Source organism: Centroberyx gerrardi, chromosome 13, assembly GCF_048128805.1.
Source record: "Centroberyx gerrardi isolate f3 chromosome 13, fCenGer3.hap1.cur.20231027, whole genome shotgun sequence".
Lineage (NCBI taxonomy): Eukaryota > Metazoa > Chordata > Actinopteri > Beryciformes > Berycidae > Centroberyx > Centroberyx gerrardi.
Genome location: NC_136009.1, coordinates 19476742 through 19598637, shown reverse-complemented (window position 1 = coordinate 19598637; position 121896 = coordinate 19476742). Strand labels below are relative to the sequence as shown.

General features: G+C 41.1%; 6 protein-coding genes across 8 annotated transcripts; 2 read left to right on the top strand and 4 right to left on the bottom strand.

Moving 5' to 3' along the window:
- Positions 1-19833: 19833 nt before the first annotated feature.
- Positions 19834-56040, top strand: rock1 (Rho-associated, coiled-coil containing protein kinase 1). Of its 3 annotated transcripts, XM_071910839.2 has the most exons (34): positions 19834-20612; positions 30293-30374; positions 32100-32200; positions 32542-32679; positions 32870-33045; positions 33380-33464; positions 33690-33834; positions 34254-34392; positions 34671-34762; positions 36147-36306; positions 36844-36913; positions 37080-37168; positions 37330-37378; positions 37996-38131; positions 39499-39590; positions 40835-41081; positions 41783-41889; positions 43504-43654; positions 44338-44498; positions 44648-44832; positions 45840-45909; positions 46013-46116; positions 46457-46622; positions 46747-46840; positions 46933-47021; positions 47172-47363; positions 48557-48722; positions 51449-51519; positions 51654-51742; positions 51970-52048; positions 52252-52513; positions 53440-53647; positions 53923-53992; positions 54398-56040. In XM_071910839.2, the coding sequence occupies exons 1-33, from the start codon at positions 20520-20522 to the stop codon at positions 53972-53974; spliced, it is 4140 nt and encodes a 1379-aa protein (XP_071766940.1). In that variant the 5' UTR covers positions 19834-20519; the 3' UTR covers positions 53975-53992; positions 54398-56040. The 3 variants fall into 3 exon arrangements, with proteins under 3 accessions (XP_071766940.1, XP_071766942.1, XP_071766939.1); XM_071910841.2 differs by lacking the exon at positions 53923-53992; XM_071910838.2 differs by having other exon boundaries at positions 53923-56040.
- A 344-nt stretch (positions 56041-56384) lies between these two features.
- On the top strand, positions 56385-64642 carry usp14 (ubiquitin specific peptidase 14 (tRNA-guanine transglycosylase)). The gene is made up of 16 exons (XM_071910850.2): positions 56385-56537; positions 57499-57644; positions 57777-57809; positions 57941-58045; positions 59405-59508; positions 60222-60280; positions 60402-60532; positions 60767-60847; positions 60991-61073; positions 61285-61399; positions 61690-61755; positions 61883-61975; positions 62107-62235; positions 62379-62439; positions 63245-63352; positions 63542-64642. The coding sequence occupies exons 1-16, from the start codon at positions 56522-56524 to the stop codon at positions 63685-63687; spliced, it is 1476 nt and encodes a 491-aa protein (XP_071766951.1). The 5' UTR covers positions 56385-56521; the 3' UTR covers positions 63688-64642.
- Positions 64643-64700: 58 nt separating this feature from the next.
- thoc1 (THO complex 1) lies at positions 64701-72188 on the bottom strand. The gene is made up of 21 exons (XM_071910851.2): positions 72110-72188; positions 71802-71875; positions 71629-71689; positions 71440-71509; positions 71152-71270; positions 70964-71012; positions 70769-70864; positions 69830-69912; positions 69669-69742; positions 69425-69533; positions 69102-69236; positions 68661-68761; positions 68455-68521; positions 67032-67082; positions 66693-66763; positions 66472-66567; positions 66139-66204; positions 65933-66016; positions 65605-65752; positions 65350-65434; positions 64701-65147 (listed from the first exon to the last, which is right to left on the bottom strand). Exons 1-21 carry the CDS (start codon positions 72155-72157, stop codon positions 64870-64872), a joined length of 1965 nt encoding a protein of 654 aa, XP_071766952.2. The 5' UTR covers positions 72158-72188; the 3' UTR covers positions 64701-64869.
- Positions 72189-76160: 3972 nt separating this feature from the next.
- Positions 76161-79320, bottom strand: LOC139920763 (aquaporin FA-CHIP-like). Its single transcript, XM_071910835.2, has 4 exons — positions 78950-79320; positions 78604-78765; positions 76664-76744; positions 76161-76540 (listed from the first exon to the last, which is right to left on the bottom strand). The coding sequence occupies exons 1-4, from the start codon at positions 79301-79303 to the stop codon at positions 76346-76348; spliced, it is 792 nt and encodes a 263-aa protein (XP_071766936.1). The 5' UTR covers positions 79304-79320; the 3' UTR covers positions 76161-76345.
- A 634-nt stretch (positions 79321-79954) lies between these two features.
- Positions 79955-81639, bottom strand: LOC139920764 (aquaporin-1-like). The gene is made up of 4 exons (XM_071910836.1): positions 81277-81639; positions 80511-80669; positions 80254-80334; positions 79955-80137 (listed from the first exon to the last, which is right to left on the bottom strand). Exons 1-4 carry the CDS (start codon positions 81637-81639, stop codon positions 79955-79957), a joined length of 786 nt encoding a protein of 261 aa, XP_071766937.1.
- Positions 81640-84140: 2501 nt separating this feature from the next.
- On the bottom strand, positions 84141-86771 carry LOC139920783 (aquaporin-1-like). The gene is made up of 4 exons (XM_071910862.2): positions 86369-86771; positions 85414-85575; positions 85102-85182; positions 84141-84740 (listed from the first exon to the last, which is right to left on the bottom strand). Exons 1-4 carry the CDS (start codon positions 86729-86731, stop codon positions 84561-84563), a joined length of 786 nt encoding a protein of 261 aa, XP_071766963.2. The 5' UTR covers positions 86732-86771; the 3' UTR covers positions 84141-84560.
- Between the last annotated feature and the right edge of the window lie 35125 nt (positions 86772-121896).

The window sequence follows — 121896 nt, the reverse complement described above, 5'->3', positions numbered from 1 at the left end:
AGATATTACGACATCTATCCTAAAAAATGTTAGATATTTAACTCCAGCCAATTGAGCTGATCCTTGCACTAACCCCACCTTCTCTCTCTTTCTCTCTCCTTTTCCACTCCTCCTTTTGTTTCTGCCTTAATCTGCATAATTACATTACAGTGTTGACAATAGAGGGAGAGAAGCAGGATTAAATTTACTTCCCTTCTTGACCTGGTTTGAGCACATTCTGACTAATTTAGGGGAGACAAAGTATTTCTTACAAAATGTTTGGAAATCCTTCTACTGTGTTCATACACTCCACAGAAAAAGTAGAGGGAAGGAGGGAGGATGGTGTGAATACTGTAGATATAGTAAAACTTGACAGTAGGTCATTGCTTAAAGCTTTTTAATCCAGTAACCAAAGTTAAAAGGAGTTATTCCATGATTTAGTAAATTCAGTGGTTTTACCAAAACTACCTGATGACTCAAAGAGTTTTTCCTTTCAGCACAGTGACCAAAACAATAAATGTAGATAAAATGTTAACACAATTATGATAAAAATCTCAAACTCATTTTTTCCACCTCATTGTTGTGCTTTAACACATGAAAGGCCCATACCAATAGCAGAAATGCGGGAAAGAGCTCAGCTCGCTTTTAACATTAGAAAAGCATTGGTGAGACAGACATTGCCCATCAGACATCAGAAAGGGGGATGGGGGTAGAAATGCGAAAAAAGGACTAACATCTCTCCATGTCCTCTAAATTAGGTGCTAAAAGCCCATCTCATCAATGCTACGTCGGGACAAATGCCACATGTGACAGAGCAAACACTTTAAAAAGCTTCTCCTGTACCTTCCATGACTCCTCAGCAAGTGGATCCGAAACCCTCACAATCCAAATCATAAGAGGTAAATCCCACAGCGTGAAGGAGGCTTTATTTCAAAGGTAGTCCATTGCAGATAATAAATCCTTTGGAAAAAAAAAAGTGAAGAGTTTGGAGATATCCAGGCAGCATACAGGGTTTTACTGTTCTGTGGTATTTCTCAAGCCACCTTGGTCATGATACTCTATAGAAAGAACTGGGAATCCCAATCTTTCCTTCACCACAGCAGATCCCCTCCCTCTCTCTCTCTCTCTCTCTCTCTCTCACTCACATGCAAACAAACACACACACACACACAAACACACACACACACACACACACACACAGACCCCTCCCCCTAAGTCCCCTATATGCCCTCCCCTGTCCCACGCCATTTGCCAAGGAGGGAGGGAATCCACCGGGGGCTCATTCATCTTGGCCCTGCTGACCCCCTGTGGTGACAGATGCTCTTGGAGGGCCGCGGAGCTGTGGGGGGAAACAAAGAGAGGGCCAGCATCTCCCTGCTGCCACACCGCCACGGCGCCCTGCCACGTGTGACCCCCAGCACGCCAACAGCACGCCAACACATCCGCCATGGGCACCGAGTGATGCGGAAGAAGAACCGCGCCGTTTTTCTTTCGATTGAGCTGGGTGCGAATCTTAAAAATAGGTCTTCGCACTCGCGATTCTCCCAGTTCGGTCTCTCTCTGCCACACCCTTCTTTTTATTGGGGCCAATTTAGAGGCAGGAGAATCAGAGCCTGGCAAAATGGGGACAAGAATGTCAGGTCAGCTTGAGCATTTTGTCCTCGTAGCCTTGCCTGGGATTGACCCCTCACTGGGCTTTTACTCCTGCTATAAATACCAGGGGCTCATCTGGTCAAAATAAATAAACGGAGATGCACCGCAAATCAACAGGCGCTGGCAGATGTTGGGGATTATATGTCATTATAGCCCCAGTGACGTGCCTTATCACTGCAGCGCTGAGTGGGGAGGGAACAGGCTTTCTTGAAATAACCAAGGGGCTCAGGACTGAAGACATTGTGTATAAAAGTGTAGTTAGGTATGTGTCCGTCACTGACAAAAACACTGGGTGACATGCACATCTACGACGTCTGAGGGAAATGTCAGATTCACTTCAAAATGTCATCATCTTTTTCCCTTCGAGTGCAGTTTCCTCATACACAATACAATATACAATTCTCATACTCCATTTGAAACTTTACAATCCAATTTCAACTTATTTAAAGATATTGTTTTCTCCATATCTTTCCCCATCCAGAATAGCTGAAGCGCTGTAACACAGTCATGCTCCCACCTGACTATCTCATGACTTTGAATGGTAAACACAACCAGCCGCAGCAGACTGCCAAGTCTTACTTCATCTACGCTGCCTGTACAATGTTTTGGCTGTAATACTATGTTGGAAATGCTAATATCTTATGTTAATCATTTACCGTGGACTTAACCATGGAAAAAAGGTTACTATGTACAAAACCGTTTCCACCAAGTATGTGGCCCGAAGGCTGCTGTGTCTGTTTTCCTGCCAACTAATTAATGTCACTAAGTAAAGTCAGCAAGAATTTGTCAGGTAAATAGTAGGTCTGAGTAAACACACATCTACTTGGTGGCAGTGCAGATGCACCCAACACTCACAATGGCAATGAGTTTCTAAATCTCTCTTTCCTACCAATATTTCACCCCAGATAAGTTGATTAGTGTCACTGAGAATTAAAATAGCAATCACCTGAATTGAGCAAAACAAAAACACTGACATCTAATTTTCAATTGGAAAAAAAAAGAAAATCCCTACTTAGAACAGAAAACAATAATGGAAAGCAAAGTTGGAAAGCAAAGTTTCTTTGGTAATAAATACTGCCAAGACCATATTTTGTTTAGCCACAAACCTTTTAGTGAAACATTTCACTTTACTGGCCCAAGTTTCTTGCTCCACTGAGCCATGTGACTGATGTTCCAGTTCATTACCACAGACACAGTCAACAGTTGTTTTAATCAAGTTGTATACAGCTCTTCTCACCTCCTCTCCAATGGTTATAGTAGGGCACAGCCAGTGTGAGGGACAGCTGTAAACCACCACACTAGCCAATCAGAGCCTCCATTAGTCCTCACAGGGCCTTCATGCACTCATTTCTCTCAATCAGCCACCTTTGTCTAAACATTGGGCTTGAGTTTGACTGTGAAATTTGTCCAGTTAACATTGCTTTAGACCACACATGGTATATGCCAGTGAGTCTCGAGCAGTGCAGTGGATTACATTTGAGAGAGAATTTCTAAGTGATCTGTGTGATCTAAATACTGTGAACTAAAAACTACTACGGTTATCAGGTATAACACAAGTGAAATCTCAATGCATTGATCCATCCGCACCGATCCCAGCGCAGCCACAAGTTCAACTGGGGGAAAAGAGCTGTCAGTGTGATTTATGTCGAAGCCCCTGACTTTGACACGGCCAGTTTTAAATAGCCCATTTGAAATGGAGATAATGAGTAAACCCGGCAATTTCTTTGGCCTCAAAAGACCCTGTGCAAAAAAACAAAAGAGCCTGGATTGAATGCTTGCCCGCCCCCGAGCCCATCCTTCACCACCGCATTGAGCTCCTGCTAAAGGGCCTGACAAAGGGGAAGTATCCCTGCCACCGCCACCTGAGGAAAGACAAGTCACGTGACAGACTGGGGGGTTCTGGGAGATCTTGGGCTGGGGGGGGGTTCTAGTCTTAAGATTCCCAGAGGAGCTCCACTGCTTTGTCTTAGCTGACTCAGCAGCTGACCAACACACGACGGTTGTTTGAATGGAACAGCTTGGACTTAACTACAGGCCTGTATTACAGATGGTGAATGGGACTATCTGAACTTGTCATTGCCATTGTTCAAACAAACTAACCTCATGTACCTATCGACCTAACTTGACACGTCAGGATACCTTACACTGGCAGCCATTACTAAACAACATGGCAAGGTGGAGGCTTTGATACCGCAGGAGAAATGAAGGTTCTCTGCAAATGAGTCACATGGGGTCAATTGACATATCTGAGAGATGAGGGATGAGTATCAGCTGGGGAGGAAGTACAGGGGCCAGGGTGCTAATTAGCACATGTCTGACACTTATAATAGGAAAACAAACCTGTAGCTAAACTGTCAAAAAAGAAAACAAGAAACAAAACAGCAGCAGCCCCCACGTGAAAATTCCCGCAACAAAATTCCCCATTCCACCCGCTTCAAGTTGGCTACCTGACGCTGAGGGTGTGAGGACTCGCACTGTCATTTACTATCCGGGTGGCAGTCCACTGCCCTAATTTCCTTATAAAAGCCCCACAGCCTTCTCCGAACCCCCACCTCTGGACTACCTGCTGGGCCCTGAAGTGCAAATCGGTGCTAGTGAGGATAGCAGATGAGCTGAGGTCATTCATGCCTTTCCAGTGGGACACACAAACAAAAGGCAAACATTCCAGCTGAATGCCATTGCTGAAGTCGGCAGCAACAGAGAGAAAGAGAGAGAGAGGAGAGAGAACAAGGCTCAGCGGAGATAATAGCCTGAGGGTGTGTGTGTGTGTGTGTGTGTGTGTTGTAGGGGATTATCTGTGGAACTATAAAGGGGGGTGAACCAGGGTTTAAGGCCTGGTGTGAGAGGGAACGGGGGCAGGGTCTGGGGGGCTGAGGGCTGGGGAGGGGCGGACAAAAGGAGCATTTGGGCAGATGAAGAAGTCATCATCATTAAGCCACTGGAAGTTTACTGTCCAGTTATAAAACTCATTTCAAAATTAGGGGCTAGGGGGTGCGTGTGAAAGGGCAGCAGGGCTGGGAAGGCCTGCGAGGGGCTGGAGGGCGGTGTGGCGGCTCGCTGAGGGACTGTAGAGCTAATTCATTAGGGGACAACTGGCCTTTGTGTTAACACTAGGTTGATTGGAGTGGTGACCTTGCCACACACTCTGGCCCAGTGGATGAGTTTAAGGGCAAGGCATTTAACCTTAAACTAAATCTCAGCCACAGACAAAGGCCAGCATCATTTAATAGCAAAGGCCTACAAAACAGACAATCTTTGATGCAGCGCAAACTGAAAACTGACCTTAAGAACACAAGCTTGCTAGAGAAGTAGCTAGTTCCTGGTGAATATTGTAGTTTTTAGTTGCTTGCTTACAGCAACATTACATTTCACAATCATCATATTTATTTTCTTTGGTATTAATCAAAGGCAATACTGAATAAGAGATTGTGTGTAAGTAACCATTTATAGAGTATTCATAAATAGCGTTAAGAAATACCAAACCATTTTTGATGGACCCATGCAAAATTCTTACCAATACAGATATTATTCATATTTTTGAAGTATGTTCAGTCAATATTGTCAATATTGAGTTACATTTTACATACTCTAAAATTAAATCATGCCTGCCTAAAGGTTTTGACATGGCTGACCAAAACAATGCAATTGGATTCATGTACGTATAAGCTCCTTAGGTGTCTTAATGGTGTTTGTAAATAGGAGTGATAAGCAAGTTGTCAAAATCTCCCACCAACTATTTTTATAGAAACTGATCATATACTTAATTTTCTCACATTACAACCCTTTGCAAGGCCAAAAAGAGTTTGTTGAATGCCAGATCTAGGGGCCTACTTTGGGAACCTCTGCTATAAATCACTCACAAATCCCACATATTATCACTTTTAGCACATTTTACTGAATGTCAAAAGTTGAAATAGCACACAAGCTTACTCCTCTCTCTTGCCAAAATGTCAGTTCTTTGATAACGTGAACAGAGAACAGACAGATCTGCTCCCATGGCTTTTATCCCTGATAGAATAAGTGAATGAAAGTGAAGGATGAGTGACAGTTTACAATGCCGTTCATGACTGTGTAATAAAATGGAAGGCCTGTAAGTGAACCCAATCTGCATTTTACAACACTGCCGGGTTGAACGCCAGTTCACCTCAGCCTGAACAACAGAGCGGCACACAGGACCCTAATGCATTTATGGACTTATTCAGGGCAGCCATATTGAATAAGACAACAATGAGTTCTATTTCATACTGTAAATCTGTCATCAGCAGTGGTCAAACAGCGGTCAATGGTAAAGGGCAAAATGAGGGAAGGAGGAAGACACTTAAATGAAAACATTCCTTGAGTGTCAAGAGTAACCACAAGATTTTTTCTCGTCAAAACGCTTTCTGTAACTAAGGATTTACGTTTCTATACTACAGCTGAAACAATTATTCTTGTGCCCATATTAAATGTCACAGATTTAGGGATATTGGTGTAAATGTTTAAAAAAATATATATTCACACTTAGCAAACAATAATGAATTCACTTATTCTCTTATTAATTCCCTATCCTCTCCTCAAATTGGCTTACACTGTAGCTTAGAGGGACACTGAGCCAGTAATGTTTCCTACTAGCATCAGATCAGCTCCTTTTAACATCTGGTCAACACCTAATGGCTCATCCCTGACTAGATCTTTGATGATGGTTGACCAGGCCTTGTCCTGGCCATAAATTGTTGTTTAGACAGCCCTATTTGTTATGGGGTGTAAAAGGGGAGCCATGGATCACATTGAGAGGGCCAACACTATCACAACATTGGCCCTTATCAGATGACAGGAGGAGTGAGGGGTCGGGTTACGTTTCCGGGGAACTGGCCTGCGCTGCACTCGACCCTCCCTCCACCTCCAATGACGGTCAAACTGAGGTGGTGGGGGCATGATATGAGAGACTATCACCGCTTCAGTTAGCCTTTCAGCAGTCTAACAGTTAACACATCAGATATATGCTCTTGTACCCAAATGATTTACCACCACAAACAATTCCAATCAAAGCAATCACATTTTGGAAGTTGGAACAATTACAAATTGTTAACAATGCAGCGGTGTCCAGTTGTTCCTTGTTTTCAAACTGCAAATGCAGAAATGTACACAAAAGGCACGGATACAAAAGACAGGCGATCCACCCAGCCTTCTTCCTTGAAAAGTTTCAGCAACAGACACACTAATTCAATTTAGCCATGCAGGAGTGCCGAGCCCATGCGGAGAGGACATAAGAAAGAAGCCTCTTGTGTTTATCGGGCAGCCACAGAGAGAAACCACTGTTCACAATAGGCCCTCTCCTTTCTTTTCCTCCCTGAAAAAGTCTCAGAGCCACCTTGAATCCATTTGAGTGACACCCTGACAAAGAGGGGTCTTAATGTCCCGAGGAAGGAGCCCCCTCTCCTTCCCTCTAAACTTCCTTACCGGGCGATCAGCTGTATCCATCATGCCCCTCTTCCTGACCCCAGGCGGCACTGCTGCATCAGCAGCACCCCACCCTCGTCTCCCCACTCACCCTCCCCGTTACCCCCCTGTTTCCCCTCACCATATCTCCTCCTTTACCCCCCTCCCCCCCTGATTAATAAGCACCAGGTTGCCCCCGGTGACAGGACCCACACTTAAATCCCATCAGTCCACCTTACCCCAGCAAGAGCCACAGCAGCAGCAGGACTCTTTTTGTCTTAATGGGACAATGGGAGCGGGGATGTCCTTTGTCGGGGGCTTGACCCCACACACAAACCTCGCTGATGAGAAAAAGTGACAGTAAACCTATTCAGGCCCGGTGTCACTTCATCCTGCACTGATCCCTCTGAGAGATGGGATAGGTCCCCGACCGGCAGATGTGCCAATCAGACAGGGCTCCTCGGACGGTGTGGTGAAGCAGATAAAAATGGTGGTTAATAAGTCACCTTGTTGCCAAGTGGGATGATGACAGCAAAGCAGAAATATTAATTAATGCCACTGTTCCCTAAATCATTCTATGTGGTTTAAGTTGATGGATTAGAAGGCCATTTGAAATTGAATTTCAAAATGTTCCCACTTATCAAAACATGACTATTTTTTATCCAACTATATTTAACAACATTTACAATGGACCCAAGCACAAAAGCTCTGAGCCAACTCAGCCAAACAAGATGTTGTTGCTGTGTTGTTTAGTGTAGAAAAACAGGAAGGAAGATCTGCCAAAACATAGCTAGTGAAGTGTAGCTAAGTGCAGCTGAAGCCCTTCTCAACTTGGCCCTGGAGCTGTTATCATCTGGGGTAAGAAGAGTGAGAGAGGCTCATCCTCTGCTCTTCGTAGGTAAATATTTACTCTAGTATTTTGCTCTCTCTTATCAGAGCATGGAGCTGAGATTCTGCAAATTTGCTGCAGTCAGGAAACCTTTAGACAAAACAGATAACACATAACCTTTTAGGTAAAGGGCTGAATCCAAATCAAAGACTGCTTGGCTGATGCATGAGCCACATAATGCCAGGCTCCTCACACAGCTCTCTCACACAACCTTCTGCCTTCATCTTAGCCGTGGTTTCCATTGACAGAAAAGAAATGGCCAGCTAGCCTCACGACTGGTAGATTTGGCTTCATTGAATTAGCTCTATGAAAAATGCAACGCTGAGTTTTAGATCTATTCAATAACCAGATGCAGAATGATTCCCAGTCAGCCCTGTAGCTGTTCTGTGTAGGCCTGGTTTTCTCTGCTGATTGTGCTTTGAGTAGCTAATGTAGGAGTTCAGAGAGAGAGAGAGAGAGAGAGACAGCGAGAGAGAGAGGGGAATGACCTCCCCTGCCAGGAACGTTGAGTCCTAGCAGCAGAGGGCTGGGTCCTGGTCACCGTAGCCTTGGACAATCTGTGACAGCCTATGGAAAAGCCTTCTGCTAGAAACAGCCCTCTCCCCCACAAACCCTGGCAGCATCAACACACTGTGACCTTGTGTTTCAATATGAAGAGAGAGAGAGAGAGAGAGAGAGAGAGAGCTGCAGTCAGGAGCGAGAGAGAGGGGCAGAGAGAGACAGAGAAAGAGAGTGAATGACATGTTTGGCGTGGTGTGTGTGTGTGTTTGTGTGTGTGTGTGTGTGTGTGTGGGCCAGGAGATTTGGGACAGTATACACAGGCAGAAATGTTGCTGTAGTGGGAAATCTTCTGGCTAAAAGCCTTAGTGTTTTCAACAGTTGTTGAAGATGTTTAGCAGGCCTGTTGCAGCCAGTAAAGATTACAGGCATAACAAAAGAGAAATAACAACAAAAGAGAAAAACAAGATGAACGTTTGGCTTATGGAGGTGATAAAAATTTGACTAAAATGTCTAGACATTGTGCTACAACTAAACAAAATGGATTAAATGACCTAAATGTGACTGCAACTAAGTGACATATTAATCGATAGATATGAAGTTGCTGCTGTGATGAATCATTCAAACGGTGTGTATCTCCGCAGAACAATCCAATTCAACCTACAAACCATTAACTGTCCTTTATGATGCAGCCAGTGGCACAGCACACACTGTGCTCTTTAAAAAGAATGAGTAAGCTGCAGGCAGTAATTTCTGGCTGCAGGTTCTGTTCCACTGGGGCTGGCATCACTATACAGGGGAAATATAGCAGCACGCACTGTGAGAACACGCTGTTCCACAACAGTGGCGTGTCAGGAGGGACTCTTTACTGGATGCTTTCCAGATTTCCATAGTCAGTATGAGGATATATTATTTCTAAGTGTTCTCCAGGAAGCCCCACACCACACTTTGCAGTTCAAGAGCCCAAAAAAAAAATTGATCTAAAAGGGGGAACAGTTTAGTAGACATGAGGTCAGCACTCTGTGCCACAAACCCACTGCGATGCGATACAAGATGTGATGCAACATGCAAAGCCTAAGAGTTACTAACCCCATTGGTTTATTACTGCTGCGAATGAAAAGGAGCCCAACCCAGGGAACAAAAGGCTGAAATTCCTGATTCATCCTTCACCTTGACATGCCATCACTCCCCCATGCACACACACACACACACACACACACACACGTACACACACACACATACACATGTACACACTCACGCTTAATGGCGACCCTTTGACTTTGCTCCGGACACGCTTCTTGACGAACGACTTGGGGGCACGTCCAGATAAGTTCCATTCATTTCTGCCAGAGAGCTATTTCAGCTTTGATCTGATCTGGGGGTGGGGGGGAGAGAGAGAGAGAGAGAGAGAGAGAGAGAGAGAGAGAGAGAGAAAGAGAGAGAGAGAAAGAGAGAGAGAGAGAGAGAGAGAGAGAGAGAGAGAGTTGGAGCTTTACTGGCACTGCTCTTTACTTTTTCCTGTTGATTTTAGCTTCTTTATTTTAATTCATGCCTTTGCAAAGCGCTTTGTAACTGTGCTTTGAAAAGTGGTATACAAATAAAAATGATTATTATTAATATCGTAGAAAGGGGGGGTGAGGTAGTCCGGGGTCGGGGGTCGGGGTTCGTTGAGTCAGTTGGTCGGTCAGTCAGGGGATCCAGTGATGACAGATAAGGGCCTGTCCTGCATGTCAGAGTCGCAGATAACAAACAGGACAACAGGAAGTACCATCTATCAGTGCCATGTTTCACTCATGTATAAATGTACACACACACACACACACACACACACACATGCACACACACATACAGAGGCATTCCGCACCCAGAGCCTCCCTCACAACAAACAGAGCAGGATGTTCGGGCCGGTCTTTTTGGATGTACTCCTACGTACTGTCTGTCCTCGCTTTCTGACTATAAGTTCCTTTCATCCATCATCACAAGCACTGTGAGAAAGAAAGGCTTTTTTATCTGGGAGGAACACCAGTCCACCAGAGCCTTTCCCCTTCCCCTTCACTGCTAAGCAGGTCGTAAACACCGGGGCGTGAAGTAGACTCACACCCAACAGCACAACTTCATGGTCAGGTTATTTAGGGAAGGGCGGTTTGTGCCAGAGAGAGGGGAAATAGTGAATTAATTGCTACTGCGTCTTCACAGAGTGTTATTCTATCTAAACGGAGCTGTCGAATAGATTAGTATGGCTTGAACACATACAAAATATCAGTTATTGACCTGATACAATGTGAAAGAAATGAGGATGAATGAGACTTTGGGGAGAATGTGTCTTAGCATTTGAGCTGAATTAAAGGTAAAATAATTCAGTTCAACCTCAGGTTTAAAACATGCTTTTGATTGGACCCACATAGAAAAACATTGTTTAAAAAGCATTTATTACTCTATATAATACAGTCCTTGTAAGTCAAATTAAGACCATTTTTGTTCACTGAAATACGCAGGTCTAACTCTTCCTTATGCTCTGTTCCTTATGCTGACATATTGTTGTAAACATGATAGCAGATGGAAAGAAATACTTGTTCCTCTTCCTGCAGGTGAAACTAAGATTTAAAGCCGGTGGCGGAGGGCTTTGAGGAGGAAGCCCCACCTCCACCAGAGGGATCAATGCACATAAATGGAAGAGGTCACAGACCTTTGACATCTCCTTTCAGCCGGGGGAGGGGCTCGGGCCTTTGTGAGATTGGCTTTAATGATCCAATTGTCAACTGTGTCCTACACCTTCATACAGTACATACAGTTTGCCTCGCATGGCCCTCCACCCTGCGCACACTCCAACCTTTATGTCCGATCACTAAAGCGGTCAAAAAGTCTGAGGTTAGGGGATAAAAGGTGCTCTACTGTATCTCACTTGCTCTCCACATCCAGCTGTCTTGTTTCTGTCCTCATCGCTCATCACATCTGTTTTAACCTCTTCTCCCTCTCTCTCCCCCTGTCCAACCTCCCCTCCCCTCCCCTCCCCATCCTCCTTAACTCTCCCCCCCTCTCCAAACCTTAACTCTGCTCTCCCTCCCTCCACTTTCATTTTTGAAGAGCGATTTCGTCACTAAAAAGGCCGAGGGAGTAGAAAAGGACCAAAGTAATTGCACGCTTTCTTAAACATTTGGAGGCATTTTGTTGCATAAAATCATATGGAAAAATATTAAGAAGCAAGAAATAAAATATATCAATAAAGATGAAATTGCACGCTTTGCGGTTAGAGATACTTTTTGTGGTTAAAGATGGCCACATGAAGCATAGCATACTACTGATAATACAAGCCTACTTCCTACTACTAAACCCTCAATAAACCACAGAAAGATGTGACTCCCTTCAACAAAAATAAAAACACATGCTCCTGACAAACACGGACTCTTAGTTCGGATCTCATCTGGCTCTCATCTGTACATTACCATCAGTGTGAATCTTTTCTTTCCCCCCCTTATTTCTACACAGAGCTGACAGTGCAGATGGGTTCCTGGCATTCTTGACCCCCAATAAAAAGGACAGGTTAAAAGTTTACAAGCATCCATGCGGAAGACGCTCGGCTCTGCAGCACAGCAGTGAGATAATGCTTATTACTGACTATTTCCTGAAAAACTTTTATAGAGGGACTTTAATAAAACATTGAAGCTTTTACTGAGACATTGCTGATGTTATCTGATGCACACTGACCTTGCTGTGGCAATTAACTAAACTTTTACTTGTAATTCAGAGCAGCCCACATCATTTTATTGAATCTGTGACTGCAGAAGCATCTCTGTTAAAAAAATAATAAAAATCTGGTTAGCTGCTGACCAGGATCCATGAATTCTAAAGTGTGATTGAATTTTTTTTTAATGTATGTGGCGTAAACATAAAATCGAATCAAATTCAGAATGAAAATTAAGCTGTTTTATTATTTGATTAGCTGTTAATATAAATCTGATCATAGCTTGTGTCAGTATTAATGATGCTGATCATCTCTCCAGGTCAACAGCAACATGGAAAACAGGGAATATTGTGAATGAGGGGCCTGCCTCAGCAGTTTGATGAATGAAGGCTGTTTTGGGGACCACCTGTTTCCTGGGTCCTGCCTCATCGCAGTCAAAAAAAGTGTGAAACAATAGCGCAGATTTCTCTAGCTGGGATTTTGCCCCTCTCTGCACTCAGGATCAGGAAAGCCCACTGCTGCTCACAAGAACCTCTAAGAAGATTTCATCTGAAAGCATCAAGAGAGGCAATTACCACTCTGATTGACTAGTCCCAGCGGTGTTTTTTGCGATCTAAATTGGTATTTCAAATGATCTGCAAAGGTGGTTCATGTGGATGAATCTTCCTAATCGATCAATATTGAAAATCATGTCTCTGGAGCCAAAGCCATAGCAGAAACTGAAACCTCCACATTCCTAACTGGATCGGTAATCAATTGTTATGTATGCCTTTTTGTTATGACACCAACCACACATCTGAATGATCCATCACACACCGGTTTGTCATAACACAGAATAATAATTTGAAAGCGTGTGAGTGAAATACGCCACACAACTCAGTCCTGGGTTTCAAATGAAACATGCGTCATCATTTCATTTTTTTCCCTAGAAGATCAGCAGATACAACAAGGGTCAAATGAGCAAACAGGAGGCATAATGGATAGAAGGAGACGCAGCACAGATGTATTCAAATTGACAGCGGGAGGAAATAAATTCAATCATCAAACTGTTATCCTGGTAACAAATGGATCTGCAGTAGCGGTTAGTAGCTATTTCAAGCTTGGTAGTGCTTTTCTTGTGAGAAATGTCACGCTGCATTTTGAAAAATCTCTGTCCTTCACATCATGTCATGAGCACTAAGAAACAACTGTGAGTGAGAGCAGGGGCGAAAAATAGAGGGGCTGTCATTATATGGCCAGTGATAAGATAAAATGTTTAAAATACAGGTTTTTGAGCGTGTTAAAAAGGTATATATTTTTAAAAAGGGCCTCTTTAGGGAATTAATATAATGTAACTATTTCACTTACGTATGTAAGAAGTATGTCATCTGATTTGCTATTTTTATTAGGTATTTTTTCTTAAAACTAGGAGAGAACGTGCATGTGTCTGTTACTTATCCAGAGTGGGAAGAGCTTGGAATTTAACATTTTGAATATTTCAGATGACCTATTTGTGATAAGATTAATATCTAACCAAATTTGTTGTAACAAAGGAAATAATGAATGGTTGAATAATTTGATTCACAACTTTCTGTTTTCACCACAATATACCAACTATACCAACTAGGGATGGGACAATATATCGAAATTCAATATATCGCAATAAAAAAATGTGACATTACGTATCATGGGGAAGAAAAATTAATCGCAATATTAGCTCCATTTTATTCTGCTGTAGAAAAAGAAGACCGCTTGCCCATCACAATTTCACAAGCTCTCCATTGAAATTAGATTATTTACACTTTGTAATGACATGTTTAAAAATGTTGTTTACATTCTAGCAATACAATGCCATTGCTAGAAAGATTTGTGGTTCAGAAATTAACATAATTCTGCACAGTCAGACTTTGTTGTCATTGAACTTTTACTTATTACATCGTATTGTGGTCGTATCAAATCGTGAACCCCATATCGGTTATCGAAATGTATCGTGAGAGAAGCATATCGTCCCATCCCTAATACCGACCAATATAGCAGTGTTTCCAAAACCACTTTGTGACTCAAGGCGCACCACTCAGGCGAAGACAAAAAGGCCCATCGCCTGACCCGATCCGAATAAGAACTCCGCAAAGCCACACGGGAAAGAGATGTCTCCTTCAAGGCTAGAGAGGGAAGCCTGCCTGAGTGCGGCAGCGGTGTCACAGGGGCCGCACTTATCTCCTCCACAGATTAAGTCTCAATTGTTGGCGGGGAACAAAGGCAGCCAGTGACGAAACCAGCCCCCCCGAGGGCCAGATGGTCAGCGCTCCGAGCCCCCTGACCCCTGCAGCCCCTGGCCTCTGACAGGGCCGCGCGGGCTCCGGGCGAGACGGGCCACCCAGCACATTCTCAATACACACCGTGCCTACTGACTCTGTATGATACACACATGATACTGTACTGCCAGTCTGACTCAGAAGTGATATTCCACTCTGCTGGAACATTATTGCTTTATATAGGATGCATGATTCTGACAGACAGCTATCAGGAATCTGTAGTTTCTCTGTAGGCGTTTAGTCAAATATTTTCTATTCACATGCATACATTCTGGAAACCTAATTGAAAAAATTTAAAACACTGCATGACATTGGAGGTGAATACGGGTTGCTGGGTGCTGCGCCCAGCAGTTTGACTGTTAGGGAGTAAAATGCTGCTTTAACAAGAACAATCACTTTATTAATTTTATTTTTTTGTGACTGCAGTGCAGCAATACTGGAATTTAAGTTACAAGAGTATTAGTGCTTCTGTGTAACTGGTAAAGATTTGCTCTAGCTTTCTAGTAAATATTTGCTGTAGGTGCATGTACATTCAGGATATTTGTTAGAAAGAAAGACATTTTCCTTAGCTCTAAAGTGACTAGATTTTTGGAAGTACAGGAGGGAGAGAGGGAAGGGGGGTTGGAGACATAAGGAATGTAACCTTTGGGACATGAAACATGAGGGATGGCAGATTAGATCTGGTCAAGACAGACTGGTTTGCCTGTAATTACAATGACAAACCACAAAATACATCTCCTGGTCACTCTTATCTGATATGACTTTATCTGGACTGCTGAAGCCGATTTCAACACCAGCCCTCAGGCAACACTTCAACTGAATTCAACAGAAGAAAACGTGTAAATTAGTGGTCTAGCTTCCAGATATACTTGACATAACTTTGTTAACAATGATGAATCAGCAACAAGGTGACAAATCATAAGATAAAATACAATTTCAAAAACATATTGACCCTATGTTAACTGTTTGGCAACACTATTATCTCATTCTTCAAATAGGCCTACCTATAAATAAATGGACTGCTCATCTTACATTGTAGCCTACTTCACTGACCTGCTTTTCTGTCACAAGTTAAAAAGACAAATGCCACACTGACATCATCCATGACAGGGCCAAAACGGCTAAATTCATAGATTAATCTTTTCAAATGAAGATACACAAACCTTGGGGGATTGGCTGACTGACACTAGATTAGCCAAGCCACCTTAATTTGTGCCAAATATTGTAATGTGATGGAGCAAAGTGAGGAAAACAATGAAATTAAACCTGCGATCTAAAACAGGGGGATTAAGTCATTATTTCTGAGCCTTTAGACAGGCTTACTGACACACTTGGCTTATTAATGGGCTATAGAACATTGCTTCACATCATCACTGAATCCTCCCTTCCAATAAAACAACCTGGACCATTTCTTCACCAGCTTTTGCCAATGCCTGTAGGAATTTACTCATGCAAAAAAACTTGGGACTATAAACGCCTGTTACAGCATCGCTGACAGACAGCAGGCTGCGGTGCGCCCGTCACCTGTGTGTCGACGAGCGCACCGACTAAATCCTCATCACTCATGTGCTTTTCGTACGGCGTGTGATTATATGTTTTGCAGGTGTCTGAAACGCATGCATGCCTACCTTCGTTCACGTTGAAACGCTGACGTTAAACCGCCATGTCCACATGCAGGATCGGGTGATACTGGTGTCCCGGGGTCCAACAGCAAGGCGGCTCTGCTGGTCGCTCTGCTCTGCCACAGCTGAGCTGCGCAGCGTCAGGGAGCCACCGAGTGACGTCAGGGAATTACTGTATGTACCGTTTGGTTCAGAGGGAGCACGACTGGACGAGTTCCTCCTTGGTTCCTCTAATGAAGGCCGATAAAAACATAAGAAGGAAGACACAAAATAAATAGAACACGAATTGAAGTCCGAAGGTGCACTAGGTCTTGGAAAAAATATAGGAATCCTTTTATTAATGGTTTCACATTACATAGGCCTACATCTAAAGAGACATCCTGTCTGTCTCTAAATAATTGTGATCTCTCTCTCTCTCTCTAAAAAAAAAAAAGAAAATAAAAAGGAAAGAAAAAACAACAAAAGTCATACATCTTGACCTCTGGATGGATAGATAGATAGATAGATAGATAGATAGATAGATAGATAGATAGATACAAAAATATTAATATTAAATAATACATGAATAAACAAATGAACGAATGAATGAATTAATAAATAATAATCGCTGTGTTTTTAAAGTATTATTTGCATACTGTGACTGTCTTTAAAAATACATTGGATTATATGGTTTATTCAAATTTGAATCCTTCAATCCTTGAGTTTTCAGTTTAAAAGCTTGAGAACAGCTCCTTCTGTTGGGAGACATGCAGAATACATGCGCTCCAGGGTTCAAATATAAGGTTTCGTATTATGTATGATACATAGGCTACATCTAACATTTTGTCAGTCTTTAAATCATTGTAATCTCTCCAAAAAGTTAGCTAGATAGACAGACAGATAGCTAGACAGACAGACAGATAGATAGATAGATAGATAGATAGATAGATAGATAGATAGATAGATAAATAAATAAATAGGGGAGACTACTACTGAGATACAATATATATTTTTCTAGCTACATTGAGGTATTGGACCTGAAAACACAAGTTATAACTGATGAAATACCACGTGACAACTTGTGACAATTTACCCCACGTCAGGACATGTTGTCACACATGACGGGGCATGTTGTCACACATGACGGAGCATGTTGTCACATAGACAAGTATACTGTGTTTTCTGCACTCAATTCCATTTCCTCTGAAGTATATATACTATAATAACATGAAAAACATTCTCCTGTATTGGAAACGACATACTTCATCTCAGACATCGAAAACCACACACCAGGTAAAATAACCCCTCCCTCACCCATCCTGGGATGTTCAGACAAACACAAATTCTGAGACATGTTTATTCAGAAAAGAATGAATATAGAGCTATTTCTAATTTAAAAAAAAAAAGGATTTGGATAGTTATGACAACATGCCCCAGGATCAATGTGACAACTTGCCCCACCAGTCATTCCTGACAAAGGTCCTTTCCCTGAGTACATGGCCTGACTAAACCATTCAGATGTAGGCTATATCAGGTTATAGCTCACCCTTGCTTTTATGTGTCACAATGTATAATTATTTTGATTCCTGTATAAGATTATAAGATTATTTACTTTCAGGTATCAAAATTGTTTCTATGTTAGAGTGTTTTGACTTAGAGTGTTGTAATCAACATAAACTCTTATTAAAAAAGCAAACATTTGTGTAGGCTAATTGGACTTTTGGCTCTAAAATACTTTTTTTCAGAAATAAAGCCACTGAGACAATTTACCCATGTGACAACTTGGCCTGCTCTCCCCTAAATAGTCACTGTGTTTTGAAAATATTAAAATCTGAATACTGTCTTAAAAAATGATAGGCCTCTATGCCTTGTTCAGGTTTCTGAGCAGGACTCTAAAAAGCTTGAGAACAGCTCCCTCTGTTGGGAGAAATGCAGAATAGATCCAAAAGCAGAGAGGTTCCTGCCACAAAATAACATAGAAAAAAATATAATAGTAAAAATATAATAATTTCCACATTGTGGACAATAAAGTTTCATATTCGTATTCATATTCGTATTAACCCAATGTCTGAAATTGTGTTTGGCAATTTCAACTTACACAATTGCTAGTTATCAGCTTTATAACTTATAAACATAAATCCATGACTTGTGACTTAAAAACATGAACTGAAAGGACATCTAACCAAGCACTGGAAACATTGTTAGCTTATTAATATACTTCCCAGCGTTCATTGCATCTGAGTTAACTCTCCAGGAACCCTCCCTTCTTGTTTGGAGACTTATTATGTATGTGTGTTAGGTGAATCTATAGGTCTATTTCTGATTAAAAATGATGAAAATTAGATTCCATTTCAGTCTCTACCCCCAGTAGCCTAAGATATTCTGCAATTCTGATAAATTTAGACTATCCATTCGCTGTTAGACATGGCAAGTCTCAGCATACGGTGTTATCATTTTGTGACAAGGACAAAATCTCATCAAGTGGGGCTTGTGGTCTGATGCACATCTGTTTTGGAGTCCTTGACATGAAAAAGTTTGGGAACTCCGAGTCTAGTCATCACAGACAGGCGGGAGGAGGGCGGGGTGAGTATCCGTGTTTGAGACTGGGCATCCTTACATTTCTGATAAATAATGTACAGCATTTGCGAAAAAAAAAAGAAAAAAGGATTATCTAGTTTATATCCTCAGCCAAGTAGAAGACCTAAAGCTGAACCCATTCTCCAAGGTGATAGCCAATAAACGTGAATTTCAACGCATTTTCAAGCTGTTAATCGTTTGGTTGCATTTGCAGGGCCATTATGTGTAATCACAAGAGGAACATAATCAGTTAGGGGAGAATCAAAAAGCTGTTTAGAGATTATTTTAGCTCTTAATATCTATCCTTGAAGAATCTGTCTGATCTAGGCTATGTGGTCTATTTAATTGAGAAAGAAAAGTGGGTCAGAGTTTAAGGAGAAAAATACAGTGTGTGAACATTAACTTTTTAATCTCAGCATACACCAGTAAAGGTGATTAAAATGACCAACCCTAACAGAAAATCACTATTCCTATAGTATTCCGGATTTTCTGTGCTCAATAGTGAGTAGGCTATACGTGATTTTATCGTAGCCTATGGTATTTTTAAATCTCACTATATCTCAAATCACTAGCCTATAACAGTCCTGTATTATTGTTTTGTTGTGATATTCCTACAGTATCCTTGCAAATGTATTATAGGTTTATGATATATGTTGAGATATGTTAAGATATATGTTCTTTTTCGTTGGGGGAATGGGGGATATTTCAAAGAAGTGCTGCAATTATTCCATTACAAATAATATTATTATAGGCAAGAACAGAAAACATTCATCTACATCTGAATACCTACATCCCTACAAAATAGAATAGAATAGAATAGAATAGATCCAGATAAAATCATAGGCCTAACTAAAGGCATACATTACAAACATCTGAATGATTTACATCACTGAAAGAATAGAACTGAATGGGATAGAATATAATAGAATAGAAAAATACACTGATTTCTTAATATCTGAACAACAAAGAGGCCTACTTGTTTTTTTTTTAACTTGTATTACTCCCCCCAACAGCGGAACTAATTCACTGAAACCTTAATAACCTTATATAGCCTAAACGGTAAATGAGGAGCAGCAACATGTTGCCATCACACTAGTACTCCTTGAATGCGCCTCGGTGGGGCGCATGCGCAGTGCTTGACATTTCGAAGTTGCTTCTCCGGGGTGTTTGAACAGGAAGGCGGACATGTTGGTCAGGCTGTGGGAGAAAATTGGGCATCGTCTGTTTTTTTTTTTTTTTTTCGAAAAATAACATAGATTAAAATCTGATTTATATGTATGTAATCTGGAAAAAATCCGTCTGGATGTATAACGATCGACAGTGAATGACAATGCACGGCATGCAGCGGAAGGACTGCCGCTGAACGTTTTAACAAGACCGTGTTTTAAACTGATCGAAATTTGGAAGAAGCAGAAGTTTTTTTCCACCACTTCTACTTTGCAGCTGTCAGACTCGTTTGTCTTTTTGCAAGGGCCTGGCACAGATATGGACACGGGCCTGGACTAACATTGCCACATATGGTGCTTTGCAAATAGACGTTATATTTAAGTTTTAGTTGCCTTTTGTTTGGATGCACCAACATTTTTAAACCCTTATCCTCTGCGGCATCCTGTGGAGGCTGACTAATCTGTTGCCGCATTTATCTTTTGCTAACTGAAGTTGTTTGCCACTCATACTGGAAAAGAACATCTTTAATTTTTGAAAATGTGGCTTTTGTATATTCAACGCAACTTCAAACGCTTCGTTGTTTGTGAGAACCCGAGAAGAAACACGTCTTTTCTTTGAAGTGCAGTTTAAAGTTCACACGAAGAAAGGAACATTTGGCTAGCTAGCTACCGCTGGCTGCTAAGCTAGCGGTAGCCTTCTAGCTCGTCAGTGAGCTGTTTTTTGTTCATAACTCAACAGCGGAACTCAATTTAACAGCAAAAATGTCAGCTGGAGAAAGTTTGGAGGCTCGGTTTGAAAAAATCGATGCCATGTTGAAGGACCCCAAGTCAGAAATAAACACGGATTGTCTACTGGTAAGTTTGTAGCTTGCTAGCTGGCTAAATTGCTAGCCAGTCAGCCATTGGGCTCAGACTACTCCTTGGAGCATAAATTCATTCCGAGACTGAGAAGTTGGCTCATTGTCACTGAAGAAAAGTGCTAATATTGACGCCGACAGGCCAGTTAGTCTCGTACACCGAAGCAAGTTCAGACACCTTTTGTGCTCGTACATATCTCAAGGATTTACGAAAGACGAAGCAATCAGCAGTTTGAGCCTGTGCTGTTTCCAATGGTCAAACATGAGCTTATTCTCAGCAAAAATAATGAGACTGTAATTGCTAGGAGTAAGGTTGATGTTTATTTTCCACGGAGATGGAAACCCCAGCCTTCATAACTTGTGATATTGAATGGTTACACAGGGGGACACTAACAGAAATGAAGAGGCAGTAACACTGAAAGAGTGAAAGATGGCAACAGTGTTTCTATTCTCTACAAAGAGAGACACTGGTCAGATTATCTTTTGGTTTGCACCAGTTGAGATGATGGTCATGTGTGACAGCATCTGATCAACTGGAATTGGATTTGAGCTACCAACCACTAAACCTGATATAGGTCTATGCTGTTACTAGTGCTCCTTTTAGTTGGTTATGAAATTGAGGGTTATAGGCTTGATGGTGTGCTGTTTTGTCTAGATTTTCTTATCTGAGCTGTATTTGAAGTGATAGGCTGCCTGCTTACCACTGCCTGCAAGCTTGTTCTAACCTGCAGGCCTCCAGCTGCATCAGTACACCTGTTGGCTGGAGTCTGCCCTGGCTGCTTCCTGTCTCTGGGCGACAACTCATGAAGTGACTCCTCTGTCTGGGGAAGAAGGCGGCTGCTGCCACGTGCTAAACCCCAGAGCAACACCTTCATAGGTTTTATTACACAAGGCAATCCCAGTAACTGACTCACTGTCGAGTGGATGCTAAGGGGATGTTGTGTCAAGTGTTTGTTGATATTTGGAGCATTTCAGCTTGGGTGACAGTGACTGTGAATATTTTCACAGCGATTTAGCTATTAGTGACTCATGGGAGCCTTTGTGCTCAGATGCTGTATAGTTTGATCAAGCCAAAACCTCACATGTGGGTAATTAGGCTATGTGGTAAATTCTGGCCTGAATCTCCTGGGATTGCCCTTGGCACTGACGTTTTGTGTTTGCAGGTATGTCTTGAATTGTATGAGTTTTGTCTTAGTCAGAGGAGTCCAGGTTCACTACTTTAACTGGCAAGGTAGGTAGGTGTGTGTCTGTGTTGGTTACACAGTAGTTCCATTGTAATGCAATCAGGTGTTCTCCATATAAGGTCACACTGTTTGATTATGGCCTCTAATTCACCATCAGAGTATCCTGATTGTATGATATAGAAAGTATGATTAAATTCTCAGAGCATAAGACAGAGTGGCTTTCTGAGGAAGGGAACATTAGGGATTCAGTCTCTGTTTTTGGGAGGAGGCTTTCCTTTAACCCCACCCACACACCCACCTTGGAGTATTTCTGTGTAGGCTGCTGTAGATATAGCTGGCTCTTAAAAAAAGAAGTTGCTTAGTCTCTCTGTGACCTCCCATCCTGCTGTAGAGAAAGGCAATTAAACTCACCTAAAAGTGCACACGCTCTGCATTTTTAATGGCAAAAAGCTGTGGGGACTGTTCCTGCCCGCAGCCACACACACAAGGGTGTTGTTCCTCTTTTTTCCCCTCTCTGCAATCTCCCTCTGATCAATGAATGGAGGCCTTTTGCTGAGGCACTCTCCGCCACCATGCAACTCCACCCACAGCTTAATAAAATTCCATGCTAATCAAATAACCTCTTGTCTTTGACTGGCCTGGAGTCCCCTGTGTGTCCCTAAGCCATTCTGCGCGTCTGGAGAGAGAGTTGAGACCAGGCAGGCAGCTCTGAGGTAGCTGGGTGTGGGCTCTGCTCTCTACCCATAAACCAAAATTATGTGGACTGAAGACTCATGTTTCTGAAGGCCTTGAATCAGGACATTTAACTCATAAAGCAGCCAACATGCTTGGCTATGAGTAATAGGTTCCATCAAAATGCACAATGCAAGCCTTTTACTGGCTGTGTTTCTGTACCTGAGTCTTGAGCTGGTATTGCCTTCTGGCTGCAGTATAGCACTGGTGTGGTGGTGGTTGTATTTTTTCCCATAGAAGCCAGGCCTGTGTTGTGTGATGGTGACATTTGGCCTGCACCTTCCCACTCAGCTCAGGGGTGGCCTGTCAAGCACTGTATTCTAACCCTGCCATCCTTATCTTCACCCCCTAAATAATTTCTGCTGGAGAGAAGAGGGCCTTATCTGGGATGGGCTGCCTGCCCCCCATCATTGTGCTCCAGGCAGGCTCCTAAGAGCCATTCTGAACAGGCAGAATTCCTGGCATTGTGACGGGAAAGCTCTCTGACATTAAGGGGCTGAGTATTGTCCATGTATGTTGTTTTTTCTGTAGACGTTCAATTGCTCACATAGAATCGCTTCTTTCAAATGATACACCTGGCATCAACATCCTTGAGTTTTAGTGGATTCTCTGAAATGGTAGCGTAGTGGAAATTGATTACTACTAGCCAAGTGGTACATTGCTAGTGGTTTTTGCACTGGGTCATTTTATAATAGAGTCAGTTCACCAATTGGTGAAGTGGAATTGCTGAGTTGATATGTTTGAACTTGTTGTGTATGGGCTTTGCCCTTGTTTGAGATGTATAAAAGCTTCCTGGCATAGCCTAGTCTTTGTTCTTGCTTTGACACTTGGGGTGCATTAGCCTCACTATGTTTTGATCCCTCTTTCATCTGTTATTTGGACTCTAAATCTGTAATAAGGCTAATTACAGGAAACAACTAGGCTAGTAAACCAGATTTCAGACAGTGATTGACTAGGCATTTAGCTGACGTTCTTATTCTGAAGTGACTTACAATAAGAGTTAATTAAGATGAAGTTACTAAATCACCAACATTACAGATGGTACAATTTATGTGGTAGTCCAGTGGGATACAAAAACCCAAAATCTGGTTACCCTGACAAGCGTATTTGGTTGTCTGTAAATGCTTTTGAATTTTGAGTTATTAATTTACCAATACAGAAACTGTTCCTTCAGTAAGTGCATGAGATGTTGCCAATATTGGCCGCTGAAAATAAATTAGGCTATATTTATTTGCACGGCAATATCAGTATTGAATGAATTGGATGAGAGGCTTGTTACAAATCATGTCATTACAACTAAAGTTAGTTGGCTGGCTGGCAAACAAGCTATAGAATACAATTTGCTCTATATTGCCAAACATTACAGAAACTGTGAGATGTCTCCTTTTCTTGGCTGAAGTTAACTTGGTTATTCGCTCATCTCTGATTTTAGTTGCATTGTCACCATCAAAACATTACATGGTTTCCATTTCAAGCAAGTCTGCTCGACTCTCAGGCACTCGCACCCTTTGACACAACTGCTTAACAAAAATCAGGGCAACACTTTACTCTGACTTTGGGCATTCAAAGGAGCCAATCATATACAGCCACACTAGGTCAAAAAACAATGAGTACCATGAACAAATTAGACTGCTCTTTTTTGTGCAATGCTGCATCAAATGCACAGTTTACAGTTACTAGTGCCTGAAACAGTTTCTTTTATAATTTCCCTCTAGAGAGCATTCAGAATGGTTTGATGAACCATTCTAGTGAGGTGCAGAGTCCTAATTGACTTGCATAATAAATCTGGTAAGGCCAAACTTGAGCAACAGCCAGAGTACACTCAATCCTTGCCTTGCCTATGTAGGGTGCCTGCTCTCGTTCCAGTGACCTTTGCCTTTAATGGACAAACTCCACCTGTAAGGTGTTGCCTGCACTGATAACGCAGCTATAGGCTGTATGGCTTCTAGACTCAGTAATAGACAGATCTGCACCATTCTCACAGAAGGAGATGTTTGTAATGCTGACGTGCATTGCTTGGCATCTACACATGGCATGTAGATCTATATGTCAAAGGACTGTGATTGTGACTATCATAGCTAAATAAGTCAAGAGAATATGCATAAAATTTGTACAGCAGCGTACAGCTTGTACTTTTATTACCTAACATATAACCTGAAGACTAGGCTAAGTCAAACAAAATCATTCGACCTTGCTTTTTATGTGGGCTATTCATTTTCTATGGCACAATGTTAAGTGAGATGATGACAGATCTTCTCATTCATTCTTTAATGATGAAGTAGGCTACATTTCCTTGAGTTTGAAAAAAGTATGGATTTGTTGTAAAGGTTATAGTCAGCATTGCATCCATCCCCTATTGTCAGAATGGTTCAGGGCTGTCAGTTGTAAACTGCTCTCCTCAGCTATTCAGCTATGGGAACAACAATTGACCGAGCTATTTGTAGCTCTGCATTCCCTCAACTGACTGATCATGTGCAGGAATGCAGACTAAAATGATCCAGTCTGTTAATAAATGGAAAGCTTCTTCCTTTGATTTAGCCTACCCATTGAATTTCACAGCCTCCTGCTTTTTTTCATCTTCTAAAATCCCAGGTAGTTTGTCGCACTTACAGAGGAATCTGCACCCCCCGGTCAGTGGAGATGGTCGAAAGCGAGTTGAGATCCCAGGTCAATGTTTAATGTTGGTTATTTGTTGGCGTGAGGTCAGATGTACTGGCCAACGCAGGCAGGCACAGTGGAGTTTTGCTTGAGAATCCAGGGCTCAGTCAGTAGAAACACGTGAGTGCTCCTCTGTTGGAATAACTCAATTATATTTTGACATGAAAGCTTTTGTGACAGTGATTCTCTCTCACTGGGGCCTCATAAGGAAATGGAATGCCCCTGTTTTGCCATGCCTGGGTTCACTGTCACTGCCATTTATCCAGTAGGGTTGTTAGATATGCAGTCTTTCTAGGTAAGTGGGATTTCCTGTCAGTAGATATTATGTACTGCAGGAGTGTGCAAAAGGAGTTTGGGCCAAGTGTTGTGTCCAAAGAACTCTAGCAAAAACTCGGGCCAGGAGAGTTACAAAGTTGCCCAAACTGCTATATCCCAGAGCAGATGGAGATAAACCCTTAGATATCTATTTCTATCTCAAGGCCTGTCCCAGAAACCTATGCTAAAACCTAGTTAGGGATGAGGAAGCAATGTGGCATTTCATGCTTTGAATGGCTTCATTGGTCTATGTGATCACAATTGTGTTTACATGGGCACGGCCAGCAATGGCACTGCCTTTATTTGCATGGCGAACTGAATGGCTGTCTGCACAATTGCTCACATGTGGAAAGCATATTGTCCTCAAGAGGTGGCAGAAAGGGAAGTGAGAAGTAGAGCTCGACTTAGGCCAGTCCGCATGCCTTGTGCTGGCATGCAGCGAGGGAAGATGTGGCTGAGTCGCCCATGGAAATTTTAACTCCAACTTAAATGTCTGGAAAAAGAGCCTGTGTGTGGATTTCTCTCCCCTAAAGCTTAAAGAAATAATTGCCATGTGTAATGTCAACCACTGGCTTGTGTGTTTTGTATAACTATACACTCTCAAAAATTGCCGCATTTCATTAATGGGGAGATGATGAAAATGTTTTTTATGTTATTATTCAGTAATCCCAGAGATGTGTCACCCTCTGCCTGGAGCAGCATCAGCAGAAATAGGATAACGAGGAGCCCTGCAAGCTCCGGTTTGTTTTCCCAGCCATTTTCCCAAGACTGCCACATATGATTTGTTGAAGTTCCACCGTTTGAAATGAAACAGCCCGTGGGCCTGCTACCACCCTTTGCTAGCTGTACTGTGCAGTGACTGATTTTGCGCATGGTTTAGCCCTATTTTTATTAGGGTTGAATGTTGGAATATTGAGCATTGAATATCTAGCAACTATTTCTGTTGAAACGGCCCACAATCTCACTATCTGTTTGAATTTGATTTGTGTCAAGTGCTCATGCCCAATTGATTCTGGGCTAGCCTTACAATGCATTAGGATTTCTCAGTGGCTAAAGGCTAGATCTACATGTATCGGGAATTCAAAGCCTTGGTCTGTTATTGCTATTTAGCTCCACCACTGTAGCAATTATTTTTTCCCATTTTGTTCTGCACATTGATCGTTGATGCCCTTTCCCTTCTGTTTGCCTGGAAAGCAGCAAGAAACTCCTGAGCCTTCGGAAATGCCAAAGCTAGAAGGAGTGCTGTAGAAGTGCTTATCTGGGAACAGTTTCACCACTGGAAATCAGTGAATGACTAACCCAGAAAGGGCTTTTTTATTGATCCTGGATCAGCAGTCTTATTCTGGTTAGCACTGCTTTGGAGCTCTTTTTGGGCTCGGTCCTGTTGGTGCTGGGGGCTGCTCCACCTGGCCCAGCGGCTTACAAGAGTGGTCAGATTGCTAAAGCAGGAGACAGATGATGTTAGGTCAGTAGCTGCATTTACATGGAGCCTTTTATTCCACTAGTAATCAGAATAGTAGCCCAATCAGAATAAAAATGACTCATATAACCACCTCAATCAGAATAAACCGTCCCGTTCCGAATGATATTTCATTCCGTTTGAGAGGGGTGGTATAACCCTTTCATAATCCGGTCGATGGATAAAGTTTTGTCATGTAAACGCTCATTCCGATCACTGACTTTGGTTGGAATATCTAAACTCTTTTTGTGCACGCTCGCCCATTTGACGCAAGTGACGTTGACTCTTTTCCAGGAGAATTTGAATGGCTGCGCTTGTTATTAATGCCTTGACGTAGGCAGCGTAGCCCGTTTTTATATCAAGTGCTGACTCCGCCTACCTGGGCTAGTTTCGGCGTACGCCGGTGAAAATTACAAGTGGACCCAATCATTGCATGCAAAACTATATGTCTTTTTCTGACACTTTTGGAGTCATGTGTTCTGATAAAACTATTGTTTCATCAGAAAGAACAGCAGTAAAGCTATAACAGTGCCAAACGCCCGTTGCAGGTCCATCTTTTAAAAACGTAAGCCCATGTTAGAGTGCTGTATTTTCCGAATGTCAGAAACTTTTATTCTGATTACATACTGTGGAGCATGTAAACGCACACCATGCAATCCTGTTATTTAGCACTCATGTGAACACTTGCGGGGGAATCTTTTCATTCAGAATGAAAAAAATATGGCTCATGTAACCGCTGCAACTGACCCCCACCCCTGACCATCACAAATCACTCACCGGAGGTACCTGTTATGTTTCACATTATATTTTGAACTTGCTGACCTTACTTATGTGTTAGGACAGTGTTTACAAACAAATGCAGAGGCTGCCACTTTATATGGATAAGTTGATACTGATATACTGATAAGTATGTGCATATCAGTGTGTGGCATTCAGGCACACGTCTCTACCCCTGTATACATTTTTCCCCCAATGCCGCCATACAGTTCCTCTCTCCTATAGGAAAGCAGATAGAGGCACCACAGCTCAGAAATAGTGAATGCTGAGATTCAAACTTGGAAAGTGACGCTACTCACAGGCCCACAATACTGTGTCTCGCTTAGGTACATTCTCTCAAATAAACATTTGCCTTATGTCTAGTTAGGCTATTGACATTTTGTAGTCAAATTCTTTATTCTTTGTTGTCATACTACAGTGTGATTTTCACCTGTTATTCACCCTGTGCTTTTGTCACTCTGGGGCTTAGTTGTAGAAGATTCTTAGCATGGCTGTCTTCAGGTTTTTCTTTGTTGTTTCCTTCATTTGTTCTCCCATTGGACAAACCAGCCCCACATGCACCAGCCCTCCACTCCCTCCTCCTTTCCGTAATAATGTTAAGCACGAGTGCTGATTGAAAATAAGGCTCACTATGTGACTTTGTACTTGGGATGGATTTTTTTTCTCTCTTCCTTCACTTTTTGTTGAGAACTTGTTTGGCTACATACTTAAAATAGCTCTCTGACGTGTACAGTCCTGTTAAGGAATGTTACTGCGGCTGTCCAGAGTTCTCTGTGGCAGGAAGTTATGCAAACGTGCATTGCTGAGCGCAGAGCTGTGTGATTAGGGTCCTGAAGGACTCGGTTCTTCGGCTTTTTTTTTCCACAGTGCAGGCTGCCTAGTTACTGTATGTCCAACAAGGCCCCATTTTCCTCTCCCAGCCCATAGTGTTGTATAAATCCTCCTGCCCTCCTTCTGTTGAGTTGGGTGTATGACGAGTTTGGTATATTAGGTCTTTATGGTGAGAAGGATCTACTCAGTCCATCCATGTCTGTTGATATCAGCCTACTCTCTCCTTTTTTCCTCATTCTGGTCCTGTGAATGTCTAGGTTGCCTTCCTCCTTCCTGCCCGCCTTTCTTCTCCTCCCATTCTTCCTTTCTCCCTCCCTTCTGCCTTTCCTCCCTCCTTCCACCCATCCCTGAGGCGTTTGCTCGTTTTATGTCTCCTAGAGGGGGGGTGGGGGGGGTAGCCCTGACCTCCACTGTTCAGCAGGAGCAGCAGAGTTACTTAAGAGGATTCCTCGACTTGTCTGAGCTGCTGATTCACCATGTGTCATCATTGTTTTGCTCAGAGATGTAAAATGAAAATGTCTCATTATCTTACATACAATCACTCACGATCCAGGAATTACAGGATTCATGTTATGATAATGTGTGTTTACAGAGGTAATGTAGCGTATGTCGGGATACAAATGAATTAAAGTTATTTCCTTTTATGTTTTTATAGGCAGCTCGGCTGTAATATTAATCTCTGATGACTTTTGTAGAGTGACAGTGTAGCCTATAGGACAGTGTATAGATGACCTGTGGTAAAGTGTCACAGAAGATGTTCAGTTTCAACATCTCACTCATACTGTTCGCCCACACTAGCTAGAGGGAATGCACCATGTTATGTGGTCCAAGTGTTTGTGTGCCCGCCTTGTGTCAGCCATCCTGGATTAAGGAAGATTAGATTAAATCCTGCCGGTGGCACTTCTGCTCCTGCATAGCCTGAGGCAAACTAGCCCTTATGTTTACAGCTGGTGGATCCCCCATCCATTCTCTGTTGTATTCTGGCATTTCCAATTGTGGTGGCTGTCACATAATGTGAAATGTGCAGTCATGTGTAAAAATGTTTCCCCTCTTTTTGCTAGGCTTCATGATGCCATCATCCTTTGCACAGATTTGACAGTAATCAAAGAAAATGCTCCACAAATTATCTTGAAAGGGATACCAGAGAGGGTCAGGAACTGGTGAGGTGGGCGTAGCTTGTGCAGCTTCAGTTAGTCTTGCAGCAGTGCATTGTATAGCTGTACAATTGTTCTCACTCTAAGGTTATTAAGAGGCACCACCCTATTGCCTCGGTCATCAGAAAGCAATTTGCGTCTTCTGTTGTTTTTATTAGAAACATGTTCATGTTTTATATGAATTTGCTTCCTATGACAAACAGTACATACAAGGCTTGGTTTGAAGCTGGATTTAACAAACAAATGCCCTTTGAAATCCTCCAGTGGATCAGTTATTAATCAGTTTAACAAACTGCTAATGTTTACAGAGGCAATTAAGTCTGACCATTTGTTGTGATAAGATGAAACCCCCCTAGACATGAGTAATGCAATCCAGGCTGAGAATAGTCCACTTCTAGCTTTGCAAGATGGCTTGGAGTAGAGACTTCTGCACAGAGACCAATAGCTTGAAAGGACTTGGTTGCTTTTTAAATGTTGTCTGTGATGTTAAGTAGTACGGGGGAGTAGTACTGACTGACTGCAGCTTTATTGCTTGCCTCCTTGTTAAACCTTTCTCTTCTCCCCTCAGGATGGCTTGGATGCGTTGGTGTACGACCTTGACTTCCCTGCCCTGAGGAAAAACAAGAGCATTGACAACTTTTTGAATAGATGTAAGTAGTCCACATAATGCTTTTCCCCTTATGTCCTCCTTTAGTGTTGATCCGTCCATGTCTTTCACCTCCACCATTTGTATTTGCAGACCCCCACTACATATGGGTATAAGCCTAGGCTCAGAAAAGAAGGCTGTTTTTGGGTCACCGCCTCTATGCAGGCCCGGGCACAATTGTGTCTGCTGCTTAGTGTCCCCAACAAAGGGGCTTTCATAAATGGCTGGTGACCCACATGATGCCTATCATCATGGCTTCCCTTTTTCGCAGTGCCCTCAGACTTAGGAACCACCGTAGCTAAGGCAGAAGCGCAGAGGCGTTTTACAGTGAAAACGTCAGAAAACGAAGCAGAACTCTGAGGAGGTTTTTAGAAGTTTTAGGCAAACCATAAAATGTCATGCCAAGGCTGCTAGTGAGGCTAAATCTATTATTTTATCTAAATTGACCTACCTTGGTAAAAGTGCCCATTCTTTGCATTTGCATTCCTGCAAATGACAACATTTATTTTATTAAATTTGTGCTGAGTTCAGTTATGTCCATGGAGTGTATTTTTTTTTTGGTTTTAACGGGGCCTTTCAAACCATGTCAACAGTTCTAGGAAAACTGTAAAATTGTGTTGTTTCATATTTGAATCTTAGTCCAAGCTACTTTAAAGCCTCAGGCGAATGCTGTCATTAGGCATTTCTTCAATTAGTTTTGGTACAGTACTTTTTGTGTTCAGCAGCCAAGTGTTGGGAATTCATTGATGGACATGGACTAATGGACTAGCTGTCTTGTGAGAGAGTGGTCGCCAATGGCATGCATTGCCTGAAGGGCTCTGCACTCTGAATGCTTTACTCCATGCATTCTGCATTGCACCCTGATCACATCAGCTGATTCCTCTATGCAAGCCTGTGTCTATTGGATTAATTCCCCCTCACAAATCTTCTTGAAACCTTGAAATAAGATCCAAGTTTTACCGTTTCTAAAAATGTCTTCATAATCTGGCCCGTTGTGGTGGGATTTTTCAAGTAGGGATCATGATCTCTGGAACCTCTGCTCTAAGTGGAAATGACTCACTCTCAAATGTTCTTATTCTAATAGCCCAGGCCTTGGCTTTTATTTTTAGATCAATTGAACTTGGATGCCCCTGCACCCCCCCTTTTCCATGCATTCCCGTGCCAGTTGTGACCCATGTGAATTGAAAATTATCCCCCTAGTTCAACTATGACCAAATTTGGCTGAACAGTGAATACTATCTCCCCTAGGGAAGCCAGCATTGTTACATCAGGGAAAGGCCACTCTCAGTAAGCAACAAACTCTCCCTAAGCAGCGTCTCTGAGCTGTGCAGAGGCCAAGGGAGGTTTTCCTCTTCTGTCCTGTCCAACAGACTGGAGGCTCCTGATTGCATAAATCACCTCAGCCGTATCAGGACAATGCATAACATCCAAATTTGGTTAAATTTATGAAACAGGATAGCAATGAGCTGAGCTCCCCTATTTATTTTCTTAGACAACATAACAGTTTAACCATACTCTGTAAGCTCTTTCAGGCACCCTACACTGTGCAGTAACTCTGTAGTCACTGATTTCACCAGTGTTTTATATTCTTGGCTCTAATGGTCAAATGCTCAAAGCTGAGGACAAGACTCTTCTCATGAGATCACTGCAATGAGCTTGAGCTGCTGAGCACAGTTCCTTACCTAGCTCCTATTTTCTATTAATCTCCATCTTTACATCTTTTTTCCAGATAAGGATACCATTAGTAAAATACGGGATCTGCGTATGAAAGCAGAGGACTATGAGGTGGTTAAAGTTATTGGGAGGGGAGCATTTGGAGAGGTGCAATTGGTAAGATTGTCATTATATCTTGGTTCATTTTGTCTTGAATAACACTTATTGCCACAGTATCTATCTGTGCAGTGGTATTAGTGTTAATGGTAGTATTCGTAATAATGGTAGTGGTGGTAGTAGTAGTTTTGGTATTAGTAGTATTGATATTCGTAGCATTATTTGTATTAGTAGCATAATAAGCATTATTAGTTTCTTTTGTCTTTATTTTAGTTTAGAGTGCAACACAATATTAAATACAATTCATGTGTTCCTGTTGTTCCTGTTTTTCACAAAAGCACTGTTTCATGTTTTTCAGAAGGATTTGCATAAGTCTAACTAGATTCTCACCCCTTTCTCAGGTAAGACACAAAGCCACAAGGAAGGTGTATGCCATGAAGCTGCTGAGCAAGTTTGAGATGATCAAGAGGTCGGACTCTGCTTTCTTCTGGGAGGAGAGGGACATCATGGCTTTTGCTAACAGCGGCTGGGTAGTGCAGGTATGATTATAGTTGAGATCTTTAAAGTTTCCGACAGCATTATCAGCAGGTCTCAGACGTGGGCTGTGGACCACAGTGATAGTCCTGACAGTCGTTTGTAGCGGTTTGGCAAAAAAAATGCTTTTGTTTACTTTTGAATGGTATTTTTAGAAGCTAATCAAATTACTTCTCCCTCTTTTCCCTCCTGCAGCTCTTTTTCGCATTCCAGGATGACCGCTACCTCTACATGGTGATGGAATACATGCCCGGAGGGGACTTGGTTAACTTGATGAGCAACTACGATGTCCCAGAGAAGTGGGCCCGCTTTTACACAGCCGAGGTGGTGCTGGCACTGGACGGGATCCACTCCATGGGCTTCATCCACAGGTAAAAAACTATGCTTCTGCCGTCTCTCCGTCTCCTTGGTGTTTGTGGACTTTTGGATTCTGCTGCAGTCATGTACAGATGTGATTTTTCAGTTTTTTGAGGCATTCAACTCCCATTCATTTATAATGGAAGATTACTGTTTTCCTGTTCTAATCCCTAAGTGAGGCAGTTCTTACTTCTGCCTCGTACTTTTGAGTCCTGCTTTTAGCTAGCATTGACATTACTGTAGTGAGACTCACATTTGAAGGTTTTACATGTGCGTTGTGCTTCAGTTTCCTTGTGATATGTTTAGACTTGATGTATTAAGAGTATGTCACTCTTTTTGTCTCCTCAGGGACGTGAAGCCTGATAACATGTTGCTAGACAAAGCAGGCCACTTGAAGCTGGCAGACTTTGGGACCTGTATGAAAATGAACAAGGTATCACATTCGGTCTCCGGTGTCTCTCAACATAATGAATGTTCTCACACCACATAGATTATACTTTTATACCTTTTATTTAAAAGATAAAAACTCAAATGGTTTTGCTGATGTGTGTGAAACATATCTTAGACTGTATTCCACCCATGGCCGTGCATTTTTTTAAGGAATGAATTATGACAGTATTGAAACTGGGAGTTAATTCTGTGGTTTTTCCCCCTTCAGGATGGTATGGTACGATGTGACACAGCAGTGGGAACTCCAGACTACATTTCGCCTGAGGTACTAAAATCCCAAGGAGGAGACGGATATTATGGCAGAGAGTGTGACTGGTGGTCAGTGGGAGTCTTCCTGTACGAAATGCTTGTTGGTGAGTTTTATGATTGAAGGTTTTCCTGCAACAGCCAACTGGGTTAGGTCCATTTTGCCATATATATTAAAAATACAATGTTTATCTTCACATAAATCATGTTCATAACAAAAACCCTGGATCAATTTTCCCTTTTATAATATCCCAAAATGCTTTTCAGATTTTGCACTTTTTGGTTGTGCACATTCAATTATAAAGAATGGTTGTATAATGTTGTTGCTCCAAAATGGTACCTATACAGTTCTGTGTTTCATAGTGGCCATTTGACCTCTGCAATGGACATTCCAGCTCTCTTGTATAGTTGTGTTTATGTTGAGTGCGTATGTTTCCCTGGGTTTGTCTACAATTGTTTTCTTATGGGCAGTTACTGTGGACATAGCAGTAACTCATGGCTCTTGTTTGTCTTGCGTTGCGTACAGGCGATACTCCTTTCTATGCAGACTCGCTGGTGGGGACGTACAGCAAAATCATGAACCACAAGAACGCCCTGACCTTCCCCGACGACAGCGACATCTCCAAGGATGCCAAGAATCTCATCTGTGCTTTCCTGACTGACAGGTTAGATAGTGGCAGAAAGAGCACTGGATCATGAAGTGGGTCCTTATCTTAAGAGCCTCTCCTTGTTCTGGCACTGATTGTTGTCTGGCACAAATGTCTCTCTGTGGAGGCAATCATGGTAGAAATATGATTGAGAAATACCATAGAGAATATGCCACTCCACATTGAGATATTTATGGAAGAACGAGCATGTGTTATCAAAGCCATACACAGAGAATTTCTGATATTATTTATGACCAAACTATATAGCCTTCATACTCTTTCTTAATCCCACACAGGGAGGTACGACTTGGCCGGAATGGTGTAGATGAGATCAAGAGGCATCCGTTCTTCAAGAATGACCAGTGGGCATGGGAGAACATCAGAGAAAGTAAGAACATCTTTTTAAATTTTTACCTTTTAGCACCTCCCTTTTCACTTGGCAGAGTTTGCTTCACTGGTGCTGCAAATGGCCAAACATCATGTTTTCCATTTGACCTACTACAGACAGTTGCAGGAAATTCTTGAAAAAGAGCCATTCATTCAATATCCTTTACAAGACTAAACGTGATTCCTGGTAAGAGTAATAATTGGCAGCCGAGCGCATTTGAGGCCAAGAATGGGGAAGTACTCCACTGTAAATGTTAATGCGCTGGGGTTAACACTGGAGCAGAGTGAGATTAGAAATCGAAGGGTAAATCCAGTGGCTGTAGTCAGTTCTTTAGTGGGTTTATATTAAATACTTTACTAGGCTGCAGTCAGCACTTTGGTGTTGGCCACCTCTGCCATTCCACTGGCTGTCCAGCTCCGCTAGCTGGCTGGTTTCCCTTGTTTTAAAGAGGGGTTTCAAAAGAGATCCGTGATCCAGAAAACTCTGTGTAACCCTTGCAGATTACAGAGCAACTGACTGAAACACTGATCTTTGCAGTTTCTAAGTCTCTTATCTTCCTCCCAGGTAATCTACCTCAAAATCTAGTTTATTTAAAATCTAGTGTAATTTATTGAAAATAATTAGGCGGAAGAGAAAAATCAAAATCAAGGCAACATGGGATGAAGCGGCTGTTAGCTATAACTGGGCTCAATGGACATTCCAACTATGACCAACATTTTCACTCAGTTTATTTGTATTTGTGTGTATGCAACAGACCTTTACAGTCTCTGTAGGGAGAATGTATTGTACATGTGTTTCTTGCAGTCTCATTGTTGACAAATGTTCATTCTCAGAGGAAAATGCAAGTGATTTAGCAATAAAGTTTTTGCTATCCTTTAGTGCTGCAACTAATGATTATTATGTCATTTATTAATCTGCTGAAGACAAATCAATTAATTTAAATTACTAATTTATAATAAAAAAGTTTGCAATTGAACATTTCAAAGTTTATCATTGAGTTTCATGTGGAATATGTATATGTACTGCTTGGGTCCAGACCCAAATAAGATACCACATTAAGGCTATCAGTAGCTACATTTATGTTAGATTTCAGTGCACATCACACAGCATATGAGGGATTTTTTCTGATCAGCTGTTTGTGCACCGTCGTTACTGCAGTGGTGTTCAGTTGCAATTTTGAACAAAGCACCATATTATTGAGTTTCCAGTATTCCCATTATTTCGAAGGCCTGGGGTTGGAGATTTTTCAAAACAAAACGACACATTGATTATGAATATGCAAAACTGACAAATTTACATAGCAATAGATGGCACTTGACACATTGTTGCAGCCCTACTATTCTTGTGTCTTCATTAATCTTTTATCTGCTTGTGCCATGTTAAGCGGCTGCCCCGGTAGTGCCTGAGCTGAGCAGTGACATTGACACCAGTAACTTTGATGACATTGAGGAGGATCGGGGAGAGGAGGAGACCTTTCCCATACCAAAGGCCTTTGTGGGCAACCAGCTCCCCTTTGTAGGCTTCACCTACTACAGCAATCACCAGTAAGTCTGCCATACTCGCTATTGTCAACACACTGTGTTCAGTATTCACTTACAGTATCATCAGTATGATTCCATATACCACGGCAATCTGGAATGTCATCAATGCTGTAATCATAGTGGTTATGGAGGTTAACAGCAATGAACATAATGTAGAAATGGAGGATTTCTTTACATAGTGCCATATATCTATAGCATTATGTATCAGTCAGTCAATATTTCAAAACTCAGATGAATTAATCTTCAAATACATAACTATTTTGTAAGCAAAGATGACTCTTTGCTTCAAACCCATAATGTGCATTATTTTCATGTCAATTTGTCAAAGTAAACATCTGCTTTGTTTTGTTTTTAATCGTGGACATTTCATTTTGGAACAAAACTCCTCAAATAGGCCTATACTAACACTGCCGTTTGCCTTTAAATTTGTTCTGTTACATTTGAGATGTGGTGGAACTTGTTAGTTTCCGCAGTGAGGAGTTTCTATTTTAATTGATGTGTTTAGATACCTGTGATAAAGCACTTGTCTTCTGTCTCCAGGCTTCTGCGCTGCTCCTCCACAAAGACCAGTGACAAACGCAGCAGCTCCACCAAGGAGGACAAGAGCCATGTGAGTAGAAAGACTACGATTTAAAAAGCAAAAACAAGTCTTATACATTTAGAATATGCACCACTTTTCTACACCAATCTAATCTTGCGAATTTCTTTTTTTTTTAACGTAGATATGTGTTTTCTGAATATAAGGCTCTTTTTCTATTGTGTGTGTTTGTATTCAGCTGGAGAACCTGCAGAAAAGGATCTACCAGCTGGAGGAGCAGCTCCACAGTGAGATGCAGCTGAAGGATGAAATGGAGCAGAAATGCAGGTCAGCTACTTATTAAATCCAAATAAAGACATGGTACAAAATGCTTTGGTCTAATTGCATGCAAATATGTACATGGCCTTTTTTAAATTCAACTTGAACTTGTTATTGCAAGAAATGTTCAGTATATAAAAGTATTTTTTTCCCAACTCTGTTCTCCCCAGGACCTCAAGCACCAAGATTGACAAGATCATGAAAGAATTGGACGAAGAGGTTAGATCTTTTTCCTCTGCACTTACATTTTATTGACAAATTATGAATTAAAGATGCAGGGCTTAAAGACCTCCGGCCATCAACGTAGATATTACAAATCTGTGCGCATGGTGTACTAATCCGTGGGCACGGTTTAGGAGTAAATTGTAAGAAAACCGTGCCCACTGATTTCCGCATCTTTTTTTTATGTACCAGGTGACCCCTGGGGGGCTCCATAGTTATCCTTATAGCACTAGGTTTATAGATTAATAATGCTGTGTGTTGAATATTCATTCATTCAGCACAGAAATGTGTCAATTGTTTTCGTTGTTCTTGTTATTGGACTAGTTTTATAGATAAATAAATGGTGCGATGGTGCAGTGTGCTGACTACCCCCCCCCCCCAATTCAGTCAAGAACATTTCAGGCTCAGAATGTTTTTTTGCTTTAAGCCCTGAAGATGTATTCTGCTTAGATTATACTTAGTTGCATAGAATGTAACTTGCGTTACACTTACAGCGCACATGTTTTGGTAACATTTAATGTGCTCAAATTGATTAGCATTTTAAAACATCGGCTGGATTTAGAGATTGGTTTGCTCCTGTCACATCATGGCTGCTGTGTTGCTCCATGCTACAGGCAAACATGAGGAAGAGTGTAGAGGCCAGCATGTCTTCGCTGGAGAAGGACAAGATCATGCTGCAGCACAGATCCACGGAGTACCAAAGAAAAGCTGACCAGGAGGCAGAGAAGAGACGCAATTTGGAGAATGAGGGTGAGTATGGTGGTGCTGACATGTGATTCAAACACTTTGCAATTAAAGTATAATTGGAGAGTGATGGGGTAGTTTTGTTGCATGCTAACTCCCCCTTCCTCTCAGAATCATTTGATCTGGACAAATGGATTACTTGGTAGCCTGGCATGACCTTCCATCTTGCTCACTGCTAACTACAGTTCTGGCTCACTGTTAAACCATGCATACCGTATTTCCTCTAATATTGGCCCGGGCCTTTATTTACCTCAACTGCAGAGGGTACCAGGCCTTTATTGGAAGCAGGCTTATATTAGAGACAGGCCTTTTATTTCTAATTCCCTCTGTTTAATAAGTATATTTGCTCATATTTTAGTACGAAGCCTCCTTGTTTTCTGATCTGCTTCTGTTGGGGTATGTTAGGTAGCCGTTTTTTTGTTACTGCAATGCATTACGATAATTACGGTAATCGACAACGGCATGCTCCAGAGACTTCCGCCGGCCAAGCCATCTTGTGGCACTTGTACGTTACTACAAACTACAGTTACATTTATAACAGGCACCAGGAGTTTACCGGTATCCACCGTTGTTTGCATGTAAGCTGAAGCTAACTGAAGCTAAAGTAGAATCTATACAATTATATCATATCGCCGTTTATTTCGATGCATATGTGCAAGCTCAGTCCACCTGACAGCCCTCTGTTCTGTCGGCGGAGAGAGAGACAAGCATGGAGGTTTCGGTGCGCCGAGGGCTTACTGCCGACGCTTCCCGGAGTTTCCCGGGGGGCACGTTCCGGCCAGTGCCGATAGCTGGGCGCCGATTTGTTCCCGGTGATCCGGCCGAGATTTCGGCGGGGGTCCCGACGCCGATGTGTCACTGGGTGTCCCCGATGGGTACGGGCCGTGGGCGCGGTGGAGAGGACAGCGGCGGAGAGAGGAGACGGACACGGTCCAGCCCTATACTAGGTTTTGACCTAGTCTTGTTTCCTTTGTTTTTCCCCCCGGCCTGTATTTGGGGCCGGCCTTAATTTGTTCGTGTTGCCCCGGCCATTATTGGAGACCCGGCTTTTAATTGACTACCGGCCACTATTAGAGGAAATATGGTATGCCCTCACTGACATACCCATTGACTTGCAACAGAGGACAGCACTAAGTGGATTGATGAGCATTAAGCTGTTAGAGTCTGAGATTGGATATGTTGTGCACACACATTTGCATACAAAACAGAAACAACATAAGGGATTTTAGATTTATTATTTATTATTAATATTTATTATTATAGATTTTAGAACTTTTTAGGTGGAATTTTTATAAAATAGTGTTGTTTGGGTGTGACAAAGAGGAGCTAAAATGAGGCCCTATCTAATACATTTCCTGTCTGATTATTTCTAGTGTCAACTTTGAAGGAGCAGCTTGAGGATATGAGGAAGATCAACCAAAACTCTCAGGCCTCAAACGACAAGATTGTCCAGCTGCAGAATCAGGTATGCAGTGCACAGGCACACAGACGCACACACATGCATACACAGTCTGCAGACTGTGTATGCAGACTGTGTATGCACACACATGCATACACAGTCTGCATTAATGGAGATTTAATGACTATCTTACCACAACTTAGAATATCTGCTGGAATGTGGGGATGGGGTTTGTAATTGAGTTCTGTCTTAATGCATTATTTGGCTCAGGGTAGGAAAGGTTAAAGGTGAAGCATAGTGCATGCGAGGCATATTGTATTGTGCTTAGATGACACGTGACTGCAGGATAGCAGAATGAAAGGGCAAGAAAACCATCTCCAAATGAGGCCAACCTGTCACGTTCTTGAAGCGATTTATAACTTTGGTTGAGCATTTTCACATCTTGGCTAACATACATCTATGAGTTAATGAATGGTAAACCTCTGGAATCAGCTGCTTAAGGAATTCATAATCACTAGTCAGCTTTTTCCCCCCTGCCGCCATTATTGCTAAATGCAAACAGGAAAAATTACTTGCATTTTATTTGTAACACTACAGTGTTTCCTACAGGTTGTCAGTTTACTTCGGCAGCGTCAGGAGGAGGGATTATCTTCATTTCATTTAGCAAGCCCACTAACTGAGGCTACGTTTCAGCTCTTCATTCAGTTTGTGTTGGCACAGACAAACCACCACTCAAAGGAACACAGATGTGTTGTGTCATAGGTGCAATGAATTATGGTCATTGTAGTTCACTAACAAGCTGTTGGTGCTTGGCAGCTTTAAATCTTGATTATTTGAAAACTACATCGGCGAAAACTACATCGGCGAAAACCACCGGCTTCATGCAACACAGCATCCTAAATGAATCCAAATCAAAAAATTACTTAGAGGTGGCTGAATGAACTCAAAAAGTGGTATGCTTGCTAAAAAGTCATTTTTAGATATTGTTCTAAGGTAAAACAAAGTTTCTGTTACACAAATTAAAACGCATGATAACCTCACATAAACTCTTGCTTATGTGAACATGTCTTACTTTTCATTCCCAGTATGGTTTTGATGCCGTTGTTTGCCTATTAGGTAAATAATCGTTGCCTAATAGGAAAGATTAGAAGCACATGAATATTATTGTGCTTCATTCTTACCATCAGACTTTCATTGTGTATTGATAAGTAAAAATAGAACAACAAACATTGTTCAATGCTGTCGTGGCCCAGCAGGAAAACGCATTGAACGTCATTTTCCCCAATGGCCCCCTCTCTCTTAATTGACAGCTGGAGGAGGCCAATGACCTGCTGCGGGCGGAGTCGGACACAGCGGCGCGACTGAGGAAGAGCCACACAGAGATGGCCAAGTCGATGAGCCAATTGGAGAGTCTGAACCGCGAGCTGCAGGAGAAGAGCCGTGCAGCAGATGGAGAGAAGGCCCAGCTGGAGAAGGAGCTCCTGCTGATTCAGAGCACGCTGGACTCCGAGAGGAGGAACTACAGCCAGGGCTCCGAGGAGATCAGAGAGCTGCAAGGTATCACATGACACTGACGTGCAACACTGGGCTTCGTGTCTGTCTTTAAATGCAGGGGTTCTGCAAGGACTCACTGGACCCAAGTTTCAGAAACATTGCTGAAATCCATGGCCAAATCACTGTTTGCACAGAATTTTTGACAAAGTGATTCAGTAAAAAAAATGATTTGGGAGGGGATGCTGAACACAGCCAGAAACTCACAACCCACAAGGAGGATTTTAAATATGTGAAACCCTCTCAGTGTGGTTCCGATTCTTGCAACAAGACTAGTAATCTCACTCTCTTTTAAGCAGTCGTGAAACAGCTGCAGAAATTCCACCCCCAGTAATATCAACCATTGCCATTTATCACTTACCCACTGATCTGAGACATGCCCAGGCACTGACAACGCCCAGAGCAGGCAAATCAGCCTCTGATTAATCTGTCAGCCAACTATCTTTTATTGGGAACAAGCCTTTGAAAGTCATCACAGGAGATGGTGGAGGAGGAGGGAATGTGGTGCTCTGCATTGAAGTAATTTTATAAAAGTCAGATTGATCTCTAGTGTTAATGAAACAGTTTTCTTGAGGCGGAAGCTATGCACATTGCAAACTATGAATTCTGTGCATGGCCGTAGCAAAATGGGGTCTGCAATAATAGATACCAGCTTAATATGATAAACACTGTGATAGTGACTGTTTGTCTTTGTCTCTCGTTCTCAGCGAGGATGGCAGGGCTGCAAGAGGACAACAAGAACTCGAAGCTCAGCCTGTCCAAAGTGGAGACAGAACGCAAACAGGCCCAGGAGAGGAGCAACAACCTGGAGAAGGTATAGAGTCGATACGAGCAGACATCTTTATTCACCAAGTACAAAGCATTTGACATGCCCTTGGCATTACAGACATCACATGATGCACAAGATGCATTAGACAGCACCTCGCATAACGTGCAAGAAGGACAGGTGGACAGGCACAAGTATGAGATGTGTAACTATTTATTAGGTGCTTGTGTGTTCGTTCATTTGTGCGTTTGTGCGTAATGCGTTTTGCAATGTGCAGTACTTAAGGGAATTACGGTACTCCCAGGCACCTAATAACTGTTCGTAGGATGCAGTGATTCAGAAATCTAGTGCAAGATTCACTGACAGTCAAGAATTTAAGGTAGTGGTGCTTGAGTGGTACTAGTGGTGGGAAGACTGATTCTATTAACTAACTTTTCCAGGCTGTCCGATGGTGGTGAATCAATTCAGAACTGGTTCATTTGATTCACTTGCTATTGTCTCCATTCAACTGTCTCATGTGAAAACTGGAAACGGGTTAAATGCTCACTGACCGATATACAGAATTGATTCATTAAGTGAACCGCTAACCCACTGAAGGAAGGAATGACTCACATTTGTTCCGTGTCCTTAGACCAAAAGGTGGCACTGCTTATGCAGCAGAATCAATGGTTTGTTCAATCCCATACAGAAAGTGAGCTGCTAACTCATACACTGGCAACAGAACCACTGAACCAGTCACTCTGTACTGTTTCTTTCACTCAGTCCGAGACAGTATTAGCAACTGAACTGCTAAATGAACTGAACGAATTGTACAGTTGTGCTTGTGCCATGAAGTAGTAAGTTGTTTGGGTGTCACGTAGAGACGAATGAATGGAATGAAGTTTGAAAATTTGCGAGTTTGTTGCAACTGTGGTTGATTACGCCCATTTTGGAGAGTAGTCAGCCAGCATTTAAGTCATTGCCAAGGTAGGCAAATAAAAATTGTCCTGAACGCTTGTTTTATGTTTACATGGATTTCGGCTTGCTTAGAACTGTACGGAGAGCAGTGCAACTACAGACACTGAACCGATTTTAGTTTTTTGGTTCAGTAATACATATTGCATGGTAGAATGTTCAAGTTGGAGTTGGGAGTGATGATTTGAACTGAACAATACTACCTTAAACATCCAATAGTCTAGGGTCAGCCTTTGTAACGTAAGTGGCAATTTGGTAATAGATGGTTGTCAAGTTGCTGATGCCGAATGTCAATAATGTTGCCAGTTCAATTATATAGTTAGGTTGTAACATTATCACCTATGCTCTCTCTATAATTGCATAAACAATGGCAGATCCAGTGTCTTTTGAAGATTTTTTTTTTTTTCTTTGTGGGGCGTAATTTTGGTTTTGTGACCCAGGTTTGCTCCCGGCCTGTTCCAGGATCAGTTCCAGCAGCTGTTGACGTTTAAGAATGGCTCTTATTTTGGCTATTTATAATCAGATATATTGACAATTGTGCTGTAATTGCAGTCCTAATTATTATTTTGGGGGGTCACATGATGAATTTTGATTCTATTGACATTTTTCTAACTGTGGAGGCAATTTTCAAGCAGTAGGCAGGGCACCTGAATGAATGTAAAGACTGCAGACCCTCTTGTTGATTGTTGATTGTTACCCTCACCACAGGAGAAGAATAACTTGGAGATAGACCTGAACTACAAGCTGAAGACGCTGCAGCAGCGTCTGGAGCAGGAGCAGACTGAGCACAGGGTGACGCGGGCGCAGCTCACCGACAAATATGAGTCCATTGAGGAGGCAAAGTCAGCTGCCATGCATGGTATGCCAGTCCCATGTCAGAGCACGCCCAAGTCTGCCGTCTTTTTCGATACACTTTTCTTTTTTTTCTTTTTTTTACTTTCTCCCTTTGCCTTTTTTTCCACGCACCCCACTTTGTCTTGCTATTTCTTTCTGTCTCTTGATTTTTAGTACCTCTCCATCCCTCTTTTATCTGTCTTACCTCTTCACCCTCTTCATCCTCCCCTTTGCTCCCTCCCTCTCTTTCCTCCACCTACACCTCTGACACCAGAACCATCTGATCAGACTCGCGCCCAGGGGGCGTTTGGGTAGGAGGAATTCAGGGAGTGCACTCCACGTGGCATGTCAGGACTTTGCCTCACTGCATATTAAAAGCTGGACTCTAACCCAATTTTTTTTTTTTTTTATACAAACATCTAAACCAGACAAGTGTAGACTCAACCGCAGTTTAGTAGTTTTGTACACATTGTTCAGTTTGATATAATTTTCTCTGCTCTTTTAACTTATATACACCTCCTACATTGTCAAGAAATTCCTCTTCAGCACTATCCTTGTGAAAAGGTTTTTGGATTGTTAAGAGATGTGTTACTTCTGAGTACCAAATGGCTAGTACAGTCTTGTATGAGCTGTTCAGTTTGCTTAATATTCAGTCATTTCACAGTAGAGTAAGGAACTGACTCTTACTTTGATCCTGCCCCACCCCAGCTGTGCAGCAGAAGGTGTCAGAGGAGAATGGGGCGAGGATGCGAGCGGAGAGCCGGGTGGTGGAGGTGGAGAAGCAGTGCTCAATGCTGGAGTTTGACCTCAAGCAGTCTGTGCAGAAGATGGAGCAGCTGATGAAGCAGAAGGAAAGGCTGGAAGATGAGGTAAAGAAAACATCTTGCATACCCTTCCCGTCTTGAGTGTTGATGTTGCCACGACATTTACCTAGAATCTTACACTTCTTAAAACCTCTGTTACTTTTGTCCTGCCAGTCTTGCAAACATCCAGCTAAATCCTCCCTTTCCCTTTCCAGGTGAAGGCTCTGCGGATGCAGTTGGAACAGGAGTCCAGCAAGCGCATCCTGGCTCAGAACGACTTGAAGAGCCGCACCCAGGAGGCCGACCGTCTGAGGGGTTCGGAGAAGCAGCTCAAACAGGAGATCAACACAGCACTAGAGAGCAAACGCTCGCTGGAGTTCCAGCTGGCACAACTGACTAAGTGAGAATCACCTGCAGAAGTACTGCTGTGTTGTAATTTCTGTCCAGCGTTGTTTTACCCCTGCTCCTTCCTTAAAAAAAAAACATCTTCTCAGTGGTTGGAATTTGTTTTTTTTTAATCACCTATAATAGTAAAATGAATTTATTTTTATCTTCATGTAATGTTACATAAGTGGCCCATCCTACACTCACATTACATGAGACATTATAAACACAGACATGCTCAGCAGGACGGGAAATCCTGAATTACACAGAGAGGAAGAGGAAAGCCCAGACAGATCTTTGTCTTTCCATGTCCCCTAGAATAAACCCTCACTACCTTTGTTTGTGGGGGTAGGATAACTTGATTTTTGTTTTATACGAAGTTGCCTTATCAACTGAACTATATTAATTTGAAAACCATCATGAAGCATGTTATTCTAATCCTGAGACATGGTACAAAACAAAGTCATGGGACATAAACAATATGGATCCTTTAAATTGGTGTGCTTGTGCCCTATTAGATTGTCAGTGCCCTAAAAGGTTACTTAGGCCATTATCCCAATTTATATTTGACTCTTCAAAGTAGAAAGAGTTTTCTCTTACTGCTGCACCAGTCAGTAATGCTCTTTGGAAGTCAAGGCGTGAATGGCCCTACAATTGCCTGCTATTCTCAAATAAGAGCTATTACGCCAGCTTAGAGGGTGACTGCCAAAACTGTTCTCCGACAATGTTTACACCACAGGATTAGGATTTACCCAGAGTCCAACCCCCTCCACCCTGCTAATGCTAATCCCCCGGCTAGCTCTGCAGGGAGCGCTGCTGGTGCTGGTTCCATTTCAATGCAGGACCTCAGTTAGATGCAAGGTCTATTTGCCTTGCTAAGAGTTTTGATTTGAAACTTGCTTTTGTTATTAAAGATGAATGGAGCAAAAATGAGGGATTAGTAAAAGCTGGCTCGCTAGATACATGGATTTAACGATGAAAAGAAAATTAAGTACTTAATGTCTGTGGTTTGGTTGTTACCAGGCAATACAGGGGCAACGAAGGACAGATGAGGGAACTTCAGGACCAGCTTGAGGCCGAACAGTATTTCTCTGTAAGTATATGTTTGTTACCTTACCGCCCACTTCCCCAATATCTCTTCCCTCCCTGTTGAGTGTGAAAGCCACCTGCTAAAGTGTCTGTCTCTCCTCCTTCAGACGCTTTACAAAACTCAGGTCAAGGAACTGAAGGAGGAGATTGAGGAAAGGAACCGGCAGGTACAAGAAGCTCATAAAAAGGTGCAGGAGTTGCACAGTGAAAGGTAAGAGATGGGAGACTAAACGCTATTCACTCACAGTGCAGCCTTGCAGATACCCATCACTCAGAGATTTAACCATGTAAATATTGACGTATCACTGGCTAAAATGTGTTCAATTTGCCAATGTTTTTATTTTTATTTTTTTAATAGTTTTTGTGTTTTATGTGTTTTTATTAGTGTTTAAACCACCAAAAAGTGTCTGAAAAGCTAATCTCACTCACTGGACAATAAAGTTTGAATTAAATTGAAATTGAATTGCTCTCTGGCAAAAGAAGAGGTGACCGGGCTGCAGGTATAATGTCAGGATTTTATTAAACCAATTTTTTTTGTGTGTGGAACAAAGGGACTCCCTGTCCGCCCAGCTGGATCTGACAGTGACCAAGGCCGAGTCAGAGCAGCTTGCCAGGGCGCTTCAGGAGGAGCAGTACTTTGAGCTCAGCCAGGAGAACAAGAAGGCCACAGCTAGACACAAGCAGGAGGTCGGGGAAAAGGAGGCTACTATTGCACGGGTGAGCACCACTTAAAAAAGCCTTCGCTGTCTCTCCACATTGACACTTCACACATTTGATCTGGTAGGTTTTTGTCTCAGCTGTGATGGGTAGAAAACGTGATAATATTCTCTTTTCTCTGCAGCTTGAGGAATCCAATAAAACGCTGACCAAAGATGTGGAGAACCTCAGCAAAGAGAAAGCTGAGATAGATGAGAAACTTCATACTCAGGAGGAAGGTACGGTCTCGTGATCTCTTGGTTGACCGTTATGTCTCCCTGTATATATTTCAGTTACATTGTTGTACAAGCTGAGTCTCTTTCCCTTACAGAGTATGTAGCTCAGAAAGAAGAGATTGCAAACACAATCAAGGCCAACTATGAGAAAAGCCTCAACACAGAGCGCACACTGAAGACTCAGGTAAAGATGCACCTTCTTAGTCAGAATTATTCTCTGTTTTGAAACTCTGTGAAAACCCTAATACTCCACCTACTGAACAACTGGAAAATCACAAGTGGAGAATCACTGTGGCTGATGCTCTCCAACTGTGTATCTACCTCAATCTGTCAGGCGGTGAACAAGCTGGCAGAGATCATGAACCGCAAGGACATGAAGCTGGACCAGAAGAAGAAGGGCAGTACTGCTGACCTGCGCAAGAAGGAGAAGGAGAACCGCAAGCTGCAGCTGGAACTAAACCAGGAGAAGGACAAGTTTAACCACATGGCCATCAAGTACCAGAAGGAGTTAAGCGAGATGCAGGCGGTGAGTGACAGAAACTGTGGCACATCATTGCTCAGGTTCCAGATTACTGGGTTACTGAGTTAAGGCTACAGACTAATTTTTGGCACTGCTGGTACCCACAGTTGGCACCATCACATAATTTGGCAGCACCAATATTTCTGTCCAAAGACGCATGCATGCATACCTCCCAATAAAGCTCCAAAACTATTCATAGCATAACCTACAACATAAACACATGAACAAGTCAATCTACCCATCATCAAATGTTCTGAAATATTTCAGTGCAACTTGAAATTATAGGCTGCTTAAGGTTGACTGAAATGATGTTGCACACTTCACAGTTCAAAGCAAAACCTCTGCAAATCAACTGGGCTGTTGTGCCTTTTTTTAATATTCCTAAACCAAATCATCACCAAAATAGATAGGCTAATTACTTGCCTGCTGTATGTCTGACCAGCAGGTAAATTCATTACCTCATTACAAGCAGGACAGACGCTGCACAGACTGTTGTTTGAGCCACACAAATATGAAACACATTCTGCCTTTTTGGTATGTATAGACTAATTAAATTGGTTTATTTAGGAGACGTCTGAAGTTTTAATTCTAATGTAGCATATAAAAGCTTATACTGTTATGTGTGGTCAAGCTTATTTGCATTCATCAGGCAACAGCTGGGAGGAAAGAACATTTGCCTGCTCGTTGTAAAACTGGTTGTGAGTTACAGGGTGAGTGACAGGAGGTTATCAAAGCTGTAATCTTGCATAGTCACATCTCTGGTTCTCAGGTGAGAGAGAGAGAGAATGCATGTAGTGCAGTAGAGTATCTGTACATTAAAATCAGAAGTGTGTTCTTTCATAGCTGAAGAAAAGACAATGTTTTCGTTTTTTTCATTGTAAAAACTATGAATCAAACTTTCACAGACTTATTTCATTTTGCTACAAGCACTGGTGCATCCAAAGAAAGGTTTAGTGGCACAACACAGGAAGAGGGAAAGAGACAGAAAGATCATAAATACTTTCTGCCCCAAGTTAGATGCAAAAGTAAAGCCTCATACTGATGGTAGACCAAGCAATTATATGGAATAAAGAGAAAACTTCTTGATTTCCCTAGTAGATGCAGCCCCTTAACATCTCAGTGGACAAGAGCCCAGTATAATCATCTAGAGTTTTCCTTGTGTTTAAACCCAATTCTGCTCTGGGCTTTCCCACCAATAGCAACTGGCAGAGGAGTGCACGTACCGCAACGAGCTGCAGATGCAGCTGGACAGCAAGGAGAGCGATATCGAGCAGCTCCGGGAGAAACTGAACGACCTGCAACTGCGCATGGACAACTCCAGTGTCACCAGCTTGCAGACGGACGAGACAGACAGCAACATCGCAGGTAGGGTCACCTACCACCTGCTGCTGTTATCATGCAGGGCAGCCATTTCTGTGGAAACGTTACTCCCAGGTACAGGGTTCCTGTGCAGATCATATAAAGAATGGAAAAGTATGGAATTTGAATTTCATAATATCCAAATAGTCTGGGAGCTGCACAAAAAGACGAGAAATATTGTTATACAGTCGCAATATACATTTCAGTTTTAAATCCACAGCTTTTTTACATAATGTTATATTTGTTATTATTGAAAATAATCTTCAGTTTCATATTACCCAGACACAGACAGACAAGGGCAGTCAAGAAATTAAAGTCTGGAAAACTGCAATTTTTATATGAAAATTATGTTGGAGCCCTGCAAATAGGGATGAGAATGTCATGCTTATCAAAAGATTAAATAAAATACAATGCATACTGTTTGATGACTAAACAATTATGCAAATAGCATGCATATCCTGTGAATTCCTGTTTAGAGCATCTGCAAATGCAGATCAATGGTCAGTGAATCGGAGCATCCCTTGTCCCAAAAAATGAACTCAACACTATCTGTTTCCTTTCTTTATCAGGGTTAGCTATAAAGAACGTAACAGGAATTGATTGGAACTAATTCTAATCCATTATTGATTTGACCTTCACCAGCGGACCTCTTGTTTTTAAATATCAAATTATGACACAAATGTCCAAATAGGAAAGATGTGAAGTGTTGATATTGTGCATCACTATTTACTCATTTGAAATCCATGCTTTCACCTGCCACCATGTATCTTCTTTCTGTAATGTGCATTTCAAACATGTAACGCTCAAGATCGCTGTAGTATTATGACAGATCTCGACTTACTGCGGCTGTTATATTGGTTTTAAGGAGGTGGTATGTGGATGTGGTTGATGCAAGGTTGCTAAATATATCCTTGTGTATGTAACAATAAAAATGGATAGCCACCCACCCAAAACTGCCACACAGGAAACTGGGGAAAATGCAAGGGAACAGTCTTTGTCTTAAACTTTGTTTTCCACTTAGATAGGGTACTATTTATTGTTTGTTTTCTGTTGACTCAAATTCAAATAATTTCTAATATTGGTTAAAGCTTCTATCACCCAGAAGGTTGCACTGAGTACCTGGGACGCTACCTTTTGCTACTTTTGGCACATGGATTCCGGCTTTGGGTAGCACCCTTTTTCCTTCAGACTGTTCCCTGTTGTTTTTCACATTTCTGTGTGGAGTGCTTTAAACTATGATTTTGGGATGGTCAAAGTAATTATTTAGCATTGGGCACCTTGAGTATATATAAACCATGCTCGCAGGTGTTGTATTCAGCAAACCTCGATTAAATAGTATTTGTAAATAATTTGTATTGTTTGTTTTGAACTTGCTTGGAGTATCAGGTGGGTGGAGTTAAATTTAGAACAATACACTGAGGCAGAAAGTTGACGACAGAAATTTAGCTGAAAGTCAATTTAACTTTCCTTTGATAACCAATTGTTCAAATCCACCCATCTTGTACTCCAAACAAGATAAAACACTGAGAATTATTTGCAAATAGTCTTCATCCTAGGTCTGTGTTTCAGTCCATTGAATGCTGGTGTCTGTGGTTAAATCCCTCTCTCATCTCTTTATTTCCCTCATCTCCAGTCGGTTCTCCTTGCTCCTCTTATCTTTGTAACTTCTATTCCTTTCCCTCTGTGAGTAACTTTGAGTGCAGGAGCCCCTCTCTGCCTGGCCTGTACTGCTACTGTTGTGTGTTTGTGTCTTTTGCCTCCTGATATTCTTTACCACATTATCATTTTTGCCAGAGGTGAGAAAGACACCTCTTTTTGTGGGAATTCAACACTTTTGAAAGAAGCTTGATTGAGTGGGAGGCAAAAAGATCTTTCAAAACTGTAGACCAACAAGACTCCTGGATGAACATTGATGGGATGTTTAGTAATGATGTTGGCAGTGAATTTGTGTAGTGTCAGGAGGTCAACCCCACAGGTAAAGTAACCACAATACATCAGAGGTTACTGTCATACTAGACTACACCCTGTGTGACTTTTACCACATCACTCTCAGCACCTTTCAAAACGTGTCTTGAAACTGAACACACCCATTTTAATTTCCGGCTCTGCGTGCATCAAACACTAAAACACTGTTATTGTTTTGTTGGCATGTTCACCCAGAAGTGCCGCTCTTTTGGAGTGACCGCACACTCACATTAGCACTCAAGCCCGTTTTAGTTCACTATTCCCCTTTAGCATGCTCTACAAGTTGAACTGTTATCACTTTACTAGTGTAGATGACCTGTAGTACACATCTTATTTTCTGTGAAGGGAGTGAGTGATCAAGTTTATAACAAATTGAGAGAAAGTAAATGCTAATTTCTATAGCATAACTATTATAGAGTCCATTCTTTCCCCACAATTTAAAACAATTAAATTCTCCTAACATGCTGAAAAAATGACTTGCCCATGTTTTGTCTAATTTTACTCCTGCATGGGGAGTGTGAAGTAACAGCATGGGATATCTGAAATCATCTCTTGTCACCTACTCCAGTGCAGTTACCTTAAAGTGAAGCCCTGGCAGAACTCCCTGAGGAGTTCACCCGGTGTTTTGAAACAGTTATGACCTTTGTCACTTGACTTTTTGTTCTTTCCCAGTTGAGTTTGAATTTAATCACTGCATGGCCTTTTTCCAGAGTGCCTTTAACACGACACAGATTTGTAACTTGTTTCACATCTGGGCCGCTTTGCAGAATCCAGATTGGAGGGTTGGCTGTCCATTCCCAATCGTGCTAATATCAAGCGATACGGATGGAAGAAGCAGGTACGTTGTGTTCATGTTGCATTTCCTCTTTTCACCTGCATTGTGTTGTACTCTCTTGTGGTTTGCAGAGATATGCTGCTAACCCCTTGAGTGCAATATCAGACTTCCTCTCATTGTCTTTTAAATATGTGTAGTATGTGGTGGTGAGCAGCAAGAAGATTCTGTTCTACAATGACGAACAGGATAAAGAACAGTCCAACCCCTCAATGGTACTAGATATTGAGTAAGTATGTTTTGTTCTTCTCATCTGCGCTGTTGACCTTAAATATTCCCTTTTCCTTGTAGCGGACATTGTCTACCAACACTTGCAGAATGCCAGAAATCCCCCTGAGGACTTGATAATAATGTGTTAATTACGGCTTATCAGGGAGGCCGTGTTGCAGGGGGTTTTGTTGAGTTTTTTAGTGTTAATAGTGCTACTGATTGCTAATTGCTTGTCATCCTTTGCAGCAAACTGTTCCACGTGAGACCAGTCACACAAGGAGACGTGTACCGAGCTGAGACAGAGGAGATTCCTAGGATATTCCAGGTAAGAGGCTCCTTCTTTGTCCTGGAATTGTTTTTTTTTGTTTTTTTTAGATTTTCATATTTGCTTCCGGCCAAGTCTCTTCCTCAACACAGACTGTTGACGTCCAAATGTCAAGTGGGATTCTGTGAAGCTCTGCTCAGCCTCAAAAGTGCTTATTTTAAGACAAGAGTTTCTAACAATGTCCTCTTTCTGGAAATATTCAGATTCTGTATGCCAACGAGGGAGAGTGCAGGAAGGAGGCGGACATGGAGACAGTCCCTCAGGGGGACAAGACCAACTGCCTCCCACACAAAGGCCACGAGTTCATCCCGACGCTATATCACTTCCCTTCCAACTGCGAGGCCTGCTCCAAGCCTCTGTGGCACGTCTTCAAGCCTCCTCCTGCCCTGGAGTGTCGCCGCTGCCACGTCAAGTGCCACAAGGACCACCTCGACAAAAAGGAGGACGTTATCGCCCCTTGCAAAGGTAACGTGCCAACACTCTTGGCTTTGGCGGTCTGAGCTGTGAAAATAGACAATTTTATTTTTTCAAGAAGATGAGCTATCATAGAATCTGTAAATCTGTGAAGGCACTTTGCAATGAAAGTTGAATCGCTAATACAGAATTTATTGGACCTTATCAGTGTTAGTGATATTCACAATGACTCTCGGAGAGTTTGACTTGTACATGGAAAATAAGTTATTTGCTCATTTTATAGCTTATTACCCAACAATACTAGGGATGGGACGATATTCTTATGTCACGATATGATTTGATACGCGATGCGGGGTTCACGGTTCGATACAACCATGATACGATATAATAAATACATGTTCAGTGACAACAAAGTATGACTGGCGTTGGCTTGCTAGAATGTAAACAACAATTTAAAAATGTCATTACAAAGTGTAAATAATATAATTTGGATGGAGAGCTTGTGAAATTGTGATTGGCAAGCCGTCTCATTTGTGATTACTACAGCAGAATAAAACAGCTAATATTGCGATTCATTTTTCTGCCCCACGATACACATTTTTGTATTGCGATACATTGAATTTTGATATATTGTCCCATCCCTAAACATTACTAATGCAAACAAACCTTTTAAAGCTATGAAATACATGTAAAACCCATGTTAAGCTATTACATAATGTCACCGTGTCAAAAGTTCAGTCGGTTAATCTGGTTCTGCAGGAAATGTTGTCAGTCTAATCAGTCAGTTCATACACGGCCAACAGTAGGCACCGTACTGCAGTTACGGTTTGGTGCTTTTATACAAATTAAAGCCTTTATTGTTAACTTGCTCTATGAGGATAGCAGTCTTCTTTTAAGGACACAGATTAGTGTGAGGTTGTGTTTCTCAGAGGTGCTTCTTTGATCTGCAACATCCTCCCCTCCTCCCACCCCCACAGTAAACTACGATGTGACCTCTGCCCGGGACATGCTCCTGCTGGCCCTGACCCAGGATGAGCAGAAGAAATGGATTGGCCACCTGGGCAAGAAGATCCCCAAGACCCCACCATCCACATTTTCTAGGGCCTCACCTCGTACCATGTCCACTCGCTCTGGAGCAAATCAGTCCTTCCGCAAGAACCCCAAAAGCATCACAGGAAAGCCAAGGTAACTTTACAATCTGGGCCTTACATCTGGGCTTATGAGCCTTTTTCTATGTCTTTTTTTTTTCTCTGGTAGTGTATAAATAATCTCATTTTTCCAGTCACAATAATTTTCAAATAGCTGCAGACAGTTGCATGGCATACACTAGGGCACTGTTGTATTGTTTTAGGGAGTTAGTGAGGGTGCGCTGTAGTCAGAAGTCTTATTTTATCCCATCTGGTGGACTGAGATGTGGTCAAGTCAGTCACATGACCTGCTGTTTGTCTCCTGTGTTATAGCAGAGCGCAGTCCAGCCTCCAAGCAGCAGACACAACATCCAGCACTTGTTGACAGCAACTTCTCCAGAAAGTCTTGATGTTTTAGACTTTGTCCTACAGTTTTAAACTTGACTATTTATTAATTGTGTTAATGGGTGTTTCTAACAGCAGACACTGTTCTTGGTTGGTTGGTTGGTTGGTTGACTCCTGGGTTATTCTTTCCAATTGACACTTGGGATTCTCATTTTTCTAATTGGCACTAATGTGTTGTTGGGTTCAGTAACTAACTCTCAGCCTCAGTACAACCCTCCCTTAGCGTTTGGCCCACATTAAGGGTTTTGCATTACCTCTATCCAACATGATGCAAAGGTGTCGATGGTGTTGCAATGTCTGTATACCAACTTCTCTGTTGTATGTTAACTTAGATTGGGTACTAACCAAGTTAGAGATGTCTTGCCTTCTTTTACTGGACACCTGTCTCTGTTCTTTCTTCCAGCTAACCATCTGAACCATTGGATTCTGTTTGGACTCAATATTTTTCCTCCTCCCTCCTTACCCATCCTCACAAAATGGAGTATCCTGTATTACGTACAAAAGTCAATAAAAAAATAAAAAAATAACCAGCGCTGGAAAATCGTGACACTTGTCAGACACAAGGCATCAGGGACATTGAGAGGCCTGTTATCCGCTCCTTCCTCCAGACTCAAGAGTCCCCCTCACCAGACAACACACACTTGCAGCTCTCCATATCCACCAGAGGATGGCACACTCATCTTTAACCAAACGATGGACCTGGACAAGGGAGACAGAGGGACTCATGTCATGGGTACATACTCCATATAACCTGACAGTCATGATGGGAATGGGAAGGTAGAAGGGGGTTTTGCTGGGACTCTTGCATGTATGTACGTGGTCAATTGAAGGTACTGTCGTACAGGAATTGGCTTAATCTGCAGTGAGTGGGTGTGTCTCAGGGGTGGAAAACAAATATGTATTTTGTATTTTCTTTCCCCACCTGACAGATACTCAAGCTAAATGCAAGCATACTTCTGTTTCCAGCTAAAAAATGACTTTGATGCCTTCATCTGATGGACTCTGGTGGCCTTTTTGCCTCTATTCTTATTACTCTGCAAGTCAGTTATCAGGGTTGGGGCAGAGTATTGGGAAATGAGTATTAGATGTTTTGAGTATTGAGTGAGGAGCATGCAAGATCATCATTTAAATCTATGCATTATTTTTATTATTATAATTATTTTTATTGCTCCAAGCCATAAGGAAATTCCATTGTAATGGCATATAGGAGACCTAAAACTTAATTGATTTTTTTTTCTGTGTGTTCATTGGGTACATTGTTTCAGTAATATTGTTTTTTTTCCTTGTATTGTTTATTTTTTGTAATGTATTGCCTTACATTGATTCATAGATAAATGGTTCAAAAGGAAAACATTAAGTTAACAAATGTAAAACTGCACTGTTTGAAATGTAAATTATTTGTAGAAGACTAAACAGGTGTAGCATTTGGCCCACCTAGTGCCTTAACGTTTGGATAATGATTTTACTGCCATATCTGTTTGTGTTTTCTCCAAAACAAGACAAATCTTAACTCTTCCATCATTTATTTTTTACAAATTTTGCCACGTCTGTGGTTTTATCAGAACTTTACTTCTCTGGTTTGAGTATATTAAATATATATATATATATATTAGATTGCCTCTTTATGGACACATTGCAATAGAGTTAGCGTGTCAAAACAAAGTCCCAGACTCCATTATCATATGACAAATTTCGGGATGGTGAACCTAAACCAAGGCTAAGAACTGTGTCAGTGGCTGCCCTTGTTAACAATTACAAGTTGTTTTACTAATAAGGTAATGTCCCGTTAATGCAAACACCCCCCTTCCCCGTGTACATAATTAGAGACACAAGGATTATGGAATACCTCCGCAATAATCAAAATGGGTTTTCTTTTTTTGTTCTGAGTTTTGTTTCTTTCTTTTCTTTTTTTTTAACATTTTTGTTCAGTTGAAAAAGCACTGGAACTATGATCTACTCTTATTTTGTCTTGGATGAATTGCATGTTTAATTGCATTGGAGGCCGCACTGATGGATATGTGTCAATAAACATATCTTTATCATTCATTGTGTTTCTCCATTTGTGCTGTGGATAAAACAGGGGTTTCACTTTTTGATTCTCAGATCACCTATAAATTCATGCACCACCACAGTAATGTACAGAGAAATCCAGGAAGTTATATATTCATCTGGTTTTGAGGTTTCCTGCAGCTTCAAGGGCCATTTTCATTTTTATGGGAACCGGCTCGAAGTGTTCTCGGCTGTATATAAAGCTCAGAAAAAAATGTCCAAATCGTATTTGTAAGGGGTTTGTGGATCTATGGTATTAGTGGCGATTGGACAGTCAAATTGTTTATGATCTCAGTGCAGTCTGGGTGGGTTCTCAGCATCAGGCAGGGTAGTAGATGACAGAGCGAATCGATAAGTTTTCAGCGTGTTGTTGCAGCGTCATTCTGTTTGAATGAAGTTCAGACTAGCCAACTCTACATTCGCGCCCCGGTGGACTGAAAACGAGGAAATAGGGTTGAGGAAATAAAAGTGGCCAAATATGCCAGTGTTTACAGGTATGACATGATTATAACACAGCGCATTCATTGTACTGAGATAATATTAAAAAGTATGAGATCTTGCACGTGATTTAGTCCAGTGATCACTTTTAGCATGTTAGCTTAGCTTACGCTAGCATGATATGCAGTTAGCAAACTAACGTTACTTGGCACTTTTTCAGCCTGGCTAGGCCATAGGGAGTAAACACTCTGCCTGTGTTACAAAAAGAGTTTTTCCAGACAGGATAACATACATCACCATCATGTTGCTATAACTCTGTTATTGTCGGTTAGCTGAGTTTGCCAAATATGTTCATTGGAGTCAGCTGCCTAGCCAACTAGCGTTAACCGGCATCCGACTCACAGAAAGAAGCTACTGTCGCTAGCTAAAAGCTAGCTAACATTGCTAGCTAGCTAGCAAACTAACTAACGTTAAGTTAGGTAGTTTAGTTCTTTATAGTCATTGTTTCTAAACACAACGCAACCCCGTTAGTTGTATTGTTGTCAGTCTCGGTCATTTACTTGTGTAATGTTGTATCAGTTTATGATTTATTGAATAACAATGCTTTGACAAGTAAACAGAGTGTTAGGTAGCTATGCTAACCAGGCTAGCCAAATGAATGTACAATTTTTCAAGCTTTCCAGTGCAGTTGCTGACTGTAATCACACTAGTATCAGAATATAGACAGCATGAGTGTGCTGTTTTAGTATTACAGTAACATTATCTCGCTTTGAAGTGGTTAATCAGTCGGCTTATCGCATAGAATCTGTAACCAACCAGCTATACTACTTATTAGCTTCTACTTCATGCTCCTAGCTAGACAACCAGGTCGATTGTGCATTTGCAGCTGAATTGTTAGCTGCCTGTTTGCATGGAGCAGTTCACTACATGCTGTGTCATACATGATCAGTTTCCCACCACTCACCCTGTGAGCAGAGGCTAACTCAAGGACCTGTGCTGTTTCTCCGTTTCTATTAGTAAATGTGAAATGGGGCAAGGAGAAGTTTGATGCAGTGGAGCTGAACACGGAGGAGCCACCCATGGTCTTCAAGGCTCAGCTCTTTGCCCTGACAGGAGTTCAGCCAGAGAGACAGAAGGTCATGGTGAAGGGAGGCACTCTCAAGGTACTCGCTCACAAAAACAACAGGCAGGCCTCTGCGTCAGAAGTGCTTGTGACCAAAACACAAGCACTGTATTGCATGTTTTCTTTTATTAACAGTTAACAGGAGCTAATCAATGTCTGGTCTCTGTTCTAGGATGATGAGTGGGGAAACATCAAACTGAAAAATGTGAGTATACAAGTTCTGCTTAAAAGCAAATAACGCATGGTTTGGTTATCTTGTTCGTTTATAGAACGGTACCACTTCACTATTTATAACAAATATGTGTGTGAAGTTGACGTATTCCTGTTGTCTCTTAGGGAATGACCCTGCTGATGATGGGCTCAGCAGACGCCCTGCCTGAGGAGCCTGCAGTCCGGCCCATGTTTGTCGAGGACATGACTGAGGAGCAGCTGGCCTCAGCGGTGAGTTAGACTAAAGATTACCAGCTGGCCTGAAACAAATATGGCCATTATTGTTTTTTGCAGTGGCTGTTTAAATGAGATTTCCTCAGATTTTCACTTATGCTGACAGTATTATGTTTGGCAAGCAGTTTACGTAATAAACTAAATGCGTACGCCCATCAGCGTGCCAACCATTGGAGGGCATCAGCTGCTAAAGAAGATTTTACAAATGATGGTCAAGCAGTAATATCTTTGTCAGATGAATCCTTACTTGACAGTAAGCTATTTACTAATTAAAAATTCGAGCTGCAGTCAACAAGGCATTTTGTTATGTTGTTGTGAATGTATGTCAATATTTGCAAACATTTTTACTGAGGAATCGAACCCAAGGAGCAGTAGAGACTACAAACTGCTGTAATTTGATTTAATATTGTCTTTGGCTTCTAATATGTTACACTAATAGAGTATTGCAGTTAAAACACCATTATCTGACTATTGGGAAAGCTACAGATACAAAACTGTGGTGTAGTATTCCAAACAACCAAACAAACGTCTTTTTGGATGTATTACTGTTTTGTTTGTGTTTACAGAATCACATTGAGACCATAGCAGCAGATATTCCCTGATCTCTGCAATCTCTTTCATACCTACCTAGCTTTGTGTTTATGTTTTTTTTTAAATGCTTAGCATGTTTTGCTGGTCATTCTGTGGGTACTGAGTTTTATTATCTTGTTCAACCTTATTAATGGTTTCAACCACTATGGCTTTTTGAAGGCCAATACATCTTTAAATTTAAATAAATATACCTTATAAATTTGACCATTTTTATGTCAAAGAGTGTTTCCCCCAGAATTGTATTCTTGGCAGGGTAGAAAAGCCCCTTAAACAGCATTCAGGCCATCATGTGGCTACACAAAAAAATATATTCAATGGTAAAGGAAACTCTGGGATACATTAAAACCTTGGAATGAAAAATTAATTTTCAAAAAACCGAATTGAAAAATTAATTTTCAAAAAACCGAATTGAAAAATTAATTTTCAAAAAACCAAATTGAAAAATTAAATGATAGATAACGTGCAAAGATGATACATTTAACTGCAGGTTTTACAAACTGTTTTTTATGTAGCCGTGGTCAGACAGGAACCTCCATCATATTGGTGGTGGTCAACGCTGACTGGCTGATGTCCTATATTTAATAAAAGGCCAATATCGGCCCGATATATCAGCAAACCGATATGTTGATCTTATCCTAGTATCCTCTATGAGAAAAAAAGACCATGCATGATGATACTTTGTTAATAACTGTAAATGGAAGAAAGAGGCTGCGTTTTCCCTTGTTACCTGTGGAGGAACCAACCCCTCTCTTCTGGTACTTGCAGATGGAGCTGCCTTGTGGGCTGACAAACTTGGGAAACACCTGTTACATGAACGCCACAGTGCAGTGTCTGCGCTCTGTGCCAGAGCTCAAAACTGCACTCAGAAGGTGGGTTTTTCCTCTATTACCGGGTTCCTTAGTCCTCTAGCAATTGAACGACTGCATTTCTGATCATAGAAAGTAAGAATATTCAATAAAATGTCATGGTGAACTTTGGACGTTCGTTGAAAAGTCACAAGAAATTTAGAATACATTTTTCATACTGCTTTTTTTTCTGAATGGTATTGCAAATAACGGTGGGACAATTGAGTATATCTGTTTTTCGTTTAATTGATATTGTCATGGAGAGTGATTTCCTAATGATAGTGGTGTTAAAGTGGTGCTGTGATTTACAGTAATGAAATATGTTCTATTTGAATTCAGTTTATTTATATCCATTTCTGTGTTTTTAGCTGTGATATGTTGATTTGTTTTCGCTAGTCCTCATAAAACATGAGCCCCTTTCACACATGAAACCAGTAAAATTGCCGTTTTAATTTTTCTGGTAAAGGTAGCAGTTTCTGTTGTTCACACAAGACATGATAGTGGTTTGTATTTCCCTCCTACAGTTCGACCGTAGGAGTTCCTACTTGTGCTGTTAATTTTATGGCATCGTTCACACATACGTTACTAGTAACGTTACGTCTTGAGCAGTGAAATTGGCAGAACCGATTTACTGGCATTTCGGCGCCAGCTCCTTTCTACACATGACGGCGTGCCCTTACATTTAGGGGTTATTTTTTGGCTTTGCTTCTGCTGAAATCGTCTGTCTCCCCCTACAGGTATTCAGGTGCTCTGCGATCCTCAGGGGCAAACGCACCATCCCAATACATCACAGCAGGTTTGAGGAAATTCCCAGATTAACAAAATATAGTGGATCAATTCCTTTTGAAAGCTCGGGTAATATATTAAACTTGCTATTGCAAAATAGATGAATATGCTTTTTGTCCTCGCATCCTCAGCCCTTCGTGATTTATACGAGACCATGGAGAAGACCTCGTCCAGCCTCCCACCCATCATCTTGCTGCAGTTCCTCCACATGGCCTTTCCACAGTTTGCCGAGAAGGGAGACCAGGGACAGTACCTCCAGCAGGTGAGCGGCTCTTCACCGCAGTTGTGCACTCCTTGATGCTGCTGAGGGGGGCGAGCTGGAGGCTGAAGCTGCTCTGTAGCTACACCAGCATGGCGTGGTGTTTCTGTGACACTGAAATGGATTTAACCGCGATTTGTGGATTGTGCCTACATTCTAACGCTAGACTTAGAATGAGTGCAGTGACAAATGTTCTCCCTTGTTTGCTCCTTTTCGCTTATTCCTCTGTTCTTTCAGGATGCCAACGAGTGCTGGCTGCAGATGATGAGAGTCCTTCAGCAAAAGTTGGAGCCACTAGAGCCAGAGACTCCGATGGAGGTAAACACATCTTTTTTTCTTTTAATATTTTGTGATGAAAGGATGACCATGACATTCAATCTTGTATGTTCAGACGGTTTAAACAATAACAGCCTAAGAGTGTATAAAACATTCCGTCTCTCCTTTTTGTCTCTGAACATCAGACCGACACCGAGAGCGGAGCCGCCTCTGCCTCTACGAAGAAGAACTTCATCGACCAATATTTCGGCGTGGAATTTGAAACCACGTATCCTTGCAGTCTGCTGTCGTTCAATCCAACCATCTACGTTTTATTTACCGGTTCACTGGGGTTTGACTCATTAAATTAGCATCTTATTACAGATGAGTGTGTGAAATGTCCTAATTGTGTCCAAATGAAGAATGAATAAGCTAAGGTCTCCCAGAAGGAGTGTCATATTGCTCCTCCAGGCTTTTTTCTTAACTGCCCTCTTGCCCAGTATGAAATGCACAGAGTCGGAGGAGGAGAAGCCGACCAAGGGCAAGGAAAGCCAGCTCCAGCTCAGCTGCTTCATCAACCAGGAAGTCAAATACCTTGCCACAGGACTAAGGCTGGTATGTATCAGACTTGAACAGAAAAGCAGCTGAATACAATTTGGATGTGTGGGGGTGATGTGCTTTGTGAGCGATGTGGCCATTTTGCGTTGAGCAAGACAAATCAGACGCACCTGGGGTAGTTTGGGTATTTTAAACCATATGCACGTTATATTTTTGCCCAGGTCTAGTGAGAACGGAAGGAACCACACACACACACACACACACACACACGGAAACTGGCACATGGGAGGTCTGTCTCCATAGTAACAGGGATCTAATCATGTTTCTGTCCGTTTTTCTCTCTCCAGAGACTGCAGGAAGAAATTACGAAGCTGTCTCCATCCTTGGAAAGAAATGCCCTGTATATAAAATCTGTAAGCTTTTTCTGTTTTTAAATCTTCCTTAACTTGCTTAGTTGAAAGAAAATGCTGAATGTCTACCATTGAAATGACAATGTTAACACTGAAATGTATGTATTTTGTGCAATTTTAATCCCCTTAGTCAAAACTCAGCCGTCTCCCTTCCTACCTGACTGTTCAAATGGTCCGTTTTTTCTACAAAGAGAAGGAGTCTGTCAATGCCAAAGTCCTTAAGGTCTGTGTTTTGATGTTTTTTTGGAATTTGCAATGACACTCGAGGTCCAGCGTAATTGCTCATTTTTGATAAGGCTCACTATAATTGGTCAGTTGAAGCGTAGTCTGAAATGTCATTGTTTTTATTTGAAGGATGTCAAGTTCCCCCTCATGCTGGATGTCTATGAGCTGTGTACTACTGAGCTGCAGGAGAAAATGATGGCAGTCAGGTCAAAGTTCAAGGAGGTTGAGGACAAGAAGCTGGAGAAACAGCAGCAAAAGGTAAAGTGGACTTATACCCATCTAAACTTCTTTCTGCCGTTTTATGCATAACTTACCCGAGGAGCACGCATTTAGCTGTGTAATTGTCAGCTTTGTACAGGGTCTCACACTTTTTTATTTGTGTGTGTGTGCGTGCGCAATAGGTGGTGAAGAAGCCAGACACGGTGAAAGAAGTGAAATACGAGCCTTTCTCATTCCCTGACGGTAGGTTCCAACATGACGCTGCCATTTTCCCCTGCCCACACCTTTTTAAAGGAACAATCCACCCTAAAACTCAATTTATGTTTGATGTATTCGTGTGGATATCTGGCCAAACGTAGATTATGTGATGTCACTTTGAGATATTTCCAGCACAGTTACAATGGAGTTTAATAGCAGAAAAATTTTCAACTATCTAAAACATAAATGATAAACGTCAGTCCTTCAGAATCAAAGCAAGGGCTTCTTTCTAGACTCACTGTTTTGAATTGACTTTTCAGCATACAGGGAAAAACCCATCATAGCAGAGATCAATTTCTCTACCGACAGTGGAGACAGCCTCAATAGACCATAATGCATTGCAGCCACAAGACGTGGCGTTTTGCATAAGAGGCGGATCTCCGTTTTCCTCGACTGGAAGAACTCACTCTCTTGCTCTTACTATACTATAGCAATTGCTCTCTACACCTAACACGTACGGACTGCATCAATTTCACACCCGTTCTCTGAGGGTTGTCGAAAGTCATTCTGGGTAATGTAGGAAATCACGAACTGAAGTAGAAGTAAACTAGGCAGGTTGAGGGAAATTGGGTACACCAAAAAAGTAAATTCTAGCACTTCATCACAAAATAACTCCTGGAATGCATTGAACATCACAAATTCATGATATCTAACAGTGTAAAGACGCTATGTGTGAACACAGCCATCCAAGGGTGGATTTTTCCTTTAAGGCCTGCTACACTATACTCTACTATAAACCATAGTCCAGGGCCAAAGAGGAATTGCAACACCACGTTTTTTTTCCCTGCAGACCTCGGTTCCAACAACAGCGGCTACTATGACCTGCAGGCAGTGCTGACACACCAAGGCCGCTCCAGCTCATCAGGTCACTACGTGGGATGGGTCAAAAGGAAAGAAGGTAACCGTTTCATGTCCTTTGCCGGCAATATGCTGTGATGTATTATTCAGCCTACAGATGTGTCACGACAGATAGACCGTGCCACTGAACAGTCTGCACAAAACACAAAAGCACACAGGAATCTTAAGCGCGAAGTACAGAGATGGTCTTAATGTTTTCTCCGTTTCTATCGGTTCCTCCCTGGCACAGATGAGTGGGTGAAGTTTGATGACGACAAGGTGAGTGTGGTGTCTCCAGAGGATATCCTGCGGCTGTCTGGCGGTGGAGACTGGCATATAGCATATGTTCTACTCTACGGCCCCCGGCGACTGGAAATACTTGACGAGGAACAGTAACTGCAGAGGGGATCCTAGAAGACAAAGACAGCATCCAACAACACATACAAAATGCCATTTCCAAGCACTGTCTGCATAGATGTGCAATAAATCTGGGTGTCTTTAAAAATTTGATGACCTTAATTTTTTTTTGTTTGTTTTTTGTAACTGACACAGATGCTTGTAAAACAAATTCTCTGTCAAAATGGAGTTAAATATTCTACCAGAGTGGGGTTTGAAGGTGGAGACACGAAAAGAGGCAATCTCTGGACTGGATCCTTGAAAGAGGTTTTAAAGTCTAGCTCTGCAGTTTCATTAAATGTTTTATACACATTGTATATTTTTTAAAGCCTTTGGATAAGGTGCTCATGTCATAAAAGCAAAGTATTCCTCTGTAGTCCTTTAACTAATCAACCTGTACAGAAAGTCTTGGCCAAGTTATTGTCCTTGGAGATATCCTGGCTTGTATCTTTTCAGATCAGATGTATTATGGACATTTTCTCTTACCACTGTTAAAACTCGCCCTTATTCACCTGTTGGCCCTCTGGGAAATTTAGGTTCAATCTCAGGTCTTTTCTCAAGTCCCCGGCTTGCATCATCTCCTGTAATTGTTCTTAAGTGTATTGACAGCGATGAGGTGCTTTCCGCCAAATCTTCACTAATGCTGTTTTGAGGGAAGTGAGTGGGGAGCTGGTTCAGAACGTGAGTTGAATGGGTTGCCCTTGTGGTGAACCGTGTGCAGTTAAACGAGTTAAAAGACTTGAGATTCAACCGCGGTTTGCTTGACAAGCCTTGCACATTGTCCTTGTTGGAGTTTTACATCTATGCTCTTACATGATGCTATGCTTCACTTTCTTTTCATGCAGTTTTCCTGATCACCCTGCCGCAATGTGTGAGACCTAACCATCAACACTCTGTAATAAGTTATTGACTGATGGCTTTTCATAGGTGGTGAAAATAAACTGTTATACCAAAATGTGCAGTTTTCTTTCATGTGAGCTTGTGGTCAAAATGAATGGAGGTGAAACAAAATATTGTTTATTAGAAAAACAATCTTTATTGAATTTCCTACGGTGAAAAAGAAAAATTCATTTTGGCTTCTATACAACATACAAAAATTTCAGTTTCCAAAATTTTTGGGACAAAAAGAGCGTTGACACAAGGTAATATTAAAAAGAACATTTAGGTAACTGGTGATCTACTTTATGCCTCATTGAGGTTGTCGGCGATCTGGGAGAATCCAGCGGCGCTGAGGGCGGAGACCAGGTTCTCCACGGTGGCCTGCGCTCCCTCTCTGTCCTGCCAGGCCACAAGCAGCAGCTTGGCCTGCATGTCAACGTCTTCACTATCTGTCTCAATCTCCCGCATGTCCGCAGCCTTCATCTCCAGCTGCCCGGCCAGGGTCTTCCACTGGGCACCCAGTTTGGCTGCTATGTCATCCATCTGCTGGTTCGTCACCAGCTTGCTCTGCATGCTGGGACCTGGATCAAAGACACAATAATGAGTATATGAATTAAATGACCACTTTTCTCTGTCTGGTTTGAAACGGTTGCCAGACTCTTGATCCAAAGTTAATCTTAAAAAAACTCAAAACAGAGGGACAGAAAGTGAGTGGACAAACGGGGGAGGGACAGATGATCAAGAGGTATCATGTCAAATGAGAAAGTGACTATTGGAACTCACTGTCATTGCTCTCTTTGAGAAGATTGTCTCCATTGTCGTCGTCATCCTCCTCTCCTGTCTTGATCTCTTCAGAGGGGATGTCCTTCTACATGTAGGGAACCGCAATCACAATATCAGTGGGTTAGTCAACAGGAGTTGTGTGCATTGTGCTGTCTTTATATACTGAAGTCTTGTACTGAGTAATGCTGTTTTTGGAATAGAAAATTCAATGAACACATCAGCAGGTTTAGCCTATATCAAACAGGTTTTGCTCACCGGCAGTTCTTTGGCCAGTTTGCTAACCATGCTGTCCAGGTAGTCCGCCAGGCTCTTGAACTTCTGGTTGGTTGGCTGAAAGAAGTGCGGACTCCTCCTGGACAGCAGCCTCAGAGCGCGCCAGCCATAGTTTGAGTTCCGCACAACTCTGCGCAGATTCACAGGAAGGGAGGGAAAGCAACAGAGAAGATATAGATAGATATTTATTAGTAACTGGGAGGAAAATTGGGATTGAGGTGACGGGTGCATCTTGGACTTTCAAAAGTGCATTAGGACAGAAGGAGATGTCGAGTTTTATAACACTGAGTCAGTTATAATGCACACATACTTGTACTCGTCCTCCACCATATTAGCTGGGTCAGCCTGTTCAATCGCCTCCGCAAAGAATTCGTCCAGAGATGGCATGAACTCCCTGAGATGGAAGAAGTCAACATGTAAAAAAAATGATTCTGATTGAGAGAGAAGGTGAACACAATTGCAGTAGGCGACAAGTTGGCTTATTAACCACATGCAACGCTTTTCTGAATCACTGACCTGCTGTCTGACTTGCAGGCCTCCATGTTGTCATGGTTCAGGTTCCACAGTCTGGTCAGCTCGTCACTATGAGAAAACACAAAAGAGATCATGCTACAGGAGTTTGTTCATGGGCTGTTGCTCAGCAATCCTAATATATTTAAACTCTTTTGATCTCTAAGGGAGAAAACTGTCTCTCCGCTTGCCTCCCGATAGCGAGTTTCACAACTGTACTCGAGGGTACTTCAGTAGGGTGGATGCTTACTGTCACTGGGGCTTGAACCTGGGCCTTCTGGTTCAATGACAGTCTCCCTAATCACTACATGTTGCCCAGCCTGCTATAAGACTGCTTACTTTCCCATGAAGATCTTGCGGTCCGGGCCTTTTCCCAGGAAGTCTTCTGGAGCTTGTCTTTTCCTGGTGGGCCTCTTGGGTTTGTCATCTACCGTCCTGTGAGAGAGAGAGAGAAAATAAAGTCAGGCAAAATGTCTCATTGGTACCCTGGTCCCGGCTGAACCACCATATTGAATCAAGAGGAGTGATTTGCCATCACTAACATCATTATTTTTCCATACCTCTCTTTCACAAAGCTTGGGCATCCCTCATTTTTCCAAGCGTTCCAGTTCTCCTCTGTGTTGAGGATATGCTATGAAAGATGAGAGAGATTGCTGTGGTCAAGAAGTCTTGAAGTCACTAAATTAGGGCTGCAATGATTTGTCAACTTCATGATTACACTATGTAAATGTGTTGATTTTGTGTATTCAAAACCAGTTCATCAACATGCTTTAAACAAAACAAGCCCAAACCCTGAGTGTACATAGGAGGATTCCAAAAATAAATGTGTGAATGTGAACATGTACAAAAAGGATACCCGTTTATTAATTAACACCACCATTCATGGTAACATCGCTTACCTCAACCATGGTGGCAAACTTGTCTCCATCAGGAGGGATCTCTCTCAGCAGCTACAAGGGAACAGTTACAGAGAAATTAAGGTTTGCTTTTCTCCCTGTTGGACCAACACCATTTGCATAAAAAAAATGCTTTTGACATGATTCACAGAGAGGTAAACTGAAACGGATTCGGTTTACCTGTGTTTTGATGTTATGCCTAATGCTTTATTTGGCAGTTATCACATTATTAGTTGCTCCATGCATATTTATTTATACATTTAACATTTCAATTACTTGCATTATTTGTATTTGTGACAAGAACTGGATTCAGTTCAATTCATTATAGTGCATCTTCTCTTATAGAAAAGATCCTAGGAGGCATACGTGGGATGAGGCATATAATTTATGGTTGACAAGTGCAAGTTCACCTCTCAAACTATGTCAAATGTAATCATCCTTCTCAGCATCCTAAAGGCTCTAATAAAATAAGACATTTTACATCATGAAAAAAGGTCAGAAGTTAGCAGTAGCTAATCTCCTATGTTCAAACGTTTGTCAGATACAACAGTGAATCATTGCAAAGGAGAGAAAGGAGAGAGCGGCAGTGGAGTGGCTCCGGTGTTTGTTTGTTTGTGTGTGTGTGTGTGTGTGTACAGTAGAACCAGCCAAATCACCAGCACAACAGTGGAGAAAAGGAGAAAACCCAAAACAAACTGTACAGCTCACAAAGGCCCATTCTAGTCCTACCCAAGCCTTGATTACTTACAACCCGTTTTTTTACAAACCTTTTGACAACTATTTTGCCCATTTCATTCCAATTCTTCCACAAGACAGATCGACAGACTGTGTGCAACTGATCAGCAGGGTGTCTACAAGCTCCATCATGTTAAATTAAAGCCCTTTTTAATGCCAGTTAGAGTGGAATGTAACACCAATTTGACAAGTGAAATGGATGTGAAAATGAAACCACCTGATAGAACTCCAGCTTTTCTAAGTCTGCATGACTAGGCTGATTTCTCACCAGAAACATGATTTTTAAGACCTCTAATACTTAAACTAAGACCTAAAATAATAATCTGCAACTTTTTCATATAAATAAATGTCTGTTTTACTACTCTCTATTGTCGATTGATACCATACAATAGTGATTCAACCTATACCCAGTTCAATCCAAGACCTTTACAGGCCTCGAGGTTAGATAATATAATTTAGGACATCTTAAGACTTTTTCAGGACTTGCAGAGACCCTGACACGTGGTGAGAGCATAAGAGCACTCTTCCTAACACTGAAAATCAATCGGATCATTAAAGACACACCTATCAGAATTAGTTAATCTTCACACCTAAACAGATAAGTTAATAGAAAGTAAGTGAGAAACACATTTTTATGGATTACAACAACTACCAGTATGTGTGATCTATGTTAATGAGACTGAGGTCTGACCTGGTAAACCAATTTGGTTGTGTCTTCAATCCACGTAGTCTGGTCATCATTCAGAACGCAGCTGGAGCTGTAAGAAGACAAAGAGATACCGAATATGAACTTCCAATAATTGGCGATTTAATGGATTACAATTCCTCTGTTCCTGTTCGTTTGGACAGATAGGGCTTGAACGTTTGTTTGCTGTACTACAGGGTCAAAGGCTTCACCTTTTGAACTTGACTTGGCCCTTCAGGTACTGGAAGAGGATGAGGTACTGCAGGAGGATGTGTCGCCTGAAGTTGCTGTCGCTGAGCTGCAAGTCCATCAGCTGGAGACGAAAAAAGAGCAATGAAAAACAGTAATGATTTATGCTTCTTTACTCATAAGCACTACTGGACATATTTAATAAAGATGCAATTTAAGCATTAAAAAATAAACACACTTAAGCAAACAGGTATCCATTTCAAGAGGCGGTGTGGAGGTTAAGAACCCCACTTTACTAAGTGAAGGTTGTGAATACTGTATTGTCCTGACATTTGAGCATTATTTGAGCGTCTTGGAAAATAATGTAACAAATGATGTAATGTATTATTCTGATATATCAAAAAACTGTCTCAGTGCTGAAAAAATATAGGAGTACTGGATTGATAGTAAACGATTTTTCTCACCTTCTCACTTGTGAGAAACTTGGCAAAGTAGACGTGTTCTCCTCCAGATGTTCTCAGCTCCTCCAGCTTCCTCTTAGACGCCTGCATGTCATCCAGCTTGTAGCTCTTGAATACTGCCAAGGTCTCATCTGAGTACTGGACAGGACAAACAGGAGCTTAGCTTACATTGGCGCAGTGATATTATTTTTCAGCATCTACTGTGGTATTTGTAACGACGATGTGACAGGTGTAGAGGTGATCAAAGGTGATGAGCAAGGGTATCTGATAAAGAACTGAACAGCAAAACACAAAACTCTGTCTGAATAAATGTTGAGGTGCGTTACCTTGAGGAATGTCATCCAAGAGAATTTATCGTAACACTGCACTGGGTTTCTGAAGTAGTCCTGCAGCGTCCAGAACTTTCTGTACAAGTTGTAGTCGATTGGAATGGAACTGAAAGTAAAATTTGATTCAGTGGAAATAAACTTGGAGAACATTAAATTGGGACAAGCCAAAGTGTAATATATCAAGAAGCATGGACAAGCCTTGTTGTACATTTTAGAGCATGACCGTTGTTGTGTCACTTACCATGGTGCAGGTGCGTCCTCCTCTCCCATTTCTCCCTCCTCTACCTCCATACCCTCCTCCTTTTCTTCTGTGTGCTACAAAAGATTGAACCAACAGATACAGTTTGACTGAAAAATCTAGATTAAGTTGCTTACAATCATCACCATGCCTTAGCCCTTTACCTTCTGTCCAAGAGTACTTTCTTGTTCATTTTTGTTGAATACTGTGATGTTGTCCAGATTGAACTGACTCTGCAGATTGAGACCTGGAACAAACACAAAATAGCAATACATGCATAAAGGGTAAGAATAATAAAAACACGGTTGAGGAACATGGTGGCTACACATTCAAACTGACAATGATGCCTTGCATTACAAGCGCTGTCAGTAGGCATTGTCTGGATAACTCATCTCAATTTTTTTTTTGGGCTAATTAAACTACAAAAATCAATGCAATCAACTAAATTAAACTAATTATGTCAAGTGGGTAAAATCAGTTTGAAACTTGTTCTTGAAGCGAGATGGGTACATTAATCAATTTGTTTGGATGAATTATGAATTCATGCATACAAAATAATTCAAATGAGGTTACGAATTAATAAAAACAAGGGAACGATATGTACTTGAGCTGTAAAATTAATCAAATCGAGGGCAGGAGGTCTATCTTGTAAACACACAACGGCATCTTGTGCCCTCAATCTGGTAAACCAAGGTCTCATCATTTAATGTTTTTTTTTCCTGCAGTCACTCATGGACTCTGCAAGTAAAAGATATCAGTCAGAGAGACTGGTTGCCTGGATCCAGGCAAAGCAAATAGGTTTTCAAACAGCAACCTGGTAGCACATCAAAACTTGGTCAAAATTTGCATGTGCCCAGCTCACACCATATAGAAATCACCAACTGATATTCAAAGATTATCTCATTTTTCTGATCGGTAATAACTTTTGAGCCTGAACCACTGGTCAACTTTCATGACACTGACACTGAGGCCTGCCAAAGAGCCAAATATTATGTTAAGGAGATCAAGCTCATGTCCCTCCCAGTCCTTACTATTGAAAAATATATGGCATTGTGTTTTTATTTTGTTAAATCAAAGACAACATACACAAAAGGTCTTCTCACCTGATTTCTCAGACAGAGGGAAGAGGCGGGCCAAGAAAAGCTGGATTCGCCCACAGAATACCGTATTCTGGGATTTGGACAGCCTCCTCAAGAGATCTGCAGAGATGGAGAGGTGTGTCATAGATGTGTCATATGCCTTTTAAACCTTTTATGAAGTCTTGTGTGTTAACTACTAGAAACAGGTACTATCCTTACCGTTACACATCCTCAACAGGTAGTTCTTCCCAGCAGTGTAAAAGGAGTTCTGAGAGAAAGAAAGGAAGCATAAACATGTGGTATGATGATCAAACAAAAGGCACCTACAGAAATCTGTTAATGATTTAGAGTATGCTGGACAAAGACAAGTGGTTTTACTAAGGGGCTATAAGGGAAAGCTTACTTACCGACTTCCAGGTGGAGACATTCTCCTCAACAAAAGAGAATATCTTGTCACACTGGTCGAGAGGAAGGCAGTCCAGCACGTCTCCCAGCAGAAGGAAAGGAGTTGTAGCAGAGCAGATACCTGCATGGAGAGGGGGGAAAACTCAGTATAACTACTCTATGAAATCCAGAGAAACCAAAGCATATGCGCAGAGGATACTGAAATTGGATGTTAATGATTGCAATGGGAATTTCATATAGTTTGTGATTGCATTATTGACTGCCTTAAGACAACCGAGTGAGCTACCTACCCTCTGTAACTGCATCAATGCTAAGGTAGATGAGAGCCAGGTAGTCATCGCAGCTTGCCTTCTGTTCAACCTGCAAAGAAAGACATGGAGCAATTTCAGACTCTCATATGGCAACAACAATCTAGGTATGTTAACTTGCCATGTGTATGTGTATGTGTAAGACTAAGGGCCAAGCGCTCATTTACTTACAATCTGATCACCGAGGACGCCCCTCAAAGCTTGGTCAAGTGTGGTTTTCTTTTCCGCCTCACTGTAAAGGACAGGCAGACAAGTCATAGACGGGTGAGGTGAATTTTGACGTTAGGTTACGTGAATTGCTAAGCTACATTACATTCTGAACAATATGTACAGAAGCTACTTACTTTCCAGGGATCTGGTTGAAAGCATTTATCAAAGGTTTGCTGGTTTTTACAGCCAAAGCATTTGTGGCCGATGCCTGTGTGTGAGAGAAAGAGGGAAGGCGAGAGCATTTCAAGTGGGAGAAAATGCAGCATTGGAAGCTTAGCTAGGCTAACCTATTAACGTTGGGTAGCTAACATTTGCTAACTATGATAGCAAATACGGACAGAAGTAAGCAGTAACTAGCCCGCCATCTACGGTATTCATCGCAAAATAAGCTATACAATAACCAATATTTTAAATACTTTAGACAATTCAGTAATTTTCTCACCGTAAATTTGTCTTTAGCGTCGACAAAATTAAATAAGGACGGCGACATCTTTGCACAACAATATGACCTGAGAGACTGCTGAACTACTTCCGGTTACTCCGGCTGGGGGCGCGTTCAGGAGCTCTTTGACTCAGAGTGTTTGTTACTGTTTGTTACACGGCAACCAACTACTGGTAGAAACAACTGTTGCTAGGTTCGTTACTGCATTACTCGTTACTTAGTTCATAGTTCATCAAGTAATCTTGCATTACTTATTACTCCCTGGGAGCAGTAATCCGTTACACAACTCGTAGTATTAATTTTCCGTTACCTCTCCTCAATTTGGCGGTTGCAAGATTCTGTAACATTCAAAAATAGGGATAAATTAATTAACCCGACTCATCCAATGTTCTTGTTCTTTGCTGATGTAGTCAAACCACAGACTTTCACTACGAGAAAGTAAACTTTTCTAAAAAAGAAATGAAAAAAAGGTAGTAGTCCTAGAGGTGGTGCTGGATAAAAGAGTCATGAAAAGTGGTTCAAAAAAGGATTATCCGCACACAGGATTAGAGCTCATTTCTTAATACTTTATTTAATGCAATGCAACGTTTCGACCCCAAGGTCTTACTCAGACAAACCTTTTTTTGCGTTTTGCCTTTGCGCTTACCTTTTCACCTTTTCCAAAGTAAGTAAACAAAGACAGACTAAAAACCCTCAAACATGACACTATCCCAGCACATTTTCCCATCTATCTATCTATCTATCTATCTATCTATCTATCTGTCTATCAATCTATCTATCTATCTATCCATCTCAACTCACTGTAGTCCAATTTGGGCCAGATGATGGCAGTGTTGTACACTATAGATACATGGACACTACATAACCTATAGCATGTCTAGCTGTCAAATCACATGCTGTTGTTGCATTCACACACACACAAACCCTCACTGTGTGGCACAAATTCTGTAGCTACTTGAGGTTATATAAACCTGAAACCAACCGTTTCCTGGCAGAGATCCCTATAGCATTTTACAGAATGAATGCACATGCAGCTATACCTAGTATTGTATTTTAATAGTGCGTTGGCTCCATGTATTTCTCCTTGGTTTTAAGTTTACTTCCATTACATCCTCATAATGATCTATGATATGGTTCAATGTGGACAGTTAGCTTTGCTTCCAGGTCTCCAAACCACATAATTGTCGGTCAGTTAATGGCCTGTGGGATGTGTCATTAACTTTAAGTTAGGGTTATAGGGTTTGGGTCAGGCGAGGGACAGGGCTAAGGTTAATTTTTGGCATTCAGTGGGTATGGGTATAGGATTTATGTGAGTCAACAGACGCTCATTACTGTGAGTCTGTGTGTGTTTTTATGTGCGTCTGTGTCTGTTTGTGAGTGTGTGCAATTCCCATGTGATGTGTGCATGCAGTTAAACAGTGTGACTCTACTGATCTGCATGGCTTGGATTCTCTGATAGGATCTAGTCTTCAAACAATGTCGTTCGGCACATTAGAACCAGCAGGGCATTACACTGTGACATTAATCATTAACTTTGATAGAACCAATCTGAACATTGTGAATCAGTTGATCTGTGTTCCATTAAGGCTTTCACCAGTAGTTTCACAGGTCAGGACCTCTGAAATTGCTCTCACCCCGGGACAGTTCACCTTCCACGCCCTCTTACAAGTGTTTACAGTTATGCAGTTGCACAGGCTGTGAACTGAACCTGAAGGTGTTGTGCTGATGTTCAAAAAAAAACACACAAGCTGTGAAAATGAAGGCCAGGAGCGTCAGCCAGAAACAGCTGAGGGATCGTTTTCATTGTGTCTGTGTGGTCGCAGTGGTCAACAAAGAGGGAAGCAAGAACTGTTTTGCCCTGCAGTTTTGATTGGCACCTTGTTTCTCGTACGCAGAGTTCTTTCTCAGTTTGCGATGATAATCTGGCCCAAGTAACAGCCAGTTCCTTTTTTTTTTTTTTTTTTAAACTGCTCACTACATATCTGACCACGGCCCCCTCCCATCTGACACAGCATTTATTGAAACTGTGCCAAAAACTGATGAAAAGCAGAAAGGGAGTGAGCGTGGTGAGTATGGGGTTGCAGATAAGGACTCAACACCAGTCAGCAGGGTGAATGTGGAGAGGGGTCGAGTCGGGGGAGTGGGGTTAAAGACAAGTTAGAGTTACGGTTAAAGACGAGTCCTATTGGGCTTTATGGCAGCCGGTGCATGTCCCTTTAACGTATTACTATTGATTTTTAAAGTGCGACTAAAGTACACTGATTTGCCATCACAGAAACTGAGGGGAATCACTAAACTCAGAGGAGTGGCCAAAATTAAAGGGTTGAATATTACACTGTTAAATATTGAACTTGCCACTTGGTAAAAATAAGTTCAAACCAGGTTAAGCCTGCAGCTCCATTCACAGTTGTTTCTTTTCTCTAGATAAACGTAATGAAAGGCCCACTGAACACTCTCCCATGCCTTGTAATCAAATAATCAAGCTCAACATGAGAGCCAAATAATTGGATGAGAGAGACTCGGGAGACAAATGACTGGGGGACAACAAAAAGAGCATTGTCCATGTTGTTGAGGACAAACTTCAAAACAAGAGCTAAACACAATGCTTTGACCTCTGAGGTTAAGCATACAAAGGAAGTAGATGTTAGATAGGTCTGTCACATGACCGGCCGCGGAGATTCCATCGCAAATATCAGCTGAAGAGGCGTCATGTCATATAAAAGAGGGAAACTCGTCAGCGCAGCTCTCCTACATCGCTAATGTTAACAGCGCAGTACACCTTAAACCTCACCGCTCTAATCGACTTTAAATTTGCAACGGTTTTATGACAAACTGACAGAATTATGCACCTGCGATAACGTAAAGCAGATAGAAGGGAGGGAAGTTATAGAGGATGATCAATTATACCTATATATTTTTTTCTTTGAGGCATTGCTAATAAACGTAATGAAATATGTTGACATGCGTGCATCCCTGACTTGAGTTTCTGGGTTCTCCAAAAGTGATGGAAGACAGTTACCTGTTCTATATATACAGTATATACCATATGCATTATCAGGCAAGCAGAGAAAATAATCCTGGATGCCTTCCCACTCAGTTCACCCCCTCTTTCAGCTCCTTTCCTCTGGCAGACTCTACAGATCTTTAGCTTCTTCCCTCAGGCTGTCCAAACTCTCACCATTAGCACTGCATTGTTATGTACGCTACTCTTTCGCTGTCTATTGTGTTTATGCATATTGTTGCACTTAAATTTGTTACATGTGATACATATCAGAGTGATTTTCCATCAGTGCTGAAATAAATTCCACTCGCCTGGGTGTGTGGCAGTGAACGGAAGTTGGACTTGAGAATATCACAAAATGTACAACTTGTTCCCCTCGCAGGACATTATAACATTATTTGGGATGTAAACATTTGGTAATGATCATCTCACACAGAGCAGAATAATAGGAATGCTCAATGAGGGGATGTGCATCCAACCATAGCGGTTATCCTGCCACTGATTGGCGGCTCAACTAAGAATAACCTACATCTATTTAAAGGACCTGAAATGGATTTCCCTGACTATACGGTTTCTGTTGAGAAAGGTTTGGCTGTGGAGTTTAAAGTCATTTGATGGTTATTCAATGATTAGCCCAGGGTGTGGGGACCATTAAATACCCATAAGCCATAAAACGGGATGTGAGAGGGGCCATGTGCGTAGATGAAGAAAGAACATACTTGTGATACTGCCAAACAGGAAATCCCAGTGTCCACATCTTCTCTAATCAAACTCCTTTTCTTCAGGAAAATGTATAGTGTTTTTATGTGCAATTACCTGATTCACATCCTTGTGTTGTTTTACTGCTGTGAGATGTTTGGGACTGTCGCCAAACACCTTGAATAGAATAATCTATGTGATGCATTATAACGTCAAGGTCATCAGGATCCAAACTCACACAATAGGTTATTCTGGAGACTGTGCATAATACAATGTTTACCTTACTTTCCATTGTGCATTTTAGGAAGAAACGTATGTCACATGTAAAAACTGAAAACAGATGAATCAAGGTCTTTATTAAAAAATATTCTCTTATAAAAAGCAAAGAAACACAGTTAAACAGTTAAAGAATATTTAAAAAAAAAAAAAAAAACTCACCAGCAAACTGATAAAATTTGAACAATTACCAACATTTTTACTGCATGTCTGGGCTCAACTTCTGCCAAAAATTGAAAAATAAACATGCTTGATTTTATTCAGTGTTTTGGCCATTGACTTGGCCCTGGGCTGCTGTTGCCTTCTCGAATCAGTTCAGGCAAATCGTTTTCAGCTTCTGGACCATTAAGCAGGACGTTCTTGCGCACGCTGAAGTCATGTGTCCGTGGATACAGAAGGAAATCGTAGATAAGAGCTGCTGCTATGCCTCCGCACATCGGCCCCAGCCAGTACACCTGCAATCAAAGTAGAGATTGGATATATTTCTTTCTTTCTTTCAATCACAAATTTAAAATGCATAACATGTGGGGCTGTAAGGGAAAAAAAGCTTCGAAATCTTTTGAAAAAGTTAAGATTACCCAGTGGTCCTTAAAGTTGCCATCTATCAAAGCTGGCCCGAAGGAGCGAGCAGGATTGATACCACATCCAGTGAAACTGATCTGTAAAGGACAAGACACCGAGTTTATCATTCTTATCAGGAAATTATTTTAATTGAATATTTCATGTCAGCACTATAGGAATATATTGTAAGCCTATACACGTACAGACCAGGCAGTGCACTTGTGCATGCTGTTCTTGCATCAAAAACAAAAAAATAAAATAAAATTACATTTACATTGGGAGACTTGTATGAGGAAGAAGGTGCAGCAATTTGAGTTAGGAAAAGAACAATTTAGGACATTTAGGACACCTTCTCATAGCTACTTCTGGTTCCTCTTAAAATCGCCCTCAAGGTATTGAATTATTGATGAAAGTGTTTAGCCTTTTTGGTGTGGGGCGTGAGGTGTCTATTACTCTATGCTGATTAGAGACTGCCTCCGCCTTGAAAACAATCTGGGAGCGTGACTTAGGCTTGTTATTTGTGGAGAAGGAGTGGGATAAAATATGAGGGATGATGCAACAAGGTTTCTAGGGATATAGAGATCAGATACAGTTTAAAAATCACTTTTATTGGATTCCATCTAGATTTTTAAGATTGGGTGTTAAAGATACTCCCACTTGCTGGAGATGTCAGGAAGAAGACGACAATCTGGTTCACACACTCTGGTCATGTCTACAAATCCAGGAATTTCTGGGCTAATGTTCATTCCATATTTCAGAGATTATCGGTATTGATTTTGAGTTCCATCCTCCTCTGTATATTCTAAAACAAATTGGATACAGACTGTTATTATGATAGGCAAACAGATTACAGTGAGAGGGTGGAAGATGATGATGGCCCCACCTTATGTGACTGAACTATAGGGAAGATAGCTGAATGTGAGGAAAAAGTAATTTAACGTAATTGAAACAAGGGCTAGGTGTGGGAATAAATGGGGGAGATAGACAAGGCTCTATAATCTACCTCCTTTCTGAAAAGGGGGCGATGGGAGTCAATAATGAGAAATAGAATTGGGCCTTCTTTCGTAAATGAGATTGTGCTTTTTTGTGAGCCTGTGAGTTTTTTCCACAGGCAAATGGAAGTGCTACAGTACGTATTTGTCTTAGGGCATCTAGACATCTTTGAGGTGGTGATATATAAATATATACAGGTATGGAGGGTCTCAATTCACCTGAGGGAGATGACAACCTCTCACAACAGAATCCTTGTGGGACCGCTCATGTACAGATGATCAATATTGATCACGCAAGGGCAAATATCTACATGTAGACGGGTATATGCGTGATCATGAGTGAAGAAAGTTTAAAATCAAAATAAAAGTCATGTCAAGTCATCTTTGGGTACATGTATGTATATAAGTGAACTTTCAGGAGGTTTGAAGTATTTTGTACATATATTGCATTTATAGTTGAATATATACTTTTCATTCAGCACTGGACAGGACAATAGATGGGTTTAAAGGTATAATTGATAATACATTAGTTTATATAAGCAGATAGGGACACATGAGTGTACTATCAGAATGTCTAATTATATTTAGATATGCTTAGGTGTATGCATTTTTAAAAATGTTATTAACCTTTGTTATGTGGTTTGGACTCTTTGGATTGTGGATTAATAATGAAAATATTCATAAAAAAACATAATTAATTTAGATTAACCCTGGTAAGTTCATACTTATTTCAGTTGAAGCGATAGCCTTCACCACGAGTTCTTTCACATAAGCAGATGTCCCCCACATTAATACTTACAATACTTTGACGATTACATCCTTGAGGTTATCCGAAATGTAATTTCATTTCTCTTGTCTACAGTTTATTCGCTTAAACTTGCAGTAGCAGTTAAAGTATTCCTTTTTACTGCCACTCAAAAAGTAACTGCAGATTTGGCTGAACAGAAGTATTATCTTTCACTTACAGCTGCAAAGTGCCCAAGCCCCACCGACAGGCCGATAGCCAGAGGCGCAGAGCCGGTAACATCTTGGCGCCTCTTATCAGTCACTGCTATCACACACAGAACCAGCTGAAGGGTGGCAAGGAACTCGATGACAAAGCCTTGTCCCACAGTCACTTTATTTAGCTGTAAAAAAAGACAAATGAACTTCAGCTTGCAGCTAATTGCAAAACAGATATTGTAGTTGAAGGATTGAATGGCACCGTTTACATGAAATCCAAAACAGCTGTTACCCAAACTCTACAAATATTAAAATGTTCCAATTATCACCCATTGTCAAGATGTCAAATCAGACATGGATGCCCCTTACCATGTTAACACCCATGGAGTTAATGCTCGGCCTGACTCCATACACGATGGCACTGGCTGCAACGGCCCCGAGCATCTGAGCCAGGATGTAGAACACACATCTGAGGATGCTGATCTGGCAGCTGACCAGCAGACCCAAGGTGACCGCAGGGTTCAGGTGGGCTCCACTGATGTGACCCAAACTCTGTGCTAGTGTGGCGATGGCCAGCGCAAAGGCCAGCGAGACCTTCAACTCCCAAGCGCTATTTCCCAGGTTTCCGATGATGGCAGATATACCAAAGTATATGAACAGCAGCATACCGACAAACTCTGCAAAAACAGCCCGCCAAAACATCCAGCTTTTTAATTCTGTCATCTCTGCTTCACATTTGACTGCTGTGTAGCTTTACAACATGCAGGCTGTTCAGTATTTATAGTGAAGAGGTTTGTGCAGAGGGGAGGAGAGAAGAGATGAAACAGGAAAAAGAGGTTTTACACAGTTTGTGGTGATACCAGTTGGGGCCATCCATGACTTGAGAATGCATGGTAAACTCAATTCAATTCCTGGAGTTGGACTTGCAGCCAGCTCTAAGGAAACAGAACTGTAATTGAAATGGAATGACAGGAAAAATAATTGAATTCCATTAAATTCCACTTGTAAAAGATGTTGTCTAAACACTATATAAATCAAACATGAATAAAAAGAAATTGTTAAAACAAAAGTTAAACAAATCAAATATATTCAATCAATTATGTATTACATATGCATCAAATACCACCTGAAAGGTACCTTAACATCTTATGATACTCCGTATTAATATAATGTATGTAATTTCAGATATGAGGTTCCTATATGTTTTTCAATTTCCAATTCCTCAGTTGAAGATGAGTTCATTTATGAATTGACCCAAACCCTGGGTGACACACTTTAGTATCTACAGAGATCAGAGGATGCAACTCTGAATCTTGAAATGGGTTTTATTTGATACAAAAAAGTATTATATGGAAGTGTTTCTCTCTCTCTCTCTCAAGCTCGCTCCTTTTCCCACTCTCCATCCAGAAGTGGCTCTTGAAGTTGACTTTCCAGATCCGGGCTACAGCAGCACAGGACCCTGGCTCGTTCACTGAAGGGCTCGTCTCTAGGCAGCAGCAGATAGTCGTACAGCAGAGGAGCCACCAGCCCGGCGCTCATTGGTGCTGCCCAGTACACCTGAAAAATAAAGTCAAAACAGACAGACATGCTCCCATCATTTCAATAGGAATGACTCAGAAATTTTCAATATCTGCAAAAATTTGACTTAATAGCTTCTAGCTCACATTACATACCCAATGATCATCAAAAGACTTTTGAATAAGTGCAGGCCCAAAGGATCGAGCTGGGTTGATGCCGCATCCTGTGTAGCTTATCTATGAACAATGTCAGAGGAAAAGACCACTTGATGCCTTCTCTGGCTGCACATCAGCAATAGGTGATTATGGAGTTGAAGCCAGCTCATGTTAATGCCAATCCATTGTATCGGGCAACAAGATGGATAAACCATCTACCAAACTAATGAGGGGAAACAATGACTTGATTTACTCACCCCTGCAAGGTGTCCCAGCCCGACAGACAGTCCAATAGTCAAAGGTGCAAAGCCACTGACATCACGTCTCTTATCAGTGACGGCTATAACACACAAGACCAGCTGGAGTGTGAGCAGGAATTCGACACCAAAACCTTGACCTGGGCTGATCCCATTCAGCTACAATAGAGAACAGGAAAACACTTGAGTTTCCTCCCTGTCCCTTACCACTCCTTGGATCAAACAATTGAATTTGCATAATTAATAGCGTGTCTAGGCAGAGGTTACAACTAGACCCCTCTTCTGCAGCTTCTGCATTAGCTACTAGAGCAGCAAGGCTCAATTTAATTTCACAAACCTAAATTAGAACTACATACGTTATTAAAAAAAAGGCAGGTACACCACACACAAAGCAGTCTGATAATTGCCTGACTGATTCAGAGCTCAGCAAATTGTTGTGGAGGAGAGCACAACCTTTTTATCTTATCGAAAATGCATTCCCCGATAAGTGAAAGCCTGCGTTTGTTGCGTGACAGCTACAAAACACATGAGATATTTAATTAAAATTTGGCATTTAAATAAAACTTATTGTCAGCAGTTACCCAATGCGAGTCTCAGATGAGAAGACAAAAACTTTTAAATGAGTGTCTGTATTTTACATGAAAAACAAGATCAAGTTTCAGGCAATTCCCCAAATGCCACTCATCTCAGGCCTGCTGAGTAAACACCATTTATTACATTATGTAGCGTTACTCAGCAAATTAGACTCGCACGGACTGTACCTTACCTTGTTAACGCCAAGTGAATCTGTGGTTTCTGGCCTGATACCGTACACAATGCCACTGCCAGCCATTGCTCCCAAAATCTGAGCTATAATGTAGAAGAAAGCTCTGAGGAAACTCATCTGGCAGTCGACCAGAAGACCCAGGGTGATGGCAGGATTCAGGTGGGCGCCACTGATGTGACCTATACACTGGGCTAATGTAGCAATAGCCAAGCCAAATGCAAATGCCACTTTCACCTCCTGGTCAGGGTAAGAGTTATGTTTGTTTCCTATCGCAGCTGAGAGGCCAACGAAGAGAAAGATAGTCATTCCTAGCAACTCAGCCAGAACTGCCCTCCAAAATGCCCACGTTTTGATTTCTGACATGACTGCTCAGATAATGTAAGCTTCATACGAACAGACAGGTTTGTGGGCAGTGTTGGATTGGTATACCAAGACTGTGACATAGGCCTCTGCAGAATTTGGGTCCCACCATCAAGCCAATTGCACCATTGTAAGCGATGTTACCAGTGTGCAGCAATTGTGTGGCTTTAAAGGATCAGGCCTAATTAGAAACAGCTGAGAGATATGGGTTTTCAACCAGTGGGAACGACCTCCACGTCGTCTCCTGTTCTCTTCAGTACTTTTCCAGTCAAATAGGAGGCGGTGCTGCCTTTTCGCTCAAAATTCATCAATAGACCAAACTGTTATTTCAGTCTTGTGTGTGTCTGGTGGATTGTAAACACAGAATGATCCTTAAGAACATTTCAGATGGAAGGTATGTTAAATTAGATGAAGGGATTGCATGATGCACACAGAGCTGCTGCAAAGGCTTTTCGTTTGTGAGTTGCGCTAGTTTTTGAAAATAAAAAACGTAAAGGTTATACTTATGATTATGTGAACTGATGCATTCATCTCAATCCTATTCTGTCTAATCTTATTACATTTGACAGTGAAACCTGCATCTGTGATTTCATTCATATTCTATTTAAGACTATTGAAACATGTAGATTTTCTGATGATATGGTCCTCATAATAACAAGCTTTCTTTCTATATCACTTTTCAAAAACAATGCTATAAAGTGGGGGCCATGATGTGACAGCATCTCAAATAGGATAATCCAGCATCAAAGATATATATATTGAAATAAATAGTTATATTCATGTGGAAAAAGTAATTAAATGGATACAAATAAATGATATATATACTATTTAATTTATCATTTTTTATATTTTCTTCTTTTTATCCTTTGCAGTGAAATATTTGTCTGTTTAGGCTATTGTATTAAATCATGCCCACATTTATTCCTTAATCCATTTATTTATTTTGTCCTATTTTAGTATTTTCCTTCCCTTCTATTTCATATTTTATTGCTCCAACATTATAATGAGATGGGCGTGGCTAAAAGGCTCTGAGTCTGCGGCCACATTCCATTCGGCCACCAGTTGAGCTGTGAAGGACACTGCACAAGCAAAAAGACAAACTTTCACCAAGATGCCAGAACTTCTAGGCAGCAGATAAACACGCTTTGTCGAGTCGTGTAGAATTCAAAGCACTTTTTTCCACTAAAAAGTTGCAATGCGGTATAAGGTTGATAAGCTACCTGTTGATTGCATGCACTTTGTATAATATAATGCATTTTAAAGCCAACTGCAAACTAGTATATTTATAATTCTAGTAACAAACTTTGAACATCTCTTACAAATGATCCAGGAATTAGAAAAGATCGCAATGCATCTTAATATTATGCAATGCATTTTCAATCATTTGGCTTGACTCCAGGCACATGAGACATTAGATATGTGGAGGGTGAATTACAATAAAAAAGGGAAATTTGCAGGTTTTTCCAGGACACTTTCAACATGTCATTCACATTTTTCAATCCACTGATTCTATTTTGAGTGTGTGTCATGCAGAGCTGGCTGCATTGAAGTTGGCCTCAGTCATACGCTGCTGTGGGGGAAATGGGGCCTTTTGAATTCTGACAAGGAAACCAGCCTCCCATTTTCTTTTTCTGAGTCAAAGAATAGGCAGGTTACAGGGGTCACGCTGCTTCTTGTCTTTTTGTCAGTAGTCAGAATGAGAAACCTGTCAAACCAACGCCTTTGACTCTGGTAATAATGGTTATCCATCCAATGAGTAGAGCACATCCTGATTTTTGTATCCAAAATATTTCTGGATGTTTTTTTATTTTGTTTAATTTCTACCTAGTGGCACATCATATCACTGTTTCCATCTGCAGGGGATTTGTCTGAGATTGTTTGCAAACATTTAACACCGCACTAAACATATGATGCAGTTTTGACTATATATAGTGTATATGTCCACACAAATCTCTGTGTACAGCTACAGATACTTGGGCAGAGATAAGGTACTTGGAGTAGATATGATTCATTATTTGAGAGGTGCAGAATGTAAGAGGGAAATGTGTAGGAATGAATTGAATGAAATGAATGAATGAGAAATTAACATGATGATGCAAATGCAACAATAGGAGAGTGAAGGGTGGAAAAAATGACATGAAGGAACAACAGTGATGAAACATGACGGAGAGAAAGTACTGATGATGATGATGATGATGATGATGATGATGATGATGAAGCTCTACATTCCAAACATGAACATTCTGGGAAGCACACAAACCAATTCCTCAATACTAGAATGTGCTGTAGTCTGAAACTGATATTTCACTTTGGTAGAACATGTTCACTTTTTAGTCAGCTATTCTGATAGTATTGTTTTTTTTCTGTTTTCATAGTCATAATTTTCAAGACGTTTGTGATTGTATGCTGTAGATAAGCACCGACTGCACAAAGCAGGAAAATCTACTGTATAATCTATGTTTATATGGAAAACTGTATAACAGGAAAGCGCCAAGAGCAACAACTGTTAACAACAAGTGTTTTATTTAAAAAAGTGAAAGACAATCCAAGAGTGTACACACAATATATTATCCATCAGAAATAAAAAGTTATACAGGCACTTAGAAATATGTATACAAAAAAAAACAAAAAAACACATAGAATACTGATATGGGAAATCATTTTATCAGAAAGCTGCCCTGTCAAGATGCTCACAACCTCAATGTGTCCACTTGAGTGGCAGTTTGGGTGAAAATCGAGTACGGTCAAAAACAAATAAGTGAATTAGAATGAGACACTAACTGACCCGTTACCACAATAGAAATCCTCATTGGTATTTCAAAAAATAGCACAAAATTGCTGACATCCTAAAGTAAATTCAATAGTTTTTTTGTACAGGAGTATAGACAAGTACTGTTACACTACATGGCTGTGCTTGAGTGGTACTACTTTGACGACATCTCCACAGTTGTAGCGTCGTTGGCTCCATTGACGTCGTAGTCTCCCACGGGGCCGCTGACCAGGACCTTCATACGCTCAGGGAAGTCGTCGAATTTGGGGGAGAGGAGGAAGTCGTAGATGAGAGCTGCGGCCACGCCTCCGCACATCGGCCCCACCCAGTACACCTGCAATGGATAACTCTGATCAATCCCTGGATAAACACTAGCTAACAGGATGTATCACGGGCAAGCGTCCAGAAATCAATTGTGTCACCATCATCACACAATGAAATAACACAAAGATTCCAGTGGAGTTCATATTACCTTCGTCACTGGTTTATCTCAGAGAGATAACAATAGATGGGCTAATAATAAAACAATAGAAACTCTATTACAGATTAACTATAAAGGAGGCCACGTGGGTTAGCGAGTTGTTTGCCCGTTATGGAGTTATTGAATTATTTAGGCATGACATATAATAGCCACACACAAAAATGTGAGGTATGTGAAAAGTATAAGAGCTCATGTGCTCCCCTCTCTGTCTTACCCAGTGGTTTGTGAAATTGTTCATGATCAAAGCTGGACCAAAGGAGCGAGCGGGGTTGATGCCGCAGCCTGTGTAGCTGATCTGTGCTCAGCAACAAAGAGACAAACATGAGAAGACATCTTCAGCTACATGGTCTGGTGGTGGAATATATTAAGGCAGGGGTGAAAGGTATAAGGTGAAACAATAAAAATGCATGAGATTCTTTTGCAGGTGGACACCGAGAGCTCCATGGTGTCCACTGCTGGTTCATACTGCTGTAGTGTAAACATGATACTGCATAGGGGATAATTGTAAGATGCAACTTCAACTTACAGCTGCCAAGTGTCCCAGACAGACTGATAGGCCGATGGCCAGGGGGGCCGAGCCAGTGACATCACGCCGCCTTTTATCAGTAACTGCAATGACACACAGCACTAGCTGGAAGGTTGCCAGGAGCTCTATACCCACGCCTTGGCTGGGAGTGACACCGTTGAGCTGTGAGAGTGAGGGGGGGGATCCAAAACAACAACAGTTTGTCAGTCTGCATCAGCTAGATGGATGTTTCTTATCACTACCGCTTCCCATTTAGCAGCTGCTGGCAACAAGCCGGACTTGGCTCATCACAACAATTCTTAATTTGGCATAGAAGTCTGACCGCAATTTGGCAGAGACTCTAAAGTGCCAGATTGCTTCATATTCATATTCATTCATATTTCATTTGAGGAAAACTTGATCAATATTACTCTGATTGATTTGGCTCTACTGTAATGTGTATGAGGGATTACAATTTCTCCAGAGTAAGTGGGTGTCATGCCTTGTCAGTCACTAGCTTTTTGGTAAGAAGACAGCTGTTGGTATTCATTACAGATAGTTTAAAGTAAAAGTGTAGTTAGTTTTTGGGAGTGACAGCACTCCAGTATGCTACATCTAATATTTGCCAAAAGACAGCAGAGGAAGCAAGTCTGGAGTTGATTCAACATTACATGTTTATGTTTGTCAAATGCTTTCAGCCGGTGCCCTATGGCAGCATTAATTGTGTATCATTGCCATCCAATTATAAGCAATGATAGAATAAGTCTAAAGCACAACACAAACAGTGCAACACTGATCAATTCAATGCATGCATCTTCACAAACTCCTCACTTTTCATCTAAACCTTAGACTAGAGATGCACTTTAAATACATACCATTCTATCACATTGCAAGCCAATACATTTCTTGGCACTGTGGGAAATTAAAGAGCTTCCTATCATCTGTCAACAACCATGATATGAAAAGTTTCACTTACAGCATTGACCCCCAGTGCATCAGTGGTACTTGGACGTGCTCCATACACAATGCCACTGGCCAGGGCCGAGCCTAGCATCTGGGCCACAATGTACATGACGGCCTTGAAGACGCTGATCTGGCAGCTGGCTAGCATGCCCAGGGTGACCGCAGGGTTCAGGTGGGCTCCACTGATGTGGCCTAAACTCTGGGCCAGCGTGGCGATGGCCAGTCCGAAGGCCAGCGAGACCTTTACCTCCTGGTCCGGGTTACTGTTGTTCTTGTTCCCAATGGCTGTGGAGATGCTGAGGTAAATGAAGAGGGTCATGCCGACCAGCTCGGCCAGGACGGCCCTCCAGAACGCCTTGCTTTTGAACTCTCTCATGGTGGCTGTCCGGTTGTGGGCTTGTGGTGGTCCTCGTGTGGTGATGTGTGTTTGTACTCACAAACAACAGCAACAGGCTGCATATATAAGGCTGGGGCTGATAATGGTAAGGGGGCGGACTTTCAAAAAGTGAAAGGGAAGGCCACACTGAATTAATGAGAAATCCAAAAGGCTGGTCTCCCACTTCCCTCCCTCCTCTCGGTCTCCCTCCCCCTCCCTCTCTCCCTGTCCTCCAGCCCCTCTCCCTGCACCTCCCTGTGCGCCGCTTTCTGCTCTTTGGACTTTTGTGAGTAAGGGAATTGGGTCCTGAAACAGTTGTACCCAGAGATAAAAAATTCCATTCATAAAGGAATTTATAGTTTAACTGCTGTGCTTCTGATTGTAAGTTGTGAGTCATCAAACATTTATTTAAATCAAGGAGAATGATGTCCCGTTTAAATTTGATTTTGTCCCATTTATTTATTTTTGTCCCACATTGTTAAAAGTCACATCTTTGAGTACTTTTAGTCGTCCCTCGGTCTTATGGACTTAATCATACCATTGGTCACTGACAGCACACAAGGAAAGAAGACAGACAACTCCCTGATGTTCTTGTCATTTTAGGTCTCACCCTTCCTCCCACAGAAAAGGTTTTCCAAGATTATACAAGACTGAGTCTGCCACTCAAAGGACTTCTTACAAGTGAGCTTAGGAACACCCTTTGAGACAGACAGAGAAAAGGGTTGAGAAAAAAAAGAAGATAATGGAGTTTATTGTATCTATTCCAGCCAAATGAAAACATGCTTCTCTATATTAGATCAAATTGGAAGAAATTGGAATTTGTAACTTCCAAAACAAGCAAATGGAGGCTGCTTAAGAACATTTTATAAATTTGTTTGACAATCTAAACAAGGTTGAATTTAGATGTGTTGCATGTGACAGGACCACAAAGAACAAAAAGCTTTTTGAATTTAGTAGAATAGTAGATTTAGTAGAATTTAGTTTGTTATGGGACACATTCACAATAGATGGACTTCTCATCTCATGTAGCAACAATAACTCCAAGGGTGGAAACGAACAGGAAGGACATTAACTTGCTTATTAGTTATGTTGTAGAGTAAAAGTTGTAGCAGGGTAAAACATCAACTCTGAGAAATGACCTGCCTGTTGCACCTGACCTCCAACTCAAACAGAGTGTGACAGCACACATTAAGGACTGGCACGACTAAAGAAAGAGACAGCAATCTACATGCAACACAGATATACACACGTCAGCCAGGCCAATGGAAATATACAGTATGTCATGGAATGTAATTTATTTACTCCATTGTGGTGACTGGATAATCTGCAGCATATGCTAATCCAACTCTCTCTCTCTCTCTTGCTCTCTCTCTCTCTCTCTGTGTGTGTGTGTGTGTGTGTGTGTGTGTTGGGTGGGGGGGTCAGTTGATTGTAAATGGTGTTTTCATTTCTCATGTGCCTGATTCAAATCAACTCAAATAAAACACACTTCAACTCTCAAAGCCAAAAACATCCATTCCCTCTGGTGTAAATAACACCATACATTTCAGCAACCCAACTATTTTTAGAACATTATGAAGCATTTCAAATTCATTTGAGTATGCTTATGATCACTTCTGGCCTCGCAACTTAGAATATCAAAGTAGCTAATCTTCCTTTTCTTTAAAGAGCACCGGAGGCAACCGGATGCAGATGAGGGAAAATGTTCTGTTCTAAAACTACATCGTGACCTTTCAATTATTAACTGTGCCACTGCTGGCAAGCTCAAACTCTTACAAGCTCAGTTTGAATTGTTTGAATCTATGTTCTTGTGCTGCGGCTCTCTTTGGTGACCAGGAAGTTTATGACAGGCTGCTGCCATGATGATAAGGACGGTTCATCTGACAGAAAGGAATTATGACAATTATGACTCTCCAGCCCTACTCCGTTTGTTCTGGAAAGATGTAGGTTATATTACAACAAATTGGTGCATATAATCAGAAATATTAAGGTTTATACAAGTTTCATGAGAAGCAGCCTTTCATCATTTTCTACTTCTTACTTATCCAGGCAAGCTGAGTGAAAATGATATGCACTTTTGCAGCAACTATCTAAAAAATGAGTTATAGGGAGGAGGGGTACAAGCTGTCTAATACTATCTGTCTGTGGAATTTAATAGAGGACAGAATGACATTGTCCAATGCTTCAGTTGTTTGGTCCATTCCCCTTATATTCCCTCCTTCAATATGAAATTAGAAGGGATGAAATTAATTGATTTTCAGAGTGTTTGCAATGTAGCATACACAAAAGCAAATAGAGACATGTTGCCAAGTACTTAGCATGCAAAGTTATGAAACAGTCTTATCTTAGTACACACCGGATTGCTATAAAGTCAATATTGTCATATCAAGCCTGTTGTTTATGGACAGTAGTTTGTTGTTCTTCCTTTTATTAAAAAGACAAGACAGAAGAGTGTGATTATTTTTTGAGAAAATTATTAATGATTTTTTTCCCCCTTATCTATAGAAGTTTATTTTTGTACATACATCAACTAAGACTATAGATCAAAAGGTAGGCTATACTTCAACCTTTATACTTTTAAGTGCTTCTTTCAAGCTTGGTTTGAGAGTATTAACCACATGATCCACAGGAGGGAAGCTTTCGAAGAAAGTTATGTCTGATTTTGTACGCTCCAGCGCTGCTATAATGCAGCACCCAAAAGGTTGACTTCTTCCATGTGAACACTGAGGGAGGTTTTAATTTATTAATACAAAATGTCAAAAATGCTGCTTCACAAACTGAATAGACATAATGTGATGTAACCTGCATGCACGTTGCAGTTATGTTCTCAATCATGGATTACACTCTTGTCCTGTGAAAACCATGTAACTCCAATTTAGGTGATTTTCATGTTTTCACTTCAGCTGAAGGATTAGATGCTCCTCAGAGGGTGGGGAAATTATCCGACCTCTTGTGCTTATGAAACCAAAAGAAAATCCACAGGATAAATTTTCAAATGCATTGTGATCTAAAACAAGGTTGTTTTCCTTAGTTCCTGAAAAGTTAACATTTTGGAGATACAGGGTTTTCACCTGACAGCGACGCTGTATTATCTCTTCGGAAAAAAAAGGTGATATATGAGCAAAAGCACTAGTGTGAGTCAGAAGATTGTGCCGTAGTGTGGTTTTGCCGTAAACCTAGTTTGAGATTTAATGTGAGTTGAGGCTGCTTAAACTTGTGGTAAACCAAGACCCAGCCTCTGGAGGACTGAAGCACTAAGATACCAAGATGACTCAGATGCCACCAAAGTGCAAGACAACAACCATATTTCCCCTGAGGAAGGCACTTGTGACCGATGCTGTTCTGCACCCAAAACCTAAAACATGTGGATGTAAGAATTGTAAATCAGCTAACTCCCAATCAACAAATGATTGAGATTCTACTTTCTCTCTGTATTCAACCTATTCTATTCTGTTCTACTACTTGCATCTGTCCACTATCATCACATCAGTCTGTAGTCAACTGTATGTATGGTGGGGTATTGACATTATAAATTTGCGCTGTGTCAAAACAACAAAAAATCTGTAAAAAATGCCATCTGAAGAACCAAAACCTTTGATTTTATGGAACATTCACATAAACATTAAGGACGTTACTATTGTAATTTTCATGCTTATCATGTTGCTTTCCCAGCATCACATCTTCTTCAACCATCTAATGTGGCCTATTCTGTGAGGCAGGTAATTGTAAATCTTTTGAGTCCTAAATGCTGCACGTCGACAAAGAATTACGATGTGCAATTCCACGAGCACTTTTGCAGCTCGGAGTATAATAGATATCTCTGCATCTTATCAGACTTTAAGACCGCTCTGCCTATATCTCGTCTCAAACGCTCCTTTTCGCCGGAGCTTGTGGATGGATGTCACATCTAACTGAATTGTGAGGTGCTCAGTCTATTGCTCGAGGAATGTAGAGAATGCTTAAAAACACACACAGAGTATAAACATAGTGTGGAGGTTTGCGTGAGTGATTTATTTCAAGAGTTGAAATAAATGTTCTGAAAGCTTTTAACATTTCCAGCTAATGGAGTAGGCTGCTACTATGGAGAATTGGGGAAAGCCAACGTCAAGGGAAGGTCGAGGTCACGATCATGGGAGACTTGATTATCCCATGGGAAGTTTGTTTAGCAGTTGGGTTCAAAGGTGACACACACCATAGACAATTAAAGTGCACCATCAACAGACTCTGACAATCCACACACACACAGATTGTAAATACAGTAATATATAGGCTAATTGTACACGACACATAAGCATGTAAAAAAAAAAAAAAAAAACACACACAAGAAGAAATGCAATCAGAAATCGGCTGGCTTGTGACATAGGCAAATGATATAGTGTACTGAGGAAGATAAGGTGCGTTCAAGTGAAGATAAGTTGCGTTCAAAACTGTAACGGTTTTATGAAGGAAGGAATTTGTAGATCTGGAGGATGGAGTTGGCTCTCTGTTGTGTTTGAAAACAATATGGGATGGAAAGGTTGAGTTCTGGAACATGGCTAATCCAATTTTACGAACCAATTTAATTATCCGTTTAAAGCCATTTTTGTTTTCATTGGTTTCGATTGCCAAACCACAAAGGGACAGAGAATAACAGAACAAATTCTAGCTTAATAACAGAAAAGAGCCATCATAGTTTTGTCCGCTTTAAAAAGTGTCAGTTTCCTTGAACATAACGGGCATCGACCTCCTTTTGTCCAGACTGCCAGGCTGCTTCTCTCAAAGCAGTTCAGGGTGTTGCATTGCAATAAAAAAAAAAGGCTAATATGAAATCAAACAATATACATATTTTTAGTGCTTCTGGGGAAGATTCTGGGTTGGTGGATGAACAACAACAGACTGAAGGGTTAAAGGTTGAGGAGCATGAGGACAACACAAAAATCCAGTGACCCGTGAAACCGCCTGTGACAGTTAGGAACTCATTTTACTAATTGCTCAAACCTATCTAATTGGTTCATACAATTTGGTCATGGGGCATTATGTGTCCAAAGGGAAATTCCTCGGAGCAAAACAAATACAACACTGCGAAAAACTTCTCTGAAACCAGAGTAAATAAATAAACTTTCTGACGAGGCTAAAATAGACGAAGTCCTCTTTGACAAAGGGAAATCATTTGGGAGCAAGGCAGATTGATTAGTTTGTTCCTAAATAGATGTTTTGATTGCCGGGATAAAGAGAGGCCATTCTTCACAGTGACCTGACACTGACAAGCAGAGGAATTTAGCTGCAAGCGTGTGAAAGTGGACAGAGACAAAAGACCTAAATGATTGATTAAATGATTCGCCGGGCCTCAGATTTGTTACCGTGTGTCTGACCGTCATGACGCGTCACCGACACAAGCATAAACACACACACACACACACATGTACACACACACACATACACACATTCTCACACCCCATGCACACGGTCGGATCATCATCGGTGAGCGGCCTCCTTCAAAGGCTTCTATTCAGCCCCTGGAGACAGTAACATTAGCGTCCAAATCACAATCATGAGACCGCCGCTACTTAATGAGGGGTTCGGGTCAGTGCACCACTGAGCTGACCCAGACTAGACTGTTGGTTATGTAACTATCGTGAACCATCCCGAAATAAAGAGGCTTGACCCAAATTAGCCCATTCTCTTCGTTATTCATCATTCTTCTAAACATCAGAATAATCTAAAAGAGAGATAACCAAGCGTAAAAAGGGGTACATGAGCGTAATCGAATTCCTGTAAGTGCCTTTCATGGGCTATTTTTAAAAGATCTGAGGTCCTCCGGTGATGTTTACTTTGTGATTGATCAGGTCTTCTGTGCAGCACTGGAGAGGCGACGCTGCCTCGTCTCCAGACATTGTTAGAGAGGACAGGTGAATTATGATGTCCTCACAATTTCCTGCCGCCTCTGCGTCACTATCATTTGTTTATAAAATATCCAAGGTGTAATGTTTGGTGTGGTCGCCCAGGACGGGAAGCATTAATAGTCCTAATGTTTTTTTAATGGTTTTTGGCTTATCTGACTTCCACGATGGGAATGTAATTAGGGAGTTGTAGCGTGAAACTGTTTATTTTTGCAACAACCATCATAGGATATCCTCTTATTCTGCATGTGTCTTCATGACAGAGGAACAGTTGTAAATGTGTATGCCCTTGTAACCCATCGATCAGCAACATTGGCAGTAATTCAACGACGTGAATTCCTCCGGACTAACTTTACTGATTTTGTTTCTGTTTTGTTTTGTGTTCACGACAGCTTAAGAAGCAGTTCCAGTGCAGTAACTGTAGAAATAAACGTATTCTAACCTATTCTAACATCAGAGTAACTCATTAATCTAGTTGCTCTCTGCAAAGACAAAGCCCTCTAAACCTTTTGGATGCAAACAATTATTTTGCTAGCGCCCTAAAATTGTTTCACAACAGTCGCAGCAGCATAAAAAGGGCTTATCTGTGGCAAGTTCGTATAACTTTGTATAACATTAACCAATTAGTCTTTGAAGGGATTTTGCGCTCACTAGATGAAATGCAGCTACAAGGCAATTGTGGTGATTGGTCAAGATTTACCCTATTTGTTTGGTGCAATGCATTGAGAGTTGACAACAGCCATTTGTAAGCAGCCTCTACAATTTGGCTCTGGGCTGGAGCTTATACATATGTACATCTTTGGAGAGATTTATACTTGCAGCCTGTGTGTTCTCTGAAGACTGGCAGACTCACAAACACATAGGGGGCCTTTTATTAGGGGCCCAGATCCCCTCAATTGTTATGTGCGGCTCTTGGCTCTTTGTCTATTTATTACAATTGTGAAGGCCCCTTGCCTGTCTCCCCCACCTCTAGAAAACCTATACAAAAACATTTCTGAAAGGCTTAGTCAGGGGTCTGTGATGCCATGACAACTGCTCCAATATTATAGACTTCTCCCAGCTTTCGAGACCCTATCATGTTTTACGCATCTCTTTGGTGAGATCAACAAGGAGGCCTTGCTGAGTAACTGCGTGGCACAGAGCAACAGCTACACTTAATCTGCCCAGCGGCTCATGAACATTGCTCACTGCAAGCAGGAAAACTGAGATTATGGAATTGATTGCAAAGCACAAATTTTGCAACATAATCCATACGGTTAAACCAAATATGATTGGTTGGACATGATAGATCTTACAATGTTGACTGTCCCAATACAAGCTACAACAACTATGGACAAAAGACCAGGCAATTTTACGATGATTTCACATATTTATGGTGTTCCTATGTTGTGTCAAAAGAAGGCAGCCGTGATAATACTGCTAGTTTCTCAAGATAACACTGTGGTTATCATGTGTTTATGATCTCAGAGCGCTCTTCCATAAAAACAAGTTTATAAAATAATAAAAAACTAGAGGTGCCACCTGATAAAAGGATGGACTTAGCACTGCCAGCAAGCTCATCCTTGGCTTTAATCCAATATGGATATTGACTGCTACTCCTAAGCTCCCCCACACAGCCTCTTTGATTTGATTTTTTTGTTTTTGTTTACATTTTCCGTCAGGTAACAGCTTGAAAGCAAGATGCTCAAGGAATACAGAAATTGTTTTCATTGTTTTCCATCAGTCTGTCTCACCATTCACAGAGGCACTGCATATCCATGAACAGATCTCTGCTGTGAACTCCAAGTAAAATAACCATTCTGTGAGAAATAGAAAAAACACAATACTTCCCGGACATTTTCGTAATCAAAACAAGAACCAAAACATTTCCCTCCTACCAAACCATATTTCATCTCATGCAAAGCTGTTTTCATGATACTGTGGTTGGTGGGATGTGTACGAAACACCCTCCCATGGCAGATGAACCCTGGTGTATGTCATTTGGTGATGTTTGCTTGCAGTGAAATAGTGAGAGCAGGGTGATCCTTCTCATTCCAACAGAGCAGCACTTACAGTTATTTATGAGGATCTGACAAAATCCTGAAACCTTTGGCAAGACGGTTCCTCAGGAGAAACTTGGTTCACCAGGAACCAAGATACGTATTGATGTATACAAATGAGTTATTATATTGTAAATTGTGGCAAAGCCTCCTCCTAGTCCCAGTGGGATTCTCCTCATACCATGGGCAGTTAATCTTCACAGAGACAGGTAATATATTTTTTTTACAACATTCAAACTCTTAAATATTTCAGCAACTTTGAAGCACTTGTGATAAGAAATAGGAGTTAGAATAGCAAGGGTACCAATGTCTCGGCTGAATAATTACACACTATTCAGCCTTAACTAATCAAATAACCATCGTCTTATACGTCAACCCAGATTGTACAAGCACACCCACTCAGATAAAATCATCCAGTAACCCTTGACTGTCCAGGTTGGTTTATTTCCTAAACAGGAGTTGCTAATGGAAATACGAATGAAAAATCAGCATGTTGTCTCTTCTAATTGCAGGTCTAATCTGTGGAAAATACAGATATCTAATCAAAATTACCTCTAACAGCAAGCAGTAATTATTTGACATGACTGTAATGATATTTTATGCTGATTGTGACACTTCACCTGTTAAAAATAATCATGATCGGCGTTCATTGGAGGGAAGTTGTCTGTGTTGTATTAGGTCTACTATTATATGGTTTGCAAAGTGTGAATGTTTCTATTTAAGGATGATACATCACTGATAGCGCTGATCTCTTCTTCAGTACATTCCACATAGCCCTATTATAATTTAATGTGTCAAGAAATCTCTTTCTAATTAGCAACTCTACATTACAAAATAAATCACCTTGACAGTAAAGGGTTTCCACATCCTTCCTGGGAGACACCAGCAGCACATGTATGAGTAGAAATCAATTGTACAAGTGTTGGCACATATGTTAACGGCACAGAAAGCCGTGTACTATATTTCCTAATGACGGATAAAACATAGCAAGTCTTGATGAAGATCTCAGCAAATGCCTACGAGAGAAATGAGTCAAACGCTATTAACAAACCAAACAAGTCATTCAGGCAGTGATGATGAAACAGAGACATGTCAACCACCACTCAAGATGTCACTCTCTAAAAAAATGGAAAGTCAACATCTCTGTGCCAGTTGCAAATATGATCTGTGTTAAATAGACACAGATTCTCTCTCCTCACAAGGTTGTCTGAGAGGAACTTTCACTACATATTCATCAAGCCGTCTCTACACATATCAGCTCTGCTTTTCTTTGACAAATGAACTGTGTTTATATCTGATCCTTCTGATAGAAACCGCGTATTGCTCTTGCAATGAATAGCAATAATGACAGTGTGATGCCTGAAGAAGAAATTCTCTCTCAGGCGGGTCAGAGCACTGGGTGACAGAACAGCGCCCCCTGGAACTGGTAGGGACTTTCCATCAGGGTGGATCCTTGCTGTCAGGGGGACTTGAACCCAGACCTTCTGGTTGAGACTTCCTACTCACTACGCCTCCTGCTGCCCACAGCGGCTTGGCTACGGACCAAAAATGTCTTCTCAAAAAAAAAAGTTATTGTGAGTAAGAAGTTGGTCATCTGTATTGTTTGTGAAACAGCTTCATGAATATGAAATGCAGTTGGAGACATGAAATGTTTTGGGCCACATCTGCTCAGAGGGGCACCTGCTCTCTCTTATGCTACTGTACCTGCAAATTTATGGTACATTAAGATATGAATTGTTTGAATGATTACAATTGATCAACTCTTAAAGAGTAATGAGACAAAGTTCAAATTCATATCCATTGTCTGAAAGGACAGAGGGTCACCAGCACATTGACTTTATGTGCCGTCCATCTGTTTAGCGCAGAATGTGTGGATGCACAAGAGAGTAGGTGTGGGTGTATGTTCTGTATGGGTGTGTGTGGCCATCTGTTTTCATGCTGACAAGGGAGACAATGTAACCAAACTAGACTACGTCCAGAGAGACAATCAATTGGGTGTCCGAAATAACAGCAATAAAATTGACTTCCTTATCGTGCAATAGACCTAATTTGCCCATATAGGCTGGACTCTGTGCTTCATACACACCTCTGTCTTCACATCCATGCTTCAATCACAGAGGAATGCAAACCCTGACATGTACCTCACACCAAGTTTGATTTCCTGGGAGTAGCTGGAGGACAATGGGTTGGAAATGGGATGAGATGACAACAATCGTTCAGCACGCGTCCTCTAATATTTCTAATTGCAGAGAGAATGTCTGAAGTTCATCTTGGAAACACACCCACCGCCAAGGGTCCGTAAATTATCCCCCGGTGTGACTCCCATGTTGAAAACGAAATGTTCACATTTAGTGGGTTGTGTCTGTCTTGATGAAGCTGACATCATGTGGAAGCAACAATGATCCCCACTCCCTCTGTCCCAATCACTCCATGTAGAAGAAGAAGAGCAGTCAAAAACCCTGTGGAGGTACAAGTATGGACATCTACACATTATTTGAAGGTGTTACAATAACAACAGGAGAACATGGAGATGAACATTGCAGATTTCTATAATTAATCTCACAGAATCATAAAAATTGTAAATGAGCAGCTTTCTTGGTGCTGTCTGGATCTTACTTTGTGGGAGAATCTGTAGTATTCAAATGGCATCTTTAGACAATTATTAAGCAGCTGCTCTGATAATTTTTTGGGGGATATTCTTAGAGTGGATATAAAATAGTGGCCTGTCTTTTTTTTCCATGTTAAGAAAGATTAAACTTAGGAGAACACCAGTATTGTTGACATGTGCATCCAATCACAATCTTACCTTGATAGAAATTAATATCTAAGACTGGGGTTTGACATTTCTACTGCTTCATCATTACCACAGTGCTAATTCTTCACTCCCAGTGTATCTGAAGATGAACTTTAAGCATTTCAAAAATCCGCAAATATCACCACATTTAATTAAAATGTCACGCTAACCTCAGAGGTCTCTTTTGTTCTAAAAATTGTTCCATTATGTTGCATCTACACACGAGGGAGAGGCAGCGTTCTCTCAGAGTGTGTATTAATGCATAATGGAACAAGAAGTACTGAGAAATTAGTTTTCATGGCATTTAAGCCATATTTTCAGATACAGCATATGAGAGTGACAAATCAGTCCAAAAATTGCCATCGAATGTCACAATAATAAAGACAAAATGCTGCCAAAAAAAATCTGAGGTAATAACTCGTAAAAAACACTTACCTAACTCGTAAAAACACTTTTATTATACTTTAAGAGTGAAAATAAAACTCTAAATCTACGTGACTGGGTAATACCATCAACATGCCTGGACAAATGATATAATTGAATTCCCCTTGCCAAGGGAAGACAGCTTTCTCATTGTGATAAGTTCTCTGTTATCTGATGTATTCAGTGGCCTTTAAGTAAAACAGGCCTTTGCACAGATTACTTAATTGGATCAGCATGACTTAAGGAGTCGTATTGGTGGCTACTGAATTGGCAAGATACACAAACACAGGTCAATTACATGTTATTGCATTTGTTATGTGTTGTTTAAAATGCTCATTTGGCTCTTTGTATAATCCCAGAAAGCCGTTTAAGGTTTAAGATGTTTAAGGTCTACTAGTCTATTTTTAATTTTTTTGAGTGCTTTGCATCCTTCTGCTGTATGGGTGTAGTGTTTTTGCTGGGATGTGGATGTAGACCAGCATTGTTAATGCTTTTTGGGTTGGAAGAGGGAGTCAGTAAATTGTGTTGCCAAGGCATTTTTGTGGCTTTCTAACCATTGTTGGTCTGAGTATGGAAAGGACTTCTCCCTTTGATAAAAGACAATGCAAGGAATCGGGATGCAGATGGGCATGATTTGACATGAGACCTTGTGGCAACAGGAGTTCAGATGGTACTGAGGAATGCTGCATCAGAGGTAAACATAACAAAAAACCCCCAAAACAAACGATAACAAGAGACTGCTACCAGGATACACAAAATAAGACATCAAAGCAGTGATTGGAAGGTGCTCTTTGGTTGTGGGATTTTCAGTTGAAAGAAAAAAACAGCAGAACCACGTCACTCTTCACTTTGAAATGCCGTTATTCATCCGTTTTGTTCAACTTGACATTTAAAAATGGTGGATTTTGGTTTATTTATGCTCTTTGCAGAGGGGAATATGGGTTGAAATGCGTCAGAGTTTGACGTAAAAAAATAAATAAATAAAACTGAACTCATTCACTTATAACCATAACAGGTATAAAGCAGATGCCCCACACAACCTCATATATGAGAATGTGAACAGACAGAGAGGAATGCTATCTAGAGGAGAGGAGGAAATGAAGTGAGACACAGCGCTGTCAGCCAGACGAGCAGATTAGGATGCAGATACAACTTTGTAGGATGTTGGTGTTAGGACAGGGCTGTGGTTTCCCCTTTTGGCCTCACTGGTGTGATAGTGTGTCAGTCACTTTAAATTTGTGGGAGTATGATGATTGATGGAAATGTGTGTGGATGACTACTGACCTTTGAATAACACTAAGGCCGACCACATGTTGCCTTTAGTGGCTACTGTTTTGTGTCTCTTTCATTTCTTTTTGCAAGAAAAAACACATCGCCTATTTTAAGCATTGTGACACAATATGAGAGATTTAAGAGAACATTGAATTTTGCACAATTAAAAAGAGGCAATCAGCTGTATTATCATTCCAAATAACTATACCTATCTGTGCTACAAGAGATAAAAATCAGTGTTTGTTTGTGGGAATCCACCCACTTCTTCCTACAAATACCTAAAGAGAGAGGATGCTGCCTGTCAGGAGATGAGAAAGCATATTGGTTTCCCTTCCCATGCCTTCTTGGCATTCTAAGAAATGGCAGTCTGTGAGAGACTACTTGGTGCTGGCTGTCAAAGGCTTTGATGTGGTGAATTCGGTGGCTGGAACAATGCGGGGCAACGCTGGGCGACTGTTGGGGTTGACAATATCGCACGTCTACCCCCTGCTGCTGATGATCAATGAGAACGTCATGGGTAGAAGCTCCTGAGCGTGGAAGCCAATTGTAGCGGGGGATTCAGTGTCTCAGGGTGGCCTCGTGCTTAGAGACGCCGTCCTTGAACCAGAGGAGAAACCCTGTTTGAACCCTCGTGTTGATAAGCATCCGCCTCGCTCAAGTGTCCTTGCTCAAGGCACCGAATCCCTACCGGGTCCTGCTGCTGCGTAGCTGCCCTAACACTCTGATGGAAGCAAAAACAAAATCACATTATTATTTAAAATGCTTCCTTCATATTGAGCACTCTTTACATATCTCTATGGAGAATCACATTAACCAAAACATCTCAAAAAGTTAGGAAAGACTGAACAAATGATTCCATGTGGCTGTCAATGCTATGCTTTATTCTTTTAAATTGGTAATTACACATATTACAAATCATGTTTTTCTAGTTTAACTATTATGCAACCTGGGCGAATACTGAATGAGTATTCTTGGTTGACAAACAGGCAATCATCTTTTCTGTGCACTCCTCCCATAACCACAGACAGAGAATCATATCACGTTGCATCACAGCTTCCTAGATGCCTGTGTGTCAGCTTGTAAATCTGAAATACAAAGCATACCAAAGCGTTGTGCGCACAGCGGTGGAAATCAGCAAGGGCTGGCAATCAGTGGGAGGCGGACTGGGAACTGAGGGGGGAGAGTTCATGGGTGGCAGCGGGGCAGGTGTTGGCTCCAAAGGCACAGGATCTTCTCACACTGTGCCGGTCCCAAGGGTGCGAAAAGGACTCTCCTGTCTCCCATTCTCTGGTGGTCACTGCCTTATCAAGGGAAGGAAATAATCTGGGAGCTGCTTCCCTGCATTGTGTATTATTGTTCCCCCTAGTGAGAGCAGGTTGCATCATTCAGCAGGAGGAAGATAATGCTTAAGTGTGGCTCAAGGTAAGTTTGTTTGTGCCTTCGAGGAATATCATTTGTATGATTTGCATGATAGGAATGGTAAGAAACAAACAGAGGAATATGAGAAATGATGTTAGCTGATGTGGAAATATAAACTATAGGTGACAATATAATTTCAAACCTTTAGAGAGAGGAAAGTTGTGGTTGAGGATGACAAAATATTCTCACTGAAGCAGTGGCAATTCCAGCGGCCCCTTTCATATGTATCTTTCTAAATGTTCCCTGAAACAAAGTCGCCACATTTGGCACTCTTAATATTCCCTGGGTGAGTTTTTATTCTTCAACCATAAGTGAGTGTCCCTCCACCTGAAATCCATTTAACAGCTGAGTTGTGTAGCTGCATAGCAAGAGCCTTACCCATTCACTTCCCTTGGCAGACGACAGTGCCAAAAACACACTCTGCCAACTTGGTAGAAGAACAGAGGATAGCCCCTTTCACTTCCTGGAAGGCCTACAGCACTGTAGGCCCAGCTTACACATTATCACAGCATTGACACTTAGCTTCCGCCTATCTCTCATTAAATCCTCCACAGCCCTGGTGTCAGCTTCTCCATTTATTTTTAACAGATTTTCCAGCATCCAAAAGCAATACTTGGAGTTGAGCACGGGACTTTGCAGGATCTAAAGGGCTGTTCAAGGGCTGAATGGTGAAAGCTGTATTTCTCTGCTCCGCTTAATGACATCCTGAGCTTCTGTGTGGCTGCCCAGGCCAAGGCCTTCTCACAATACAGGCCTGTAACCTGACCAACACTTCCCTAGGAAAGCCCTACACATTACTCAAGCGCTGTCTGGGCTTGATCCATCAGCCACGAGGACTTCATCATTCTGGTGTGCCATGGAGGCTTCTCTTATGGGAATGGTGCACCTTATCAGATGAATCCCTGGGAAGGCTCCAAACGCTCCACATGCACTCAGATAGTCAAATTAGTGGTGTTTGTTTAAAACCAACCAAAGGTTATGGTTGATACTGATATCAACTGGCCATTACATATAGCTCATGCCCTCTCATTATTCTCCACTGATCTGTCAGCGAGTAAATCAGGCTCCACCAAAATAAAGCACATCCTCCCAATAAGAAGCTGTTAAAACCAGCAGACATGGCAGCAAGAGAACTACGTAAGTCATGCCACACATTCCCCTCCATGTAGAGTTATCACAAAGCCGATGGCAGATAAATAAATATGCTCACAGCTTTGTCCTTGCCAATTGGATTAATGTGGCTGGAGGGGCGCAATAGTCAAGCTGGTACTTTGAATGTCACTTCACTGGGTGCAGTTCAGTTCTGTCAGATATAAAACCTCTCCTGCAGTCATAGCACTAATTTGGACTAATGAGATATTACAATTTGCAGTGAAAGTGGTTACAAAAGGATTTGAACTGCAACTGGCTTTGGCCTGAAGACCTAAAATCGTGAGTACTTAACCTCTTGAAATGAGACCGGTTCAGAATATGAATATCACAAAGCGGAATTATAAAATTTCCTGTTATTTGAAAAGGTCAATTCTACGAACCACTGATGAGAGGTGGGCCCCCTTTCACTCGAGCTACAGCAATGGAGAGACCTGCTAATGTTTTTAATTTGGTTTTCTACCAAATGCCCTGCAGCGAGGAATAAAGGCTATTGAGGGAACTTGGGTGTAAGCCGCCATAGTTGAAAAGGGATCAAATGTGCGAGTAGGAGGCCATTTCAGACCTATATGGTAATGAGTGAACGCTGCCAAGAGGCTGCCGCTGCGGTCGTTCAGACTCAGGATGTAAACAAGATTGGTGTCTAAATCCTATAGATAAACATTTGTCGTTGAGCTTTGAGGAAAGAGCGTGTTTCCATTTCATTCCTGGATTGTAATTTCACACCCCAGTAATGTGCGGCGCAGCCCAGCAACACGGCTGAAATAATGTAAAAAATGACTGAGGTGATGAGTTGTTTAACATTAATGGCCTATTAGTCAGCATATCACGTGATAAGCGTAGTGGAAATGACTCTCATTTCGCTGCTTATAAAATTCTTTGTGAACTCTATTTGAACTTTTCAGGAATCATATTTCATTAAACGAGTGTCTCTGCCACAATGAGAAGTCGCAAGGAAGGAGGCGGGGTGAGTCATTCTGACTCACAGTCAACTCTGCATCCTGCTAATTGGACACTCCTATGTAGCATATGTATGTATACAGATTATACAGACATTGTATACAGAGGTTTTTATGCTTTGGGTGTTGTCTCTCCTGTGATGTTCCTGTGTGGCTCCCGGCCCTCACTGTGTTGGACAAATCTGTTTGCTGTTGTCTTTAACGTTTATGCATTGTGCTTTTAACACTTTGTCTGACAGTTTTATGCTTTTACTTACTGTTCTGTAAGGTGATCTTGAGTGTCTTGAAAGGCTCCCACAAATAAAATCTAATATTATTATTATTATTAATAGATTGGTCCCACATCAGTCGACTAGATAGGACTTCAATCTACTTTCCTATAGAACAAAAGGCCTGTAGATCAAGCTGTAGTCTGCGAGAATGTCTTTTTCAAATGGCCAAATTTGAATGGCGAATAGTCTTGCAGACCAACAGGTAATTCAGGTATAAACATCTTAGACTGCTGGGAGAAACACTGCTGCAAAGTTCATGGACATGTGAACGTACATGTGATCCCGACATACAGTGCGGCGGCTGACACCCGTTTGCTTGCACTCGTTATTCTCCATGGAGCATTCTGGACAATGGGTTGAACTAGCAACACAGCAGATTTCGTCCACAAATCAAGGCCTATCAGGCATGGGGCCAGTCATTGTGACAGCCTTTTGCCAAGTTCAAAACATGCCTTCCAGACTGGACTGGGTTGGCTTGTTTTTCTTGGAAAGTCTGATGTGTTCCTTACATCCTGTCTGAATGGTTAACTGGTAGACTTCATGCGCTAGCTACATGTTTATATATCGCTTATGCATATTTAACAGAGAAACCTTTTATTCCTCTGTGTGCAAAATCCATTAAATCCTTTCCAAACAAATGTAATCAGCTGTTTCTTTCCATATATTAAAAGATAAATCAACTTGTTCAATCAACATGTTATCACTGAATCCATTCAGACTAAATAGCTAGACATGCATTCCTTGATGTTAATCTCATATGGCAAAAACAATCTCTCCCATATCATAACTGTGATGGAACTGAGAGATAAGGCCTTATCGTGTTTTCTTACTAGCTTGCACATGCTATTGCATTGGGCCAAACACAACAGAATCAAAACAATCCCTTCACATCACATAATTCAACTATTTTCACACAGCAGAACTGATCTCTACCCATACTGCACTGGTCCTGATTATTCCCCTGTAGCAGAAGTAACCAGACCAACACAGTGCAGTTGATTATGGTTTGGTTTGAAAATGCATTAGGTTGTTTTTTTGCTGCGTAAACAGCTAGGAGATATATGATGACCAAGGAAAAGGAAGAGACCTGAGCGGATTGACGGTCATAATTCAACTTTTAACTACTGCCTATAGACCTGTTTGATTGATTTGGTCTGAAGCGTCTAGTTGAAGTGGTAGAGTTGACAATTTTTTTATTTTTTTTTTCCCATTTGTCTTTATTTTTTTACTGTGGAATTAGTCATTTTAGACTCATCCAATCACTTGAGGAGGAAAGTGTTTGGCCATATAAATATCATTGTACCTCTCACCATTTTTATTGTGACCCATGTCAAGATAACTGCTTTAAATGGGTGACCAGAGATGAGTAAGTGGTCCACTGCCATACAACTGTCTAAAAAAACAAAAACAAAGGTGAGTCAACAGCCTGCTTTCCTTAAAAAAGATAACTGCTTTAATTCACATTGGCTATAGTTTATATTAGTGCTGTAGAGCTGTATCGCCTAAAATATCGGTGTTCAGATTTAGCTACAAATTTCTTGTGATAAAGATTATTTAAGGAAAAGAAATGGGAGGACAGGAAACATCACTATTGACAAAAGCACTTGCATAAATATTAGGATAACACTGTGCTGAACTCAAAATAAGGAAGGTGTATGGGCTGCATGTTGTTTCAACTCAGTATCCTGCCATTGTAAGATGGGACATGGCGGAAAAAAAAGCACCATTAACATCACAAATCTTGTTTTAAATATTCTTGCAAAAATATATTTCATACCTAATGGTTTATTATATTCATTCTTGTAGAACACATGCAACAGGGTGGCAGAAAAACTGGGGCTAGTGAACTTGGATGCATGTAAACCTGTGATCGTTTGAGTGGAAAACGGCCTCCTCATGCTCATCAGGTCTGCTGGAGAGTAGATGGCTAGATAGACAGCTTCATGTGGGTCCAGGCTTGACCCCCTCAGTATCAGCCTCAATGGGCCTCTGGAGTAATTAAATGTAAATATATACCGTTCCATATCAATTGTGATATTCTGAAGAGCCTTTATAGGTCGCCTCAAAGGTCAGAATGCCCATACAGATCTCACTTTATCTTCGCTTTTATCACGGCATACCTCGCATTCACTAGAGGCCACCCAAGAAGTCCAGGTTAATGGAGGTTTGTGGTTCTCCTATGTGCAAGAAGTTGTATCCCAGGATATGTTGTTTATTATTTATCAGTGTAGACGGTGAAATGGGAAAGCTCAGTCATCGCTGCTCTGTTATTTTCAGCTACAAGTTTGAATATTGAGCATCTGGGCGCAGGACAGGTTCGTCATTAAAAAAGCAGAGAAGAGGTTATGGTATTTCCCGACAGTTCTGTGACCCAGAGGTGAGCTTGTGTTTATAGACGCCAAAGCTGTTAACATGTCTGCATGATGGACTGGTTTATGCCCATGATACCTGACTAAGGAAAACAGACAGACGAAAAAAAACCAACAAAAAAACACTAAATCAGCCTGCCACCATATTTCATAATCACAACTACAGATAAAAACGGTGCCTCATCGTAAAGAAACACAGAAGCTTCTGGTCCAAGAGTACATTAACTGCCAAAATACAAGTTTGCAGAAAATATCTTGGGTAAAACTCATGTTGATAAGTGGCAGAGGTTTCATTTATTTACACAATTGCTAAAACTCAGTAGACCTCCTTAATTCCTTACATTGTTTGGTAGGATCTATCATTTATATCCCCTGGGAGGTCTCATGGGAGTATCAGTCAATTAAATAGTGTAACGAAACATCTCAGATATTCTCTGAATGGGGTGTTTATTCCTGTAAAAAACCCCTCCATGGGGTCAAAGATGACATTTGTTATTGCAGCCCTGAATACCTCTATTGGGTGGTCAGAGCAGCTTGGCAAAACCAGCGCCTTTCTGAATACAACATAAGGCTTGGTAAAATGTTCCATTTGTATCCGGCAATGTGGATTGCTCAAGCTGACATGTTGATTATTAACAAGGCCAGGGATTTGAGTGCGCATCATCATCTGCTAATGTAATCAGAGGCAAGAGAAGGAAGAAGCCTCACACGGTGTTTGATAGCTATCTTGTGGGAGTTGCCGTACGGTATTCTCTGCCCTGACTTTCATCTCCCTCTGCCCACATAACTGTCCATGGTTGGATGAAAAAAGTCAAGTTATCAGGGAGCAATGCATAAAATACTCTTTGATTCTTCCCCCCCCCACCCCCCCTCAGCCTGAAGGAAATGTACAGTTCCTTGACCTTCTGAAATGGCACACTGGGGAATAAGCAGGAGGGATTTGTCGCCCCCCACCAGATGGTCTACCCATTGGACTCCTAGGAGGCATTTATAGCAACAAGGTGGGGTCTAACGTGTGACCGAGGTGGGAGACTGGGAGACAATACGAGCTACTACTGCAGTCACATGCTCGCTCCACGCGACACAGGTCATATTGACTTCCATCACCACTGAGATCAACATAATCCCAGAAACAATTTCCTCCGAACAGGTCTCATTGTTTACTGGGGTGCAAAACCTTTAAATAGCAGATTGCTTTAACTTCCTTTGCATTATGCTCTGTGATTGCATCCGACGTAAAAACATATCCGTGGATATTTCCCAATAGGCTTTTCCTCAATACAAACAATATGGCAGTCAATGGACTCCTTGATTTCCACCTGAATGCCAATCATTCCAGATGCTGATTGAGATAGCTGTAATACAACATATGCACTGTGTTGAACCTATGGGTCACTGCTCTCAAACTCTCAACTCCTAACCTCACCAATGCCCTCTAGTGAACACTGAATGAGAAATATAGCCAAATTGCAGGCTATCAGTTTAAGGCAGTGGTTCTCCGCCTGGGGGTCAGGACCCCCCCAGAGGGTCACAAGATCATTTTGGGGGGATCTTGAGATGATTTAGGGGATAGAATGGCTCCAATGTCAAGGTCAAATGGACTCCTAGATATGACAGCCAGATATTTAGTTACTCTGATACAGGAAAATATCACACTGTTGCGTTCCACTATCAGAAATGCCTGTAATTTGAGTCAAAGTCTTGAGATGGTTGGCTTTCTAGTTATGGTCTAATTAAAACAAAAAGCATAAGAAATTAATCAAAAAACAAACAAAAACAAAACACACACAAACAAAGATATACAAGCAGCCCAGAAGCTCACATTGCCTTCTATTCAATCAAACTTCAACCTGCAAATTGGTTAAACTACGTTACACTAGTATCACTACGGCTCTAACAAACTTCTTAAAATAAAACTGAATAATAGTAATAGGGCAGCTGAGGAAAACGGGTTATCTCGTCACACATCTCTTCTCCACTTGCAATTTGAGCTTATTTCGTCACAGCCAAGAGATGAATCCAATCATCTCAACTATATCTTTTTTTGTACTGGCCCACTGTGAAATTGATTTTACTTGTCTTCTCTCTTTCTGCATAGATTCTAAATTACTGGGCTTTCACATCACTGAGGATTGTAATGAGACATGTATTGCTATTTCTCATTCTATTTAGTCTTTTCAGAAGTCAGCCTACAAGTTGGAAACAGGGGAACATGAAACAAACAACTGAGGCAAAAATCAATCAAGGAGACACAATGACACATTCTTTTTAAAATACTTGAAACATCATGCCACCACACCTGTTTGAAGTTTAAGTGTGTGTTCATTTTGCAAGTGTGTTTCTTCAGCTGTTTGAATTCCCAGTTGTGTGTAATTTCTCCTGGCGTTCCCCCTCAAGAAGCCTCAAAGAAAAACAATCTATTACAATCTACACAACACCATTCACATATCCCATATCTTATTTCCAATGGTAGCTTTGAATTATAACAATTCATCTTGAGTCATTTATTCCAGCCTGAAATAGACTTTGGTCATGACAGCGCAAATGCGTCACCATTAAAAGCAGGGATGCCTCTTATTTATCCAAATTTCATCAAGGACAACAGTTGATATCTTCAGAAACCTTGGGAAATGTACCCTTATTTAAGATTGAGTGCTGCTGATTTTAGTAAGTCTGCCTTTTTATAATACTTATAAATGTATGGATAGAAACATATAGAGTTTGAGATTGTCTTTGCTTTCTAACTACTTGTAATTATTGGGCAGTAGTTGTCAAATATTCAGCACCTGTAGTCTGCTGTGTGAGTGACTGAGCCTGGAGTGCTCTTGCTGCCTTTCACCAAGGCTAAGACCAATGTCCAGTAGAGGGCAATAATGGATTGACAATGTCCTTGCAAAGTTCTTCACTACATTTAAAATGTGGCTTATGCCCTTTGAATGATCTTTACATCAATGTTTTGTTGCATGATAAATTGCTTTCAGTGGTGTCCTTGTTGTTGCTGGTGTTGTTTTTTTTATGCTGTTTACTGTCTCCAAGTCCTTATGTCTGTCTGTCCAGCTTATGCTTGTCCAACCTTACTGTCTCTTTCAACTTTACTGTTTTTATTGTGTTTTCTGTTGCCTTCTGCAAACTGCAAACTCCCTGTTTTTTTGTCCCCTGTCCTCCAATTCCCCATCAAAAGGCCTTTTGACTTTTGTCTCTTGCCAGACCTTCACTGTAAATAAGATTTGTTCTTAATTGACTTGCCTGGTTCAATAAAGGTTAGACATGCCAGCTTATTTCCCTATTGCCCCTGCTGCACAAGGGATCTGTAACCTACTTAAGTTCTTAAGAAGTTGACAACAATACCCGTATGAGAAGGGATCTTCATAAGGCAAAGGCATACAACTATTAATCCACATCACATCAATAATGTATTTGAACATTAGTTGGGGGATTTGTCAAATGCATAAGTGGGGGTCTTTAAATCCGCACCTAGGTGATGACATCGCAAATTAAAAGCACTGACTCTTGCCATCCTGACAAATTAAATATGCCCTTGCACATATCAGTCTATCACAGCCTCCTCCTCAGCTGGCCTTGAGGCTGCACCACTCACATCAGGCTCCAGAAGTGAGAGAGGAAAATTCCTGTCTAACAAACTGAGGTGTCAGGTTTCATCCTCCCATTAAAGTGTGAAGAGCATGTGAACATCGTTAGATGGGAAGTAACAGGTAAACCGCTTGCATCGCTCTCTCTCTCTTCAAAACGCTATTTCAATCGGCTTTTATAAATTGAGACGATGGGAAATATTTCACAACCTGTGATGCTCCTGCTTTTAATGCGGGTCTTTGTAGAGAAAGTCTTTCAAATAAGAATAATGTTGACTTCAACAGTGTCTCTGAGTTCAGAGTTTTTATTGTGGCGTGCTGGGTAAGCCCACACTAACTCACAGCAACCCAATTTGAGCCAAAAACCACAAATGCTACAATACAAACACTGTGACAAATTATGGTGTGTGTGTGTAGGTGTGTGTGCATGTATGTGTGCGTGTGAGAGTGTGTAGTTGGTGGACTGTGCTATGTAATGCTAATAAGACCAAAGCCATCCACTCAGCTACCCAGCATCTAGTTTGCTCAGTCAAACTTCCAGCAGTGAAAGTGGAAAGTATCACTTTTTAATGGATCTTGGGGCGTTCTGTGATCAAGTTAGTCCTGCACTGGCCACATGTGTTAAGGTGATGACATCTGTACTTGATTTTTCCCTTTAGAGAGGTGGATTGCCTGATAATAGACTTGGAAAAACCTGAAGGGGCATTAGGTTAATAACGAGATACTGGGTTTATGTGAGGTGGACACTATCAGAGATCTGAGGCCTTATGGTACTTAACACTGGAAGAGATCATGTCACAAAACACTTCCATTGTGGTGACTGTGACTGGATAATCTGCAGCATATGGTTATCCAACTTTCTGTGTGTGTGTGTGTGTGTGTGTGTGTGTGCGTGCGTGCGTGCGTGTTTCCAGGTCATAGCTAAGCTTTAAAGATCAATCCCACAGTGGGGTTGTAGTTTATTGCAGCGCATTTGAACAGATGAATTGCTTGACACAGCATTGTAAACACACACACACACACACACACACACACACTTACACACATACAGTGGAAGACAACAGTCACGACTCCTGTGATGCTGGGCGAAGATGTTCACCACAGTGTCAGGAGAATGCGGAGGCGAAGTACATAAACAGCAATTTTGCTGATGAAACTGCAGGGGATCACCCACATTTATTCACATTCTCTTCTCCTGTGATGAACCAGATTCACTACATAGCAATTTGTCATGATCGCAAAATACACACAATGCAGTGTTTGCATAGACAAAGGCATTGCAGACTGTCTGTCAGAGGACGTTGTGCTCTTTACTGTTTGTAGATGGATGTAGATGTAAAAGTATTTGATTTGGCAGATTTGATTATTCTTGCAAAACATAAAACAGGAGTCCAAGAGAGAAAACACTTGATACTCAATGAACTTCAAATGTGTCAAACAAACATCTGTGAGGCTCCCATTCAGTCAGTAGTTCAACCAAACAGTCTGACTTACAAATAGTACAAATAGAGTACAAACACAGTTACAATTCTGCTCAGAATTGACACAGAATTGACAAAGATTTTTTGACAGTTCACTCAGAAACAAGCATTTAAAGACAAGTGATTGGCACGACTTTATTATTCTGACAAAATTGATGGGAACAGCTTTCGGGGTGTTTGATATCACATTACACTTGAATACTGGGGAATTGGGGCTTAGAAACTGCTAAAGGAACAAAAGCTCATTGGGATGCACTGCAGGAGTTTTGTGCAAGTAGTTTATATTCAAAATATTGTTTTTGTTACTGTCCTTATGCAGGTATTTCAGTATTTACTGAAGTTGATGTTGACAATGTTTTTTCCCATGATATTACATAGACAGATAGATAGAATAATACTAATAATAATACAACATTGAAAGGCGTTCTAATTATTCTGACCATAACAGTACAACTTGTTTCACATCAGTTGTTTGTTTGTTTGTTTCATACGCTACGCTCTTGTGCTGAGCTTTATGAGTGGCATTATTGCATTATCCAATATTGTTTATAGCAACACTCAAAAGCTGTAAAGAGGCACTTCACTCTGCTGAGGACGGATCCAGCGGTGCTTAAAGGAGGCGTGAATGATGCTTCACTTACAAGGTTGGGTAAATGGCGTCAGAAATTACAAGAGGCCATGTGATCCATGGAAATATCATTAATTTAATAATCACTCAGTGTTGTTTCATGAAGGAGTAGCGAAGGTAGGCTGATTGTTATGCAAAAATCCCGCTGCTGTATCTGGATAAGAGATTTCATGAAAGGTCCTTGGCTCTGTAATTAGGCTAGTGTAGTGGTTGATATAGGCCAGACACTCATATGCACACGCTGCCATGTGATGCAAAGACATGACGCTAAGGCAGGCACACACACACACACACACACACACACACACACACACTTACACATTCACACACGGACAAAGACTACACAAAAAGCACACAGAAAGTACACAATCGAAACAATGAGCTGAAAGACGTAAAACTGAGCTGTAAAGCTGAAAATCCCTCGAGACGTCAGATAATAGCTTCAGTCGCTGCACCAAGTACCCAAAGGGGACACAGCCGACATTTTTCATACAGGGTTTTTAACAGTTTGATCAGACTAGATGATGAGGGACTTCTGTGAATATTAGATTTTTTGCTTAATGGCTCCATAACTGAAAACAGTCACATTGAAAACCTCTTGAAGTGCTGTTTGATGACACACCAAACAAGCCTTTCTTTTGCAATTGGATAGAGTGTATCTTAAAACAGTTGGTTTGTGTGTGTGTGTAGGTGTGTGTATGTGTGTGTGTGTGTGAGAGAGAGGGGCACGGGAATGGGGGTGTGGGATGCGGGTATGGGGGAAGGAATGGGATCATGCTACCAGGCCAATATACCAACATACTAAAAAAATCAATATACCGGCAAGCATGCTACTACAAAACATTCATTCATTCATTCATTCCTCCCTTCATTTTCCATACCTGCGTATTCCTATTCAGGGTCACGGGGGGCTGGAGCCTATCCCAGCATGCATTGGGCGGAAGGCAGGGAAACACCTTGTACATGCACAGCGTAGCTAACACACCAATAAAATCCAAAAAAGTAAGGAAGATACTGAGTCGGCCAGCCTGATGTTGTTGGGCAGTTTGTCCCGGAGAAAGTTCGATCAGCCTTAGTCTTCAGTCTAGACCGGGACGACCTCAGGCTGCGCTGCTCATAAAGGTTAAAAGCTCTGAGAAATAGCAGGGCGCTACAGTCCTCAACATGCCTTGAAGGTGATCTATAAAGTTCTAAAATCAATCCAAAGCTCCACTGGTGGCCAATACAGTGAAACTATAATTGAGGTAATATGCTGTCTCTTCTTAGCTACTTTATTTTTTTTGTAAAATGAAAAAGCTCCTCAAAGTTCCCTCTAACTCCCAGTAAATCAAAATCAACATTTCTTTCTAAACTTTCCTATACTTTTCATTCAAAGACCGCCAAATAGATACAAACTAGGCTGGGGATCCCAATTTATGACGACCTTGTTCCATACCCATTTGTAAAAAAATAAAATAAAATATGAAAATAAAAGATGAAAATTTAATGATCAACGTGATGAAATTGGGTCGTGTTCTGGGTTTGCAGCCGCAAATAGCAATAGGCCTAGGACACAGCAAGAAAAATAGAATATGAACAATTATAGAAAATGGGTTATGAGGGTTATGTAAATATAAACAACTGACCATTTCAACACTAGAACATGTTGAGTAGAAATGTATGACTGAAAAATATGAGAAAAAGCATTATGAAGATGTGCAAAATAACATCAGTAGATCTTAATGGAACAAAGAAAAATTAAGGCAGACTATGTAACATACATATAAAATACATTCAAAATATGAAGTATGCAGTATGAAATAAATGGAATAATGATCAAAATAATCTAGATATATGCAATGTGTAACAAATGAGAGGGATAGGAGAATATAAAGAAAACAGACATTAGTCTATGCATTAGTCAGTATATACAGGATGTGCAAATAGAGTATCGTATTCACATTAAAGTGTCTACAGGGAGCCAAACATACATATGTACAGAAAGTATCTAGGCACATAGACGTGTTAGAAAAGCCTATTCACCTCATCAATATTCACAAATGAAGATAACACATGTACACAATGTGCTGAATTGGATATGTTCATTGTTCCAGATGGAGGTACCATATCTACAGCAAAATTAACAATGTGCAAAGTGCGTATGCATCGTTGTCTGCTGTCATTATCCGTATCATCATCAGAACATAATTATAGATATGTGTCCAAATGTATGTGCCGACTCATGCAGAGAACGTACAGAAATATTTGCAGATCAAAAGCTGCAAGCAAATGTCATATAGATTAGTCCAGAGCTTCTATGAGGAGGGAGTTTGTAAAGAGAGGTGCAGCAACTTTGTATTTGGCTGAGGCTGGGGCCGTTTGGGTAGGAAGCATTGTACAGTGATGGCTGATTTGAAATGTAATGTAATTCAATACATGATAAAACGACAGTCAGTAATACCATTTCAATTCATTACAATATTTTGTTTCGTGACATGGTATAAATATGAATAACCCTTGTGTGACTCCAGTCCTTGGGGAATTTCTCTCCATCCAGAATCCCTATTCATAATCCCAAAGAGTGCGGCGATAACAATGCAAGGAGGTGAATTATTGAACCTACTTACTCCCATTTTGTGTTCTCGTTGTATTTCAAGTGGAATACATGTGCCTGCAAAGCAGAACTAATCAGCTCATCGTCCACTGAAGTTTCCTGCACTTTATTGCCCTGTCACCTCCTGGCTATGGCAGTGATCTCTGCCCCATCAAAGACGAGCTCGTCTGAGAGCGGAAGGTATGAAAACCATTATCTGGCACGAATATAGTTACTTCAGAAGAGCGGTTGAACTGCAGGCGATGCATTAGGCTACAGAAGGCACTGCTGCATGGCAGATAAAAGCAAATTAAACAGTGATGCCTCCTCTCATTAGAGGCACGGCCAAACCAGCGGGTTTCAGCACCTCACCTCATGGATAGTGTAGACTGAATGTAGGCTTCTGCTGATTGCTCAACAGGAATTTTGATTAGCACAGAATGGAAACATGCAAAGTGATTATATGCGGTGAGAGGTGATGGCCCTGCGGTGATCCCATTTGAAAGAGAGATAATTAAATTGTAAACCAAGGTCTAATGATATATGCATAATGGACTTGTAATAGCTTGATACAAGCCAATCTTTGATTCATAAATCTACTGATGTCCTATCAACAGCTGCAAGTTTTGAACTGAATCAAAAGCAAATCAGTATTACTATGAGCACGTATGAAGGTAGGAAACAGTTTGAAGAGTGAAAATAAGTGGGAAAGAATGGAATAATTACGCAGGTGAAACAAAAACAAGAATACGATCAATAGCAATGTTCCAAAATGTTGATGAAAAGTAATACCACTGTTTTTAGTCCAATGCAATTTGTTGCGACGAGTATGTTAAATAATTGTATAATTATATAATCAGTAGCAGTATACACACTGCAAGCCTGTGGTGAAAGGGTTACATAAACAAACTGAAAAGCATAAAAGTGAATAGGAAACACACACACACACACACACACACCCTGCCCCGCCTTAAGTGGCCTCTGCTCTTTCCTTCTCTCCCCAGTAAAAGTCACACTAGGATTCTCAGCTACATTCATCATCTGACCGCAGAAAGGTTGAAGCACCGTCTACAATCAATTTGAATGATTAGAATCTTATCGTTGACAAATTTGCCAAGGGAAAAGGGTTAAAAACTTTCTGGGTAGTTTAGGTTTGTCTTCCCTAACACTTTTGTGTTTGTCAAGTGGAAGCAGACCGAACAGCCGACTCTTCAGTCCTCAAAATCATCACAGATCATAGACCTGCAATATACAAACCTTGAAAACTCAGAACATGTACAAGCAAATTTGCCTGCAGTGTTTGAGAGCATCAAGAGTTCTCAAATAACTATTATACCACTTTGGAAAAGAGCTTTAGCCCAGATTATAATTTATTCATAAGTGACTTTTATCTATATGGGTCTAACATGAGAACATAAACACTGTAATTCAGTGTAGATTTTTGTTTTGAAGCCCTGGTGTTAACATGATCCTCACTGAAAGGAAGACTGTCTTCCTGCTGTGGTTTACCAAGTGGCAGTGGGACACTCAACCCCCTTAATTACCATATAGTTCCCATCCCACTACTACTACCGCTGTGGCACTGTGTGGGGGTGGAGCTCAAAGGACTTCAAACATCCTGATTCTGGATCATTTCCGCTATCACTTCAACTATAAAGTGATTAGAGGGCCCTATCAAGGGTCGTTAGCATATAAATTAGAGATGAAGCTGATAGGAAATATCGACTGGAAAGCATACTACCTGTTTCTGAGCCATTTCCTCAAGGATTTGAATAAACGTTTGCATTTGCAGATGATAAGGCATCTCTAACTATTCCCCTTAGATCTAATCTAAATACTGGTCTTTTAAGTAGTTGTGCTGCTGGGTGGGACCAGTGTTTACAAATAATGAGGCAATTATCAGAGTGAGTTTCATTATGCTAATCCCATCATATCTTTATCTGGTCTTCGCATATGACAATGGAAGGAGAGGGAAGGTAATGAGCTGGTTGTGTAAAAAAAAAAAAAGAGATACACACACACACACACACACACACAGAGGCTAAAAAGAATTCTACTAGCTTACTGCCTCCAAACATCTCATTTACCCCTGCTATTTATTCCTTATCCACAGACATGTTTATAACAAGCATTGTGTTGCACTGTATGCTTTGTTAAAGGTCAAAACATACATTTTTAATGTGTGGGTCCTAATGTGTGGTATGTTTGCCTTAGTGTAAGTTATTCTGTCAGACCATTGTGTTGGACACATTTCACTGTTTTCATGCCAAAGCCATGAAAATGTGTTAAAAACACTTTGGAATCATGTGAAAATTCTGAAAATAGATGACAGACAATGCTAACCTTTATAATGGCATTTTCTCTGAATCCATTATGCTGCAATTCAACATCTGAATAGAGGGCAATTTTCAGCTATTTCTTAACTGGTATGAACACCAGAGAAGGTGAATTACAGCAAGACAAGTCTATCATGCTTAGCTAAAGTTACAGGGATTTGATTCAGATTTGTTTTGACTCTCCCCTGCTGCCAACATGTCTAACCTGACTGCTTACTAAAACTCCAATAAACAAGCTTCTTGTGAGTCCATGGTGTGATGTTTGTTTACAAGCTCTGTTTTTCTTGTAATTGGGCAGTGTGAACCTAAACAAACCAAATATAGAAATGCAACAAATGAAACTGGTTTGGACTAAAGAAAACGGTTAGAACACTGTCAGAGGATCTGCTCCAAAATGTAAAGCACAATGAATCTCTTATATAAATTAAATATTTCAACGAATCCTTTTATAGGCTCTTTGTTCATCCCATGTTGAAAAGCATGCCCAGCTCATGAGCTACTGCGTCTGTCTAAAGTGTCGCCCAGATGACTGAACTCCTTTTTAATTCAATTCATAAAAGAATCTGATTGACATGTTGTCCCTTCAAGGCAAGAAAGCTGATTAGTGATTCACTAGTGACTGCTGTATGCCTAAATTATGGATTTAGCATATACAAGGCTAAGCTCTTAATTTAATTGCCAATCTGAGCCACTTCTATGCATACACAATTTGGTCTAGAGATTTCAAGGGCAATGCTAATGACTGGATCAATTGAATACAAATGATCTGCCCTCTTATATGAGGCATATGACAAAACAGCTGACAAGATGAATCTAGACAAGATAAATCTAGTTCAAAACTAGTAAAATGTCAATTGATCCATTAATGGTATGGGGTAACACAATGGTACTATGATTATTGTTAAAGCTGCAGCGTGTGATTTTTCATGCTTTGAGATATCTCTACATTGGAATTTACCACAGCATGGAAGAGCCTGGAAATTGGTATGATGGCAGGGTGCACTATCTCCGCTCCATGGTGGTGATGGAGGTGATGCAGATAATCATTAGGACATCAAAGTGGCTTGTGGGAGGGCAAAGGCAACAGAGAGTGATTTGCCTTCCGCTCAGCAGGGCACATATTGGAGCTACGACTGCAACCACACCCTGCACAAAATAGCTGCTTGCAAAGATGAATGATAAGCTTAAATGGACTATGCAAATCAAGAAGCATATCTATTGTTAAGGGGACACTGTCTTACAAAGTACTCTCTATTGATAAAAAGGCTATTCAAACATTATCAGAGGAGCCTGGCCAAAGTTTTGGAAGATGGAAAAACATAATTATGAATCATGGATCATGGATCAATATGTTAAGATCCGAGCCTTGCCTTTACGCCAGACACCAAATATATATATATGTGAAGCTGATTATATATGTTATATCAAGGCTGAATAGGCTGAATAGTAAGGCTATTCAGATGGCAACTACTGTGGAATATATCCAACATGCCCACATCACCATGTGTATCAAAGGCAATTTTTGAGCAATTTAAGGGCATATTTTCATTGGAAATAGCATGGGGCTTTATAGACTGTGGCCATATATGTTAGTGACACAGCTGACATACAGTTTGAAACATTTGTTTACTGTATGTGCACCTGCTGAATATTTCATGACAAGTAGGGATGTAAATAACAAGTAATTTAGCAACCGTGCACTCATTTTCTCTAAAATAGAAATATTCAATTACCCTTTTTTCCGGTGTGTGGAGGTTTAGTCTGAGTGAATAAGAGCACCAATGGTTGAAATGACGACTCTGTGCTAGTGGCGGTAGGATGCTTTGCTTTTAGGTGGTTACACATACTATTTGTTGGATCATATTGAACAATCACATTCAAAACAATACCGCATAATTTACAGTGTCATTGGACTGTGTGAAACTCCATAATTGACTGCGTTGGTTTCTCTGCATCCTGTGTGTGGTTAGTGGATGACTAGCTGAAGCTTCTCCGCAGGGTGGCTGACCTCACTCTGTCTCAACCGCTGCTCCTCCACAAAGGGGCCAGTTGAGGTGGGTCGGGCAACAGTGAGGATGCATACCAGGCTGACGGCCGACCGGGAGGAGACAGGCCCGGGACACACTGGAGGGACTACACCTCCCAGCTGCCCTGGGAGTGCCTGCGAATCCCCCAGGACCAGCTGGAGGAAGCTGCTGGGGAAAAGGGCTACATCTGGGTCGCTCTGCTTGTCTGGTTGCCACCGTGACCCTGACTCAGATAAGCGGCTAGAAAATGAAAGCATGGATGGATGAATGGATGGACAATTTCAGCATTAAAACTCAGAGACAGACAAAACTACAACAGACAAAACCCTGTTGTAAGTATAAGAGTTGTCTGACCAGGCGAGTCTATTCATCACCAAATTATAAGAAGCAAAATATTTGAGCAATAAATGGGAATAATAATGTAAACACTCAGAAAATGTAATCTATTGTGCAGAGAGCAGGAACTATTTTGCTTTGACCTTGATAGGACCATCCTGGACCAACACTGCTGTTGGTAAAACATTTATGTTTCCGCTGCACAGTAGAACCAGAATGAAAAGACTCCAGTCAACAACCTCAACACACTGTGGCTCAGTGACCGTGGGAACAACATTATGATCAAAAATCTTTAAGTTGGGACCAGATGAGCTTCTCTTATTGAAACATCTATGAATCATAGCACTGTAGAAAATCAGGTAATCTTTTAAAGGAACACACCAGGTTTTGGTCACTTACTCGTTATGTGATGAGAACATAATACACCAAAATCATACAGTGTCCCCGGGATTATGCTAACACTATCATAATCTATGTTGGGTGATCGTAGACGACTAACAATATCTCAAAAGTGAGAAAATGAGAACTTGTAGCAGCTCTAAAGCTAAATGGCAAGTCATTTTAATGATATGTGGTTAAGTCTGGCAGTTTTGTGTAGGAGATTTCATTTCTATAGGAAGTGAACAGTGTAGAAATCACTGTGCAGTGGATGAATACATGGTTGCTCACCTGAAATGCTTCCAAAAATAAACCACAGCTACATCAGCTATATTGATATAAAATGTATGAGGGCCATATACTAAAAACCACCAGCAACTTTTTATTACTAAAAGGTCAGTCTTCTTACTTTGGATTATGCTATCACATATGAACACTTTTGCACACGTATGCTAAAGTGTTAGCATGGAGCATTGGAGTGAGCTACTGGGGACACATGGGTGATTTCGGTGTCTATGTTCTTAAGTTGACCAAAGAGGCCAACTCTGTGAATTCCTTTAAGTTCATTTCACCCCCACCCTACCGCATTTCACCATATTTTGTTGGACATATCTTGTTTTTCTTGTTAACTGACAAACTGGGTTGTGGGGAGACAGGCAACTATTAATTGCACCCAATGAGTCATATCATGAACACTAAAAAGCCAAATATAGCTGACTCCCTCATTGGGAATCATACATATTGTAAAGTAAATGACAGATATTCAATCAAGGATATTTCATTCATGTCAGAGCTGCATTTAGGTTCAAGGTTCCTCTGACTACATGTTAAAGACTTATTCATATGTGAACTATCTCTGATGTAAAATGAATCTATCTTGGTTAAATCAATGTCATTAATATATGTGTGTCAATGCTGAATGCATATTCACGTTCTGTGTAGGTTAGATTTACCCTTTAATTTCCTGTTTAATATCCCGTTTAATTTCCTCCTGATGTCCCCACAAAGCTATATATATATATTTATATCCTGTACATAGTATACAGTACACCCTGATGGTGAAAATCATATCTCATCTTAGTGGAAATCACAAAAATATTTAATATTTGACAATTTATTTTATTGTATTCAGTTTAAATTTGTAAATGTATATATTCTATCTTTAATTGAATTAAGTAAGTTGAATTGGTTAAAAATAAGTAGGACCCTTAATAATCAGGAATATACAGTACAGTGTAATTACAGTAATGTTTTGTTATGTAATATGAAAAAAACAAACATTAATAATTCATTTCACAATCATTCTCCCTGGTGGGTGCAGTAAATATGAGATTTGGTCCACTCCCAAGCCTTTACCTAACCTATGACCTTTCACATTTTGATGGTTATTTGCAATAAATCCTCCATTACCCTCCAATTGTACACATTTTTTCCAGCCTGAGCTAAATTTCCATTAAATGCATCCTTTTCCAGACTCATAATCTGTAATCTAAACCTATTTTTAACATCCATCTAACATGATCTAATGTTTTTTTATGGAAATAAATCCGTTCAAAAGCAGTTCTTATTATAACTGATATTTTTAATTTATATAAAATAACCCTCATGACTCTAACTCTCATTTTAGGGGGGATTAATCTTCATATGATATCACTGGACCTCAAATAGGATTTGTGAATCTGCCATATGCCGTACGTTGTGGAGAGAATATAAAGATTAGGAAACATTAAGCTGAAAAGATATCATTATATCATTAATTCTCATTTATCATTAAATATTCCACCATTGATGAAAATAATGAAAATAGTCTATTAAGCATCTTACTGTAAAGCCCACCTCCATCTTCACTTTCTGAACATGATGTTACACACACACATACACATACACATACACATACACACACACACACACACACACACACACACACACACACACACACACACACACTGTCACCCCAGTGAAAGTTCATGGTAGAGTCACAAAGAGATTACAGAAAAAAATACAGACAGAGAGTTAAAAGCACCCTGATAATATTAGCAGAAGGGACTTGCATAATGTGATTGTGGCTGATAGTACGTACAGCATGTTATATTACAATACAGAAAAGTGACATAATAAAATAGAAATGGAATAGAGGCTGAACCCACATTCCAAATCGTATCTAATGATAATAGTTCAGAATTCCATGACTACCTATCTGTATTGTAGGTAGAGAGACAACAGTGAAACTATGATCAAAACAGTCATTCTTCTACATTCTCTAATTGTGTTAACTTTTAAATAATGAAATAATGGTTCAACAATTTATCAATTTGCTGGGGACCCCCTGGAACCCCCTCAAGGACCCCTGGTGGTCCCTGGGGTTTTGAAGAATGATATGTTATTTTTAGACTGAAGTCGCCAATAGCCAATATTTTCTGCTAATATTTTCTGCCAATATTTTCTGCCAATATTGTAGGCTATATCTTTAAATTTGACTATTTTCAAGCCAAAAAGTAAGTATTCAGTGTTTCCCCAAGTTTTTTTTTACAGCATTTTTTTTTTAAAGCATCTAAACAGCATTTAGAGTCTAAATGCTGTTTAGATGCTGTAAAAACCCCCCGACATTTTAGACCCTGAGACACTAAAACTCTCCTTTGAAACCCAGACTAATGAAATTCCTTAAGGGTTATAAAATCTTATACCGACGCACCAATTGCACGGTAGGGGAAACTCTGGGATATATTAGGCCTTTAAATTGATAGGCAATCTACAAAACACAATAAGTGAACAATTAAATGCATAAATAAAATGCACAGAGAAATGCAAATGTCACTGCAGCAATTTGTGGTTAGTAAGGGACGCTGCGCTAATACTGACTGTAGTTCAAACGAGGCCAAGCACTTAGTGACTCCCGTCTACTCTCGTAACATCGCAGCTTGACTTTGACATCCATGAAATTCTCCATTCCTGAGACATCAATTGCATGTCACTCTCATGCTTAAAACTGTCCATCTTCCTTCGCTCTCCCTTGCCTCAGCTGACCTAATACTGAGCCCTGGTCCATTAACACCCCCCCTCGACACACACACACACACACACACACACACTTCATCCCTCTAATCTATCTCTGCACCTGCTTTGGACGCCACTTCTCCTTGAGTGAATCTGGAAGCAGAGATTCAGAGGGTCAGTAATTAAACGTCACTTTGGCAGTTTAAGAGTCGACACATCGCCAGCCAGTCTGATAGTTCACAAATACA

Coding starts and splice junctions, on each gene's coding strand:
- LOC139920764 (XM_071910836.1), bottom strand. CDS start 81,639: ATGTCAGAAATCAAAACGTGGGCATTTTGGAGGGCAGTTCTGGCTGAG. Junction 80,670..81,276: donor ATTCACTTGGCGTTAACAAG/GTAAGGTACAGT, acceptor TCTCTATTGTAG/CTGAATGGGATCAGCCCAGG. Junction 80,335..80,510: donor GGCTGGGACACCTTGCAGGG/GTGAGTAAATCA, acceptor CATTGTTCATAG/ATAAGCTACACAGGATGCGG.
- LOC139920763 (XM_071910835.2), bottom strand. CDS start 79,303: ATGACAGAATTAAAAAGCTGGATGTTTTGGCGGGCTGTTTTTGCAGAG. Junction 78,766..78,949: donor ACTCCATGGGTGTTAACATG/GTAAGGGGCATC, acceptor CTTTTTTTACAG/CTAAATAAAGTGACTGTGGG. Junction 76,745..78,603: donor GGCTTGGGCACTTTGCAGCT/GTAAGTGAAAGA, acceptor TGTCCTTTACAG/ATCAGTTTCACTGGATGTGG.
- usp14 (XM_071910850.2), top strand. Junction 60,848..60,990: donor AGCCAGAGACTCCGATGGAG/GTAAACACATCT, acceptor TCTGAACATCAG/ACCGACACCGAGAGCGGAGC. Junction 62,440..63,244: donor GCCTTTCTCATTCCCTGACG/GTAGGTTCCAAC, acceptor TTTTCCCTGCAG/ACCTCGGTTCCAACAACAGC.
- LOC139920783 (XM_071910862.2), bottom strand. CDS start 86,731: ATGAGAGAGTTCAAAAGCAAGGCGTTCTGGAGGGCCGTCCTGGCCGAG. Junction 85,576..86,368: donor ATGCACTGGGGGTCAATGCT/GTAAGTGAAACT, acceptor TCACTCTCACAG/CTCAACGGTGTCACTCCCAG. Junction 84,741..85,101: donor ACAATTTCACAAACCACTGG/GTAAGACAGAGA, acceptor TATCCATTGCAG/GTGTACTGGGTGGGGCCGAT.
- thoc1 (XM_071910851.2), bottom strand. CDS start 72,157: ATGTCGCCGTCCTTATTTAATTTTGTCGACGCTAAAGACAAATTTACG. Junction 66,568..66,692: donor CCAAGCTTTGTGAAAGAGAG/GTATGGAAAAAT, acceptor TCTCTCTCACAG/GACGGTAGATGACAAACCCA. Junction 65,435..65,604: donor AACTGGCCAAAGAACTGCCG/GTGAGCAAAACC, acceptor CCCTACATGTAG/AAGGACATCCCCTCTGAAGA.
- rock1 (XM_071910839.2), top strand. CDS start 20,520: ATGTCAGCTGGAGAAAGTTTGGAGGCTCGGTTTGAAAAAATCGATGCC. Junction 20,613..30,292: donor TAAACACGGATTGTCTACTG/GTAAGTTTGTAG, acceptor TTCTCCCCTCAG/GATGGCTTGGATGCGTTGGT. Junction 47,022..47,171: donor AGCGCACACTGAAGACTCAG/GTAAAGATGCAC, acceptor TCAATCTGTCAG/GCGGTGAACAAGCTGGCAGA.